At 43.0% G+C, this 130,837-nt stretch overlaps 4 protein-coding genes across 4 annotated transcripts; 3 read left to right on the top strand and 1 right to left on the bottom strand.

Moving 5' to 3' along the window:
* Positions 1-27,344: 27,344 nt before the first annotated feature.
* Positions 27,345-36,901, top strand: LOC137286494 (peroxisomal biogenesis factor 19-like). The gene is made up of 8 exons (XM_067818399.1): positions 27,345-27,609; positions 28,497-28,615; positions 29,575-29,746; positions 30,477-30,562; positions 31,992-32,159; positions 32,933-33,109; positions 34,686-34,730; positions 35,091-36,901. The coding sequence occupies exons 1-8, from the start codon at positions 27,483-27,485 to the stop codon at positions 35,163-35,165; spliced, it is 969 nt and encodes a 322-aa protein (XP_067674500.1). The 5' UTR covers positions 27,345-27,482; the 3' UTR covers positions 35,166-36,901.
* A 9,510-nt stretch (positions 36,902-46,411) lies between these two features.
* On the top strand, positions 46,412-78,584 carry LOC137261529 (uncharacterized). Its single transcript, XM_067799643.1, has 11 exons — positions 46,412-46,464; positions 47,793-48,128; positions 65,664-65,984; positions 69,943-70,275; positions 71,148-71,175; positions 71,823-71,854; positions 73,137-73,226; positions 73,744-73,938; positions 74,042-74,199; positions 75,575-75,667; positions 76,982-78,584. The coding sequence occupies exons 2-11, from the start codon at positions 48,035-48,037 to the stop codon at positions 77,162-77,164; spliced, it is 1,527 nt and encodes a 508-aa protein (XP_067655744.1). The 5' UTR covers positions 46,412-46,464; positions 47,793-48,034; the 3' UTR covers positions 77,165-78,584.
* Positions 78,585-113,742: 35,158 nt separating this feature from the next.
* On the bottom strand, positions 113,743-115,411 carry LOC137260621 (uncharacterized). The gene is made up of 2 exons (XM_067798535.1): positions 115,367-115,411; positions 113,743-114,147 (listed from the first exon to the last, which is right to left on the bottom strand). Exons 1-2 carry the CDS (start codon positions 115,409-115,411, stop codon positions 113,743-113,745), a joined length of 450 nt encoding a protein of 149 aa, XP_067654636.1.
* Positions 115,412-115,919: 508 nt separating this feature from the next.
* Positions 115,920-121,134, top strand: LOC137286488 (E3 ubiquitin-protein ligase TRIM56-like). The gene is made up of 2 exons (XM_067818386.1): positions 115,920-116,054; positions 117,493-121,134. Exons 1-2 carry the CDS (start codon positions 116,033-116,035, stop codon positions 119,370-119,372), a joined length of 1,902 nt encoding a protein of 633 aa, XP_067674487.1. The 5' UTR covers positions 115,920-116,032; the 3' UTR covers positions 119,373-121,134.
* The last annotated feature ends 9,703 nt before the right edge of the window (positions 121,135-130,837 follow it).

Here is a 130,837-nt window from a genome sequence, read left to right as displayed (position 1 = left end):
AGGTGACCTTGGATGACAAGCTGTCTTAACGACCTATAATTTGGTGATAGTGAACCGAGTGTAGTAATATACAGTCCCGCACCGCAGTTGTCAAGCTGTGGGTGGGCGGTGAGTGGCTGAAACTGGACCAGGCAATCAGCTGATTGATACTGTCAGCGGAGATGTACATCCTCACACGCATTTGTCAGTGACAATGAATGTAAAGAAACGTATGGATTTTGAATTTTCACAGATGGAAGCCACTACATTGCATACAAATCGCATAACTAGGAGTAAAAGACGCTGCATAATGACATGTACACACGCACGCATCTTGTCCCCATGATGATGTTAATCGCCGTTTTGTCTTCACCTGGACGAAATCTGCGGCACCAAACAATATTCACTCTTTTATTTAGGGTGAACGACGGGAGAAGAGCAACTATGCACTGAAATTGTGTTTTGTCTTTTCCCTTAACTTACTTTAATCACAATCCATTTAAAAATCAGCATGTTTCAAATATTTAAACACGTACGTGCTGTATCACATGCCAAGTGACTCGAGACCTGTCAGTCCTATGACCGCTATATAAAGGGGTCGTCTCAAAATATCTTATGCTTAAAAATTTTTTCTTAACAAAATGACAAAATGTCGTGGGCAGGATTAAAGACATTTACTTCCTCTCTTGTTTGCTTAGTGGTTATACACAGGTGTGCGATTGTGCGTTGGAAACGTCAATAATCTAATATAATCTCTCTCTCTCACTCCAGAATTTTTAGACTATGTCATTAAACTGGATGCATAAATATTAATCAGTGTGATTTGATAAGTCTACGCTCTTGTATATTGCATCACTAAGCTCCTTCTAATCCGAGCAAACACCTCGCACAGGGCGCTCTGTCGTACAGCGAGCTCTGACAAACGGAAACCTGGACATCGTGGAAATCTCAAAACGGGGCTCTGCCGCTATAAAAGTTTAGCGGTCTCTGAAGGAACTGATATTACATCAACCTCATTGTGCGTTACAGAACAACGCTTAATAAGCGCAAAACAACACGCAACAGGTTTAACCAGTGAGACAACCAGATGCATTGTGAATCGTTTTATGACTTCATCAAACAGGGCAGTCTGCGATTCCATATTTATGGTATGCTGCCTGAACCTCGACATGAATTATAGAAAGACGGCGCTATTAAAGTTTAAATTTTCAATTAATTTGCAATTACCATTTTCTTATGAAAAAAGGGATTGGAATTCAGTTTAACCAGAGTTGTTTATGGTGTCAATTTACACTTTCACTCGAGAAATTTCGGATCGTCTGAAAAGTAGGTCATTGTCTGCATAGGTTAATGAGACTTATGTTTCGGTATGACGAGAGTGTGTTTTCTCTTATTTGTATAATCATTGATTAAGTGATAGCTATCACACGGTCACAATGTTTTGTGTGTGAATTGTGGGCTACATTTCATGCCATATGTCTATGGCAACAGTATTTTTAGCGGCAGAACGTCTTGAAAGCGTCTTACCTGGTCTTGGCAATCTCTCGTTTACTTCCTGTACGTGGGAGGCGATGCGATGCGCCTCGACACTGTGTCAGTGTCTCTCTCTCTCACACACACACACGCGCGCACACACACACACACAGACGAACTTACGCTCGGAATTACTACAGCTGTTTGTCTCTGCCTATCATTGCCTGTCTGTCAACTCATCAGGCCTTACATTCAAGATTGACTTTTCGAGCCTGACTGATGTCTCATTGGAAACGAGCTTCATTTAGAATTTCTGCTCTCACTGTAAAATGCCAAGATTCTGGTGAATTAATGTTTGATATTTGTGACCCATCACCTTAGATTTGTGACTCAAATGCATTGTACTAGAAATCTGCATTGTGATTCATTCTAACTTGCTCATTGTTTGCTCAATATATTATTGACTATTTTAGACCTGTCTTTGTTATGATTATTTAGTCGGTTCAGAGGAGATTTCTTTTGTCAGGACGATTTATTAACCGTAACAGTATTCTATTTCAGCAATAAACCCCTTGTATGAAGACTAGATGGAGGGTTAGTCTCTGAAACGAACATATTATACAGCAGATATGTGTGTAAATCAAAATTGCAAATACAATAAAAAGGATTCCATTGACGCTCTTAATTTTCTTCCGAAGCTGTGGAAATCTAGACTTGCCACATTTTCGAGAATTGCGCGGATTTTCTTGGATATGTTTGCTTCAAGATCTTCATGACAGAGTGCCTAAGTAATTAACAGATCAAGTACTTCACATCCACGGACTTGAAGCATTGCGGTGAACACTCTCTACAGTCCGTTTGAGTCAGAAACGGACCGATGAATTGAAACTTTAATTATTGTACAAAATTGCCACATAAATATATGGAGTACACATGTTTCTCATTTATTGATACCCAACAGTTTTCTTAACTCCGGACTCCACCAAAAAAAGTTGTACTATCAACGTTGAAAACGCAAACCTTGTTATCTGCCGCGGCGGGGTGAAACCGCAGAAACGGAACAGCCAGTCATGGCGGGGGGGGGGGGGGGGGGGGGGGGGGGGGCATCTCAAAAGCAATTCCGAGAGACCTGTCGGTTCCTCGTCTGTCGTAGTGTCATAGTCACGACTTGACGGGATGACAAGTTGTGCCACAGTTGCCTGTTGTAAGCCATTCCGAGACCAGTAACCATGTTCAATGACATTAGCTACCTTGTTGACACAGTTTTGCCAAGTTTCCAATGTTTTAAGGGATTGATTAACCATCCAAAGTCTTGCAAGTTTGGAAACAGAATTAATTTTGTGCCCGGAGTGAAAAGTACACCGATTTGATTGTGACGTCATGGCTACGATGGCGTGTCCTAAGATTTATAACGTGTATACTCGCCAGGCGATGTCTCTTAATTGTGTATGTTTAGGCCATATTGCCGTAATAGCACTATTGTTAGACAACGTCTTATCTGTCAGGCATAATACTCCATAGCCCCATCTTTATTGTGCAGTGCACGTGTAGAGTTGCATTGGAAATCGAGACTAGTTCACACGTACCAATTTTCCAATTAAGTAATCCATTAGTTAATGTTATGACATTAAGAGGGTTAATCGACTTTCCTTGTGTCTACGCACAAACTTAAGCCCCATGTCAATAACGAGTCCACAGAAATGAGGCTTTGTCGAGTATTGTGAAAACAGGTTGTTTTGAGGCAGTGTTTAACGATATACAAGAATGCGATCACCAGTCACGCGAGTGAGACTCTGCCGCTATATTTAGACTTGTAAAATATGTAGACTGAGATCTGGAACCTTGAAGAGCCTTACTCTGATGTAGAGAACTGTAAGGGGGTGACTGTTGCCTCCATCTCACGTAATTACATTTCATGTCACCAGGAGACCAGCTAATTGAAGATTAACAGAAGAGGCTACCCAGGGTCAAGATGTGATCAAAACAACTTGTTGACAACCGTTATCTCTGAAGTCATGTGGTTGTACGGACAGGCCTGTGGTCGAAGGAACGGGTGACCGGTCAGTCAGTCAACAATAACACTAAGTCTTGTTAGGCATTTGCCCTAATACGTTAAACGCCGAAGTTCTGCATGTAGGGAGGCGAACTCTTGAAACATATGATATTATGACGTCATCACATCAAGGCAACGTGGGATAGACCTTCCACAACGCTGGTTCAGTGTCGTTGAATGTTCTGGCTTCACACAGCGAAAATACCAGTGAAGTTTGAAAATTGTGAATTACAGCCACGTTTTGGTGTTCCTCAATAATTCATCCCTTACCAGCTGAATCACGTGTGGGTGAAGCCTACGGAAGCATTTAAGGGCCATTCGGTTTGGGTTTTTTAGGTAATACTTAACATTCCAAGACTTAGATAATAAACTGAAATTTCAAGATAACTTTTTGTCGTGAAATTTATAGTTCATTTCCTTGGAATTTCAACTCGTTAATGTGTTTTATTATTTCAAACTGAGATTTCAAGATGCCATCTTTGTAGCCTATAATGAAATTTCAAATGTTTTAAAAAAAAAAAAACAGACCCGAATGCCTCAAAAAGGATGTGCTCGATATATACGTTTAGGAGTTGGTATATGCGCGAACTCGGTTGCCATGTCACAAACTACAGAGCTGGTGCCAGGTGATAGTGTTATTGATACACCGTGTAACATGACCGGGAGTCATCCCATTGCTCACATCCCTCATCTTGTCACCTTGGCAACTGGGTTAAGCTCTCTAACTGGTCATGCCACCAACCAACCGAACGCAGGACTCGGAAATGTTGGCCCTCGAAATGAACGACAACTGCAACGCTGTTGAATCACGGGCTGGGCTATACATCACGTTTGAACCACGTAGAACCGTGTAGTATGTATACATACCACTAGTCAAGCGTCGACTGTGATCGACTGGTTATAAACCGTAAGCTTTAAAAGGATGTTTTATGGGTTTTTTTCTCTGCAGTTTTACAACCAGTTTACCACTCTGAAAGATGGAATGGGTTTAGCGTCGCACTTGAGCATGTTTCGCTCATATGACGACGTGCTTGCGTGCACTATCCCAGACTTAAACTAGCTTTATACCATGCCGCAGTAAGCAGGAATACCCTACGTGGACACAATATACTGACTCCGTGCCGACCAGTCCTTGTTGTACCCATTAACGCCGGGCGCCAGGCAGGGGCAAACAAGTACCATAGTTACTATATTCTTACGTCTTTTGACATGACTCTGCCAGGGATCGAACCCGCGACCTTCCGCTCTCGGACGCTCTAACCACTATAGCATGGAAGCGATTCGATAAACAAGAACGCCCACTGGATGCACCATCGTCAATTGGATCGTGTCATCTGAAACAGGCTAACCCTTTTGTCTTCTCTTTCTATAATATAGTGAGTGAGTTTGGTCTCACGCTGCAAGCACAAAAGCCATTGCGGTGACCCACCGCTCCTTTAGCAATTATACAGTCGCCAAAGAGGCAGTAAGAACTGTGTTTTAAATATATGTGTTTAAAACACTTTTGACACACACACACACAAGAAATACTTTATGGAATCAGTCGGATGTGATAGCCTAGTGGTTAGAGCGTTTGCTTGTCACGCCGAAGACCCCGCGGGTTAGATTCCGCACATGGGTACAATGTGTGAAGCCCATTTCTGGAATCCCCCGGCCTGATGTTGCTGGAACATTGCTAAATGCGTCGTAAAACCACACTCACTCATTCACTATGGATCGGCAGTGTACACTGTTTAGTCAAACGTTTACTCAAGCAGTGTACGAGGCATACTGCGTATATATCTCCCAATGGTGGTTTGAGAGAGTCTGTGCCACTCCACTAGCAGAGCCTGGCGAAGTCCAGCCAACATGATGTAAGACATATCTCCCCGCCTTGTTCACGACAAGTGTTCAGTAGGAGAGAGGTCTGGAATGACTGTTGGACATTTCTACATATGTTGTGCAGCTGGAAGTAACAAAGGAGGATTCGTGTTCGGTGGTGTTGCCATCCTGACAGACAGAACGTCGAATGCCACTTATTGCACACAGGACAGCAAAAGGTGTCTGTATATTGTCCCGATAGTATTATAAGCTGTTCACTGGTCAAGAAGGGAGCTGGGTGCATGTACCCTCTATGTGTTTGTGTAGCCCGAAGCCCGAAGGCTGACACAACTTACATGAAGTATCAAACGAAGTCCCACAGTTCGGCATTTCCAGTCGGTAACATAGCAAATGTTACCCGCTTGTGAGTGGGGTACATTGATTGGTCCGATTACATTGATTATCAGAATACGACTTTTATGTGTAAGGTGAGATCATGTCCGTCGACTCAATATGGAATGGGCTTCGCTCAGTCATGCTGATTCCATCCACATCACGGATGCAGACAAAGATGGCTAGAGTTTCAGGGTGACATTGGCGTAGCTATCATTTTGACGTTTCGGGCACGTCCCTGCCCATTAGTAGAGAACAAATCTAACCCAGTCTAACCTGAAAACATGGCACGTGACCGTCGGCGATTATGTTCTGCCGTATGCACACCAATGTCGTCGTGTGGTAGTACGATATTGTTGCCATGGCCGACACAAAACATGTCCGTCTAGTGTGCATGGGGATGACCAACATGCAGACGCTGATTTACGGAAGGAGAGAGTGAGTACGTTTTGTCTAACGACATTTTATGAATATTCCTGCTTGGGACACCATGTAAGAACCTCACACATTGTACCTATGTGGGGAATCGAACCTGGATCTTCGGCGTGGAAAGTGAACGCCTTAACCACAAGGCTAACCCACCACCCCCTATTTCAGCGAGTCTGAACAACATTAATTATCAACATTGTAAATTTATCGGCTTGTATGTACGCCGCAGGGCCAAATCATATTATTGCTTTCTGATTCCCAAGTTGAAACTAAACGTTAACCGGGAATCAGTCAGTGAAAGAACTAGGTCATCCTCGATATCTCCAGGGTATACGTTCCAGTAAGTCTCCACTATACCCTGGATGCATATATGGCTCATATGAATTTATTACCGCCTTGTTTGGGTTTTTATCCAATCAAGTGAACACGCTGGGAAGTTGAGGGAACCAACCAACTCACTTTCACTTTTAAAATTATCTGACCGATTAAACTTGGCAACACAAATGATGCAGAGGTACTCTGAAAGAGATATAGAAGGAGTTCTTGCATCCGTTTTTGTTAAAAGGTCACATGCAACCAAAAAATCAAACATACGTAAAACACAGTTATCACTTATTCATGATATATAAAATGCATTGCTGATTCAGAAAAAACCCAAATAAACAGAAATGTGAGCGTATAATCGCAAATCAAATGAGGAATATTTTGAACTTTTGTTCACCTCCTTGAGTGTGTCAATTTGTCGGTATTATTTTCTCAAAAGCACACCTTCGCAGCTGCGACCGCTATCTTTGTTGACACTGGCACAGGAGCTTGTAACGGTAAAACTAAAAATGCAATCATGGTATATACTGTCACTGACGGGGTATCAGTTCTATATAAAAAGAAAGGGATGTATATTTTTAACGAGGTCAACAGACCAAGTCGTTTCTGGGCGAATTCAACAATGATCACTGTATATGTCCTATTAAAAGTATGTACACATTTCAAGCCAATAAATTTGCCTACAAATCGAGACATACAGCACAAAAAAACGAAGTAGTCCTTTTGAAGCTACGGTCCTCGAAATCTCAAAACAATCATCTATTTTTTGTTTCTTTCACAGTATACCGAAAGTATCCGGTTAGTGCTGTGATCGCTGTTCTTTTGGACACACTTACACCTCACTGTCACAATGAGTTTACGTACATTTATTCATCGCAATCAGGATTGTGTCGTGCCCTTTCGTCATTGACGACCTTGGCATTGACCTGCCTCGCACTGAAAAGGGTCAGGGTCATAATGTAACACTACAAACAACATTGCGTAGAGAATTTTTAGTAGAATAGCTTCCAGAAATCTCTGATGAACTTGGTACTACAGTATTGAGAGGTACAGTTGCCCTGTGTTCTGCAATTTGTTTCGCCCCATAGTTGTGCAGGATCCGCTGTTGGGCGAATGGAAACTCCATAAAGTGGTAAAGTGTTTTGTTGGCTTTGCTAGCACCACATACCTGTCCATCTCAGAGAAACATAATCGTTTTTTCCTGAACCCCTTGGTCCACGGGGAGAAGAGGTCACACGTAGGTCATGGGGGAACCATGTTTTCGTTCTTAATGACAGAAGTGATGCAAGCATGAACACAGCTTCCAACTCTCTGATCGAGAAGATATACCACGACAGGTAAGTTTAATGTCACCCCCGTTGTTCATCATTATGAGCCCAAAACGATGGTTCGTGTATTATGCCAAAACGATGGTTCGTGTATTATGCCAAAACGATGGTTCGTGTATTATGCCAAAACGATGGTTCGTGTATTATGCCAAAACGATGGTTCGTGTATTATGCCAAAACGATGAATGAGGTTATCCTTTTGTGTGTCGTCTTTACAGAAACAATGAAACAAACAGCCCCAAACAACACGAAACCATGCAGCTCTAACAACGTACAGTACACACCGCTGATACTACAACTGATTCCCATGGCCAACACAAAATGTGTTCTGACTCCCCACTTGGCAGAACGCTACAGGCGACATATATGGCCCCCTCTGGGACTGAGAGCCTGTGTCAGCTGACATACATATACAATCAACATAACTCACATAGAATGAGACATTTCAGACCCACATGAAGAGTTGTTAGGTACAACACGTTTTGGGGGCCAAACCACTGCTGTGTTCATTCATTTGCTTCGGGTAGCTGTTTTTCATCGCCGACAGTCTTGCACAATCAGTCGTAATAGTCGTTGTCTTATCTAACCGATAGAACGTCTTTCAATCTGGTGCAGCTTGGGATCGAACCACAGACCTTCACCTCAGACACTCTCTCCACTCGACCACGGAGGTGATCGTCGGTTGCAGACATAACGTCACTGTGCAACCGTCAAGGGAGCGGACACTGAAACCAATTTCAAACGCAATACATCAATCACCTAAAAAATTTAGAAACTGATCCCCTGTCTTTACACCCAGTGACGTCAGGGTGAACCAGATCCACTTAGTGGCCTCTAAACCAGATAATAACCGTGACTAAGCAGAACTGGGCTGATAGCTGTTATCATCCCGCTGCCAGCTAAATGCGCGTTGAAATGCTGAGGTCAGAGGCATAGGGCTATGGACAGATCTCACTTGTGGGACAAGTGTGCCAGAGAACATTTATATGAGTAGGCTGTCTCACAGTCCGTCAACCACATTATTTACCCTACTGCTTTGCCCCCCCACCCCCACCCCCCACCCCCCTCCCTGCAGTGCTAAAGCCCTAAAAAGCAAGTCTAGATTTCCTCTGAATTTCCAATCTGACTTAGGTTCCCTTTTAGTTTAAATGGGGTTATTGGTTACTGTAAAAATGTATATCTATTTAGAGACTAAGCGCTGATTAAGGAGCAGAAGCAACAAGAAGAGTATGGCTTAATCTCCGAATCTATGTGGATTTTGATAGTAACTCATAACCCCTTTAAAACTGAAATGTAGACCCCGTCACACGTGAACCTCAGGAAAGCTAGACTTGCTTCTTTTAAGGCTTTAGAAACCGGAGGGAGGGATAGGCAGAAATGAACATAATGAGGTTCACAGACTGTGGCACAGACTATGTGAAAGGGTTCCGTACCTCAGACCTATCACTGGGTTGAAGAGGGCGGTGAGGTGACAAAGGGTTCCGTACCTCAGACCTATCACTGGGTTGAAGAGGGCGGTTGGGTGTGAAAGGGTTCCGTACCTCAGACCTATCACTGGGTTGAAGAGGGCTATGGGGTGTTAAAGGGTTCCGTACCTCAGACCTATCACTGGGTTGAAGAGGGTGGTGGGGTGTGAAAGGGTTCCGTACTTCAGACCTATTACTGGGTTGAAGGGGGTGGTGGGGTGTGAAAGGGTTCCATACCTCAGACCTATCACTGGGTTGAAGAGGGTGGTGGGGTGTGAAAGGGTTCCATACCTCAGACCTATCACTGGGTTTACAAGGACGGTTGGGTATGAAAGGGTTCCATACCTCAGACCTATCACTGGGTTGAAGGGGGTGGTTGGGTGTGAAAGGGTTCCGTACCTCAGACCTATCACTGGGTTGAAGGGGGTGGTTGGGTGTGAAAGGGTTCCGTACCTCAGACCTATCACTGGGTTGAAGAGGGCGGTTGGGTGTGAAAGGGTTCCGTACCTCAGACCTATCACTGGGTTGAAGGGGGCGGTGGGGTGACAAAGGGTTCCATACCTCAGACCTATCACTGGGTTGAAGGGGGTTGTTGGGTTTCAAAGGGTTCCGTACCTCAGACCTATCACTGAGTTGAAGAGGACGGTGGGGTATGAAAGGGTTCCATACCTCAGACCTATCACTGAGTTGAAGAGGGTGATTGGGTGTGAAAGGGTTCCGTACCTCAGACCTATCACTGGGTTGAAGGGGGTGGTTGGGTGTGAAAGGGTTCCGTACCTCAGACCTATCACTGGGTTGAAGAGGGCGGTTGGGTGTGAAAGGGTTCCGTACCTCAGACCTATCACTGGGTTGAAGGGGGCGGTGGGGTGACAAAGGGTTCCATACCTCAGACCTATCACTGGGTTGAAGGGGGTTGTTGGGTGTCAAAGGGTTCCGTACCTCAGACCTATCACTGAGTTGAAGAGGACGGTGGGGTTTGAAAGGGTTCCATACCTCAGACCTATCATTGAGTTGAAGGGGGTGGTTGGGTGTGAAAGGGTTCCGTACCTCAGACCTATCACTGGGTTGTAGGTGGTGGTTGGGTGTGAAAGGGTTCCGTACCTCAGACCTATCACTGGGTTGAAGAGGGCGGTGGGGTGTGAAAGGGTTCCATACCTCAGACCTATCACTGAGTTGAAGGGGGTGGTTGGGTGTGAAAGGGATCCGTACCTCAGACCTATCACTGGGTTGAAGGGGGTTGTTGGGTGACAAAGGGTTCCGTACCTCAGACCTATCACTGAGTTGAAGAGGACGGTTGGGTATGAAAGGGTTCCATACCTCAGACCTATCACTGAGTTGAAGGGGGTGGTTGGGTGTGAAAGGGTTCCGTACCTCAGACCTATCACTGAGTTGAAGGGGGTGGTTGGGTGTGAAAGGGTTCCGTACCTCAGACCTATCACTGGGTTGAAGAGGGCGGTGGGGTATGAAAGGGTTCCGTACCTCAGACCTATCACTGAGTTGAAGAGGGCGGCGGGGTGTGAAAGGGTTCCGTACCTCAGACCTATCACTGAGTTGAAGGGAGTGGTTGGGTGTGAAAGGGTTCCGTACCTCAGACCTGTCTAGGGGTTGAAGGGGGTGGTTGGGTGTGAAAGGGTTCCGTACCTCAGACCTATCACTGAGTTGAAGGGGGTGGTTGGGTGTGAAAGGGTTCCATACCTCAGACTTATCACTGAGTTGAAGAGGACGGTGGGGTATGAAATGGTTCCGTACCTCAGACCTATCACTGAGTTGAAGAGGGCGGTGGGGTATGAAAGGGTTCCGTACCTCAGACCTATCACTGATTTGAAGAGGGCAGTTGGGTGTGAAAGGGTTCCATACCTCAGACCTATCACTGGGTTGAAGGGGGTGGTTGGGTGTGAAAGGGTTCCGTACCTCAGACCTATCACTGGGTTGAAGGGGGTGGTTGGGTGTGAAAGGGTTCCGTACCTCAGACCTATCACTGGGTTGAAGAGGGCGGTGGGGTATGAAAGGGTTCCGTACCTCAGACTTATCACTGAGTTGAAGAGGGTGGTGGGGTGTGAAAGGGTTCCGTACCTCAGACCTATCACTGGGTTGAAGGGTTGGTTGGGTGTGAAAGGGTTCCGTACCTCAGACCTATCACTGGGTTGCAGAGGACGGTGGGGTATGAAAGGGTTCCGTACCTCAGACCTATCACTGGGTTGAAGAGGGTGGTTGGGTGTGAAAGGGTTCCGTACCTCAGACCTATCACTGGGTTGAAGGGAGTGGTTGAGTGTGAAAGGGTTCCGTACCTCAGACCTATCACTGGGTTGAAGAGGGCGGTGGGGTGTGAAAGGGTTCCGTACCTCAGACCTATCACTGAGTTGAAGAGGGCGGTTGGGTGTGAAAGGGTTCCGTACCTCAGACCTATCACTGGGTTGAAGGGGGTGGTTGAGTGTGAAAGGGTTCCGTACCTCAGACCTATCACTGAGTTGAAGAGGACGGTTGGGTGTGAAAGGGTTCCGTACCTCAGACCTATCACTGGGTTGAAGGGGACGGTGGGGTGACAAAGGGTTCCATACCTCAGACCTATCACTGGGTTTACAAGGACGGTTGGGTATGAAAGGGTTCCGTACCTCAGACCTATCACTGAGTTGAAGAGGGCGGTTGGGTGTGAAAGTGTTCCATACCTCAGACCTATCACTGGGTTGAAGGGGGTGGTTGGGTGTGAAAGGGTTCCGTACCTCAGACCTATCACTGGGTTGAAGAGGGCGGTGGGGTATGAAAGGGTTCCGTACCTCAGACTTATCACTGAGTTGAAGAGGGTGGTGGGGTGTGAAAGGGTTCCGTACCTCAGACCTATCACTGGGTTGAAGGGTTGGTTGGGTGTGAAAGGGTTCCGTACCTCAGACCTATCACTGGGTTGCAGAGGACGGTGGGGTATGAAAGGGTTCCGTACCTCAGACCTATCACTGGGTTGAAGAGGGTGGTTGGGTGTGAAAGGGTTCCGTACCTCAGACCTATCACTGGGTTGAAGGGAGTGGTTGAGTGTGAAAGGGTTCCGTACCTCAGACCTATCACTGGGTTGAAGAGGGCGGTGGGGTGTGAAAGGGTTCCGTACCTCAGACCTATCACTGAGTTGAAGAGGGCGGTTGGGTGTGAAAGGGTTCCGTACCTCAGACCTATCACTGGGTTGAAGGGGGTGGTTGAGTGTGAAAGGGTTCCGTACCTCAGACCTATCACTGAGTTGAAGAGGACGGTTGGGTGTGAAAGGGTTCCGTACCTCAGACCTATCACTGGGTTGAAGGGGACGGTGGGGTGACAAAGGGTTCCATACCTCAGACCTATCACTGGGTTTACAAGGACGGTTGGGTATGAAAGGGTTCCGTACCTCAGACCTATCACTGAGTTGAAGAGGGCGGTTGGGTGTGAAAGTGTTCCATACCTCAGACCTATCACTGGGTTGAAGGGGGTGGTTGGGTGTGAAAGGGTTCCGTACCTCAGACCTATCACTGAGTTGAAGAGGACGGTTGGGTGTGAAAGGGTTCCGTACCTCAGACCTATCACTGGGTTGAAGGGGGTGGTTGGGTGTGAAAGGGTTCCGTACCTCAGACCTATCACTGAGTTGAAGAGGGCGGTGGGGTATGAAAGGGTTCCGTACCTCAGACCTATCACTGAGTTGAAGAGGGTGGTTGGGTGTGAAAGGGTTCCATACCTCAGACCTATCACTGGGTTGAAGGGGGTGGTTGGGTGTGAAAGGGTTCCGTACCTCAGACCTATCAGTGGGTTGAAGAGGGCGGTTGGGTGTGAAAGGGTTCCGTACCTCAGACCTATCACTGGGTTGAAGGGGGCGGTGGGGTGTGAAAGGGTTCCATACCTCAGACCTATCACTGGGTTGAAGAGGGTGGTGGCTTGTGAAAGGGTTCCATACCTCAGACCTATCACTGGGTTTACAAGGACGGTTGGGTATGAAAGGGTTCCATACCTCAGACCTATCACTGGGTTGAAGGGAGTGGTGGGGTGTGAAAGGGTTCCATACCTCAGACCTATCACTGGGTTTACAAGGACGGTTGGGTATGAAAGGGTTCCATACCTCAGACCTATCACTGAGTTGAAGAGGGTGGTGGGGTGTGAAAGGGTTCCATACCTCAGACCTATCACTGGGTTGAAGGGGGTGGTTGGGTGTGAAAGGGTTCCGTACCTCAGACCTATCACTGGGTTTACAAGGACGGTTGGGTATGAAAGGGTTGCATACCTCAGACCTATCACTGGGTTGAAGGGGGTGGTGGGGTGTGAAAGGGTTCCATACCTCAGACCTATCACTGGGTTTACCAGGACGGTTGGGTATCAAAGGGTTCCATACCTCAGACCTATCACTGGGTTGAAGGGGGTGGTTGGGTGTGAAAGGGTTCCATACCTCAGACCTATCACTGGGTTGAAGGGGGTGGTTGGGTATCAAAGGGTTCCATACCTCAGACCTATCACTGGGTTGAAGGGGGTGGTGGGGTGTGAAAGGGTTCCATACCTCAGACCTATCACTGGGTTGAAGGGGGTGGTTGGGTGTGAAAGGGTTCCATACCTCAGACCTATCACTGAGTTTACAAGGACGGTGGGGTGTGAAAGGGTTCCATACCTCAGACCTATCACTGGGTTTACAAGGACGGTGGGGTGTGAAAGGGTTCCATACCTCAGACCTATCACTGAGTTGAAGGGGGTGGTTGGGTGTGAAAGGGTTCCATACCTCAGACCTATCACTGAGTTGAAGAGGGCGGTGGGGTGACAAAGGGTTCCGTACCTCAGACCTATCACTGAGTTGAAGAGGGCGGTGGGGTATGAAATGGTTCCGTACCTCAGACCTATCACTGAGTTGAAGAGGGCGGTGGGGTGTGAAAGGGTTCCGTACCTCAGACCTATCACTGAGTTGAAGAGGGCGGTGGGGTATGAAAGGGTTCCATACCTCAGACCTATCACTGAGTTGAAGGGGGTGGTTGGGCGTGAAAGGGTTTCGTACCTCAGACCTATCACTGAGTTGAAGAGGGCGGTGGGGTGTGAAAGGGTTCCATACCTCAGACCTATCACTGAGTTGAAGAGGGCGGGTGGGTATGAAAGGGTTCCGTACCACAGACCTATCACTGGGTTGAAGGGGGTGGTTGGGTGTGAAAGGGTTCCGTACCTCAGACCTATCACTGGGTTGAAGAGGGCGGTTGGGTGTGAAAGGGTTCCGTACCTCAGACCTATCACTGGGTTGAAGGGGGTGGTTGGGTGTGAAAGGGTTCCGTACCTCAGACCTATCACTGAGTTGAAGAGGACGGTGGGGTATGAAAGGGTTCCATACCTCAGACCTATCACTGAGTTGAAGGGGGTGGTTAAGTGTGAAAGGGTTCCGTACCTCAGACCTATCACTGAGTTGAAGAGGACGGTGGGGTGTGAAAGGGTTCCATACCTCAGACCTATCACTGAGTTGAAGGGGGTGGTTGGGTATGAAAGGGTTCCGTACCTCAGACCTATCACTGAGTTGAAGAGTTCGGTGAGGTGTGAAAGGGTTCCATACCTCAGACCTATCACTGAGTTGAAGGGGGCGGTGGGGTGACAAAGGGTTCCGTACCTCAGACCAATCACTGGGTATACAAGGACGGTTGGGTATGAAAGGGTTCCGTACCTCAGACCTATCACTGAGTTGAAGAGGACGGTGGGGTATGAAAGGATTCCATACCTCAGACCTATCACTGGGTTGAAGGTGGTGGTTGGGTGTGAAAGGGTTCCGTACCTCAGACCTATCACTGAGTTGAAGAGGACGGTGGGGTGTGAAAGGGTTCCATACCTCAGACCTATCACTGGGTTGAAGGGGGTGGTTGGGTGTGAAAGGGTTCCGTACCTCAGACCTATCACTGAGTTTACAAGGGCGGTGGGGTGTGAAAGGGTTCCATACCTCAGACCTATCACTGGGTCGAAGGGGTTGGTTGGGTGTGAAAGGGTTCCATACCTCAGACCTATCACTGGGTTTACAAGGACGGTTGGGTATGAAAGGGTTCCGTACCTCAGACCTATCACTGAGTTGAAGGGGACGGTGGGGTGACAAAGGGTTCCGTACCTCAGACCTATCACTGGGTTGAAGGGGACGGTGGGGTGACAAAGGGTTCCATACCTCAGACCTATCACTGGGTTTACAAGGACGGTTGGGTATGAAAGGGTTCCGTACCTCAGACCTATCACTGAGTTGAAGAGGGCGGTTGGGTGTGAAAGTGTTCCATACCTCAGACCTATCACTGGGTTGAAGGGGGTGGTTGGGTGTGAAAGGGTTCCGTACCTCAGACCTATCACTGAGTTGAAGAGGACGGTTGGGTGTGAAAGGGTTCCGTACCTCAGACCTATCACTGGGTTGAAGGGGGTGGTTGGGTGTGAAAGGGTTCCGTACCTCAGACCTATCACTGAGTTGAAGAGGGCGGTGGGGTATGAAAGGGTTCCGTACCTCAGACCTATCACTGAGTTGAAGAGGGTGGTTGGGTGTGAAAGGGTTCCATACCTCAGACCTATCACTGGGTTGAAGGGGGTGGTTGGGTGTGAAAGGGTTCCGTACCTCAGACCTATCAGTGGGTTGAAGAGGGCGGTTGGGTGTGAAAGGGTTCCGTACCTCAGACCTATCACTGGGTTGAAGGGGGCGGTGGGGTGTGAAAGGGTTCCATACCTCAGACCTATCACTGGGTTGAAGAGGGTGGTGGCTTGTGAAAGGGTTCCATACCTCAGACCTATCACTGGGTTTACAAGGACGGTTGGGTATGAAAGGGTTCCATACCTCAGACCTATCACTGGGTTGAAGGGAGTGGTGGGGTGTGAAAGGGTTCCATACCTCAGACCTATCACTGGGTTTACAAGGACGGTTGGGTATGAAAGGGTTCCATACCTCAGACCTATCACTGAGTTGAAGAGGGTGGTGGGGTGTGAAAGGGTTCCATACCTCAGACCTATCACTGGGTTGAAGGGGGTGGTTGGGTGTGAAAGGGTTCCGTACCTCAGACCTATCACTGGGTTTACAAGGACGGTTGGGTATGAAAGGGTTGCATACCTCAGACCTATCACTGGGTTGAAGGGGGTGGTGGGGTGTGAAAGGGTTCCATACCTCAGACCTATCACTGGGTTTACCAGGACGGTTGGGTATCAAAGGGTTCCATACCTCAGACCTATCACTGGGTTGAAGGGGGTGGTTGGGTGTGAAAGGGTTCCATACCTCAGACCTATCACTGGGTTGAAGGGGGTGGTTGGGTATCAAAGGGTTCCATACCTCAGACCTATCACTGGGTTGAAGGGGGTGGTGGGGTGTGAAAGGGTTCCATACCTCAGACCTATCACTGGGTTGAAGGGGGTGGTTGGGTGTGAAAGGGTTCCATACCTCAGACCTATCACTGGGTTGAAGGGGGTGGTGGGGTGTGAAAGGGTTCCATACCTCAGACCTATCACTGGGTTGAAGGGGGTGGTTGGGTGTGAAAGGGTTCCATACCTCAGACCTATCACTGAGTTTACAAGGACGGTGGGGTGTGAAAGGGTTCCATACCTCAGACCTATCACTGGGTTTACAAGGACGGTGGGGTGTGAAAGGGTTCCATACCTCAGACCTATCACTGAGTTGAAGGGGGTGGTTGGGTGTGAAAGGGTTCCATACCTCAGACCTATCACTGAGTTGAAGAGGGCGGTGGGGTGACAAAGGGTTCCGTACCTCAGACCTATCACTGAGTTGAAGAGGGCGGTGGGGTATGAAATGGTTCCGTACCTCAGACCTATCACTGAGTTGAAGAGGGCGGTGGGGTGTGAAAGGGTTCCGTACCTCAGACCTATCACTGAGTTGAAGAGGGCGGTGGGGTATGAAAGGGTTCCATACCTCAGACCTATCACTGAGTTGAAGGGGGTGGTTGGGCGTGAAAGGGTTTCGTACCTCAGACCTATCACTGAGTTGAAGAGGGCGGTGGGGTGTGAAAGGGTTCCATACCTCAGACCTATCACTGAGTTGAAGAGGGCGGGTGGGTATGAAAGGGTTCCGTACCACAGACCTATCACTGGGTTGAAGGGGGTGGTTGGGTGTGAAAGGGTTCCGTACCTCAGACCTATCACTGGGTTGAAGAGGGCGGTTGGGTGTGAAAGGGTTCCGTACCTCAGACCTATCACTGGGTTGAAGGGGGTGGTTGGGTGTGAAAGGGTTCCGTACCTCAGACCTATCACTGAGTTGAAGAGGACGGTGGGGTATGAAAGGGTTCCATACCTCAGACCTATCACTGAGTTGAAGGGGGTGGTTAAGTGTGAAAGGGTTCCGTACCTCAGACCTATCACTGAGTTGAAGAGGACGGTGGGGTGTGAAAGGGTTCCATACCTCAGACCTATCACTGAGTTGAAGGGGGTGGTTGGGTATGAAAGGGTTCCGTACCTCAGACCTATCACTGAGTTGAAGAGTTCGGTGAGGTGTGAAAGGGTTCCATACCTCAGACCTATCACTGAGTTGAAGGGGGCGGTGGGGTGACAAAGGGTTCCGTACCTCAGACCAATCACTGGGTATACAAGGACGGTTGGGTATGAAAGGGTTCCGTACCTCAGACCTATCACTGAGTTGAAGAGGACGGTGGGGTATGAAAGGATTCCATACCTCAGACCTATCACTGGGTTGAAGGTGGTGGTTGGGTGTGAAAGGGTTCCGTACCTCAGACCTATCACTGAGTTGAAGAGGACGGTGGGGTGTGAAAGGGTTCCATACCTCAGACCTATCACTGGGTTGAAGGGGGTGGTTGGGTGTGAAAGGGTTCCGTACGTCAGACCTATCACTGAGTTTACAAGGGCGGTGGGGTGTGAAAGGGTTCCATACCTCAGACCTATCACTGGGTCGAAGGGGTTGGTTGGGTGTGAAAGGGTTCCATACCTCAGACCTATCACTGGGTTTACAAGGACGGTTGGGTATGAAAGGGTTCCGTACCTCAGACCTATCACTGAGTTGAAGGGGACGGTGGGGTGACAAAGGGTTCCGTACCTCAGACCTATCACTGGGTTGAAGGGGGTGGTTGGGTGTGAAAGGGTTCCGTACCTCAGACCTATCACTGGGTTGAAGGGGGTGGTTGGGTGTGAAAGGGTTCCGTACCTCAGACCTATCACTGGGTTGAAGGGGGCGGTGGGGTGACAAAGGGTTCCATACCTCAGACCTATCACTGGGTTGAAGGGGGTTGTTGGGTGTCAAAGGGTTCCGTACCTCAGACCTATCACTGAGTTGAAGAGGACGGTGGGGTATGAAAGGGTTCCATACCTCAGACCTATCACTGAGTTGAAGAGGGTGGTTGGGTGTGAAAGGGTTCCGTACCTCAGACCTATCACTGGGTTGAAGGGGGTGGTTGGGTGTGAAAGGGTTCCGTACCTGAGACCTATCACTGGGTTGAAGAGGGCGGTTGGGTGTGAAAGGGTTCCATACCTCAGACCTATCACTGGGTTGAAGGGGACGGTTGGGTGTGAAAGGGTTCCGTACCTCAGACCTATCACTGAGTTGAAGAGGACGGTGGGGTATGAAAGGGTTCCACACCTCAGACCTATCACTGAGTTGAAGGGGGTGGTTGGGTGTGAAAGGGTTCCGTACCTCAGACCTATCACTGAGTTGAAGGGGGTGGTTGGGTGTGAAAGGGTTCCGTACCTGAGACCTATCACTGGGTTGAAGAGGGCGGTGGGGTGTGAAAGGGTTCCGTACCTCAGACCTATCACTGAGTTGAAGAGGGCGGTGGGGTGTGAAAGGGTTCCGTACCTCAGACCTATCACTGAGCTGAAGGGGGTGGTTGGGTGTGAAAGGGTTCCGTACCTCAGACCAATCACTGGGTTGAAGGGGGTGGTTGGGTGTGAAAGGGTTCCGTACCTCAAACCTATCACTGAGTTGAAGAGGACGGTGGGGTATGAAAGGGTTCCATAAAACAGACCTATCACTGAGTTGAAGGGGGTGGTTGGGTGTGAAAGGGTTCCGTACCTCAGACCTATCACTGAGTTGAAGGGGGTGGTTGGGTGTGAAAGGGTTCCGTACCTCAGACCTATCACTGAGTTGAAGAGGACGGTGGGGTATGAAAGGGTTCCGTACCTCAGACCAATCACTGAGTTGAAGAGGGCGGTGGGGTATGAAAGGGTTCCGTTCCTCAGTCCTATCACTGATTTGAAGGGGGTGGTTGGGTGTGAAAGGGTTCCATACCTCAGACCTATCACTGGGTTGAAGGGGGTGGTTGGGTGTGAAAGGGTTCCGTACCTCAGACCTATCACTGGGTTGAAGGGTTGGTTGGGTGTGAAAGGGTTCGGTACCTCAGACCTATCACTGGGTTGAAGAGGGCGGTGGGGTGTGAAAGGGTTCCGTACCTCAGACCTATCACTGAGTTGAAGAGGGTGGTTGGGTGTGAAAGGGTTCCATACCTCAGACCTATCACTGAGTTGAAGGGGGTGGTTGGGTGTGAAAGGGTTCCGTACCTCAGACCTATCACTGAGTTGAAGGGGGTGGTTGGGTGTGAAAGGGTTCCGTACCTCAGACCTATCACTGGGTTTAAGGGGGTGGTTGGGTGTGAAAGGGTTCCGTACCTCAAACCTATCACTGAGTTGAAGAGGACGGTGGGGTATGAAAGGGTTCCATAAAACAGACCTATCACTGAGTTGAAGGGGGTGGTTGGGTGTGAAAGGGTTCCGTACCTCAGACCTATCACTGAGTTGAAGGGGGTGGTTGGGTGTGAAAGGGTTCCGTACCTCAGACCTATCACTGAGTTGAAGAGGACGGTGGGGTATGAAAGGGTTCCGTACCTCAGACCAATCACTGAGTTGAAGAGGGCGGTGGGGTATGAAAGGGTTCCGTTCCTCAGTCCTATCTCTGATTTGAAGGGGGCGGTTGGGTGTGAAAGGGTTCCATACCTCAGACCTATCACTGGGTTGAAGGGGGTGGTTGGGTGTGAAAGGGTTCCGTACCTCAGACCTATCACTGGGTTGAAGGGTTGGTTGGGTGTGAAAGGGTTCGGTACCTCAGACCTATCACTGGGTTGAAGAGGGCGGTGGGGTGTGAAAGGGTTCCGTACCTCAGACCTATCACTGAGTTGAAGGGGGTGGTTGGGTGTGAAAGGGTTCCGTACCTCAGACCTATCACTGGGTTTAAGGGGGTGGTTGGGTGTGAAAGGGTTCCGTACCTCAAACCTATCACTGAGTTGAAGAGGACGGTGGGGTATGAAAGGGTTCCATAAAACAGACCTATCACTGAGTTGAAGGGGGTGGTTGGGTGTGAAAGGGTTCCGTACCTCAGACCTATCACTGAGTTGAAGGGGGTGGTTGGGTGTGAAAGGGTTCCGTACCTCAGACCTATCACTGAGTTGAAGAGGACGGTGGGGTATGAAAGGGTTCCGTACCTCAGACCAATCACTGAGTTGAAGAGGGCGGTGGGGTATGAAAGGGTTCCGTTCCTCAGTCCTATCACTGATTTGAAGGGGGCGGTTGGGTGTGAAAGGGTTCCATACCTCAGACCTATCACTGGGTTGAAGGGGGTGGTTGGGTGTGAAAGGGTTCCGTACCTCAGACCTATCACTGGGTTGAAGGGTTGGTTGGGTGTGAAAGGGTTCGGTACCTCAGACCTATCACTGGGTTGAAGAGGGCGGTGGGGTATGAAAGGGTTCCGTACCTCAGACCTATCACTGAGTTGAAGAGTGTAGTTGGGTGTGAAAGGGTTCCGTACCTCAGACCTATCACTGGGTTGAAGGGGGTGGTTGGGTGTGAAAGGGTTCCGTACCTGAGACCTATCACTGGGTTGAAGGGGGTGGTTGGGTGTGAAAGGGTTCCGTACCTGAGACCTATCACTGGGTTGAAGGGGGTGGTTGGGTGTGAAAGGGTTCCGTACCTCAGACCTATCACTGGGTTGAAGGGGGCGGTGGGGTGACAAAGGGTTCCGTACCTCAGACCTATCACTGGGTTTACAAGGACGGTTGGGTATGAAAGGGTTCCGTACCTCAGACCTATCACTGAGTTGAAGAGGGCGGTTGGGTGTGAAAGGGTTCCATACCTCAGATCTATCACTGGGTTGAAGGGGGTGGTTGGGTGTGAAAGGGTTCCGTACCTCAGACCTATCACTGAGTTGAAGAGGACGGTAGGGTGTGAAAGGGTTCCGTACCTGAGACCTATCACTGGGTTGAAGGGGGCGGTGGGGTGACAAAGGGTTCCATACCTCAGACGTATCACTGGGTTGAAGGGGGTGGTTGGGTGTGAAAGGGTTCTATACCTCAGACCTATCACTGAGTTGAAGAGGGCGGTGGGGTGTGAAAGGGTTCCGTACCTCAGACCTATCACTGGGTTGAAGGAGGTGGTTGGGTGTGAAAGGGTTCCGTACCTCAGACCTATCACTGGGTTGAAGGGGGTGGTTGGGTGTGAAAGGGTTCCATACCTCAGACCTATCACTGAGTTGATGAGGGCGGTTGGGTTTGAAAGGGTTCCGTACCTCAGACCTATCACTGGGTTGAAGGGGGTGGTTGGGTGTGAAAGGGTTCTATACCTCAGACCTATCACTGAGTTGAAGAGGGCGGTTGGGTGTGAAAGGGTTCCATACCTCAGACCTATCACTGAGTTGAAGGGGGTGGTTGGGTGTGAAAGGGTTCCGTACCTCAGACCTATCACTGAGTTGAAGAGGGCGGTGGGGTATGAAAGGGTTCCGTACCTCAGACCTATCACTGAGTTGAAGAGGGCGGTTGGGTGTGAAAGGGTTCCGTACCTCAGACCTATCACTGAGTTGAAGAGGGCGGTGGGGTATGAAAGGGTTCCGTACCTCAGACCTATCACTGGGTTGAAGAGGGCGGTGGGGTATGAAAGGGTTCCGTACCTCAGACCTATCACTGATTTGAAGAGGGCGGTTGGGTGTGAAATTGTTCCGTACCTCAACGTGGGGGAGGAGGGTGGGGATGGGTTGCTTAAAAACAGTGTTATTAAGACATACAGGTGTATAGACCTTATCTCAGTATTATGTGACAGGATATGGTAGGGTCTATACACCTATTTCGGGAACGCTACCAGTAATGCTACCACATATTTGATCACAAATTCAGAAATACTGAAATTGTGAAAGGATGACTTAAAGTCTTAAATTTCACGATGTTTGTTTTTTATGTTGTAATGGTTTAAAAACCCTTATTTGTCCTGTGTTAACTGTTGGAATTATATAGACTGTTTGCAGTAACAGCCTCAAAACTGAAAATATGAGAGCTTCCATAAAGGTACCACGTGGTCGACGCAACCTTTCCTGTAGTTCAAAAAAAAAAACGGCAAACGAAGCAGAGGAAGGCATCGCTAGGCAATATTGTACGTGCGCTTCTTTTAGCACCTTCGTCACGCTTTACAGCGTAACTGAGTTCTTGATCGCTGCTATAGAGAGCTATGCGTTTCAGGATGTTGTTGCACATTTCTTTGCTTGAGAACGTGGCTGTCATGCGTAAGGCCTGGCCATCTCGATCACCTCTAAGTTAGTACTCAACGTGGCAAAACGGTCAATTCTAGTACAATTACCTGGCATCACTGCAACAGGTGCATACACCAACCACTGCCAATGTTGCCATAGGACATTGCATCTGAGAAATATTCGCTACAGAATTATACATTCTTCGACTATAACATCTGGTGTCAGGGTAATGAGTGGCTCAATCGCTCCAGATGTTTCAATATTCTGTCGCCGAGAAGTATTTCTCCTTGTGACAATAAATTTATTACCCCCCCACCCTTGGTCGCAATCAGGTGTCTACGCTGGGAAGTTGAGTGAACCAATCACAACTCAGTTTCGCTTTTCAAAATAATCTAACCGATTAAACTTGGCAACACTCTTCTGAACGAGGTAGAAGGAGTTCTGTGTGATTTCCCCAGAATTTCAGTCGCATGGCGACCGTTACCTCTATTGACACTGGCAAGCTCGCTTATAACGGGGGCCTAGTTGGTTGGCTACTGTGAGAACGCAGAGCCAGCAAAGGGAGGTAATAAAATTATCAGGCCGACCCGTAGATGAGTCCAGGGTATATTGGAAACTTATCGGAACGTTTACCCTGGAGATATCGAGGATGTCTGCACAAGTGCAAACACTTGATCCTGAAGATACAGAAAAGGTTTACGTTGTTGTTTACGGCCTGAGACTATGTTGGGAATGGAGAGGGAAAAGTGTTTCACTAAACAGACACGGTAGCTTACATGTGGCAATTGTCAACATTACAAAATGACACTTAGATAGATACAACTCTATTCTGTAGCCATAAATACAATTTAAGGTATCAGTGAATATTACTCTGCGAAGTGATATGTTGCCTACATGTCATGTTTAACTCTAGTAAATTAATAAAACTGTAAGAGCTTTACCCTGTATTCACACTTGTCACATGTGTCCACTGACATTCGCTAAAGTCCCCTTAGCGCTTACTTAGACGTACTGCGCTGATTCAGCGTCAGGTAATATAATTTTGTAGGTAGCCCCACTATGTTAAGAAAAGAAGGTAAACACTGTCACTTCCTGCACAGGGCGTCCGATTGTTCTTGGCTCGAGATTTAGGCACTCTCATTGTATTGGTGATATCATGAACAATGGATGACGTCATGTCGTTTCACGGCCAACAATGAGTCATTGTGAAGCACTGCACGTCTTCGCCATCATTGAGAATCGTTAACGTGTACACATGCAAATATCGGAAAGTTACTGCACACGATATTATTCTAAAGTTATGGGTAATTTCTTTTTGAGGCATTGTAGAAGTTGTAACGATGAAGAAAAACCAAGTTCTATGGATGGTCAGCATAGAACTTGGTTTTCCTTCGTTATGGATAATCAGTCTGACAGTGATTAGATAAGTGCAAACTCCCAAGATAAATGTTATCATGCTCGTTCCTTTCTTCCTAATTGTCATTGATCATTCAGTTTAGGATGCTGTCTCCGAAACGACATGTGCGGCATCATGTGGACAGTAGTGGCGTCATCATGCGGACAATAGTGCCGTCGTCTGCATTTGTTCACAAAACATGATGCATTGTTATAACTTGCTAAGTTGCTATCCATAAAGAATCTCACATTCTTGTGACTGGCCATACTTCCAGTATGCCCATCAAACAGATCGTCTTTCTGTACACACAATGAGCCCTCAGCGTATCAGCAAATGAATCAGCCAATAGGGAGCCGTCGTTAAACTCGGGTGCATACCCACCAGCTATGACTGGGTTCGGTCTCCCGAGGGCTTCGTTTCCAGGGAAGTAAGCCCAAGTACAAAATATTGCACTTTTGAATCGCGATCGAACACTTATAATTTTGTTTATTTGTTTTTTTTTACAAGCTGCAATGTATATTGTATGTCATGAATAAGTGATAATTGTGTTTTAATTATGTTTGATTTTTTGGTTGCATGTGACCTTTAATTGGTGTTGAATGAGTGAGTTATAAAATTTTATATCGCATATAGGCAATATTGCTGCCGTGTGGCGATTTGAACAAATTCAATAATTTTAAAAGTCTGTCTACAAAGGACAGTCAAACAGTAACCTTGGGGCCAAAAATAATTATAATTTAAAACTAGGCTATACACCTCTAGCGACCAAAACAAAACCACGTTCCTGTGTAACAAGGGTGGCTGGGTGTACGGTCCCTCTGTTTCCTCCATGATTCCCAGGAAGATTTTTCGCCGTCACTTTGACCACTAGTGACTGTACGCAAGACTAACCAATATTAAAAAGAGTCATCAGAAGATGACATATATCCCCCGGCTCTCACATATTTGAAAGACCAAATCATCTGACAGTTACTTAAACGTTAGTCCAGACTAGCTATTCTCGAACTTCTTAAGCCCATTCTTAACACACAGACTACGATCAGAGTTATGAATTCTTAGGTCTACGTACGTTTCGAGATTAAGGGCCCAACTTGACTAAGTCCAAGCCGTTTCCGCGGAACTCATGAACACTATAAATATCAAACATTTGTAAAAATCTGTAAAAAGCCAAAGCCACCACTGATCTGCCTCATAAATCTGTTAAGTTCTGTTGAAAGATACTTAAAGGTTTTCGAGTTGTGCCACAGGAACGAAGCCCACCCCTCCCAACTGAGACTAAATCCAAATCTTTCCCATGGAAACCATGAACAATAAACATGACAACAATCTGTAAATGACAAGGGTGCCACTTTGGGATCTTCCTCACACATCTACCAACTTTTCCTGAAAGATATTAAAAAGCATTTTGTGCTTCGGAAAAGAAGCTCACCCCTTCCTTTTGAGACTAAGTCCAAAACGTTTTCATGGAAACCGAGAAAAATATAAACATCTGTAAATAGCAAAAGGCAAAAGGCACCGCCTTAGATTCTGGTTGCTATATCCACCAATGTTTGCTGAAACATATGGAACGGCTTTTTCTTATGCTCCAGAAACAATGAACATGATTACGCACGAACAGAACGATCGACCAGCCGTTACATGCCGGGGGATGGGATAAAATATCAAACACAATCGAACAATTAAAACAGTGGTCAGTGTTTTAAATTCTTTATGTGGGCCATGTCTGAATCAGTATTTCGCAAGCACATGTATCAGTTAGTAATTTTATTCTTGTAAAGGGAGACAAACATTGAGCCAGTTGATGCCACTCAATATTTCGCGTAAAGCCGCCCTGAAACTGTAAGTAAAACCAGGGAGCCTATATAGAAGGGGAGAAGAAAATACCCGAAAAGTCCCTGAACGTATATCTCGGGTCGTTACGTAACCAGTGTAGCCAACATGGTGGCAGCGGTTTATTTTCAACAACAGATTAAGTTCGCGGAGTGTTGTAACAGCTGAAATCCTACACGTAGAAGATAGGTTAACTATTTTGTCACTTCAGTTTAAGTCAAATTATTGGTATAAGTGTCCGTATTAGGACAGTAGATTTGTAGTAAAGTTTCAAGTCAGTATGGTATAGCTCACTGGTTTTTATTCTCGATTCACCGCGAAGATAGACTAAATTGTGCCGATAGACACTTCTTTCACACATTCGTTTAATTTTTAGAAGGAAAACATACCTTTAGTTGAAAGGTATTTGCAAGTAATAGTGATAGTTTTATGACTTAAAAGTTGTTAGGGTGTAATTGAGGTGTGTGAAAAATATGACATTTCGCCGATCTGCTCTGAACCGCCATTGAAATGCTACACGCCGTTGTTTGAGTGTTTCTAGTTATTTCTTCAAAAACATCTTTCACATACACCTTTAATTCTTATGAAAGGAATATACTATCACGTGAAATGTGTTTGCAAGTAATAGTGATAGTTTCATAATCTAAGAAAGAATGTTAGGTGTAGTTGAGGTGTGTGAAAAATATGACACTTCGCCGATCTATTCTGATCTGCCATTGAAATGCTACATGCCGTTGTTTGAGTGTTTCTAGTTGTTTCTTCAAAAACATCTTTCACATACACCTTTTATTCATATGAGGGGAATATACTATCAGTTGAAAATGGTTTTGCAAGTAATAGTGATAGTTTCATAATCTAAAAGGGTGTACATGTATTTGAGGTGTGTGAAAAATTAATATGACATTACGCCGATCTGATTCGCCATTGAAGTTTGAGGGTTATAGTTCCATAGCTTCTTTTTTTCTTGTTGATCTTACTATTTGACAAAACTGGATAGGTGTTTTAGAACGCTTTGTGGCAGTTTTACACTTTATTTTTGAGGGCAGTGTGACAGTGTCATGTAACATTTTGTTAATGTCCATTCCATTCCCCACGTGCAATAAGATATCTTAATTAATTATTAATGTAAACAAACATGTCTCAAAGTAGATCTTTTTAAAGGACAGCTGATGTTAACACGTGTGAACTCTCGCGATACTTTTGCGTTCTTTAGCATGTTTTGGGAGGGAAGGCCGCGGTGTATCATATATTCTTTCATTCATTCACATAATGTACTTCTTTCTTTTATTCATTTTCTTTATTTCTTTCATTCATTCACATAATTCTTTTTCTTAATTCTTACTATAATTCATTCATTCATTCATAGTAAAATTCCGACTGATAAAGATAAACTACCTGAAGTTCTGTTAAACAGCCGAAGTTGCGCTGGGAACTAGCCAAGTCACTGTGTTCGTTGGAGCATGACGAGGCACACGTTAATTCGAACAAATGGTAAAGAAAGCAATCGAGTGGCCTGTCCCTTTTGTAGAATATCCCTGGTAACACCAACCAACGTATTCACGTATAGATCTAGATATGTTTGTTGATTGTTGGAAGCGATCCGCTAGGTGGCACTGAAACTGTCATGGCGGACAAGGGTCAAAACGTGACTCCTTCGGGAGAAGAAAACATTGATAAACAGACTGAAAATAAACAATCGCCCTCTGAAACAAAACCAGACGAAGACAGTGAACTAAATGATCTCCTAGATAGTGAGTGTCATGTGATTAAAAAACATTATTTGTCAGATATCAAACCAAGTTGTGTCTGTTATGATGCGATGTGATGCGAAGAATTATTTGTGTGCATGATTTGCAGAATTTACACCTTAGTGTATTATGCCTGTATTTAATGTTACGTTGAGTATTTAGACTAGAATGCAGCTTCACGTTTTGCTTCTTTTATTTGCTGTCAGTTTTGTAACTTTGAATAAACCTAGAATCAGTGAAATCAGTGTACTCAGGAAACACTCCACAGTTTCTGCTTCACCGCTGACGTGATAACACACCAGTAGGTCTGCAGGTATATTGCAAAAATGGGCAATAACCCCTACTCGCAATAATCATGTCATGTGTATTGTTTCTTTCAGTTATTTTGTGCAGAATTCTGTTGTATGTTAGCTGACTGTTAATCATATTGTAGCTGTTACATGTTATGTACACTTTGAGATGGACTAGAACATACATGTATATGAAATTATATTCATGATAAGTCTATTTAACAGCATGGTTATATCCTTCTGGTTCATTATAATTAGTGATTCATCCTGTACCAGGTAGTAAACATATCGTTGATCCTGATCGTCCACGAGTACGAAATATCTGACAGTCATTTATATAATCATTATTATATGCTTAAACTGTATTCATTCTTTCATTTTATGTATGATTTTAAAGAATATGCTCAATATCAGTATAAAATATTTAGATATTTATTCGTAATAATTAAAACAATGCTGAAAAATTGTTGTATGTGACAAAATATTACAAACTGTACATCAATGATAATTCTTACTGTTTTAGTTTTGATTCTTATTTGCTCTATACCTGATGGCATGAGTGTTGAAGTGGTGTGACTGAACTGTGTATCTCACGTTCAGGTGCCTTAGAGGACTTTGACAAGACAGACCAGTCACTTGCTAGGCAAGTGGTTGATGGCAGTGATGTTGATACCTCGTTACCAACTCCTACAGATGGAGCAGGGGCCATGCCCAGCCCGGTGAGATATGCCACAGGGATTTGCAAGTATGTGTGGTCTCTAATAAGAGGAAGTTGAGCAACTCTGAGTGACTGTGGTCCCCTGAACTACAGAAACCTTTAAGACCTTTGTCCCCGACTCACACTGCAACACATGTAGAGCTTGTACTAGTATCTACTTACAAACAACTTTGTTCAGAATGCACCACACTTCATCCATCATTGAAATACCATATATTACTGTAGTTAAGCCAAACTTTGAAAACCCCAAAAACCAGCATGCAGTAGGGGGTTGGCTCTTCTATGGGTAACATGTTCAGCACTGCTCATGATCCTTGCAAGTAACTGGTCAGATGGTATTGTTGCTAATATAATTCTCTTACTTCATGAGCAGATGAAGGAGGAACATGTTTCATAAGCTATAAATTTGCATAAGGCAACCAACTCATATCGCTGGGCACACATTTAACTCAACTCTTTAATACAACCTCACCTGTCTGTAGAGATAACAGTGTCTGCTTCATATGATCCTGGGATTTAGAGATGGCAATAATAGACTTTCAGAAATATTTGTAAACCAATGATGGTTCTGAATGTTCCCATTTTCTTTATAGTTGATCAGTGATGCAATAGAAGTAAGCATCTACATATACATACAAATTATTTTCAGAATGATAATTAATAAAATCAATATTGTTGTCACCAACTATCTGAAAATTATTCATCCTTTTGCTATTTAACCAGAACAAGTAATTTTGGTTTTCCTATTACGTTGTTTGATATTAATGCATCCAAAAATCAATTTGTTGGAACTGGCTGATAGTGTTTCAGCATATAACAAAGGGTTGAATGTACAATAGGATTTCCAGGATACATTTGAATTTGTATAACCTGGCTTGGATAATAGTTCCCACAGGAAAGTGAAAAATTAATGAAAGAGATATTTTATTTGAACCAATTCATTTGCTTTGTTTTGCTAAGGTGGATATAGCAAAAATGTTCGGTGGAGGTCAAGGCCAGGACGATGCTATATCGGAGGAGGTTGCAGATGAGATGGCTAACCAGTTCGAGGAGGCGATGAAGGCTTTCATGTCCCAGGACCCAGATATGATGCAGCAGATTGAGAAGCTGGCCGAGGCTGCTGGCAATGCAGGTCAGTACACAGTAGAGCTCCAGATAAGTATTGGCACATGTATGGGCAAAAAATATGCACGATATGGTTGGAAATAATTTAGAAAATAGCAGATAAGCACCACCGCAATGGTGTATGGTTTTGGAAGCATTTACAGATATATTTTTCCAAAAAAGTATAGTTTTATTGTTTATGGGCCTGTTTACGAAAGACTAGCAATGTACATATATACAAGATTACTGGTACTCCATTAAATTCCCTTCACTACTCTGAATGTACTCTTAAGGTTTTTCAGTACTCCTATTTTGGAAACATATCTGGAGTCCTGCACACCCCATCTGTATATTCCCCAAATGTACACAACCCATATCCTGTATGGTGGCAATGTAGGTTAACACACAATGCACCTGTATACAGTTGATCTCCTCTAGATAGGCGGTAAACATCAGCACACAACTCGTCTCCTTTAGACAGAATATATCATCAATAACCCATGCTTGGCATAAGACGTGACTAATGGCATCACGTTTGTCATGCTTGCTCACTTGGTTGGCACATCTCATTGTATCCCAATTCCGTAGATCAATGCTCATTCTGTTAATCACTAGATTGTCTGGTCCACACTCATTTATGTACAGACCTCTGTCACATAGATGGAATGTTGCTGAGCACAGATAAAACTATGACAGATTCACTTCCTGTAAACAGACACTAGTTTCAGTGACTGCTGACAGATGTGGGACTGTTTCAGGGGACTCAGCTGAGGCCCAGCAAGAGTTTGCCAAGACCCTTGGACAGACCCTGACTGGGATGGCTGAGAATGCAGAGATGCTACAGGTGAGTGTGGAGGTAGGGGTGGAGGATTCTGCAGAATTTTGATGAGGTTTAACTACATGTCTAAGCATTGTATAGCTGTGGCACATAGGCCCCCACAATAGGGTCACAAAACTAATAAAATAAGCTCTGATTTACTATTCAGCCTCCCAAGTATGTAACATGTAAAGATGCGTCACAGAAATACGGCGACATGATCGAAAACCGAACAATTAAGATCTCATCAATTAATATGTCATATTTTAATGTTCTCACAAGTATGAAAAGCTTTTGTCCATGTTCTCCATGTGTGTAGGAGGCATAGACCACTGTATGAAAGTCCTTCAGACAGACAGGAAGTCCACAGGGCTGATAACTAAAAAATGTTGCTGGCCCTATTAACATGTAACAGCCCTGTATTAAATACAGGAAAACGAGATATGGTGTTAAAAGAAAGTAATTAATGAATTAATTGTAGTGAGGTAAACTTAAACATGTGGAAAAAACAAATTTAATAAACGTATGAAAAGATTGACATTATTCATTGGCTGCAAGCATTCTCTAGACCAGTCACATTTAGTGTTAGGTAGATGTAAATATATATCTTTGGAAAGTGTATTAGCGCACAGGGCCATCCAGAAAATAAAGTAGAAAGCCATATAACTAGCAAGCAATGGGTCGTCGGGCAGACACAATTTCTGCATATATTTCTACGCTGCATATACTCAGACTTGCAGTGGGATGCATCTGTTGATTTGTATTAAATCGCCAAAGACCAAGTTAGCGTGCCGGAAGTATACAAAATTAGGTTGTCATTGCTCCGCTTCACTAACTCCAACAATCTGATTGGCTGACACATTACCCGAAGGAATGGATCCTAAAATGTTTCTTTAAAAAAATATTTTCATTTCTTTTTAAAATTATTTTTACCAAGATAAAACAACATACTGTGACATACTGTGACATCTTAGACGAAAGATCCTTCCCATTTTCGCACATGCATGTGTTGTCATTTCATCAACCAATGTGATTGTGCTGATGAACTAATTTTGTATACTTCCTGCACAACAACACGGTCTTTAGCTTTTTAATAAAAAGCAACAAATGCCTGTGTATGTGCTCCTAAACTCATCAGAAATAATCACAAAGGCATTTGATATTTGTGAGACCTTTAAAATACGATATATCGATAGATGTGTGCATAATTGTCTGGTTTTTGATCATTTCTGTGATGCACTTTTACATGTTATAAAGAAAGGGGTTGGATATTTAACCAGGACTTAGTTAATTTATTTTCTGACCCGCGATGGGGACCTGTGCTGTGGCGATATGTGTACCTGTTATGACACATGTTTATGACCATATGTCACAGCATTATATTACATAGTATGGAAGTATGTTAGTCTGTTTATAATGCATGTTTATTTATCTGGTAACACATTTATAACCACAGCAACAAATGTCAGAGGAGGAGCTATCACAGGCATTCACAAACATGGGTGTGGGAGGCGGAGGAGGGGCGGGTCCGGGCGGAGACATGTTTCCCATGATGCACGGCATGATGAAGATGTTGTTGTCCAAAGATGTCTTATACCCATCTCTCAAGGAGATATCGGAGAAGGTGAGCTCTGTCTTCATACTATGGCCACAGTTACTACAGGGTGACCTGTAAGGCTAAGTCATCTAACCCAGCTAATTGCTGTGGCTAGTGGCGTCTGACCGTTGGTAGTGGGCCTGAATCATTGATTTAGGGTTATGTTCACACAGAATGGATAAAGTCTCAGATTTCTGCCACTCCATTATGTCCCCACAAGCTGAAAAGACACGATATCAAACTCAAAACCTGTTCAATCTTCACATCAATGACCCTGTGACATATTGTCTCTAAATTATCATTTGAGAATTTATATCTTGAAAACAAAATATCATGATAACAGCAGATAGTTTGTTGAAGGCAATATCTTCTTTGAGAGGCATTTTAGAAGTTGCAAAGATGAAAGAAGACCAAGTTGTACGGACAGTCAACTTCTTTACAGCAATTACTGCCATGTTTCAGTACTATCACCATTATCAAGCTCTCACAAGCAAGCGATGATAACTTGCTCTATAACGGTGTTAGTACCTACTCCAAACTGTGGCACTCAGTGCAGTACAGAAGTTGACTATCCATACAACTTGGTCTTCTTTCATCTTTGCAACTTCTAAAATGCCTCTCAAAGAAGATATTGTGTTGTTTAGTTATTTTATAACATGTAAAAGCAGAGTGATATCATAGTGATGAATGGTTACAAGAGATGGTGTTGTGTAGCTGGATTATTGTTGACTAGTACAAAGAACCAAGTTAAGCCTGACTTAAGGTCATGACATATGAACAACAAACTTGTAATTATTTAGTACCCCAAATGGCTGGAGGACCACAAGGACACAGAGCCAGCCACGTCACTAGACATATACCGCCGCCAGCACCAGCTCATCACCAGCATCTGTGTGGAGTTTGAGGCAGAGACCCCTACTGATACAGAGGAAATCAAGTCCCAGCGCTTTGAGAAACTTATGGACCTCATGCAGAAGGTAGGTGACATGCTCTTTACTGTTCTTTCTCGTTTAGAGTTATCTCCCTTGTTCACAGTTGTCTAACTTGGTCTCAGTTATCTCCCTTGTTCCCCCACCCAATCCTGGTTACACAACACCAAATGTTTTCCCATAGACTTCTATAGTAACCTTATATTTTTTTTAAAAATAGCCAGGCTATCAACAGCCATTCCATGTACACATGGGCACAGTCTGGCCTCTAAGCTACAATAAAACACAAGTTGTGGCCAACTTGTCCGGCACATTTGCCAAGCACAGGAAGCGGAACACATCAACCCCCAGCTCCGCACCGAATGTCACCTACTTCAAAATATATGTACACACATAAGCATAACCCATGGCGATAAAAATGACAGCACTAAATACTTAAAATTGTGGTCAGTTTTAATAACAGGGTGGATGTGCTTTTAAAACACATACACATCTTACACTATTTCATCCAATCACAGCTGTCACAGGCCTCTGTCCGTTTGAGTTGTTTCCATACGGTCCTCGCTCGGACAGCATGTGATATTGATATAGTGTAGTGGAACCTGCTCACTCAGCCTCTTCAAAATTTGTCTCCCTTGTTGACAGTTGTCACCCTTGTTGACTACCTGCCCCTCACTGTTGTCTCCAAGTCTAAGTAAACTCGTTACACTCCTACACTGGGTCTAATAAAATCTAGCATTAGAAGGAGGTCATGCCAGGTAACCTTTCAGATGGACCAGTCAGAGCACAGCTTAGCGAAAGTGGACATTCGCACATACCTTTTGAACATTTACCCACGTAAAGGTTTGTATTCAATTCCAAATGCTATTTTCACTACAGTTGCTTCCAGGCAATGCACATGGGGCATGCCACAACAGTGAACACAAAGTCACTGAAAACAGCATTTTTGGCAGTATTGAAGGAACTTGCAGAAATATTAGCTAATGGTAACCATGTCAACAGAAACAAAAAAAGCATGTATACTGCAGGTCAAATATCAATGTTATATGCAGATTTTCGTTTGCTGAGAGATCATTGTCAGTGACCGCTGTATTTTGTAAGTCCCACAAAAGTCTAAACAGTAGCTGTTGTCTGATTAGTTAAATCTGTTTAGCTGTCTTGCATTTGATTGGACGATCATAGGTCACTCATTGTTCTTTCACTTGCTCCACACCCATCACCCTGTTACAGTTACACATCACATTACAGTTACCCCCCTCCTTCCCCATTCACCTCATCTTATCACAGTTACCTCCCCTGTTGCCCAGACATCTCCATCTTACCACATTTACCCCACTTGTTCCCCACACACATCCAGTTCATCTCGGTTGCCTCCATTTTTGCCCCTACGCCTGAAGCTCCTTGCAGTTACCTCACCTGTTCCTCGCATATCTCAGTTCATCACAGTTACCTCCCTTGATGGTAGTCAGACTATTTAATCCTGTTGATGCCTGGTTCTTTGCATCAAGAGGATTAAGCTACTTAGCTTTAGAGAGGTCTGTAAGACAAATATGGAATATCTTGCTAATGATGCATGATATCTACAGATTTTAAGTAGTTAATCTTTTCTTTTTTTCTGATTTAGATGCAGGAATTGGGGCAGCCTCCGAAGGAAATTGTTGGGGAGATGGTAAGTTGTGTTCTTTTTTTCTGAGAATGTTCTCTCTCTCCCCAAAGTACTAAAATGTACTCTCTCTCTCCCTATCTCTTTCTATCTATCTCTCTCTCTCTCACACACACACACAAACTCACATGATTTGACCTTAAATATCAACATCACATGGCAGTTGACTGGAATTTTGCTGTCTGTTACGTAAGGTTCCATATTGATACTCTTGCTCCAAATTAATAAAAATCTTTATGCCTTATGTGTTAGTAAAATTAGTCATATTTTGAAAATAGGTTTTTCACATAATTCCTTCAAATAGCTTTACTCTATCAAAACGCTTAAAATGTTTCAGAAAATAAGAAATTAATTGTTTTATTGCAGGCCCCAGGTTTAGAATTTGATGACAATGGAATGCCCAAGTTGCCAGGGATGACAGACCAGTGTGTGATAATGTGAAGGAGAGACAGTATTCACCCGTTCGTCTTTCCACTGTCGAAGGGAGACAAGTTGAGGTGCAAGTACAGAGTTCTGTCCCTTGGATCCAGCCACTGAATGACAGATCTTTTAGTTGTGGTTGGAGACAGCTTGTTGTGTGTGTATATTTAATGGTTGAATGGGACTTTCATACATGTGCAAATGAGTCAAAGGAGGTTATTGCTGCTAAATAACACTGATTTAAATGGAAGAAATGGCAGACTGAAAACAGCTTGATGACTGATTGGTCTGACAGATTGTTTTGTTTTAGGGATATACATTTGACCAAATCACCAAAAGAAATGAAAGCAGGAGATGAGTATTATCAGAAATGAACAATAATCATTTCTTTACACCATCAATAAAAATAACTATCATGTTTGATATCTGACCATGAAAAGCAGTAATTTTGAGTGGTCACCTTTTATGCAGTGAATTCTGGTCGCTTGGCTGCAAGGGGAGACAACAAGAACTGTATGCCATGTCCAAGTGGGTATCTGTACTGGACAATGTCTTAGTGGGCTGTCTGTATGGAACTGGGAAATTGTGAGACACAGAGACCTCTGCTTCAAGTGGGCACAGCTTAGTCCTCTTGCTGTCCTCACAAATTTTATTCAGCTGTGGCAGAAGTCACGATATAGTTCCAGTTACTGAACTGTTGCGTCTAATTTAGACCAGACGTGAAGGTCCGAAGTATTTAACAGGGTCCTGTTCCGTATGTGATCAACCCAGTCAGACATTCATTATGGGTGTTAAGTTGGTGTTCTCTCCCTGGGTCAAAGTGAAGCTAAGATTTATCCTAGGTACTGGGATATTATCATCGGCAATTACTGATTAAGTGCAGTTATATTTTGCTTTATATTAATGTGAACATTAACTTACTATCAAATTGTTTTACTCCTGTTTGTCCAAGACATGTTATTGTCATGAGAAACCACGGATTGATCAGGTACAACAAAGTTCCCTCCATATTGATGGCTGATGATAATGTAACTGTGAGAGGTCAGCTGTTAGAGATAGTCCAGTTTTAAAGGGATATTTTATCTTTCCATGAAACGCAAAAATCATTCTCATAATATATCTTTTAACATGTTTGAATAGAATATGCATGTTTATCACCATCAAAGAGGAGTCGTGAGTGTGAGTTAGTGAGTGAGTGCATGCTATACATATTGTATAAACTATATGTATATATGTAAGAGTTGCTGTTGTTGTGTTCAGAAGGGGAGAGAACCCATCACCTGAATGATTAGTACAGATGAATGTTCACCGAGTGTGTGCTACAGTATTCCATGGTGTGTATAGTACCAACCAGTAAAGACTCAAGATGAGCTGGCATGTGATGCTGCTTGTTGCACCTGATGGAAGCCATTATATTAATGGGACTGTAAACGTAATAAACAGGAGACACAATACCTTCAATATGTTAACTCTTTGTTGTTGTTTTTTCGACTGGTACATTATGAGTTGTTCATTGGTCAAGAAGTGGGGGCATGTGTACCCCCAATGTTTGTTTATGCCCCCTGAGCCCGAAGGGCAAAGGCAGTCTAAACAAATAGCAAGGCTACTTCAACCCATGGGCCCCAAGGGACCCGCGAACAAAGTATTCATCTTACCGAACATCTCAAGGTTAATTTTGAACTGTTTGACGCACTGGTATCAGCCAACCTGTGTGAATACTTCAGCCAACCTGTGTGAATAAAACCTTTGTAATCTTGCATCTGGCTGTGTTTTCTGCAGGTATTGTCTTTTTAAAATCACTGTGGTGTAATTCCCCTTCATTATGTTCACATGGACTACATACTCCCCATTGTTCTCGGTGCCCTTGGTTTGGTACCTCCTGATCTTTTGGCGCAGATCAGGAGAGTGCCCGGGTTCTCCACCGGGAGCACAGCCCTTCTGACAATCTGGGTAATGCAGAAGGCTTTAGTGTTGGGGAGCCTCGATATTCTCCGGAAAGTTCTTGGTGGGTTCGACTAGGCAGTGTTTTCTTGGAGAAGTCCCATTCGCTGTCTGGGCTGCGTGTAGAGGGGGCAAGGGCCCTGAGCTGAAGATGAGCCTTACCGGCCTGGCTGCCAGGATCACCCAAACCCTCTGCTGCATATCTATCTTAATCTGTAAAACGTAATAATAATGGATATTTTCACACGCCACTATCCACCCATTGGTACATGCTCAAGGCACTACATAAAAGCAAACATACAATGCATGCAAAAGAAAAACATAATAAAGTAAGCATATATTGAAATTGGTAACAAAAGGATTGATACTACAAATAAGCTTTGGAGAAAAAGTACGTTTTCAACTTCAGTTTGAATGTTTCCAATGTTGGGGACTGCTTTATGTGGAGAGGGAGAGAATTCCACAGACCGGCGTATTGGGAAGACCTCTTGCCAAAAGAAGCAAGAAGAACTTTGGGAACTGAGAGGAGACATTGGTCTTGAGATCTGAGAGTTCTGGTAGGGGAGTAGTCAGTAGAGAGAGATACGAAGGAGCTCGATTCTGTAAACATTTATACACAATGCAAAGAAGTGTGAAGTCAATCCGGAGCTTGATTGGAAGCCAGTGTAATGATGAGAGCAGGGTGGTGATATGGTCTCGTTTAGGGAGTAAGGGATATAATACGTGCTGCTGTATTTTGGATTTTTTTGTAATTTATGGAGATGTCTGTGAGTCTGTATAGAACGCTATTACAGTAATCCAATCTTGATGTTACAAGACATCTGACAAGAGTGTGGGCACTTTCCATTGCGATGTGCTTCCGGACCGTCCCAATGTGTCTGAGGTGGTAATACCAGGTATGGGACAACTTATCCACTTGCGAATCTAGAGACAGGCCTGAATCAATATACACACCAAGATCTATTATCACCTTTGACGGCGTGATGTTAGCTGAGCCAATCTTCACACTACCAGTTGATTAATTTCTCCAGGTTCCTATGTTTTCCAACAATGAGAACCTCTGTTTTGTGTCATTCAGTTTTAGTTTTCTGCCCGTCATCCATGCCTTGATTTCTGAAGTACATTTCTCAATCTGTTTGAACGTTGATTGGGCATGGTTTGATTTTAACTTTATTAGGAGTTGGTGATCATCTGCATAGGACATATGTGAAGTGATAACTTGTCGCGGATCGTAGAGGGTTGGTTGATGTAAATCAGGAAGAGCACTGGGCCCAGAACGGATTCCTGTGGTACTCCACATGTGAGAGTAATCTTTTGTGAGATGCTGCTCGATATTGAGACCGACTAGTACCTAGCAGACAGGCATGAAGTGAACCAGGCCAGTGCTTGTCTACCGATTCCAGAGTGATGTTCAAGCATATGGAGAAGTATTTTGTGGTCTACAGTGTCAAATGTCGCATTCAGATCTAAGAGTGTCAGAATAGCCACATCACCTTCATCAACCAGGTACCTCAGGTCATTTATCACTCTTCGAAGCAGAGTCTCAGTAGTGTAGTGTTGCCGGTGAGCTGATTGGTACTCGTCTAAAATGCTGTTGCTGGATAGGTGATCCATCAACTGCTCTCTCAATAAGTTTGGAGAGAAAGGTCAGATTCGAGGCGGGGCGGTAGTTTTTAAAGTCATTTTTGTCAAGTTTGGTGTTCTTAACTAGTAGCTTGACAACAGCATCTTTCAGTACATGAGGAAAGATCCCAGATGACATACTCTTGTTGATGATTTCTGTTATTGTCAGTAGAAGCAGATGCAGGTTCTCAGTCAGAAGAGAGGTTGGTAAAGGATCGTTGAGACAAGTGGTCTTGTTGGGCGACATGACGAGAGATCTTACTTCCTGTTGAGTGAAGGCTTAGAATTGAAGGAGATGGGTTCCTTGGAAATCAGAGTGTGGTACAAGCATTTCCTCTTCAGTAAAGCTGAGCAGTAACTTCCTGATGTAATCAATCTTACTCTTGGAAACAAAGTTAAAGAAATCAGCCAGCTCAGATTGGTTCTTTCCTGGGGGAAGTACAACACTCTTCTTTTTGCCCATCAGCGAGTCCAGGAACTTGTGCAAGGTCTTTGGTTTGCAGGTTTGTGAATATTTATTGATTGGAATGCAAGGCAAATCTTTTCGTAGCCATTACTACATTTTGCAGACGACACAAGAAAAACAAATTTAGAGTTATCTACTTCCATAGATTTGCATTCACAAACTATTGGTAGTTTCTCAGCATTGTGCATGATGTTATTCGAGATAAAGAAGTACTATCACAAAGTACCGAATGAGTTGCCTTTGACAGGGGTACATTGCAATGTATCTCCCTTGTAAGTGGGGTACATTGAAAGTAATAGATGAGCGCTTAGCCAATCAGAAAAGAACATTTGTGTGTGACGTAAGATATATTGTAATATTCCAGTTGTTTCAGATGTACACCAAATACTCCAGTGATAGCATGAGCAGATAGCTACACCAGGATTTAAATACTCTTCATCAGCCAAGTCATGAAACCTATTTTCCCATTAGAAGTTGTGTTGTTTGGGACTCTGTTGAATACTTGTGGCGCGGACGTGACTTTCCAGTCCATTACTGGCAAGTAGAAATAGTGTACAAATGGCTGTGGTTGTTTCTGCTACAAGCCAATATTACAGCTATTTATGGGCGTGTCTTACGTCCCTTTCAGCAATGTTCCAGTAATATCTTGGAAGACCATTTGTCTTAGAGGATGACGGTATTCAGAGCTCCAGATATGGTTTCAAGCAATTCGGTATTTACTCCCATGCCTGTTCATGTATGAGTAATTGCATTTTTAGGGGTAACTATCTTTGTGCGTACTCCCACTAGTTTAAAGAATTGAGTATTTTCACCAAGAAGTTCTTATCCTTATTGGGTAATTACAACCGATATTGTAAATAAAAAATTCTTCTCAATAGACGTAAGGGTTTACTAGTAATTCTTACATTGCCAAATATCTGGCAGGCGTCTGTTAACACTCAAGCCACGTGACTACTACAGTAAACAAGGACAGTGGCTACGGCTTTAATAGTATACATATATATAGGCATCGCTTGACACTTGCTAACGCTGTTGTAGAGTTCGAGCGCCGCGAGATATCATATACGCAAGCCAGTTTAGTAAGTTAAGTAAAGTACGCAAGATATTATAGACCTATTGGGTTTAAAGTTTTTCTTATGCGTTTTTGTACTCCCAGATTTGTAATTAATTGGGTAAATGTGGTTTTTATTGCGTAAAATACGCAAATGCGCGCTTTATCTGGATCTCTTGGTACTGTTGCATGTGAAAACCAAATGAAAACACCAAATGAAAAAAAACAGCTTTCTATCATGCAGCATTAACAATTAACACTGACAACCTCTCTCTTCACAGTTTGGACCTGGCTTTATGGTGTTTGATAAAGCATCTGCTTAGAGGTCAATGTTGTATCATAACATGATTATGATGAGAGACGTCTTGGTGCTACTCTGCAGGTACAGCTGCATTGAAGGGGGAAAAAACACTGTCTACCTGTGTCTGAGTAGGGTATCTGTGTTATACACCAGCTGGCTGGCTGTCTGAGTAGGGTATCTGTGTCATACACCAGCTTGCTGGCTGTGTCTGAGTAGGGCATCTGTGTTACACACCAGCTGGCCGTGTCTGAGTAGGGTGTCTACGTTGTACACCAGCTGGCCATGTCTGAGTAGGGTATCTGTGTTAAGCACCGACTGTCTGTTAGTATACAGTGTCTTAATGGAGTATCTGTGTTGCACACCACCTTGCTGTCAGTATACAGTGTCTGGATGGGGTATCTGCGTTAAACACCAGCTGACTCTCAGTATACAGTGTCTGGATAGGGTATCTGTGTTAAACACCAGCTGGCTGTCAGTATACAATGTCTGATTGGGTTATCTGTGTTGCACACCACCTGACTGTCAGTATACAGTGTCTGAGTGGATATCTGTGTTAAACACCGACTGGCTGTCAGTATACAGTGTCTGAGTGGATACCTGTGTTAAACACCGACTGGTTGTCAGTATACACTGTCTGAGTGGGGTACCTGTGTTAAACACCGACTGGCTGTCAGTATACAGTGTCTGAGTAGGGTATCTGTGTTATACACCAACTGGCTCTAGGTCATTTATCACTCTTAGAAGCAAGTGTTGTGTCATTGTTGAGCTACAACATGACTGGTACTCTGTGTCTTTTTTCACATCTCGATCCTGTTTGGGGATATGCACAGCTTCCTGTTGTTTTGTCAGATGAGACTAAATGTCTCTTCACTTGTGACAGCCGGTATACGTTTCGACATGACTTCCTTGTTACTTGATATGTTGAAGGTTGTCAACAGGAAGTTGTACGTTCGATGTTTTCTCAGAAATATTCCAACTATAAGAAGGTGTGCTGCAAACGTTTAGTCTGAACCAGACAGTCCACTGACTGGCATTGTGAGCAACGATCAGCTTTGAGATTTACTTGCATATTGGGGTGTGAAGGTCTTTTTTGTCCGAAGAAAACAATTCTTTTTAATGCTATATTATGTGGATCAACATCCAAGATGCAACATTTTCTCCAAATATTTTTGACAGAAGACTGCAACTTAAGAATTCAAGATGGTAATTTGGTCATATATGTTTTGTATCAAATTGATCTTCGGTGATCATTTGGAACAAAACAGATTTACATCAAGCAGCATGATTCAACCAATACAGTAGGAAGTGTAATTTTACCCAGCTTTTAGCAATATTTTTAGAAAGTAAAGACTTTAACCACTGGGTTACCCCACAGCCTCTGCAAGTAAGAATATTGGTCCCAAGTAATCTGAGTAGCACAGGAGGGTGTGTCAGTTTATGTGTCATTTAATTCTGTAAATCACTACTTTCTCAACCTCCCACCCCAACCCCCCAACCCCCCCACCCCCACCCCCCACCCCATAGACTGATTCCTGCAGATACCAACATAGACTGATTCCTCCACACTCCAACATAGACTCATTCTTGCACACACCAACATAAACTGATTCCTGCTCACACCAACATAGACTGATTCCTCCTCACACCAACATAAACTGATTCCTGCTCACACCAACATAGACTGATTCTTGCACACACCAACATAGACTGATTCTTGCACACACCAACATAGACTGATTCTTGCACACACCAACATAGACTGATTCCTCCACACTCCAACATAGACTGATTCCTCCACACACCAACATAGACTGATCCTTGCACACACCAACATAAACTGATTCTTGCACACACCAACATAGACTGATTCTTGCACACACCAACATAGACTGATTCTTGCACACACTAACATAGACTGATTCCTGCATAGACTGATTCTGCAGACACCAACATAAACTGCTTCCTGCAGACACCAACACATACTGATTCCTGCAAACACAAAGGAGACACCCTTACATTGCAGATCCTGCCAACATACCTTCATGATTGAGGGATTCATGCAGATACCAGAATAATATAACGATTATGATACGCCTTAGTTCAGTCTGTGGATTTAGGCTAATGAATGAGTGAGTTTGAACGTATTTTAAAACCATATTGCAGTCATATGAGTTTCGAAGCGGTGAGATAGCTCAGTTTTTATAACGTCCGGTCGTCACACTGAAGAGCCGGGTGTGATTCCCCACATTGGTCCAATGTTTGAAGTGCATTTCTGGTGTTCCCCGCCATGATTTGCTGGAATATTGCTAAAAGCAGCGTAAAGCCAAAACTCACTCACTCTCTCACTATGCCAGGGCATTTCAGCTCACTGTGGGAAGAGTGCCCAGGTGATACTGATCTTCGATATTTACGGTTTTGGCGAAGCCGCGGGACGGTGTGTTGCTGACAAATCAGAAGATTGCGAACCGGCGAACCATTCTGGCGTGCTCAGGCGATGCATTCTGCGCTGAGAATAGCGACCACTGGATCACGTGTCCTTTCAATTCTGGTGATGTTACGCAACTGGGATTCGAACATTCTGGCGTGGCGTGGATGCACTCAGCACTGAGAATAACGATAATAATATTCTGTAGAAGTCTCGTCAGTGGTCAGATCGCCATACCTGAAGACGTAAACATGTGTATGCGGGATGTTCACTTCGGAAGCATAGTAGGACGACGGTGACGCCTACGGACTTCATATCTCCTACGTAGGACATACGTAGGAATGGGTCACAATTATAATATCAACTCACCAAAGACAGAAACAGTTATACTGAATGTAACACTGCGAGCGATCAGGCAGCTGTCATGTAGGTCAAGCGTTCAGGGAGAGGCAGGCAGACTGATGTAGGGCGAATGATCACACACACTAGTAAAACTGTGTGTAAACCCGTGTGTGTCGTCGCCATAACAACCAGCCTTTATATACACAATGAGTCTTGAATATTAGAGCACCAACTCAGAACTTTCTCTCAGACTCAAGGAAGTAAACACAACTAGTCCAGGGAAGCATCTCCAGAGCACTTCCTTAAAGGCCTACCGCTAAAATACCAATAGCACTGAAAATTTATGATGCGAAATGTGACTCATAATAACACACACACACACAAACACACACACACACACACACATTCGCACTCACTCACACTCACTCACTCACTCACTCTCACTCACTCTCACTCACTCCCACTCACACTCACACTCACACTCACACTCACACTCACACTCACACACAGAGGGAGTTGGGGTAGGGTCAGGTACTGATATGAAATTCTTGTTAGAACACGCTCTCCGTAAGTTTTGGCTTGTTTTCAAATGGGACTAGGTTGGTTTGGATACAACGCTTGTTTCCAGTTTGTTTTCTCGTAATTGTTTACAAATTGACTTGTCTGGGGTCGAAAAGTGTTGAGTGCGGCGTAAGACAATACTAAATTCAAAAAGGCAATAGATTGTCATTATTGTTGTTGGTATATGAAAAAGGGAATAGGTATGCATAGATTGCCACCAATGGTTTAAGACACACCTGTGCTTGCAGATTGTGACTCGCGTGCAACGACCTCTGAAATATCCAGTGTCACGAAGTCCAACATATAACAGTGAACTAAATGCAACGCGTAACAGTAGAGCAAACTGAACGCGAGGCAGAAAAGTGCAACAGTCGGCCCAACACGTGATAGTAATGTGAAACAATCAGTTGAACACATGAGTCTAATGGTGAATGAACAGTAGACTCTTATAGTAAATGACACACATGATAGTAGACTCTAATGGTACATGTAACCAGGGAGCCTATATAGAGGGGGAGAAGAAACTCCCCGAAAAGCCCCCTGAACGTGTGTATCGGGTCGTTACGTAACTAGATTGAGTCTGGTTTATTTTCAACAACTGATTAAGTTCGCGGAGTGTTCAACAACTGAAACTATAAGTAGAAGATAAGTTCGTAACTATTTTATCACTTCAGTTTAAGTCAAATAATTGGCATTAGTGTCCTTATTAGGACAGTAGATTTGTAGTAAAGTTTCAAGTTGGTATGTTGTAGCTCACTGGCTTCTATTCTCGATTCAGCGCGAAGATAGACTAAATTGTGCCGATAGACACTTCTTTCACACATTCGTTTAATTTTTAGAAGGAAAAGTTGATGATACCTTTAGTGATAGTTTTATGACTTAAAATTGTTAGCATGTAATTGAGGTGTGTGAAGAAAGTGAGATGTTGCCGACCTGTGCTGATCCGCCATTGAAATGCTACACGCCGTTGTTTGAGTGTTTCTTGTTATTTCTTCAAAAACATCTTTCACATACACCCTTAATTCTTATGATAGGAATATACTATCACGTGAAATGTGTTTGTAAGTAATAGTGATAGTTTCATAATCTAAGTGTAGCAGTGATATTTTAATGCTTTTCATAAATCAGTTTGGTTTGTTTGCTGTGAACTATTTTATAACTATCTTATATATATTGGTGTTACAGTGTTTTATTCTTTACAAGGAAAATAGGAATAAAAATATTATAAGTCATAAAAAGGTCACTACAAATATTGAAGGTTGGTGGTAGTGTTCTAAAGTTTGTGGTTTTATGCATATGTCAACCATACTGACATTTAGTACGGTATGGAAAGTATTCCAGATGCATTTTATTCTTCTGAAAAGTTTCTATTGCATTTTGGGTTCAGAAAAGTGCTGGATCAAGAGTATTGTCTCACTTTGGAATATTGTGTATCACATGACCCTAGTTTATAGCTCCCAATTGGCTAATTTTAAAAATTCCCATAATTCCTATGCACCAATCTGGGTACTCATCTAACAATACTTCAATATAGCACAGTACAACAACAAGGAACAAGGTCCCCCAGGCATACAGCTGTAGTTTTCATCAGTCAGGTCAGTTTGATACTTTAACATGATGCTAAGTTCAAGTGCATTGGAGTTTTTAATACCTTCATTAACTTAATTACATTATAAATGTTATTTGATAATTGGTTACATATGGTACTGTTGTAAACTAGACAAAGGTGATAACTTATGTTTAAGCCCAAAGTTCATGTCGTATTGTATTATAGCTCAGGTGTAAAATCAAACAGTATTGCAAGTATTGTTTCATTTTTCTACAACCATGGTTCACGGTTGTTTAGATGTATATATGTGCAAGAGGTTTGTGTGTTTTGTGAGTGGAGATCAGAGATATAGATGAATGCATTTTTTTTTATTTCTGAATGATTGGTATCTGCTTACATTGTCCTCAGCTTTCCCTGTGTTTGCGCATGCAATGGGTTTCTTTGCATTGAGTGAATGGAGATCATCAAATGTGATGGTGAAAGTGTTGTCACAATGTCAAATGATGTTTGCACGTTGCAGGTCACTTGTGAACACATGGTCCAGATTATCAAGATCACATACTAGGCTCTATTCCACAAATGGGTAAGATGTATTCTCATTTGTCCACATATGTCTATTTGTTATGTACAGCTTTCCAGTATCTACAAAGGGTTATCAAATATTTATCTGACTGTATGTTTTTGTAGTTGTGAACTTTATTGCCTATCAATATGTGTACATATTGCTAAGTTTAACAGTTTCTTGGGCAAACTAGGTTACTGGACCATGTATTACTTCCCTTGGTGGCACAGCCAATGTATCATGTAATTATTTCACTTGCTCAGTTATGTTGAATAACTTCATTGTTGGATTACAGAATTTATTGTAGCAAACTGCTTGGGCTGCCTATGCCAAACATCATGTATTGTACAAATTTTAATAAGAATGTTATGTCATTCCAGGGCTTACGATTACCAATATGAACTGAATAAACCACCCCTCACTCCCCAACAGCGAGTCATGTGATTCTTGGCGCCTTACCCCAGCTGTAACCTAAGAAAGAATCTTAGGTGTATTTGAGGTGTGTGAAAAATGTGACGTATAGCTGATCCGATCCGCCATTGAAATGCTACATGCCGTTGTTTGAGTGTTTCTAGTAATTACTTCTAAAACATATTTCACACACACCTTTAATTCTTTATGAGGGGAATATACAATCCGGTGAAATGTGTTTGCAAGTAAAGGTGATAGTTTCATAATCTAAAACAAAATGTTAGGGTGTATTTGAGGTGTGAAAAATAGGACATGTTGCCGATCTGATCTGATTCGCCATTGATGCTTGAGGGTTATAGTTCCATAACTCTTTTCTTTTTTATTGATCTTATTATTTGACAAAACTGGAAAGGTGTTTTAGAACGCTTTGTGACAGTTTTACAGTTTTACACTTTATTTTTGAGGGCAGTGTGACAGATATCTTAATTAATTATTAATGTAAACAAATATGTCTCAAGGTAGGACAGCTGATGTTAACATGTGTTCTTGCGATACTTTTGCGTTCTTTAACATGTTTTGGGAGGGAAGTATCATTTATTCTTTCATGCATTCACATAATGTACTTCTTTCTTTTATTCTTTATATTTCTTCCTTTCTTTCATTCATTCGCATAATTCTTTTTCTTAATTCTTACTATAATTCATTCATTCATAGTAAAATTCCGACTGATACAATAAACTGCCTGAAGTTATGTTAAAGGGGCACTGATGCGGAGCAATTTCCGTGGACTGGTGGTTTCTTTGCTTATTGTTTTTCTCCCGTGAGTACCCGGGTGATATTCCAGAATTCGCGACTGGTTCGTGATCTCTGCTGCGCCTCCCATAGACTGATCAACAAAGATGAAGTCATTTTACTTCGTTATTATGAAAACAAATCAAACACCTTGACGTTTACTCATCTGCCAGTGATATAAAGAAAACCAAAAACGCTAGGACTGAAAAATAACGAAGTCAGTGTAGGTCTTTATATTTTGTCTTATAAACCTAATTAGTTCTTTGTCACATTTGTATGCATTTTGAAAGTTAATATAAAAATACCCCACACGGTCTGCTTATACGTACTTCGCAGAAGGTATAAAATACTACGTAGGAGATATTAAGTACTATGCAGGAGACAGTAAGCCCTACCTAGGAGATAATTAGATAAATAATGTCATGGCATCCTGTCCTGCCATCCATAAATAACGCTCACTCACTCACTCGTGAGTACATTGTGCAGTACGTGACTGCTTTACTATGTCACCATATATATATTCCACACAGTGACTACACATATAACCTTATTTGTCTACTGCTATTCCAGTTTTGTCTAAAGGATTCATCATTTCACTTCCTCATTTCATTTTGCTAAATATAGGACATTGAAGTATTGAGTGTGTGTCTCTTGGACCAGGACTCCGGATTCAAGCTTCCCTGACGTCGACAAGCTTCGTCAAACTCCCACACAGAGGCCCATAAGTCAACTGCTAGGGCTGGTGCCGTCGCTTCTTGTTGAAGATTCATTGGCATATGCCGGTGGTGTGCTTGAACTGCGGAATTTGTTATGTCGCTTATGTTTACACAACGGTTTGTGACTTATGACATTGTCATTCCTATATCATGTTGTCTCGCCAACTACCTGTTTTTTCTGGAATCATGCTATGGCGGTGTGTCTGGATATATGGACTGATTAGTACACCTACAGAAATTAAAGGTAGGTATTGCACGTCACGTGATGTACTTGTTGCAACTGTGAATTGTATTTGAATTTATTCAAAGATACTAATTGAATTGTCAATATGGCTGCGTTGCTATTGGACTTCATTTCTGAAGACAGACATTGGTGTCTCGGTGTCAGCGACTCGGTGGGACCACGGGGTCCACAGCTGATCACAAAGATGCCTGGGAGTGGAGACGATGTGGGCGAGAAAGATCCAAATACCGTTCTATTCAACCTGATTATTAATAGGTTATTATTGACACGGGTGTGGGAAGTATTCCTTTCAAAATGCCAAAGACATCAGCAAGTATCAATCCATTGTTGATGTAATGTCAACTATGTACATTGATGACGTCAGAGACTCTAATCTGGTGATGGGTCACGTGGGTTTCAACCCCAAAATAAGGCTCTGAATGTTAATATTTTGCTCTTCTTGCCGAGTGTGTGTGCGTTTCTGGAGTGTTTCTCTCTCTCTCTCTGTGTGTGTGTGTGTGTGTGTGTGTTTGTGTGTGTGTGTGTGTGTGTGTGTGTGTGTGTGTGTGTGTGTGTGTGTGTGTGTGTGTGTGTGTGTGTGAGTGTGTGTGTGTGCATATTTGTGCTTGTGTTTGCAGTTTTGAGCTTAATTACGATGCGAATTTAACATGATGGGTACTGCCGTTATATATAACACTCTAATACTCTCTACATTGCCATAGTAGTGAAGTCGGGGCTTGGTTTGTCACCAAGCTACTTCGTACCTAGAATTGGGGAATTAGACGGGGGGATCTCCACACCTTGACACAAACAGAAGGGTTCCAGGGTCAGACTCTTTATTCAATACATGGATTCAATGTCATACAAAATCATTCAACCACAATGATATAAAATGTCATCGATGCACTTGAGAAGAGTAGAATAACATCTAAACCTTACTTTATATAATAAATCATTATCAATTTAAGTTAAACTCAATACAATGTTCATTACCGTTACGACGGCGTAATACAAACAAATTTAAAGTTATAATTAACAACTGTATGTCTGTACTAACAATATCTGACATAACATAATCTGTAATCATTTATCTTGAACATTTTACTCATAAACATTGTGCCATTCTTGAACAGAGACCATTTTTCAATATAGGGGCGTCCTTTACCTTAAATACGGTACGCCCGCACAGTGTTGAATGTGTACAGTTATAATCCGCTGTACGGTAAATTTAACATAACAGTTATAGATGAGCCGTGATATATTTGACAAATAAATATCTCTGGACTAGTTCAGAATATTGACTGACACACAGCTATATAAATGAATGCCTATGTGACTGATAATTAGAGCGCACTGAGACTGACTACGGTACGTTACGTCACAAGTAAATACTATAACAGTTGCAAAATGTGCACAATTGTACCTAAAATTATTCAGATATTTCTCACCAAAGTCAATGTTATATTTCATACATTTTGTTAAAGTACGCACGTTGTAGCAGGCTTGTTATCGGTAACTTGCGTAACTGACAGCTGTATATGCTACTGGCATCGCCCCATGCCGCTACAGGCCTGATGGAGTAAACACTCCAGTGTTTGTACTGACCACTCCGACCACAACCTAATGGTCAAATATTCACGCCTGTACACGCTGTCAAATTAGACAGATGTAGATGTGGAGGCTTAACCACGTACATTACTGGTTATTACTCAACTTTTACGACAACACACGGCCAAAGCAATTAGAATCTCGAAAGCTATCGGCCAAAATTGAGCAATATCTCGATGCCATAACTTTTCAAAAGATAGACAAAGCGTCGTCTCCATTTTAGGGAAACTGGTTATACCGTACAAGCAGAGGGTTCAGCTATATAAGCACCAGGGTCTGAAATATACATCAGTCTGACCCTGGAACCCTTCTGTTTGTATCAAGGTAAGCCATAGTTACTTTATGCTTCTCTGTTTTCATATTTTGGCTTAAAATGCGCCTTACTTGATCAATGAACTAGTTCTGCACTTTATCAAAGTCATGTTCTAATCTTGTACCTTGGCCGCGTGGTTATGATTAATGTAATTTGGTATCATTACTACGGTAGTTCTGTATGCCGTCACTTTGTAGCTCTGTAAGCCGACACTTTGTAAGATCTGTATGCCGTCACTTTGAAAGACTAACATAGTTATAACTTAAACACACAATTCGGTTGTATGACAGATATGGTTTACAAGTTAGGCTTCTATTATTTTTTTAAACTGTCGCAATATGTGTCCTGGAAGTTTCTCGTTAACAATGTATATACGTGCGTTCTGTAATTTAGAATATGTGCAGGTTGCACGCTGTGAGAATGTGTTTAAGTCGCCACTCTGGCACTGACTGTAATATTCATATGTGTAGAATTCATCTTTTCAAATATAATGGAAAATGTTGAATAACATGAACCGCTAGTTCTACCCATACTTTCCGGCGTCAATTCACTGTTCAGTTTCATGTACAATTCCTGTCTGACAGACAGAGTTATTAGTTCACTTCAGTTGAGATGTTTTACCATCGCATATTGTCGAAACCAAAAACCAAGTCAGCGCAAGTATATGTTTTATATTGTGACTAGTTGCTTTCGTAGATATTGTAATTTTAGGTAACTAAGTTAACGTTGCACATACCGTTTGTCTGAGGATGATAGCTAGAGGTAGTATAATGTTTTATTTCCATCAATTCACATTCACAAGCTTTGAAGTAAATTGACGGCCTCTATCAGAAAGGAGTGATCTCGGAGCACCAAATCTGGTAATGACCTGATTGACAAGCTACCTCAGTGGCATCTTGCGTTTTGATGGGAAAGCCTTCAGGCCATCTAGAAAGAGCATCGACTACAAGCAAAACGTATTTATAGCCATCTTTGGTCTCAGGCAAGGGCCCAAGTATGTCAATGTGAACCCGACTGAAAGTGTTGTCTACAGGCATGGGAACCATAGGGGCTGGTTTGGCATGGGTATGCAATTTGGTCTTTTGGCATACTTCACATGACCTGATGTAATTGTCAATATCTTGATACATTCCTGGCCAGTGATATTTACCAATGAGAGCCTGGTGAGTGGCGTCCCTACCAAAATGACATCCACCTACTTTGGAATCATGGTAAGCCTCAAGAAGTTGCTTCCTAAGTGCTAAGGGAATGACAACCTGTGTGATTCTCTGTGGACGATTGTTCTTGGTACCCCTATATTTAGCTTGATGGAAATGGTAGAGTATGCCATAAAGAAGAGCATACTGTTGGGCACGACCTACAAGACCTTTGACTTGTGTGTCACTGTAACCTGCGGGGATTTCATCTTTGGCAAGGTAATCAATGATGGGTTTGAGATCAGGAGACTTATACTGTTGGTCATCAAATTGCTTGTCATCAAGGTCTAATGCTGTAAGAGCCATAACACCTGTTTTAGGGGGATTGGGTTCATTTGCATAGACAAAATCCACTTGGATGGGTGAGGGAGTACCTTGATCAAGATCAACATCAGAGAGAGGATGAGAAGTAGAACAGGAACTGGGAGTGAATGTTCTATTAGATGTTGTGGGACTGTTTGTGTCTGTAATCTGAGATGAACTAGTAGTAGCAGCATTTGCTGTTGGTTGTTTTGGTTCAGCTGAGATTGCTTGTACATGTGTTTGACTTGGTGGAATAGGAGGTGATGGAATGTCATCTGTGACAGGAGCTGTGAGTGGTTCAGGGTATCTGGTACGTGACAAAGCATCAGCATTGGCATTGGATTTGCCTGGTCTGTGTATGATTTCATAATTGTACTCTTGGAGCATGAGGGACCATCTGCCTAATCTAACATCTTTCTGTTTGATGTTTTTGAGCCATGTGAGAGCTTTGTGGTCAGTGTAAATTGTAAATCTAGTTCCTGCCAAGTATACCCTGTAAGTTCTGATGCCTTCAAGTACAGCCAAACATTCTACCTGTGTTACACCCCAGTTCTTTTCTGATGAATGCAATGATCTCCCACCATAACATATAACATGTTCTTTACCATCTGCACCCTTTTGTCCCAAAATGTAGCCAAGTGATGTTTGTGATGCATCGGTTGTCAAAATGAATGGTTTGCTTGGGTCTGGGTAAGCAAGTACCGGTGATGATGTCAATGCTTGTTTTAATTTCGTAAATGCTTGCTGGCACTTGTCAGTCCAGGAAAATTTGACATCTTTCTTTAGCGTGTCATAGAGAGGTGATGCTATTCCTGAGAAATTTGGAACAAACTTTCTATAATAACTTGCCAAACCAATAAAATGCCGGACATCGTGAACATTTTTGGGCTGTGGAATTTTGGTGACGGCATCAATTTTGGATTGATCTACCTCAATACCATTTTTGCTAAAGTTGTGACCTAAGTATTGTACCTGCTTGGCAGCGAACTTACATTTACTAGGCTTGAGAGTCAGGCCTGCTTGTTTAATCTTTTGAAAGACACATTTTAGATGGTTTAAATGTTCAGAAAAGGATTTGGAAAAGACGATGATATCATCAACATAGATCAGAATGTACCGCCAGTTCATTTCTTTCAGTGCCTCAGAAATGGTGTTTTGGAATGCCATTGGAGCATTTTTAAGACCAAAAGGTAGACAGTTCCATTCAAAGACACCATCCGGTGTAATAAAGGCTGATTTGTGTCTTGTTTCTGGGTGCAGTGGAATTTGCCAAAAGCCACTTGCACAATCTAAAACACTAAAGATCTTAGCATGGCTTTCTCCAACGGCATCAATGACATCTTCAAAACGGGGGAGGGGAAAAAATATCAGCTTGGTGACAGCATTGAGGCGGCGATAATCTACAGCAAAGCGGTAGGTGTTGTCTTTCTTTTTGACCATCGCAACAGGTGAGTGCCACTCAGATGAACTTGGCCTAATGATTTTGGCTTCCAACATTTCCTTAATTTGACAAGAGCACTCTTTTCTGACTTCTACATTTTGTCTATAGAAGGGAAGCCTTATAGGTCTAGCATCACCAGTCTCTATTTTATGTTGATGAAGGTGTGTTTTGCCTAACTCAGACCAGGTTTGAGCAAAGACAGAGTGTTGGGTGGTAAGGAAAGCTAGAAGTTCCTGTTTTTGGGTCGGTGTGAGGTCTGAGTCAATAATATCGAATGTAAGTTCTGATGGTGTGGGATGTTTTCAAGTGATGGTGGTTGTAAATGCAAGTTGTCCTGATGTGACCTATGTGTTGGGTGTGTCCTATTGGTGTCCTGATGTGACCTATGTGTTGGGTGTGTCCTATTGGTGTCCTGATGTGACCTATGTGCTGGGGTCGACCTACTGGTGTCCTTATATGACCTATGTGCTGGGGTCGACCTACTGGTGTCCTGATGTGACCTATGAGTTGGGTTTGACATACTGGTGTCCTGATATGACCAATGTGTATTATGACCTGAGCCTCTGCTGCTGTGTGACACAGAGTTCACTTGAGACGACCGATGGGATTGGTGTCTGACAGAAGGGGAATTGGGTTCTGGGTCAGGGGTGTCTGGTAGGGTAAAAACGCCAGAGGAATCTACCTCTGATGCAATTGCTAGCACTCTTTTGGAATTCAAATGCACTTCAGATTTGCTAGGGTTAAGGAGACGCATGTAAACTGCCTTTTTGGAATTTGTTACCAAACACCTACCACCTTGAAGTTTAGTTTTTGAAAGAGCTGGGACTGGTTCTAAAAGGAGGATGGAGCCAGGTCTGCTGTGGGAAATATGTACAGGGACACAAACTTGACAATGGGAAGGAATGACTGTCGGTTTTTTGCATCTAGCATACCCAGCAGTGGTTTCAGTTAAGGGGACTGAGATGAGACCATCTTGAATCTCCAAAGTAGTAGTATACACACTGGGGAGAAAAACCGGTAGCGAGTACACTTTGCTCAGAAGCTTCTGAGTATAGCTAATTCTGCTACCAGCATATATATTCAACAAGACCCTTCGATAAGACCACTTTTCGGCTGCTCCCAATTATAGTGTATTCCCAATTAGAGCTATGCGGGTACATAGACATAGAAATATGCCAGGAACCAAGCTCTCGCGAGAAGCATATACCGAGATCCGATCGGGTCGTTTGTCCATTCGGGAAGCGAAGAGGAAGTATCACATATCGCAAGCTCGATACACACGAATCCGAGGTGGTATAGACAAGCCCACAACTCCCGATATATCCGAAGACTTGGAGGCCCTGCTGCAGAAGTGTCGCCCCATGTTGCTTTCCGATCGAGAGAAACAAATCCTGGAGCAATCGGGACACACCTTCTACGAACACTACCAGATCCCCAAACAGTTTCTCGAACTCTACTTGCTGTGCTTTCGTCCACTAGTAGAAGCCGGCAAAATAGTTGATTTCGTCTACATCTACCCACCCAACCAATTTCAACCCTCGGCGGGCAAACTCCGAATCATTCTCGCTGATAACTGCTATCCGGGCCCCAAGGACAGACACAACCGATGCACCGACTGCCTAGCCACTCTATCGGAACTGCCTGCTCTCTTCGGACCCGACAACTCTACGTGCAAGTGTGGTGCCACCGACCACTGCGTCGACAGCAAGAAATGCATTCTCTGGGAACAGAAAGCGATAGACTACACACCCCAGGAGCGACTTCCACTCGAGGTTCCAGAAGAGATCGAGGTTGGCAGCTGTTGTGTGAATATAGAGAACCTATACGACAACGCCTGCCTTTTCTGGAGCATACAATACGCACTCCTCATCAACAAATTGATGGACTGTTGTACGTGTAAGGAGAAAGAGTCTTGTATCTTCTGGCGGTTATCGGAGAAATCAGAGGTACCACAGGGGCGGGGTAATATTTGGCATACCCCATTACCCGACTATGGTGGACCCAAGTATATGGAAGTAGCACCCCCTCCATGCAGCGAACACAAAAAAGCTGCGAACGTCCCAGAAGGAGTCTACTTATGCAAAAAGTTTGCTGTAGCGGGACACGAAGGGAAGAACCGGCTGTTATTGCTACTCGATCCCCCGACTGGGGAAACAATTCCAGTCTATAGCTACAAGATACGAGAAACGATTCGGGCTGCCGGGGGAATAGAACGCCTACGGTTAGTGCGGGAACCGTTTCTATGCAAGCTCGGTAAAATCTGCTACTCACCTATATCAGAAAAGAAAGACGATAGAGAAATCGAATTACTGCTTCCAGACATTGGACGAGAATAGGTCCGGCAGCTCGCCTAGTATTTTGGTAGATGCAGTCGTGGGCTTACAAAGGACGAATACTTATCTAGGCTAGTTTTCGTATTCCAACTGCTTTTCGTGGTACCCTACTACTTTTTTCCCCTCAAAAACAACACTCTACTGCATAATGAAGGGATCCCCACGTTTCGTCTTGGGTGTTTCTACCTTCTCGGTCGGTGTGTGCACTGGTTTGCTGTGCTTCCAGGTCTTGTAGACGACCTTCCAGAGAAAAACAGCGGCTAGCGAAAGGTAGGTCCACCTTTGGGCTGTTTCTAGTATCTGCCGCACCTTCTGGATATCCAGATGGGTCTCTTCTTGTTCCTCCTCAACGTTTTCTATTTCCTCTTCCTCATTGTCCTTATCCAACATCGACAAGATGTCGACCAACAAATTCGTGGTTTGCTCCATATGAGCCGGCAACGTATTCGTGGTTTGTTCCAAACGAGCCGACATCGCTGCAGTTTGCTTCACACTAGCCTCTAGCCTCTCTGCTTAATAATACTAAGCATTTGCTAAGCATTTGCTAAGCATTGCTAAGCATTATTAGAAGTTTCCTGGGAGAGGATTGGTTCCTATATAGACAAGTAGGAAGTATGGTATATATATATATTCCCAGGAAAAACACCCCATGCCACCAAGAAGAGATTTGTCTTCGGAAAAGGTCCAAGAAATACGCTCCCTTCGAGGGGTGCTCCCAGCAAGCGAGGTCAAAAAGCGCTTCGGTATTGGATCCACAAGACTCTACGACATATGGCGAGAGCCTGCTGTAGAACCTCCGACCAGCACAGACGCATTGCCTGCTCCCGCTAGTGAGACGTCTGCCGGCAGCGTATTGCCTGCGGCCATCTTACCCCCTAGCGAGAGCGTATTGCCTGCTGCAGAGCCGACTGTGCCCCCCATCCAGGACTTCTACAACCGCTTGGGGAGGCTAGAGGCTAGTGTGAAGCAAACTGCAGCGATGTCGGCTCGTTTGGAACAAACCACGAATACGTTGCCGGCTCATATGGAGCAAACCACGAATTTGTTGGTCGACATCTTGTCGATGTTGGATAAGGACAATGAGGAAGAGGAAATAGAAAACGTTGAGGAGGAACAAGAAGAGACCCATCTGGATATCCAGAAGGTGCGGCAGATACTAGAAACAGCCCAAAGGTGGACCTACCTTTCGCTAGCCGCTGTTTTTCTCTGGAAGGTCGTCTACAAGACCTGGAAGCACAGCAAACCAGTGCACACACCGACCGAGAAGGTAGAAACACCCAAGACGAAACGTGGGGATCCCTTCATTATGCAGTAGAGTGTTGTTTTTGAGGGGAAAAAAGTAGTAGGGTACCACGAAAAGCAGTTGGAATACGAAAACTAGCCTAGATAAGTATTCGTCCTTTGTAAGCCCACGACTGCATCTACCAAAATACTAGGCGAGCTGCCGGACCTATTCTCGTCCAATGTCTGGAAGCAGTAATTCGATTTCTCTATCGTCTTTCTTTTCTGATATAGGTGAGTAGCAGATTTTACCGAGCTTGCATAGAAACGGTTCCCGCACTAACCGTAGGCGTTCTATTCCCCCGGCAGCCCGAATCGTTTCTCGTATCTTGTAGCTATAGACTGGAATTGTTTCCCCAGTCGGGGGATCGAGTAGCAATAACAGCCGGTTCTTCCCTTCGTGTCCCGCTACAGCAAACTTTTTGCATAAGTAGACTCCTTCTGGGACGTTCGCAGCTTTTTTGTGTTCGCTGCATGGAGGGGGTGCTACTTCCATATACTTGGGTCCACCATAGTCGGGTAATGGGGTATGCCAAATATTACCCCGCCCCTGTGGTACCTCTGATTTCTCCGATAACCGCCAGAAGATACAAGACTCTTTCTCCTTACACGTACAACAGTCCATCAATTTGTTGATGAGGAGTGCGTATTGTATGCTCCAGAAAAGGCAGGCGTTGTCGTATAGGTTCTCTATATTCACACAACAGCTGCCAACCTCGATCTCTTCTGGAACCTCGAGTGGAAGTCGCTCCTGGGGTGTGTAGTCTATCGCTTTCTGTTCCCAGAGAATGCATTTCTTGCTGTCGACGCAGTGGTCGGTGGCACCACACTTGCACGTAGAGTTGTCGGGTCCGAAGAGAGCAGGCAGTTCCGATAGAGTGGCTAGGCAGTCGGTGCATCGGTTGTGTCTGTCCTTGGGGCCCGGATAGCAGTTATCAGCGAGAATGATTCGGAGTTTGCCCGCCGAGGGTTGAAATTGGTTGGGTGGGTAGATGTAGACGAAATCAACTATTTTGCCGGCTTCTACTAGTGGACGAAAGCACAGCAAGTAGAGTTCGAGAAACTGTTTGGGGATCTGGTAGTGTTCGTAGAAGGTGTGTCCCGATTGCTCCAGGATTTGTTTCTCTCGATCGGAAAGCAACATGGGGCGACACTTCTGCAGCAGGGCCTCCAAGTCTTCGGATATATCGGGAGTTGTGGGCTTGTCTATACCACCTCGGATTCGTGTGTATCGAGCTTGCGATATGTGATACTTCCTCTTCGCTTCCCGAATGGACAAACGACCCGATCGGATCTCGGTATATGCTTCTCGCGAGAGCTTGGTTCCTGGCATATTTCTATGTCTATGTACCCGCATAGCTCTAATTGGGAATACACTATAATTGGGAGCAGCCGAAAAGTGGTCTTATCGAAGGGTCTTGTTGAATATATATGCTGGTAGCAGAATTAGCTATACTCAGAAGCTTCTGAGCAAAGTGTACTCGCTACCGGTTTTTCTCCCCAGTGTGTATACTACTAAAGTTCTATCAAGTAATGACACAGTTGCTTTGTTGGCTTCAAGAAAATCCATACCAAGTATGAGGGAATGATGAAGTTTTTCAAATACATAGAAAGATTGGGATAGGGTAAGGTGTCCTAAGGTAAGATCTAAAGGAATGGTACCTAAAACAGAGTGGTGTTCACCGCCTACACCTATGATTTCTGATAAATCTGATGGTTTTAGGTGTTCATGTGTGTACCCTAATTTCTGCAAAAAGGTCATGTTGACACAGAAGATACATGCACCTGTATCTACAAGACCTGTTGTCTTCGCTTGCTTCACCTTTACAAGAACAGTGTTCTTTATTAAGGGAGCCACAAGCGAGACCAAGGGTTTCTGTTGCCTGACCTCAGATTTCCGAGAGCCAGGCGCGAGTCCCTATTGTTGAGGACGAACATTCAGGGAATGTTGTGCTCTCATGCAAACCCTAGCAATGTGACCTATTCTTTGGCAATAATTACATATTGAGTTGAAATGTGGGCATGAAGAACGAGTTGAGCAGTACTTACCACATCCACGGCATGGCTGTGACTGGTACTGCTGAGAATGAACCATCTGTCTTGAGGACTGCTGGTGGTGGTATGATGGTGGGTAGGTCTGTGTGTTCCCATAAGGTCGGTTTTCTCTTGGCAGTTGACGTCTGGGGGCTGGATTGGAGGGAGGCTGGAACCGGACTTGTGGTTGACGTGGCACTGCTGGGCTGAGACGGGAGTTTGGTACTGTTGTGGCCTGGACAGCTGGGGTCTCTGACTTGGTGATTAAGGTGGCCACCAGACTTGATAGTTGATCCACCTTCTCAGCCATGCTGACGTCAAGGGCACGGGGGCTCACCAGGGATCTTTCTGCCAACTCAGCATGGTGCCGGACGTCTTCAATGCTGCTGGGCTCCTTGTTGAAAACCCACTGTCTTATGTCAGGACGGAGTCCATTGACAGCCACATCAACGATAACCGTTGTTGGGAGCTGCCGGTTCCTGGTTGCTGCCTGGACTCTAGTGATGAAGGCAGCAATTGGCTCGTCAGACCTTTGAGAAAGCTGAAGTAGCCTCATGTCAAATATATTTGACTTGCCAAACCTGGCTTTGAAGGCTGGCCCGATCTTGGTGATGTCATGCCGTTCATCTGCGGGTAGATCTTGGAGCCATATTTTCGCTGCTCCCTCCAAGTAGAAGTGGATCAGGCGACCCTGTTTCTGTGCATCAAAATTAAATAACGTGACAAAGTTTTGAAAATCTTGCCAGCAAGAGTCAGCATCTTCGGAGCCGTTGTATAGCTGGAGTTTAACGTGAGGTGTTGCCATAGTACCTTGCTGTTGGGGAGATGAGTTGAAGGTGGATGACGTGGCTGTAGAGGCGACTACTGGGTGGTACTTGGCCTGGATACAGCTGCACTTTTTGATGTCACTGTAGGGGTCGTCAGTGATGGTGAGTTGGACCTCTGAATCGCTTGAGTCTCGAGCAAACTGGTTAGGTTCAACCTTGGCTCGTGACCCCTCAGCTTCTGTCTGTAGTTCGAAGGTGTGGCACCGGTCATCTAGGATTTGTCCTCCACCATATGAAGTCGGGGTTTGGTTTGTCACCAAGCTACTTCGTACCTAGAATTGGGGAATTAGACGGGGGGATCTCCACACCTTGACACAAACAGAAGGGTTCCAGGGTCAGACTCTTTATTCAATACATGGATTCAATGTCATACAAAATCACTCAACCACAATGATATAAAATGTCATCGATGCACTTGAGAAGAGTAGAATAACATCTAAACCTTACTTTATATAATAAATCATTATCAATTTAAGTTAAACTCAATACAATGTTCATTACCGTTACGACGGCGTAATACAAACAAATTTAAAGTTATAATTAACAACTGTATGTCTGTACTAACAATATCTGACATAACATAATCTGTAATCATTTATCTTGTACATTTTACTCATAAACATTGTGCCATTCTTGAACAGAGACCATTTTTCAATATAGGGGCGTCCTTTACCTTAAATACGGTACGCCCGCACAGTGTTGAATGTGTACAGTTATAATCCGCTGTACGGTAAATTTAACATAACAGTTATAGATGAGCCGTGATATATTTGACAAATAAATATCTCTGGACTAGTTCAGAATATTGACTGACACACAGCTATATAAATGAATGCCTATGTGACTGATAATTAGAGCGCACTGAGACTGACTACGGTACGTTACGTCACAAGTAAACAATCTATCCGCGTACTAGCTGTGCAGACCAGTGTGGCGGCATGCTAATGAACCGTGACCGTGACCGTGACCGTGACCGTTCTACAGTGTTAGCCTTTATTCATTAAATCCACTGAAGTGCTTTAAACTGACAATGTAAACAACTCACTAAAATATTATAACGACTCAACTGTTAACAGGATAAATATAGAGAGTTATGAAGAATATATCTGTAAGTTTGGAAATCTGAAAAACCCTGGTTCTTTACGAACTGATCTACAATACACATAGACTAAATTTCGTAGCTTCCAAATGATTGCTATTTACCGGAGATTTTCCGAATTAACAAGTCACGATAGTGAGGGACAACAGCGTATATCAAATGGAAATTATATTCCTTAGGCTTTGCTAATGCTGTACGCATTTAGTCAGAATAACTTAACGTTCAATTATTATTTCTTCTGAACATATATGCAGTCACAACGTTAACTTAGTTACCTAAAATTACAATATCTACGAAAGCAACTAGTCACAATATAAAACATATACTTGCGCTGACTTGGTTTTTGGTTTCGACAATATGCGATGGTAAAACATCTCAACTGAAGTGAACTAATAACTCTGTCTGTCAGGCAGGAATTGTACATGAAACTGAACAGTGAATTGACTCCGGAACGTATGGGTAGAACTAGCGGTTCATGTTATTCAACATTTTCCATTATATTTGAAAAGATGAATTCTACACATATGAATATTACAGTCAGTGCCAGAGTGGCGACTTAAACACATTCTCACAGCGTGCAACCTGCACATATTCTAAATTACAGAACGCACGTATATACATTGTTAACGAGAAACTTCCAGGACACATATTGCGACAGTTTAAAAAAATAATAGAAGCCTAACTTGTAAACCATATCTGTCATACAACCGAATTGTGTGTTTAAGTTATAACTATGTTAGTCTTTCAAAGTGACGGCATACAGATCTTACAAAGTGTCGGCTTACAGAGCTACAAAGTGACGGCATACAGAACTACCGTAGTAATGATACCAAATTACATTAATCATAACCACGCGGCCAAGGTACAAGATTAGAACATGACTTTGATAAAGTGCAGAACTAGTTCATTGATCAAGTAAGGCGCATTTTAAGCCAAAATATGAAAACAGAGAAGCATAAAGTAACTATGGCTTACCTTGATACAAACAGAAGGGTTCCAGGGTCAGACTGATGTATATTTCAGACCCTGGTGCTTATATAGCTGAACCCTCTGCTTGTACGGTATAACCAGTTTCCCTAAAATGGAGACGACGCTTTGTCTATCTTTTGAAAAGTTATGGCATCGAGATATTGCTCAATTTTGGCCGATAGCTTTCGAGATTCTAATTGCTTTGGCCGACCCGTGAAGGTCCCGGGGTAGAATAGGCCTTCAGCAACCCATGCTTGCCATAAAAGGTGACTATGCTTGTCGTAAGAGGCGACTAACGGGATCGGGTGGTCAGACTAGATGACTTGGTTGACACATGTCATCGGTTCCCAATTGCGCAGATCGATGCTCATGTTGTTGATCACTGGATTGTCTGGTCCAGACTCGATTATTTACAGACCGTCGCCATATAGCTGGAATATTGCTAAGTGCGACGTAAAACTAAACTCACTCACTCACTCGCTTTGGCCGTGTGTTGTCGTAAAAGTTGAGTAATAACCAGTAATGTACGTGGTTAAGCCTCCACATCTACATCTGTCTAATTTGACAGCGTGTACAGGCGTGAATATTTGACCATTAAGTTGTGGTCGGAGTGGTCAGTACAAACACTGGAGTGTTTACTCCATCAGGCCTGTAGCGACATGGGGCGATGCCAGTAGCATAGACAGCTGTCAGTTACGCAAGTTACCGATAACAAGCCTGCTACAACGTGCGTACTTTAACAAAATGTATGAAATATAACATTGACTTTTAGGTAACATTGACAATAATTTTAGGTACAATTGTGCACATTTTGCAACTGTTATAGTAGTTCACTGACTATGTTTAGTCTGCAGGTACGTGTCCAGATATCTATAACCATTTGACAGGTAGTCACATGTAAACGATGGGCTCGAAGAAAACACGGTGCTGGGCCACCGATGATCTCATTCTCTGAAAGAGATGCAATTAGCTGTGAAGAGGCGTTTCTTTGTCACGCCAAATGCCAGTTCACATTCGTTTCAAACTTTGCCAATACCATGCTTGGTCCGGTGGATTTTACCAGAATGGTAAACATATCCGAAGGACATAACACTGGATTGCTGTGGGAGGACAGACCGATGTAATGTCATCCTCGATATCTCCAGGGTATACGTTCCGATAAGTCTCCACTATACACTGGACGCATCTACGGCTCTGCCAGATAAATTTACTACCTCCCTTTGCTGGCTCCGCCTTCTCACACTAGCCAATCAGCTAGGCCGCCGTTATAACAGAGCTTGCCAGTGTCAACAAAGGTAGCGGTCGCAACTGCGAAGGTTTGCTCGCAGTGCGTCCCAGATTTTAGGGAAATCATACAAACAAATTGACAGGTCCGAAACTTTAAAACAACATATGCAAGAACGCCTTCTACCTCTTCAAGAGAACCTCTGCATGGTTTCTGTTGCCAAGTATAATCGGTTAGATAATTCAAAAAACGAAAGTGAGTTGTGATTGGTTCGCTCAACTTCCCAGCGTAGACACCTGACTGGATGAAAAGACAGTTAAGGGAGGTGATAAATTTATCTGGCAGAGCCGTAGATGCGTCCAGGGTATAGTGGAGACTTATCGGAACGTATACCCTGGAGATATCGAGGATGAGGTAATGTATGTCTTACTGCATCCTCCATGGTATATGTTTCGATGAATCTCCACTATACCCTGGATGCATCTACGGCCCGAAAATTCATTACATCCCTTTGCTGGCTCCACGTTCTCACAGTAGCCAGTCAGCCAAGCCACCGTTACAACTGAACTTGCCAGTGTCAACAAAGACAGTGGTCGGAACTGCGAAGGTTTGTTCGCAGTGATTCAGATTTTGGGGAAACACTATACAGACACACTGATAGGTCAGACAAATTTTAAAGATTTATGCAAGAACCTCTTCTGCTTCTTTCAGAGAACCTGTGCATGGTTCGAGTTGCCAAGTTTAATCGGTTAGATTGGTTAAAAAGACAGCCATGGGAGGTAATAGCCGTAAATGCATCCAGGGTATAGATATAGTGGAAACTTATCGGAACGTATACACTGCAGATATAGAGGATGGTTTTATCGTGGGTTTCACAAAAGTGGGTCCGAAAGGGTATGATCAGATACCACAAGCCTAGTTGGTTATGGATGGAAAACGACGGATGAAGGTGATCTGAATGTTGACTGTATGAATGAAAATGGTTTGTCTGTTTGCAACTTAGACAACATACTACACAATATAACAGCGTGGTGCACATGCGTAAGATATGCATGAAGTTGTGCACTGTCTGGCCATAAAAATCCAGATTTATTTCGAAAATCAGCATCCGTCTTGAAGGAGTAGTCAAATCACTACGCCGCGTCTAGTGTTGACGCTGCGACACCGAACACCGCCGTTGAAAAAATGCACGCTGAAGATTACAAATCTTCTGTTGCCAGGCCTCTGAATGTTAGTCTGAGCAAGATATCACGGCTTACAGATGGTTACAACCCAGCAGGCATGGCAAATGACCGTCCCCATACAGGTACATCTCGGGTCCGCACTGTAGGCCCAAGATCGGTACATCAGGGTACAACATTTGCGTGATCGTACTGCCACGGGTGAGAGAACAGCAGTCAGGATATCTGGACGTCGGAGGATATCCGGTCAAACCTTGCGAAACAGGTTGCGAGAGATTGGTCTGAGAGCCAACGTTGTGGTCGTGTTACGTCATCACCATGGCATTCATCATATCCGTTATCTAAAATTATGAACTTTTTCAACAACATATATGCTTTATTAGAGGAACCAATATAAATAGATTACATGGAATACAGTTTAACTTTAAGTACAAGTACGATATTTTTTCGCTCGCGAATTATTAATCTCCCCTCCTGTATGTACATTGCTAAAACAAAGTTAGTGGGGTTTTTTTAGAATAGAGGGTTAAGTTAATCCTAGAGGTTGTTGCAGTCCAAGTAAACATAGCCTCAGTACTTTTCCTTACACTCCACTACTGAGTCTGACAAAACCTTATGGGAGGTCGCGTCAGGTAACTTTTGAGATTGACCAATCAGAAGACAGATTACAAAATCGCGAAAGTGGACATTCGCACATACCTTTTGAACTTCCTATCTCGAAAAGGTTCTTACCCGAACGACTCCGAATGCTATTTAGCGTACGCTCGCTTCCGGATGATGCACACGGCGCACGTTACAACCATGACAACAATGAGTAAACAGTCGCCGAAAACAGACCGAATCGAACGAAACACCACATTGTGCAGAATCGTAAGTCTGACAATGAACACAGGTTTGCAGCATACTACAATAGAGGGTTGATGTTGCTACATTCCCATATCAAATTTAGATATCAAAATATACGAAAATTAGACTTACAGTGACGAAAGACACTACTGGCCAAAGCCTGCAGCTGTTCGTCTCCTCTCACCGCCATCTTTGACGATATTTATGCCGTTTCGGGATGCTATGACTGCCACCTTGTTAGCTCGGCGACCGTTTTCGGGCTCTCTGTAGCCGACACGCGAGTTTTCTTTCCATTTCAACGATTAGTTTTCCATTGCAAAGCGGTTTTAGAAGATATTGTTACAATATTGGACGTTTATTTTTCTATTTGGGTGATCATTCTTCTGTTTGGGTGTATATGAGTTCAGTTTAATATGGGAGGCCTGAATAAGTGATGTTCTGAATTTTGACTGAAACCTTACCTTTGACACTAGGATTTTGCAATAACTGGCCGTAAGTGTATTAAATAAACGCACGTTCATGTAACATACGGTTAGATACTTCAGAGTTCTGCATATGTTCCCACAGTAGTCGCACCCGTCACTGCCATGGGGTCATATATACTCTTATTAGAACTACATGTATTAATACATCATTTTTCTTCATTAGGTAGACACATGTCTTGATTAGGGGCACACATGTTTTGAAAACTACAAGTAAAATATGATTTCGTTTAGGAAAATATAAGTGGAATACTGTAATACCTAAAGACTGCGAACAGAGATGCAAATGCGTGCCTAGTGTCTCCTTGTTACATCAGTACTGACATAGAGCCATCGTTTGCTGTTTGTTTCAAGATACATGTGGCATTGTATACTCATGATGTAATCACATGTTATAATGAGCATTTTCCATTGTCAGTGACACGTGGGTATAACCAAAATGCAACACTTACTGCTGGAACGAAAGTTGTGTTTGTCTGTGATGGAAGAAGATCAGACATGGGCAGATGGTACAAGGCTGGCTACAAATCGGTTATAGCGGACATGTATGAACGGTCTGGAAGCTGCAATTTCCGCTCGAAACACAATCTGCCTGGCCTAAAATTGGGAAGTTCAGACTGCAGAGACCATGCTCTCGAGATCTCAAGCATCAACGGGAAACACGAGGGACTGTGGAAGTGTATTATCGGAAAAGAAAAAGAAAGGGCTATCTATGTCCACGTTGTGGCATCACCCGCAGGTACTATACAACAATCCTTTGCGTGCAAAAATGTGCAGTCACTAAAAGTACCCCATAAAACCTCAGCAGCATGATAGCTTAATGACAGAACTCAAGGCTGGTTTGATTGTCTGCATGACACGTTTGATATTGCATGTAAAATTAAAGCAGATCAGAAAGGCTATAAAGGAGAAGGTGAGGTGGCACTACTAGTTAAGAAACACATGTACAGAGAGGTTTGTGAATGTAAATGCGAGTATGATGGCATTGTAGCTGTGCGGCTGTCTAGCCCTCGTTGTAGCGACATGTATGTAGCCTGTGCCTTCCTCCCCTCCACTAATCACAGCATAACAAAGTTTGAAGAGAGTGTTAAGGTGGTGTTTGGTGTTGTAGCCGAACTATCAGAAAGTGGCTATGTTGTATTATGCGGGGACTTCAATACAGACCTCTTCCACAATGCAGGATCCAGATGGGTTGTTATTCTTCAGACTTACTTAGACTCAAGGAATATGCTGCCGTCAATCGACTGTGGGGATACTAAAGGAAATATGACAGTCGCCATTGATTGACTGTATCTTTCTACCAGCGTCTCTAAAGTCATCAGTGCTAGTGACAACTATACATAACGATGTTACTTACAATATATCTGACAACTCACCCATTGTGACAAAACTTTTAAGTGACGTATTGCTGACAGGGCAAAAGGTGTGGAATCAAAAACCTTTCAAATGGAAGAGAGCTGATGCTACAGACCTGAACATGTATTCATTAGAGGTCGACAAGATACTAGGGAACATCATGCCGAGTCTAAAGGATTTTAACTGTGATATGGTGGAACACTACTGCGATGCTATTGTGAGCTCCCTGCATACTTCAGCAGCAATGCATATACCCACAGGATGCTACAGATTGTACTTGAGACCGTACTGGAGAGGCTCGAGACTGGACTACTATCACTTCCAGATGAGACAGACCATGGGTATCTGAAGAAAGACCTAGAGAAGATTCACATGACTCTTACAGAGCATACAATCAAGCTAAATGTGCCTTCCGTCGACAGAAGAGAAACGCTGAAAGAGAGTGGGACCGAGAGAAATACACAGATCTCCACTCTGCCTGTGAAGTGGACATTGGCGAATTTTACCGTACTGTTAGAAAAGAGAGAAGGTGTAACGGCTGACACTCCTGCGCGCATCTGCTGCATGTGGGCCGAGTACTACGGGGACCTGCTCTCCCACCTATCTCGACCTGAGTTCGACCCTGACTTCTACGAATACACCAAATCAAGGGTGAATGAAATGTCATGCCATCTGATTTCCAAAGACGACCCGATCCTGAAGACACCAGTGACGGCTGATGACTTGAAAGGAGCGACACGATCTTTGAAAAAGAACAAGTCCCCAGGGCCTGACTGTGTTACAGCGGAGCACTTATGTAATGCTGGAGAACTGCTCTATAAACATCTGGCTCATCTCTACAACATGATGATTAGCTCCTGCTACTCCCCTCAGATGATGAGAACTGGAACCATTATTCCAATATACAAGGGAAATAACAAGGACAAAACCAACACAAGTAATTACCGTGGAATAGCATTGACATCTGTCCTTGGCAAGATATCTGAGAGATTGTTGCTGACCAATATACAATCCAATCTTAAGACGGCAAATCCAGGCTTTCCAAATCGTCTCCAGTGCGGATTCCGCAAAGCGCATGGAGCTAACATTGCTACGTACGTCCTGAAGGAGGCTATTTCATATTACCAGGATAGGAACTCAAATGTGTACATATGCTGCTTTCCTAGACAACGAGAAAGCCTTCGACAGAATATGGCATGATGGACACCTCCTGAAACCTCACACTGTTGGTGTCAAGGGTCGTGCATGGCATCCATCATTCATTACAAGCCTGTGTAAAGTACACGGGGATGACAAGTAATTTTTTTCATATCCCCAGTGAGTAGGACAAGGGCGAGCTCTATCAACGTGGATGTTTCTAGTCTACATCAGTGACCCTATGTCGGAGCTGGACCAACTACAATGTGGACTAATTATTGGCACGAATCACACCCCGACAGTGCTACTTGCTGACGACACCACAGTTCTTAGTGCTACTGTACATGGGCTCAATAGGTCTCTTAACAAGATCCACCAATATGCCTGTCGCTGGAGAATGACATACAAAGCCAATAAAAGCTGTGTCCTGTTCTTCACAAATTGTACAGAACATGTCAACGAACCCATATTCAGAATCGGGGATATAAGTCTTCCAATCAGATCCAACACTGTGTATGCGGGGTCCACCATCCATACAGACAAAAGCAAGAGAAAGGACAACTCGTGCTTGTGCCAAGGCGAGACGAGCAATAAATTCACTCTCAGATGTAGGATTACGAGCTGGTGGATTAAACCAGTGTCATCGTCCAATATCTGGCAAAGAGTTGTCGTTCCTTCTGCATTCTAGGCCTATGAACTATGGAGCTACATCATCAAAACTGAGATGAACGAAATGGAAACTGTCCAGCGTTACTTTGCTAGACAAGTTCAGAATCTCCACAAGAGCTCCCCTACAGTTGCTACACTGGGTCGACTCTGTCGCTCTACCCGTACCATTATAGTCTATCTTGTATTTAAGGTTTGCGGAGTATGCAATTACTATGAATAAACGTATAAGATCGATTGTCCATGACCTATAGAATGTAGCTCTCAAATATGGATTTTCAGACGTCATTGACACCTTCACGACAAGTTGACGACTGGAGAATTTCCATACAAAAAATATAGGATTCCATGGTAAAGAAGGCTATATGCCATCATGAATACACTGAGTGGAGAAGTAAACTTCACGAGCGTCCACATATGCAGAGATTTGGTGCCATTCATACACGTCTTCTTCCTCATCGTCTCCTAAACCTGTGTTTGTGGTATAACATGGCCACCCCTCCTGTCTATGCTCTGATAAAGCTTGGTACACTGTCCGTCACATCTGGGCTGAGTCTGTTATGCGAGACTGAAAGCGAGGACATTGTAAAACATCAAGTACTACATTCTGACAAGCTGGTAGAAAACAGAAATGCACTGAGCGAGCATATGTTTGATAACATGTGTCTCGACAGGTACATGAGACTCGAGGAAGCTGAAGACGAGGTTAAAATCCTGACATACCTTGGTTCCATTACTCCGGTAGTGCAGGACGTGACTCTTGATAGCTGGGCAACGCCCATGCACATTATTGCATATCACATTGATCAGCGCAAGCCATGGAACTTGGTCAGCATTCTGTACTTTTGAGGATAGCGAGCAATGAACGCTTTGAACACACTGACCAGTGATCATCTGTTGCCAGTTAAAGTCTATTGTGCTCTGTTGTGTGTTTCAAATACTATTGAATTTTGTATCTTTTCACAAATATATGTTTAGTTCTATATGGATAACTGGATGTATAACTCTTCAAACCCTTGGAGGAAATAAGAACATTCATTCACGTGGAACTCAAATAAACAAACACACGTGGAACCCAAACACACAAACACACGTGGAACACAAACACACGTGGAACACAAATACGCAAACACACGTGGAACATAAATACACAAACACACAAAACGCACGTAGAAACACAGACAGAAATACTCTAATCCCATAGCACACGCATAAATAATAAAAGAAATAAAAACAAAACACAACACAAGCTCATACACCACACAGCACTCCACAACACGAAAGACCCTCACAAAAACATCAACACGCACAGACACACACACACACACACACACACACACACACACACACACACACACACACACACACACACACACACACACACACGATGTTTAGTGGTCAGTCACTGGCATGTTTTATACTTCTGATTTCATTCTCCTAAGCACATTTCCGTTTCAAGTTTAATAAATGAATCATTGTTTGCTAATAATTAATTAAGGACATTAAGAGTCTTTGTTTTGTCTTACCGACATTGAAAGAAACAACAACTGTAACAACGAGTCTGTCATCGTTGACAACAACAACAACAACAACAACAACGTCAGAATCAACATCCCACGTCACTGCTACGGCTGGTGATATTAGCTCTACTACTGCCACAACTACGTCGACAGTCCCTGACACCGATACAAGCAGTGTTGGGTACACGATTGAACGCAGAACCCAGGACTCAGCAAGGCCCCATGCCCCCTCCGTGATTTCCATGACAACCATCCTAGGTGGAACCGTTGGTTGCGCCGTGGTCGTACTGGCTGCCGTCATCACCGTCTGCTGCTTACTTCGATCACAGAGAGAAAAACACAACAATGGCTGTAAGTACTGCATTGTTTACCAGTGAGTGATGGGGTGAGTTTTGTTTAATGACGCATCCAACAGCGTCACAAGTCTACACTACCAGTTGTCCGACTTTCATATTTTGTATGGAAGTCGCGGTGGCTTAGCGTGTTAGGCTTCTGACTTTGTGTGCTGGCGAATACGTGCCTGACTCTGAGGGTGCGGGTTCGAATCCCGTATGGTACTCAACTCAAAACAGTACGAGAATGTGTAGTTTACTAAGAGAGTGTAATCCCAGGTATAACATAATACCATATTTTACTTCCAGCAGAATTTCACAGGTTACGTGATGTTTATAGAACGGTTCATGGGCTGTGTACACAGCCACTTTCAGCAGTGTTCAAGTTGTCTCACGTCGAGTTAGCTTGATATGTCAGGTCATGCCTGTCATAGACTTTCATCACTTTGAAACCCACGAGTACAGAGTACAGTGTCAATGTCTCAACACCAAGGGACACAACTCTGTCATCAGTGCGACCTTTACGTGAGAGGATGCCCAGTATAAACCTGAATATGTGTTCCGTATCAGAGTATGTCAACGAGATGTGGGAAAGTGAGTGACTTGTTGTGGATGAATGCTAACTTCTAACGGATTTCAAGTTTATCAGTTCATCAGACTGTTTTAGATTAGGACCCCAAGTTATGTATGTCTTTATGTAGTTTATGACATCGTTCACTTTGATGAACCTATTCTCGAATTTCAGCAACAAGAAATACTTTCCCTGCTACAAACACTATAACTTCCTTATTGAACACTGCATTTTCATTTATAAACGAGAAACAGGTACAGATAGTTATTCAGTACTAATAATCTCTGCTTAGTGTTGTTCTGTTCATATTTCCTCAACAGCTCTTGAACCTGCCTGTGGGGATCATAGGTACGTATAGATATCTATTAATTCTCAGATTATTGCAAGAGCGAAGAGTAAAAGTGACGCTTTAGAGTAATTGTTAGTTACATGTGAGAATACTGGTATTAGTACAATACAATGACGACTGAAAATTGGGCACTGATACATATGAAAGGATGTTGTATACAAGTGGTATAGATAATGAAACATTGTCTTTACACGTCCGGCTGTCAGTAACCTGTATTTAGCATCCGATCGTTAATTCGCTCTGTATTTTGTTTTGTGGCCCAAAAGCATGTAATATAAACTGCGTTTTCTTTATCTTCTTCAACAATCGCAAGACATAACGTATTAAAACTACTGAATATCCAGATTGACCCATACTGCGTGTCACATTCGGTTGTGTAACGTACTCTTACTTTGTTTATTCTATATTTGTGCCGCTGACCTAAAATGCAACCCATGATCAATTTTTTCTGGAAAATGAAATGTGGCGCCTTAAACGACTTCACCTACCAATCTGCGCAGATTTTAATAATAGCTCAGAAGGATATTAAAATTGAAATTAATACATGTATGAAATATGTGAGGTATTTTCTTTTCACCTTTAACTGAAGTGGTCTCATTATGTGCATGGCGAAACCTTGAATTAATGCAAGTGTTTAACTTATCAGACATCAAGATGATGAACAAAGAGAAGAAGCTGGTGAGTCAAAGCATTATATATTTGGTGTCGTACTGCGAAGGCTAAAATTTATTTTTCAGTTGTCCCGGGAAGGCTTAAATGTACAGATCGGTCTTCCCGGGAGATCTAATTAGGGAAGTACCGCCAAAGTTAAACATAAGGTGCCATTAAGCAAAATCCATGTCCGGAGTAGAGAGAATTCTTTTCCAAAAGACTATTTTCCGTACTGAAGAGGTCACAGGCCTATAGTACATAAAACATTCATACATAAATGTTCCCCCGAGTGATAGTGTTTACATTTTCAGATATATTATTCTGTTTCTCTCTTTGCAATGATGCATGGTATATAAACATAGATAAGTTCTGAAGTATTATACTGTTTGTAAATGACAGTAATGAAATAAATGTAATAACGTTTGGATATCTGTAAAAATGATTTGGTAAATATTTCCTTCTGAGATCGGAGTACAGCGGACAAATAAGAAGGAAGTGGTACTCATCCTCGACATTGTTCAAATCGCCTAGTTGACATAGTCTGTCTTGTCGATTAATATTAGTTTAGCGTCCACATTCTATAAATAAATCATGCGACGAGCATCGAAACAAATGTGATAGTGCAACTCGGAACTTTTTTACTGTTATCTTAGAGAGGTACCACTCCAAACTAATTTGTGCTTTAAATAATTTGTAATAGAAATATTTATTTCATAGAGTCATTGATACAAACCATGTGTGCACAGAAATATCTTTAAGTCTTTTCAAAACACAGTTATAATCTTAGCTTCTTTAGAACTTTATACTTCAACTTCAACGTCTTTACTTTCAGAAATCACCATCGGTGGTACATACAATATTAACAAATGTACATAAATATAACCTTGTGTCATGATGATGTGTTATTTACGTAACAATTTATACAAGTGAGAGGTAAATGGTGATAAACATTTGCTAAGCTGAAAATTGGTAGGCGGCATGATCTTGTTTAGTGTTGATAAATTGATCTAATTGTGATATTTGTAGGGGTTGAATGATTTTCTGTAGGAATTAAGTGATATACACTTATAAAGACAATTGAATTCCTCACCAACGGAATTCGTCACCAACTTTACAGAACATACCGAGGGATTTACATATGTTTCAGATAAACCGATTCTGTCATATAATATTTCATGTGTAGAAATACCCTAGATTTGACAAACGTGTTCATAAAATCAAATCAATAAAAATGTCCGTTATACTTTTATTTGTTTTTATGTTATCTGACGCCAGTTTGTTAAGGTACATTTTCCCACCCCCTCTCCAGGGATGGTGGACAACGTCCTCTACGACAGCTACGATGGAGACGTGAACTATTCCCGGATTGGTGGTGTGGGACAGGCAGCGGAGCACCAAGGTGAGTCTGCGACATGGAGTACAAGAGATGGAAGTGATAGCCCTGTGGTCACAGTGCTAGCTCTTCAAACCAAATACCAGGTTCGATTCCGACCACAGCTGCAAGATTGTTTCAATATTGGTAATTAGTAGCCACCCCATCGCGTCATGCTGCTGTTTAAATATTGCCACGGACCACAACACAATCTACTCAATTAATGTGTCAACTGAATTTTCAGATACTGTATTTATGTTTATAACAGATAACTGAAAGTGACAAAAGCCTTTCATGTGTTACGAATTCAAACGAGCCAGTTTGCACTTAAAGAGCAACAATTTACATTAATTTCACAAATGATGAGTAACGAACAATGTTGGTAAAATCTTTATCTTTTATGCATCTCATACCTTTTGTCCAGTCCATCTATCCAGTGTCTGGTGTCAAGTCTCTGCACGTTTCACACCATCTGCAGGTCACTGACACTGATTCACGTGTAACCATGTGTGTCTAGCTTTGTGTATTTTCTGTCTTGGTGTAGTACTATCTCCGTCAGATCCCCGGGCACTCGCTGGTAGATCTCAACCTGACAGTGGGGTTACAGACATATACGCTATCCCGGATAAGCAACGAACATCAACACTGCAAGGTGAGTCCCCTGGTAGATCTCAACCTGACAGTGGGGTTACAGACATATACGCTATCCCGGATAAGCAACGAACATCAACACTGCAAGGTGAATCCCCTGGTAGATCTCAACCTGACAGTGGGGTTACAGACATATACGCTATCCCGGATAAGCAACGAACATCAACACTGCAAGGTGAGTCCCCTGGTAGATCTCAACCTGACAGTGGGGTTACAGACATATACGCTATCCCGGATAAGCAACGAACATCAACACTGCAAGGTGAGTCCCCTGGTAGATCTCAACCTGACAGTGGGGTTACAGACATATACGCTATCCCGGATAAGCAACGAACATCAACACTGCAAGGTGAGTCCCCTGGTAGATCTCAACCTGACAATAGAGCCACAGACATTTTATCATCCTGGCTCGCGTATAACGATCGTATCGCATGGTTACACCATATAATCAGAGATGTGTATTGTAAGTCCCCGAAATGTGATTTTGATAATACCTATCACTGATCGTAAAATATCTCGTTATTGAAAACTTCCAGTAAAATTGTGGCGACACCTGATTTCGAACCTGCAACGCTTTGCTCTCTAGCTTGACGGTTTAATCCACTGGCCTACGAAGGATCGCCATGAAGAGTGAGATTGTTCGTCAGTACGAACCATGTGTACCCCACAAGACGGGTACTGCGGGCACCGCACGTGTAATATGTGCAATGCACGGGCCTTACATGAAAATCAGCCAGGTTACGGCCACGTGATGTCAACGTACTCGCTATACCGTATGCCCTGTGGAGGTCTATTATAAGGCACCGGGGCCAAGTGATATCGATCGTCATATGTTGTAAGATCTTTTACACAAAACGGTTGAGAAGCAGGCGGGGCAAGTACAATCTGGACGAATACACTTCATTGCTACAGGTAGATTGGCGATTAAGCACGTGCAATACATGCTGACCGTGGCGTGAAATCAATACAGCTACTGTTTAACACGTGTCTCGTAGAGGGATTAAGTTGAGCAAACACCATCACAGCACGATTCGCACAAGGAAACGGAGCCTTTGAATATTTGGACGGCAACCTGTTTCCTTCTGGAAAAACGGAATGTTCTGAAGGGCGTTCGCATATTTGCAAATTGGGGTCATTTGTCAGGTCGTGGCTCATCTAATACTTGTCAAGCAATACACATAAACAACGAATATCAACACTGCAAGGTAGATCTCAACCAGACAATAGGGCTACAGACATATACGCCGTCCCGAATACACAACGAATATCAACAGCACAAGGTGAGTCCCCTGGTACATCTCCACCTGACAGTGTGGCTACAGGTATGTATGCAATCCCGGATAGACCAAACAAACAAATGCAAACGTACGAAGGGAAGAAAGATTTTCCTGACAATTAACTGAAGAATAATTGCCCTGGCCATTGGATGAATAATGTCTTAGAACCCCCTATCGGTGATAAGGAGTATGTCTCAATTAAAGCAGCGCTAAAGGTGTATCAGAGTTATTCAGCGTTGGGTGACTGTCCAAAGATCTACAGAACTGACGAATTTGCAGCGAGGAGATAGCTTCAACACCATATCCAATTAGTAAAATGGAAAATATGAGTTTTGCAACAAACGTCATGATAAAGTATATCGACTTCTTTATACATCTGCAACTAGTAGTGTTTGAGTGAAGCAAAATGCAATTGCCGCCGTGATTTAGGGGACTTGCTCCTTGTAGAGGGTGCGGCTGCAGGTGATATATACAGCGTTGTGCAGAAACATCAAAGGTCAGGAGGAGAAGCGATGCCACTCCAGTCAGCGGACAAACATGGTAAGTTAGGACGTGAGGTAATGAGTGAGTGAGGTAGTGAGTGAATGAAAAAGTGGGTGTGGTTGTACCTTGTTTTCAACAATATTCCATCTCCACAAAAGATATGCTATCTGCCGGATAGCCCAAGCTACATGTGAGGCACTAGGGGGTTAATAGTCCCATGACTTATTTCCCGGGGTACCCATTTTCATTATAACAGTTATATCACAGGACATCATATCAGTTATATCACAGGACGTGATGTCAGTTTTATCACAGGACGTTATGTCAGTCACATCACAGGATGTTTTATCAGTCATATCATTGCTAGTCACCAAACCGGCGAAGATATCGACACATCATCCACGACACATCATCCACGACACATCATCCTGGTAGCTAATCGTGACGAAGTCGGACCCAGGAACATTGATTTCTCGCTGACCCCGCGATGTATGGTGCTGAATGGGCATGGTGCCTCTTCTTGTGACTGATAGCATCCGGCAAGGTGATACTCTTCCCGTGACAAACGTTATGATAAACAATGAAAGGTTTCAAAATGTGTCTGTATCTCAGGTCAGTATTTAGTAATATTCTACCAATAGCACGACAAGGAACATCTGGAGTGTGACTCATGCTATGGTTCCGACTGTGACTGGCTGAATGTTGTAATTGTAATGTGATGTCGAACAAGCAAATAGTTTTAGATAAAGGGACAGGACAGTTGACTCACAGATGACGTTGGTTCTTCGCGAGAGTTGTTTTCATATTTGGCTGTGTTCTAGCCTAGTACCCAAGAGGTTCCGGATCAGAGTAGGTCTTAGCAATTCATCTTTTATCAGTTATCGAAGTGACATGATGAATCAAGATCGGCCAGCCATTTTCCAGCATAGTTTACAACATACACAAGCTTAAAACAAAACTTGTCTTCTCCAACAACTGGCTTTACACATAGTTCGAATCCCGAGTCTGTGTGTCGAACAATCTAATTACCTCCCTGATGGGCATTTCATCAACCGGTTGTTTTGGTTGGTATCCTTAATGCTATTTTATGAAATACACCTGAACTGAAAGAGTTAGAAATCTTGCTTTTGGCAGTTTCCTAGAGTTGTTCAGCACTTCACAGTACACGAAATACAACGGAATTGCAAAAATGTAACTTTATGGGTAGCCTAGTACTTAAAGCGTTGGCTCATCACACCGAAGACTCGGGTTTGATTCCTTACATTAATGCAATATGTGAAGCCCGTTTCTGGTGTCCCTAGACGCGATATTGCTGGAACATCACTAAAAGCTGCGTAAAACTGAATTCACTCCCACATACTTATGTTATAGCTGAAATGTCTGAGCTGTACAGCCAGGTACAGAAGCCCCAGAGGAACGGGGAGTGATACACGTGTTGAAGAACATTGCAACCAAGGCACACGGACATGTCCCATACAGTCAAGTACCTCTGTGGACAATACATGGGATGTCACATTTCAAACGTTGAACTGTCTGGGCGTCTTTCAGCGTTAATGGAGATGAGTAGAGGATGATGAAAATACAGATGGTTATTGAATACATTTGCTAGAAATACAAGTGCTGAGAATGACTATTTCTTCACTGCGTTAATGCTTCTGCTTTATGCTATGAAATATCGTGAGTCTTTCATTATTGACGCCCCAAACCCTTAGTTCTAGCGCTGTTCTAGTCATTTTGATAACACTTTCAACACCACATGAGATGAGTTGAGGGTGATAGCACATCAACCCATGGGTCCAGAGAGACCAGTGAACAACGTATTTATCTTACCGAACCGTTTAAAGCATGGACGTCGGATCGTACAGCGAACCTGTTTGAATCAAGCTATTCGAATTTTGTTAGTTTTCCCCACAGGTATTGTCTTAGTAGAGTCGCCGCGATGTAATTCCCCTTCTTAATGTTCACAGGGACTACAATTGAACGTTTTGTCAAACTTTATTCATTGGAATGCGAGGCTAATCTTTTCGTGGCTGTCGTTGGATTTTACAGACGCCACAAGAAATACAGATTTAGAGTTATCTCGCTTCCATCGATTTCCATTCGTAAAACATCGGTCATTTTCGTTTCAATTCGACACAATGTTATTCGGGATAAAGTACTGCCACGAAGTACCGAATACGTTGCCATTGGCACCGGGGTATATTGAAATGTGCCTTGCTTGTAAGTAGGTATATTGAAAATAATAGCGCTTACTCAATCAGAAAGCGACATTTATGAGTGAGGTAAGATAATAGAATAACTTTTGTCCTTATGATTACGTCATCTTAAAAGGGGCTGGTAGTGTATCCGACTCAAGCTCTTTCAGTAAACATGAAGGGGAGTGACTTTATCAAGCGAGTGTATTTACAAATTGCTGGGTTTTTTAATACACTTTGATGTCTTTGACGTCTACAGAGGACTTCTGCCTACATTTCTACACACGCGTTTGTTGCATATTTTGTTTCCGGGAGTTAGTGGTGTGTTTATTGTAGATTTTGCGTTCATTGGGGGTATCAAGATTAAATGTTAAACAAACTGGGGGGCGTAAGTCTGAAACACAGCAAAACCAGTTTGCTTGAGGCACTCTGCAGTATGCTATTAAATATGTCTTCTTGTTAACACTCTACAGTATGCTATTAAACAGGTGTTCTTGTTAACACTCGGCAGTATGTTATTAAACATGTGTTTTTGTTAACACTCGGCAGTATGCTGTTATACATGTGTTTTTGTTAACACTCAGCAGTATGCTATTGAACATGTATTTTTGTTAATACTCTGCTGCATGCTAGGGATGGTTTTGTTACTTTGTTGAAACTTCGCTGTGTACTAGACACAGTAATGTCATTTCGTTAACACTGTCGTATACTTGACACAGTAATGTCATTTCGTTAACACTGTCGTATACTAGACACAGTAATGCCATTTCGTTAACACTCTGTCGTATACTAGACGCAGTAATGACATTTCGTTAACACTCTGTCGTATACTAGACGCAGTAATGACATTTCGTTAACACTCTGTCGTATACTAGACACAGTAATGACATTTCGTTAACACTCTGTCGTATACTAGACACAGTAATGTCATTTCGTTAACACTGTCGTATACTAGACACAGTAATGTCACTTCGTTAACACTCTGTCGTATACTGGACACAGTAATGACATTTCGTTAACACTCTGTCGTATACTAGACACAGTAATGTAATTTCGTTAACACTCTGTCGTATACTAGACACAGTAATGACATTTCGTTAACACTCTGTCGTATTTTAGACGCAGTGATGTCATTTCGTTAACACTCTGTCGTATACTAGACACAGTAATGTCATTTCGTTAACACTCTGTCGTATACTAGACACAGTAATGACATTTCGTTAACACTCTGTCGTATACTAGACACAGTAATGTCATTTCGTTAACACTCTGTCGTATACTTGACACAGTAATGACATTTCGTTAACACCCTGTCGTATACTAGACACAGTAATGACATTTCGTTAACACTCTGTCGTATACTGGACACAGTAATGACATTTCGTTAACACTCTGTCGTATACTGGACACAGTAATGACATTTCGTTAACACTCTGTCGTATACTGGACACAGTAATGACATTTCGCTAACACTGTTGTATGCTAGACACAGTAATGACATTTCGCTAACACTCTGTCGTATACTGGACACAGTAATGACATTTCGCTAACACTGTTGTATGCCAGACACAGTAATGACATTTCGTTAACACGCTGTCGTATACTTGACACAGTAATGACATTTTGCTAACACTGTTGTATGCTAGACACAGTAATGACATTTTGCTAACACTGTTGTATGCTAGACACAGTAATGACATTTTGCTAACACTGTTGTATGCTAGACACAGTAATGACATTTCGCTAACACTGTTGTATGCTAGACACAGTAATGACATTTCGTTAACACTGTTGTATGCTAGACACAGTAATGACATTTCGTTAACACTCTGTCGTATACTTGACACAGTAATGACATTTTGCTAACACTGTTGTATGCTAGACACAGTAATGACATTTTGCTAACACTGTTGTATGCTAGACACAGTAATGACATTTTGCTAACACTGTTGTATGCTAGACACAGTAATGACATTTTGCTAACACTGTTGCATGCTAGACACAGTAATGACATTTCGCTAACACTGTTGTATGCTAGACACAGTAATGACATTTTGCTAACACTGTTGTATGCTAGACACAGTAATGACATTTTGCTAACACTGTTGTATGCTAGACACAGTAATGACATTTTGCTAACACTGTTGTATGCTAGACACAGTAATGACATTTTGCTAACACTGTTGTATGCTAGACACAGTAATGACATTTCGCTAACACTGTTGTATGCTAGACACAGTAATGACATTTTGCTAACACTGTTGTATGCTAGACACAGTAATGACATTTCGCTAACACTGTTGTATGCTAGACACAGTAATGACATTTTGCTAACACTGTTGTATGCTAGACACAGTAATGACATTTCGCTAACACTGTTGTATGCTAGACAGAGTAATGTCATTTCGCTAACACTGTTGAATGCTAGACACAGTAATGACATTTCGCTAACACTGTTGTATGCTAGACACAGTAATGACATTTCGCTAACACTGTTGTATGCTAGACACAGTAATGACATTTCGCTAACACTGTTGTATGCTAGACAGAGTAATGTCATTTCGCTAACACTGTTGTATGCTAGACACAGTAATGACATTTCGCTAACACTGTTGTATGCTAGACAGAGTAATGTCAGGTCATAGTGTCATATCAACGGCCATATTATAGGGTCGTTCAAGATACTCAGTCAGGACATCTACTGTCATAGTGTCCAATCAAGCTCACGCACGCACTCACTCACTGACCAGATAAGGAGTCCGCCATGGAACTGGGAGACATCAGGCTGATACTGTTAAGAGAGTGTCTGAGGACTTCACAGAAAACATTCGTTGGATTAGACAGCAGTTTTCTCCCTTTATGAAACAGACAAGGTTTCCCGTCCGCTGTCGCAACCCACAACACGTTGTCTTCTCATCACCGCCCTGACTCCCTGTCCGATGTCTCCCCCAAACAACACGTCTGCTCATCACTGCTCTGACTCCCTGTCCGCTGTCCGGAGTTTATTTGTCTCGTCTGTCCTCACTATTGTTTGAATTTTCGTAACATTTATTCTACATAAAATCACTTCTTGGTAATGGGTGAATGATGCAGGGGAGGTAACTGTAAGTATTCCATATGGAATAATACCCTCCTGTTCCTTCACTCCGTTGACCCGGAAGCTGGAAGGGGCAATGGAGACGAAGAACGGTCTGATATACCACTAATTGCGATTAAAATGTTGAATAAAAAGTATTTCACGTGAGTAATTGTTCAACATGGGGATGGAAATGTGAGAGCACAGCCCGGTGAAGAAATGGGTGTGTACTTTTGATGGTGGCGATGTTATATTTGGACATGAAAAATATTTTTCGAACCGAAGCGAGGGAAGGACACTGACAACCTTTGCTCGCTTTGCTCGCATGTCATTTTCTCTACGCTGCGCAACCCATTTGCGCTTCAGTTTGCCTGTGGCTGGACGTAATAATATCATCTTGTTAACACGTGACTGTGCGCTAGACGTAGTATTGTTATATTTGTCTTTAATGCTTTGGTGTATACTAAATATAGCAATGCCATTTCGCTAGCATTTCGTTTTGTATTTTAGACGTAGTAATGTCCTTTTTTTAAAACTCTGGTTAATGCTACAAATAATAATGTCATTTTGCTGACATATTGCTGTATACTAAGCGATGTAATGTCATTTTGTTAACACATTGCTGTATGTTAAGCGAAGTAACGTAATTTTGTTAGCATATTGATGTGTAATGTCAGTAGTGATGTCATTTTGCTATTGCGCATGCGAGATGTTGTTGGCTGTTAATTTTGATATTTTTCAATTTGGTTTGACATAGTATTGTTTTCTAAGAATTAAGTGTTATGTGAATGTGTTGAAGGGAAACCTACTCATGCCTTGCCCAAGTTTGGTCGATGATGATTTTTTTCATATATTGAAAGACCTGAATAAATTCTTTTGAATTGTTAAAATGGTGTTTTAAACTGTGGAACAATAAACGGCACTTAATGGCAAGGGCAAATAGTCAGCCGTCTAACCCTCTCAGCCACCGCAACTTCTACAAAAAAAAGGAAGTCGGACAACTGGTAGTCTACCCCTGATAAGTGCCAGTTAGGTGCCTGACTGCGAGGGTGTGGATTCGAACCCCGGATGAACCTGAACCCGGCGAAAGAACTGGAATTTGTATTAATGGAATGAATGCCGTCACAGCTACGAAAATGAGCATGCAGTAAGTGAGATTCTGGGAAACCGATTAGATTCTATAAAGTCTCAGGGGTCAAGCTGTCTGTCACACACGGTCACCAGTCCAGGTACGCTCCACGCCCAACGTTGCATACCTTCAACATATTGTGACCATGGCTCTGCAAAGGATCACACGCCACCAATACCACTTTAAAATATCTTCAAATTAATTAATGCTACATGAAAAATCGATTGACAATAAGTAACATTGTTATCGATCTATCAAAGTATGATTAATCCAGCTCATACGGTGGCAATACACGCGTAAATCTAAAAAAAACCGCCATTCTGCTACAGTCTTAGAACCAAATAAATGTATGAGCCATTTCAGACGAAGTTATTACGACAGTTTAAGAGCAAATATTTCATGTAATTTCAATGGTTGAAAGATGAAGATTCTCACGTGTATGGACAAAGAGTTCGCCATCACGACAGCCTGTTATATTGTTTCAGTTTTGATTGGCGGCACTCACCCATGGCATGATGATATCCTTTTGTCCAGGGAAGAACGACGGTTAATATTAAAAAACATTTTTTTACATAGAGATCGATATCGCATGTCTTTTTTCTGCATTTTGCATCGCATGTTTTCTTGGTGACGTTTTGGTCGCGTTTTGGCGATGTTTACAATCAGACAAAAGTTGACTTTCAACAAGAAGCAATATTGTTTTTGCCACAGCTACACGAGTTGAATGTGAGAACGTACACCAAAACGTCGCTCTATGCAATAAACAAGATGTTGACGCTATCCATAAAGCTGCATGCTTTATGGCACACTTAATTTTGAATACACGACTGTATTGCAGGGTCGTTCAAGATACTCAGAGGTCAGGACATCTACAATTTCATAGTGTCATATCAACGGCCATATTATAGGGTCGTTCAAGATACTCAGAGGTCAGGACATCTACTGTCATAGTGTCATATCAACGGCCATATTATAGGGTCGTTCAAGATACTCAGAGGTCAGGACATCTACTGTCATAGTGTCATATCAACGGCCATATTATAGGGTCGTTCAAGATACTCAGAGGTCAGGACATCTACAATTTCATAGTGTCATATCAACGGCCATATAGGGTCGTTCAAGATACTCAGAGGTCAGGACATCTACTGTCATAGTGTCATATCAACGGCCATATTATAGGGTCGTTCAAGATACTCAGTCAGGACATCTACTGTCATAGTGTCCAATCAAGCTCACGCACGCACTCACTCACTGACCAGATAAGGAGTCCGCCATGGAACTGGGAGACATCAGGCTGATACTGTTAAGAGAGTGTCTGAGGACTTCACAGAAAACATTCGTTGGATTAGACAGCAGTTTTCTCCCTTTATGAAACAGACAAGGTTTCCCGTCCGCTGTCGCAACCCACAACACGTTGTCTTCTCATCACCGCCCTGACTCCCTGTCCGATGTCTCCCCCAAACAACACGTCTGCTCATCACTGCTCTGACTCCCTGTCCGCTTTCTCCCCCCACAACACGTTTTTTGCTAATTCAGATTATCATTTTGTGAATCCCATGAGCTTTATTGAAACAATGAGTCCTTATGCACAGCAGTTCAGTAAATTTGACAATTAAGTTTAATGCCGTTTGGCGACGTAACGCCGTAGATATTCAGGTGGTATAAAGGTTTCTGCCATGAAGAGTATTTCCTCTCAGTTTCAGAGAGTGTATACGAAGTGGGAGAGGTGCACTCCTTGAGAGATCGACAGAGTATACAGCCTCGAGCTCAGGAGACAATAGACATACTGGAAAATAACTTTAGCAAATACAACATGTACTGTTCGATTATGGAGAAGGCAGTACGGTCATCTTGTTTGGTGATGTTGATGCCAGAACAGCTAACGAGCCAGCTGACTTTATAATAAATGACGGTTGTGAATATACTCCTGTGGGTGATGACAATTCACTGGATAACTTCGCTATGGAAAAGTGTTTTCTCGAGCTGTGTAAAATTAATGAATATACGCATTGTAAATGGTAGAAGTTTGCCTGATATTCCCGGAAATTTAAGTTACATTCCAAAGACCACTCAGCCCTGTTATCTATGCGGTTGTTTCGTCAGGGGTGTTCAACAATATTGATAGTTTCGAGAGAAAATCGCGCTCAGAGTTCGGATCCCCTCCCTATAGTTTGTGTCCTCCATGATGTTTTCGCTTCCATATCTTGCGACAGGAATGATACTGTAATGTAATGTACGAGTCGGTCACTTATAAACTGTGGGAGGAGCAGAGAGCGAGAGTTTCCATACTTACCTGTTAGATCACATAAAGAATGGTATCCTGGATGATTTCGGAGATCCTTCATACTGATGTTAACGGTGCGATTTCTAAACTTACGTGCCTACTTCCAGTTTCAGGAGTTGTAACAGGAGCTAGTAGATTATTTCATCACATCGTCGGCAATCACGCCAACCTGCGTCCTCTGATCAAGAATACAACAAACAGAAGTCCGAAAAATACAGACTATTAAATCGTTTCAGAAAGTATTAACGCGATTCTAACCTCCATTCATATTTGAATGCAACAACAAGGTTTTAGCTTAAAAACAGTGTGAGAATGTTGTTATTTGAATGTAAAAAACAAGAAACAAGAAAATGCTGCCAATTCAAAAAGTTAATTTTTTTGGCCAAAGCTGCAGAAAATATTAAAATGGCGGCAAGAAATCCAGGCTGTAAGGTATTCTGGAGCACGACCAAACGTCACCTTAAGAAGTCAGCTGTTAATGATAATAATTCTCCGTATCAGTGGTATCATTACTTCAAAGATCACCTTTGCTGTCGAGATAAAAAAAACTGCTTTCAGATTTTGATAAATCAGTGTATAATTTTGTCTCAACTCATAGCCGTGACGATTGTGAAAATATTTCATTCTCGCATGATATATTGCCAAGCCAATTGCTGAGGAAGAATAAAATCTATAAATGAATTGAAATGGAATCCCTCCCTCATTTTACAACCTACTTTTACTTCTTCAGTGTCTTATCTTAAAGATTTATTCAATGTAGTTGATAATGGCAAATTCACATCGGTATGGAATATAGGTATGATTGTCCCTTTGTTCAAGTCGGGGAGTTTTCAGAACCATGCAAGTGTCGTGGAATATCTCTTTTAAATATTTTTGGAAAATTATTTGCTAATATTCTAGAAAGGCGTTTACGTGCCTTGGTTGATGTAAACGAGCTAATGGACGAGGCTCAAGTTGATTTTAGACCCGATTATGGTACTACTGATAATTTATTTATATTATAATCATTATGTACAAAAATATTTATGCAGACCTATAGGGAGATTCCATTTAAGAAAGCCTTTGATTTTGTTGACCGTAAGAAATACATACCAAAGGATGCCATGACAAAATGTATGATATATTAAGGAGCATGTATGACTCAACCTGTTGCAACCTGATAAAGGCTAATAAGTTTTAGAAATGATAATAATACCTGGCAAGATTTATCATGTTCTTTTGGTAAAACTGAAGATGAACGTCACTTATTACTAGTCTGTGATGCTTTCTCTGCCTGCCGTAACAAGTATGTAATATGCTCTAATGATCTCCACAAACGGTATATAATGTACTCAATTCTCATGATGCTGATAATTATTAAATCTGTTTCTACTTCCATAAAACATTTTATGTCCATCCGTAAATTAATATTAAATCATAATTCCATGTCACGTGACTAATAGTTAATGAGCAAGTCAAATTGTACTCAGGGCCACCAGGCCTCAACTACTGAATAAAACCTGTCTGTCTGTCTGTTTGTCTGTCTGTCTGTCTGTCTGACTGTCAAACTCACTCGATTCGATTCGAGCTAGACCCTGTGAACTCATGGGAATGGTTGACTGAATGTGGAAAAAAGTACTTTGTGCCATAACTGATCGCGTTTAACAAAGGAACGCATGAATATTTTTTTCAGCCATAGAAAACCTTATTACAGACACAAGAAAGACACAACAATTTTTTTTGTTGACAAATGACCAATGGAATACTCTTGCAGGCACACAAATATAGTGGAATCCACAGAATCACGTTCAGAAGACAGGTGGTGGTGATCCATAAACTCTCTCTACCCTTTTTTTGACATGACCATTGAAACTTGGGTGAAAATGAAGTGTGCTCTAGCAACGTGCAATAAACTTGGACAAATTAGCGCGACAGCCTGCCACAGGATGGGAAACTTGGTGTCCCGAGAGTCCCGTAAAACAAACAGTCAGTCAGTCAGTTTCATTAGCATCCGAATTATTGCATCTAAGTACAATCTTCCAAGTGAAACTGGCCGCTGGCTGAACATACCACGTTGTGATAGAACTTGAAACTTTGTCAGTCTAAATCTGTTGATGATGATTTGCGGTATATTGTTTAATGATACTGCCTTTGTGATGCTCGAAAAATATACTTAACATCCCCCGACGAAATATCCAAGTCTGCAAAATATTGTCAAACTATTTTCAACTACTTTTACACCAAACAAATAATCAGTTTATAAAACTTTGTGTTAAAAGTATCATCCCTTATAGGAAACAAAAACTGTTAGACTGACCACAAACATCTTCTGTCATATAAATTGCATTTATAAATATGTTTTTAGGTGCCTGCTTTCATGTTTTGTTTGGAGCACACAGAATAAGTGTATGCTTTCTTGTACCACCAGTCGTGGTTTTTTGAGAGATGATCAGTCTGAAGCATATTTTCTTTGTTGACTTTAACTACTCGGTCTCTGAAAAGTTTAGTTGTGGTAGCCAAGTGGTTAAAGCGTTCGCTCGTCGCGCCGGAGACCCAAGTTCGATTCCCCAAGAGTAAAATGTGTGAAGTCCATTTCTGGTGTCCCTCGCCGTACAATTGCTGCAATATTCCACAAGCGGCATAAAACCAAACTCACTCACTCACTCACTCACTCACCCACAGTGAGGTGGAGATGTCAGAAAACTCACAAAGCGTTACAAAACTTTCGACTCGCTTTCCAAGATCGCGAATATTGTGTATGACGTGGTTAACATCAGAACCGCAGATCACCAGGTTATTATTAACTACTGCAGTGATGGCTTACCAAAACAATAGAATGTTATCACAAATGTAGTTTCATAGTTTTATTTCAGTTGTTGTCAAGAAGTGACATGCAATACAATACGATACAATAGCTATCATGCTGCACTTTAACATGAAGTTCAGTGTTTTCAGCACTTTGAGATCAATATCTTATGGGGTTCGCGGCGAGGCATTGCCTTGGTGCCTATAGCAACACATCATAATACAGCTATATCAGGTTCCAAATAACAAGCCAGATCAGTGAACGAACGGCTTCCCAAATTTCAATGTTATTGCCAACAACTAACTAAAACAAGCCTGTATCAATGACTAGGAGTTGTTGTGACGTTGTCACCACACTACGCGCTCTGGTCTTGCTGCAAAACAAACTGAGGATGGAAATAGAGGACAGTAAATCGTTGGCCTCAAACGTTGAGGTCCGCTATAGAGAACAATTATTACTAATTTGAACGGAAAACACTAAAAGAAGATAGCTACTGCATTTCACAGACTGATACCTAACCAGGCTGTGACGTTTATTTTCACTCTTGCAAACTGTAAGAAGTCTCTGTTTTTGATCGTCATGGACATATTCAGAAAAAACACCCATTTGAAGGCAGTACAGATACTTACAACATGGTCGGTGTTTTTCTGGATAAGCTATTCCACATGTCATGCTAACATGCCAACTGGTCCAGTGAAATCTAACATTCAGCTTTGTCTGTTGTACTGTACGCAGGGAAACACACATCCCCAAATATTCCAGTTTTGTCAGTGTAGGACCGGGGTAAAGACTGATAACACAGCGTCCTTACTCCAGACCTGGGGACACACAGACATTGTCGCCATCCAGAAACATCCCGTGGACAATATATATATATGTCAAGCAATGTGTCAGGATTTGGCGGAATGCCACGACTGGCACTATGATCAGCTTCGAACCTCGTGTTTTCTTGGAAACCAGGACCGAAGACAGGTAAATATTGGCATACAACCTGCGATTCATCACCATACGAAAATTTTAGTCTTGGCGACATTTTGACAAAGTATTGTGCTCTAAAGCTGGGCTCCGATACGAATAACGATACATGTGTGGCGATAGAATAAATATCCCGATACATGTGTGGCGATAGGATAAATATCCCGATACATGGGTGGCGATAGGATAAATATCCCGATACATGGGTGGCGATAGGATAAATATCCCGATACATGGGTGGCGATAGGATAAATATCCCGATACATGGGTGGCGATAGAATAAATATCCCGATACATGGGTGGCGATAGGATACGTATCCCGATACATGGGTGGCGATAGAATAAATATCCCGACACATGGGTGGCGATAGGATAAATATCCCGACACATGGGTGGCGATAGGATACGTATCCCGATACATGGGTGGCGATAGGATAAATATCCCGATACACGGGTGGCGATAGGATAAATATCCCGATACATGGGTGGCGATAGGATACGTATCCCGATACATGGGTGGCGATAGAATAAATATCCCGATACATGGGTGGCGATAGGATAAATATCCCGATACATGGGTGGCGATAGGATACGTATCCCGATACATGGGTGGCGATAGAATAAATATCCCGATACATGGGTGGCGATAGGATACGTATCCCGATACATGGGTGGCAATAGGATACGTATCCCGATACATGGGTGGCGATAGGATACGTATCCCGATACATGGGTGGCGATAGGATAAATATCCCGATACATGGGTGGCGATAGGATACGTATCCCGATACATGGGTGGCGATAGGATAAATATCCCGATACATGGGTGGCGATAGGATACGTATCCCGATACATGGGTGGCGATAGGATAAATATCCCGATACATGGGTGGCGATAGGATACGTATCCCGATACATGTTTGGCCATAGGATACGAACCCTGATGCATGTGTGGCGATAGGATACGTATGACGACATTAATTCTAACGCCAACTCAATAGCAAGATCAAAACAAATACAATGTTTAAATGAAACAAACTTTAATCTGAAAAAAGTCATATTATGAACTTTTTAAAGAACAAGTACGAAACAAAATCAAACATAATACTGTTACAACCAGCAAACACAGACCAAAAGCATCATTAATATCTGCATGTTGCTGGATGCTGTCACTGCAGTCACTTAATTGAATGAAATTTGTGTAGATTTTATGAACGGTATATCTTGACAGATATCATAATACGGCAATGTTCAACGTTAAAATCGATGTATCGTGGTCCATCTGAAGTATCACATCCGGATATACGACAACGAAAAATAAATTTCGTATTGGCGGCTCAAGGATCGATAAATCGTCACATCAATTGTAAATAGTCGATCATTTATTCCTTACACAATGGCCACGTCTAGACTCGAGAACATACACAGCAGTACTATGTGCAACTCGCCTGAAGAAATGAACATGTTAATATTGCAGTCAAAGTCAAATGCTGTCACCGTTCACGATGCATGATGGAAAATGTCGACTTCTTCATGCCACACTTTGAGATGCACAACTCAGTACAAATATGAAAACAAATTATTCTTCATTTTCACATGTTTCATGGCTTACCTGCCTATATTTTCAGACAAATGCACCATTTCACCAAAACATACAAACGATTATAAATCTTTATCTCAGTACACGTGTAGATCGTCAAAACTTCCCACTGGTTCATTTGCCGAACGTTCGGTCTTGATGGAATAGAACAGCATCAATCTTAAACTATCGTACATGGGATGGCACTATAAAACCCACATTACTAATAAAACAGCTTGGCATTCGAAAGTAAAATAGAAGTGTAATCTGCAGCAACAATTTTGCAAAGTATTTACAACAAATCTGAACGTATTTCAGAAAAGCAGTTTGGCCACTCAAGGATGGAAAGGTATCTCGAGTACAAAGGGCAAAGGCAGAAGTATCCCCGTGACGTCTCCAACAATGGAAACGTCTTCTGGAAGCAGATATTCTAAAATGAGTACATCAGCCAGGAACAACGGCAGTAACGGTGGGACGACACTGCCAACAACTGGAATATCTTCTAACATGGCTAAATCTTCTAATATAGGTACATCAGCCAGGAACAACGGCAGTCACGGTGGGACGACACTGCCAACAACTGGAATATCTTCTAACATGGCTAAATCTTCTAATATAGGTACATCAGCCAGGAACAACGGCAGTGACGGTGGGACGACACTGCCAACAACTGGAATATCATCTAACATGGCTAAATCTTCTAATATGGGTACATCAGCCAGGAACAACGGCAGTAACGGTGGGACGACACTGCCAACAACTGGAATATCATCTAACATGGCTAAATCTTCTAATATGGGTACATCAGCCAGGAACAACGGCAGTAACGGTGGGACGACACTGCCAACAACTGGAATATCTTCTAACATGGCTAAATCTTCTAATATAGGTACATCAGCCAGGAACAACGGCAGTGACGGTGGGACGACACTGCCAACAACTGGAATATCATCTAACATGGCTAAATCTTCTAATATGGGTACATCAGCCAGGAACAACGGCAGTAACGGTGGGACGACACTGCCAACAACTGGAATATCATCTAACATGGCTAAATCTTCTAATATGGGTACATCAGCCAGGAACAACGGCAGTAACGGTGGGACGACACTGCCAACAACTGGAATATCATCTAACATGGCTAAATCTTCTAATATGGGTACATCAGCCAGGAACAACGGCAGTGACGGTGGGACGACACTGCCAACAACTGGAATATCATCTAACATGGCTAAATCTTCTAATATGGGTACATCAGCCAGGAACAACGGCAGTAACGGTGGGACGACACTGCCAACAACTGGAATATCTTCTAACATGGCTAAATCTTCTCATATAGGTACATCAGCCAGGAACAACGGCAGTAACGGTGGGACGACACTGCCAACAACTGGAATATCATCTAACATGGCTAAATCTTCTAATATAGGTACATCAGCCAGGAACAACGGCAGTGACGGTGGGACGACACTGCCAACAACTGGAATATCATCTAACATGGCTAAATCTTCTAATATGGGTACATCAGCCAGGAACAACGCTAGTAACGGTGGGACGACACTGCCAACAACTGGAATATCTTCTAACATGGCTAAATCTTCTAATATAGGTACATCAGCCAGGAACAACGGCAGTAACGGTGGGACGACACTGCCAACAACTGGAATATCTTCTAACATGGCTAAATCTTCTAATATGGGTACATCAGCCAGGAACAACGGCAGTGACGGTGGGACGACACTGCCAACAACTGGAATATCTTCTAACATGGCTAAATCTTCTAATATGGGTACATCAGCCAGGAACAACGGCAGTGACGGTGGGACGACACTGCCAACAACTGGAATATCATCTAACATGGCTAAATCTTCTAATATGGGTACATCAGCCAGGAACAACGGCAGTGACGGTGGGACGACACTGCCAACAACTGGAATATCATCTAACATGGCTAAATCTTCTAATATAGGTACATCAGCCAGGAACAACGGCAGTAACGGTGGGACGACACTGCCAACAACTGGAATATCATCTAACATGGCTAAATCTTCTAATATGGGTACATCAGCCAGGAACAACGGCAGTGACGGTGGGACGACACTGCTCGCAACTGTAACGAAATCAACTAACTATACAGGACAGCACAATCGAACGAGTGGCTCCAAGCACAAACATACCATAGTGAGGACAATCTCAAAGACACTCTACATTCGTCGAGTACACCTTCCCAGGATCATATTCAATTTCAGTAAGAATTTAATGTTATTTAATCTCAAAAGGTAATCTCACACAGTTCATAACACGACACTCTTTCTTTCCGGGGCAGGCACTAACATGCATATCTCACCTGAGACACATGCTTAACGTCAAATGTAATATACGAATGTAAAGAGACATTATCAACATCAAATGTAACATGCGAATGTAAAGAGACATGATCAACGTCAAATGTAACATGCGAATGTAAAGAGACATGATCAACGTCAAATGTAACATGCATATAGGGACACATTCTTAAAGTCCTTTGCGCATTTAGAAACACGAGCGTCAAGTCTTGTGTAACATGCACATGTAGATGCTCATGCTTGAAGTCCCATATAACATGCGAATGTACAGACATATGCTTGGACTCCCTTTTAGCGTGCATGTATATACATGCAGAATTCACACACAACATCTTGTGTGCTGTGAGTATATCACTTACGAATACATATCTTCATACAGACACAAATGCTTAAAGTCCAACAGAAAAGTGTGGTTTATTTTGTTTCAGAAAAAATCACATTTTCATGTACACCCACGTGCTCAAAGCCCCACGGCAAATGCCTCCATGGTCAATGTATTTGCGAGACTGGCTACGCGGAGCAACCGCCGGATAATACTTGTACTAAAGGTAAGAATGAGTGAGTGAGTGAGTGAGTGACTTGGGTTTTACGTCGCTTTTAGCAATAATCCAGCAATGTCATATAGAGGGACACCACGGATGGGTTTGACACATTGTACTCATGTTGGGAAGCGAACCCGGACCATCGGCGCAACTAGCTGACTCTTTAACCCCTCGACTACCCCGACGCTCTCTAAAGGTAAGAGTCCGGCTCCAAGGTACTTGTGAGCATTATCTAATTGCCAGATGTAGATTCCTATGAAGTACACACACAAAATGTAGCAAACATTAAACCGACGGTGACGTAACAGAACATTCAGCCAAAACATAATTCTTCTCGTGAAGGACCCATTGGTTATCTAGGGTTCTGGGTTCACATGCTCTACATGACTACTAGGAACTTCTTTCAAACGTATTTCCAGAAAAAATAAAGTGAGAAGTAATATTTGTCGTTTACCATAAAGAAAAGTTCAATCACTTGATTGTGTAGTCCAAACTCGATTGTTTACAAACCACATCGTGGAGTTGATCCATTTGCTGGATCAAATACGTTCTTTTAGAAGTGGAAACGGTTCTACATCTTTTGCCCCAACATATACTGTGGGAAAAAAATAAGGGATCGCGTTAAAGCACAAGTGTTTTCTTTATTTCCAAAACCTGGACAAAAATATTGGAACACGTGTTCCTTCATGTGATCCGTTATTTCTTTCCCTTAGTATCTGTAAACACGGAAAATTTTAAAAGTTTGAGCATTGTTTGGCGTTGTACCACTCGCTCGCTTTCTGGTTGATTTGAACCATTTGCTTGTTCCCAGACTGCAACCTGTTCAGCGCTAACTTTACTCTCCAGTCGACCACACGATGTAGCAAGAAATACTCCAAAAAGCACAGCGGTGTCGGTGAAGCTGGATGCAAGGAGCTGTGTGTGGCAGTAGGACGTCGCTTCTGTGCAGCCTTCCAGCTGAAAGAGGGCAACTGTTATCTTCTAGACAGAGGCGGCGCTTGGCCCAAGGTGCAATGGGAACGCCATGGAAACTGCACATACTACCAGCGGAACTGTGAGTTACTTCCTTTTTGGATGTTATTGTGGAATGGTTGATTCAATAATGTCACTGATGAGAGTGTTCTGTCACTGGAGGAACGCGGAGTGAGTGAGTGAGTGAGTGAGTATGGCTTTACGGTGCTATTAGCAACATCACAGCGAGGGACACCAGAAATGGGCTTCTCACATTACACTCATGTGGGGAATCGAACCCGGGTCGTTAGCGTGCCGAGCGGACGCCATCGTATCCCAGATGCGCATGTCGATGCTCGTGTTGTTGCTCGTGTTGTTGGGCTCCAGAAATGGGCTTCACACATTGTACCCATGAGTCTTTCCTATGACTAGCGAACGCTTTAACAACTGGACTACCAGACCGACCCTTCCTGCTCCATGGAAGACATGGGGGCACTGTGTAGAACCCTTTATGGGACTAATGCTGAAAGCATCTCTGCACCACGCTCTCTCTTTCTAAGGCCACGATTTGTAAATCTAATGTGATTCTTAAAACCAAGTAGTCCTTCCATACCAGGTATCTGAGGGGACTGACTCAGACTCGTAACTCTGCCATCCAGGTGAAGCCCCGATTGTTTCGACATGTGACAACTGTAAAGATGAAAGTCATCGATGCAATAATGGTGTTTGCGAATGTGCTATGGGTTACAGTAAAGTGCAGGGAAGTTTTCAGTGTGTCAAAGGTAAGCTGGAAATCTGCTAGAGTGAAGTTCGTGGCTGGAACACCCCCTCTGGTGTTCGTGAACACAAGACGATAATGGTTAGTATTCGTCTTCCGAAACTTATACTGGTGACTGGCGACAACGAGGTCACTTGTCATCCTGTTCTGTAAAAAAGTCTGGATTGTCTGGTCCAGACTCGGTTATTTACAGACATGTAGCTGGGCTGAAATATAGCGTTAAACAAAACCCAAGACAACCTGGTGTTTAGCGACCATTGGGGACGACAATGTTCCCATCGGCACACGGGACGAATCGGCTATTAGCTTGCCGTGAGAACCGAGACCAAATGGGCAGCAATAGTGAACAACCGTGACAAAGTGTCAAACAAACCTGGCCGAGCGAGACAAAACGTGAAAGGAACGTGAGATGCCGGGCATTGCGTATGCATTAATTTATATGGACCCACTGCGGACAGTATACAAGTTTTCTTACGGCCGATTACGTGGTGTCACGTTTTGTTGCGCTTCCCCCGTTTTACTACAACGTACAAGATTTCACATTAGTACCGAGACTGCCTTGGCAAATGTTTGAACTTTTAACAAAAATCTCGTCCATCCAGATTTGTCCCGTTTAACTCCGTTTTAGCCAAACGGGACTGTTGTGACCACTGGGAAGATAGTGTAACCCTAGCACATAAACCACTACTTCTTCTTTCAGAATGCCCGCTGTATTCCGGCGCGTTCGTCATGCAGTCGAAGCGTCTTTGCAAAACCATCCATCACACATTGTACAGAGACGTCACGGTGGACTGGTGCAAACAGAAATGTCTCGACACTGAGTTGGATGTTTGTCTAGCCTACGAGTACCGTCACCATACATGTTTCCTCATGACGAAACGTTGGATTGGCAAGTATGGTCCTTGGGAAGACTGGACTGAGTGCATTCACTACCAGAGAGAGTGTGAGTTTAATCATGTCTGTTACCGTGTATAACCCTCGGCCAGTAGCTGTGGGAGCCGCGTCTTCAAGCAACAAATGAAATACTGTTCACAAAGCAGCATGATTCCCAGTTCACTCACTCACCCACTCACTCACTCTCACACGCTCACACACACTCACTCACACACACACACACTCACACATTTTGCTGACATTCTGTCATACAACAAAATACTGCAATGCCACTCTCAAATACATGCAACACATGGGCTGAGCCTTCTGTATCCCCTTGGTTTCAGGTAGGACATGTGATGACACGTGTGTGGGGCCAAATTATGTGTGTGACAGAGGCTTGTGTCATTGTAATATCGGCTTCAGCACCACCACGGACAACAAGTGTGTCAAAGGTAAGAATATGTCACATAACAGTAGATTCGTCTTTGAACGTAGTATTTCATTATCCAAACTAGAAACACTTTTTAATTCTTCAGCTTCAGCTGAATATTGAAGAAAGAATGGTGCACCTTTAGAATCCCTCAGCATGTTTTGTATGGAAGTCTTTTTCACCTGGATGTGACGTCAACGACGGGCACTTTCACACAAATAACTTTTTAAAATATTTCTTTGGGTCTTTTTAAAGGGGGCAAGCCCCCTAAGACTCCGCTTAAAATTAACAATGACAGTATGCCTCTCAAATATAAAAATAATATGAAACACTGAGCAGAGGAGTGGGTGCAATACATTTGTGCAACAATATTGCAATGTCAAACTTAAGCATAGAGACAGGTTGTGAATTTCCACAATATTCTGAAACAAAAAGATACAAATATGTTTGATTTCACGTGCGCTTACTTGGTGAAGGATTCTAAAGGCAGGTCCCAATCTATAAACTTCCAACCACGTTGCGAAAGCGTTGTTTGTTAGAAGGGCATTTCGGTTTTTTTCTAATAAATGTTTCATGTGTGTGTCGTTTCTTTCGTTGAAGGTTGCAATACGTTCGCCAAGACCTTCACGAAGTCTGTACAGACAAAATGCATGAAAAACTATCCTGTCTCACATTCGAGTAGTTCTCCCGAGAAATGCAGGGAAAAATGTCTCGATGAGAAATTTAAATGTGTGGCGTTTGCTTTCGACGGGAAGAAATGTCATACTGTGATGTGGGATAAGTTGTCCTTTCATCCCAAGGACTGGTATTACTCCCCATCCTGTGCTCACTACACCAGGCAATGCGACCATAAAGGTAAGTGTCATGAATGGGTTAATTTGGTATTTCTGATGCTTACATATCCATGAGTGCATGTAACGTTCTATCACAGGTCAGATCGAGTAAGTGTAACACTGCATCCTTGGTCAAATTGACCACATTGTATCTTTGGGCAGATTCAGCACTTGTAACATTGTATCATTGTGCAGACTCAGCACTTGTAACATTGTATCATAGGCCAGACTGAGCACGCGTAACTTTGGTTATAAATTCAATTGTTCTTGGTGGAGACTGTTTGACAACATGTAGACAGCCAAATTACATGTGTAAAGACAGGAAGTGTGTTTGTAACATTGGCTACAGCCTCACAAAAGATGGAAAGTGCGTTAAAGGTAAACATCAACATTTGTTTGTTGTTGACTGGGATATATACTGAGTCAAAAAAGAAACGTCACAAAATGTAATTAAGTTGGACATTCTGTCATACAACAGAATACTGCGATTCCACTCTCAAATACATGCAACACATGGGCTGAGCCTTCTGTACCCCCTTGGTTTCAGGTAGGACATGTGATGACACGTGTGTGGGGCCAAATTACGTGTGTGACAGAGGCTTGTGTCATTGTAATATCGGCTTCAGCACCACCACGGACAACAAGTGTGTCAAGGGTAAGAATATGTCACATAACAGAAGATTTGTCTTTGAACGTGGTATTTCATTATCCAAACTAGAAACACTTTTTAATTCTTACGTTACCGACAGTGAAACAATCAAATCAGTGTTATCGCCCTAACGAACCCGAGAGCTCATGCATTATTTTAGCACAGTTTATGCTGAAATACAGATGACACCGTATATTTTAGTTTATAGAATAACATTGTAACAACGAAAATATAACGCTGACATATTTCGCGGCTTCTTGACGTTCTATTTAACATTATTAGTTGCTTATATATGTCCTCAGTAGTGGAATTCGCTTCATTGTGTCTTCGTCAGTGTGCATGTTGATTTACTGGTTTGTTACCTGAAGCTTCAGCTGAATATTGAAGAAAGAATGGTGCACCTTTAGAATCCCTCAGCATGTTTTGTATGGAAGTCTTTTTCACCTGGATGTGACGTCAACGACGGGCACTTTCACACAAATAACTTTTTAAAATATTTCTTCCTGAAGTTGTTGGGACAAGTTTGGTAAGTGAAAATACCATAAACATGATGTTGTTGAAAGCTAGTGGGTGTTCGGTTGTGTTGAGAGGGAGACAAGACACAAGATGTTTTGGGTACTAGTAGTGAGTCGAGATTTATCAAACTCGATTTTAGCTGGTTCATACTTTCCCCACACATAGTAATTTTAAATTGCGGGTGGTGCCTTTTAAACAACTCTGCACTGAAACCGTACCAAAATCCCTTTCCCCACACATTGTATTTTTTCAGGTTAAAATGACTGTTATCCTCAAAATTAAAAATGACAGCACAAAAATAATCTTTATTTCCGTATGCAACACTGCACTGAAACCTTACAAAAATACCTTTCCCCACAGATTGTAATTTTACATTTCTCTTGGCTCTTTTTAGAGGGGACAAGCCCCCTAAGTCCCCCCTTAAAACTTACAATGACAGTATTCCTCAAATATAATACCAATATGTTCATTTCTGTAATGTAAACAGCACTGCACTGAAGCCTTACAAACCCATAACAAAATGACGTCATTACGGAACACTGAGCAGAGGAGTGGGTGCAATACATTTGTGCAACAATATTGCAATGTCAAAGTTAAGCATAGAGACAGGTCGTGAATTGCCACAGTATTCTGAAACAAAAAGATACAAATATGTTTGATGTCACGTGCGCTTATTTGCTGAGGGATTCTAAAGGTAGGTCCCAATCTATAAACTTCCAAACACGTTGCGAAAGCGATGTGTGTTAGCAGGGCAGTTCGATGTTTTCTAATAAATGTTTTACGTCCACCAGTCAACATGTGTGTGTCGTTTCTTTTGTTGAAGGCTGCAATACGTTCGCCAAGACCTTCACGAAGTCTGTACAGACAAAATGCATGAAAAACTATCCTGTCTCACATTCGAGTAGTTCTCCCGAGAAATGCAGGGAAAAATGTCTCGATGAAAAATTTAAATGTGTGGCGTTTGCTTTCGACGGGAAGAAATGTCATACTGTGATGTGGGATAAGTTGTCCTTTCATCCCAAGGACTGGTATTACTCCCCATCCTGTGCTCACTACACCAGGCAATGCGACCATAAAGGTAAGTGTCATGAATGGGTTAATTTGGTATTTCTGATGCTTACATATCCATGAGTGCATGTAACGTTCTATCACAGGTCAGATCGAGTAAGTGTAACACTGCATCCTTGGTCAAATTGACCACATTGTATCTTTGGGCAGATTCAGCACTTGTAGCATTGTATCATTGTGCAGACTGAGCACGTGTAACATTGTATCATAGGCCAGACTCAGCACTTGTAACATTGTATCATAGGCCAGACTGAGCACGCGTAACTTATAAATTCAATTGTTCTAGGTGGAGACTGTTTGACAACATGTAGACAGCCTAATTACATGTGTAAAGACAGGAAGTGTGTTTGTAACATTGGCTACAGCCTCACAAAAGATGGAAAGTGCGTTAAAGGTAAACATCAACATTTGTTTGTTGTTGACTGGGATATATACTGAGTAAAAAAAACGTCACAAAATGTAATTAATAAAAATAATGAATATTTTTTTTCTGATGATACATCTATGTATCCGAAATGGGATCCCTATGGGCGTAATAGGAATTCCCACGAGAGATAACATATAGACACAGAGATTTATATTAAACTGTGTTTCTTCAGGTTGCAGATATTTTAAGGATTCGTTCAGTATGCAGGAAACAGGAATCTGTATGGTTAAGTATCAGAACAAATACCCTGGTCTAAATGAACACTGGTGCAAGAAGAAATGCCTTAACTCCTCATATCCATGTGGAAGTTTTGAAGTAACTAAAAATAATTGTTATATCGCAAAATGGAAAGAAAAATATTTTCAAACCGAGATGTGGGAGCCCCATGCCAACTGTAAGCATTACACCAGAGACTGCAAGAACAAAGGTAGGTATTAACAAATGGAGTGAGTGAATTTAGTTTTGCGACGCACTCAGCAATAATTTAGCCATTTGCGGCGATCTGTCAATAATCGAGTCTACAAACCAGAGTATAGATCTGCGCAATTGGGAACCGATGGCATGTGTGAATCAAGTCAGCGAGTCTGACCACCCGATCGCGTTAGTCGGCTCTTTCGCCAAGTGTGGGTTACTGATGATCAATTCCTACCGGGCAGCAATAACTGAGAGAGAAGATGTATATTCATAAAAGTCTTCCTCCTTATCATACCAACTTCTAAAATGCCACTAAAAGAAACTTACAGATCATAACGTAAAATGTATCCAAATGGTAGGCAGGATAAATACATTATGCAGCAGGAAATACTCATACATGCCGCAACGCCACAACGGCCGTGGGCTGTGGTGTTATACAAGTGTGAATTCATGCTACAGTAAGTGACAACTGTGTTTGCTTCACAGGATCTGATTGTGATCTTTGTGACGGCCCCGAGTACCGATGCCTAGCAAAGACGTGTGTGTGTAGTCGTGGGTACAGTTTCGTTGTTGGAGTAGCCACTTGTCACAGAGGTAAATATGTTCACTATAGTAGCCTCCTGTCACAGAGGTAAGTCTGTTCACTATAGTACCCTCCTGTCACAGAGGTAAATCTGTTCACTATCTATAAACCATAGCATTTCAGGTCTCCAGTTGAGCAACCTACATGCAGTGTTAGTAATTTGTATGTACCAGATACAGAGAGTAGAGATACTCTTTATACCATGTACATATCATGCTCTTACTGTCTATATACCACGTACATATCATGTTCTTACTGTCTATATACCACGTACATATCATGCTCTTACTGTCTATATACCATGTACATATCATGCTCTTACTGTCTATATACCACGTACATATCATGTTCTTACTGTCTGTATTCCACGTACATATCATGTTCTCACTGTCTATATACCATGTACATGTCATGTTCTTACTGTCTATATACCATGTACATGTCATGTTCTTACTGTCTATATACCATGTACATGTCGTGTTCTTATGGTATGCATACTGTGTTCATACCATGTTTATACCATACACGTGCCATGTACATACCGTGTTTATTACGTGTTCATACTGTATGTATCATCTCTCACGGACTTAGGCTCAGTGCTGTCTTTCTACTGAAGCACAAAAAGCCGTATGACAATGAATAACTATCAAGATAAATGTGTATAGGTATGCGTATGTGTAATTTTTTATGCAGCTATTTGTCCTATCCTTTCTTATGGAACAGGGATTTGGGGCACATCGTACTGTAGACAGATAGAAAGTCACACTGTGTTACATTGTAGTAACCACGGCAGGAAAGTGTAACTATTCACACTTTCATACATTGTAATAACCACGGCAGGAAATTGTAACTATTCAAGCAATGGTACATTGTAATAACCTCGGCAGGAAATTCTAACTATTCACGCTATGGCACATTGCAATAACCACGGCAGGAAATTGTAACTATTCAAGCTATGGTACATTGTAATAACCTCTGCAGGAAATTGTAGCTATTCACGCTATGTTACATTGTAATAACCACAGCAGGAAATTGTAACTATTCACGCTGTGGTACATTGTAATAACCACGGCAGTAAATTGTATCTATTCAAGCTATGGTACATTGCAATAACCTCTGCAGGAAATTGTAACTATTCACGCTATGGTACATTGTAATAACCACGGCAGGAAATTGTAACTATTCACGCTATGGTACATTGTAATAACCTCTGCAGGAAATTGTAACTATTCACGCTATGGTACATTGTAATAACCACGGCAGGAAATTGTAACTATTCACGCTATGGTACATTGTAGTAACCACGGCAGGAAATTGTATCTATTCAAGCTATGGTACATTGTAATAACCTCTGCAGGAAATTGTAAGTATTCACGCTATGGTACATTGTAATAACCTCTGCAGGAAATTGTAGCTATTCGAGCTATGTTTATGTTACATTGTAATAACCACGGCAGGAAATTCTATCTTTTCACCCTATGTTACATTGTAATAACCACGGCAGGAAATTGTAACTATTCACCTTATGTTACATTGTAATAACCACGGCAGTAAATTGTATCTATTCAAGCTATGGTACATTGTAATAACCTCTGCAGGAAATTGTAAGTATTCACGCTATGGTACATTGTAATAACCACGGCAGGAAATTGTAACTATTTACCCTATCTTACATTGTAATAACCACGGCAGGAAATTGTAACTTTTTACGCTATGTTACATTGTAATAACCACGGCAGGAAATTGTAACTATTCACGCTATGGTACATTGTAATAACCTCTGCAGGAAATTGTAACTATTCACGCTATTTTACATTGTAATAACCACAGCAGGAAATTGTAACTATTCACGCTATGTTGCATTGTAATAACCACGGCAGGAAATTGTAACTATTCACCCTATGAATGAAGATTTTTTATGGATGTCAACTTCTTTATATGAGAACAGAACGTTTCGGAGTTAATGCTTACTCCTTCATCAGGTGATTGAGAATGGGGTACAGAGCTATATTTATATGTACAGGTAAAACAATAACAAAGTAACAAGTGGAATGAATTAACGAAAGCTGGAAGTCAGTATAAACAAGCACTGATAGGAAGCCGACAGTTATGATAACAATGATGGAAGCCAATGGTGATACATTATAGATGACAGGATATGTTTATATAACACAGATAGGGGATAAGGACAATGTACATGATTGGGGATAAGGATGGAAGCCAATGGTGATACATTACGCATGATTGGATGATGTTTACATGACACATGATTGGGGACAGGATTTACTTGAGGGTTGATGAGCATGTTTACATGAGGGTTGATGATGTACAAACACACGTAGATAAGGATGTACACGGGCAGATTGGCTATACATGAATTACATAGATAGAATGTACACAGATAGATGAGATTAAGTTATCAATAAGTCCCAGGCACTTGGTAGGTACACTCCTTGGTCGCGGTTGATGGCTGGTTTCTGTCTCCGGATATCGATGGCCTCTTGCAGTTTCCTTTGGCGCCAGTTGTTGTTGTTGGTACATAGTATCCTAGTGTCCTCCCATTGAATTGAATGTCCAGGGTTCTTGAGAATGTGTTCAGAGATGGCCGATTTCTGGTCGAGTTTGCTGACTGAGGTCTGGTGTTCCTTCATTCTGGTGTTGATTGGTCTCAGCGTTTCTCCAATGTATAGGTCGCCACAGTTGCAAGGGATCTGGTAGATGCATCCTCTCGGGTTAGGGTGTTCACAGCTGGGTCCTTTACCGTCGGCTTTTAGGTAGGTCTTGATGGTCTTGCCACTGGAGAAGGTGACATCGATGCTGGCTTTGGTCTTGATGAGGGTATGGTTGGGTCTTGTAGGGTATGGTTACTCTGATGGGTGATGGAGAAGGCTTGAGGCGGGGTTCTCGGTCCTTGAGGGTCTTGTTGATGGTGGCTGTGACGAGCTGGGGAGGGTAACAGTTGAGTGTGGTGAATGTCTTTCTGAGGTGGTCCAGTTGATTGTTTAGGGCATCAGGGTGGCAAAGGGCTTTGGCACGTCTGCTAAGGGTGGCGATGATAGCTTGCTTGATCTGAGGATGGTGGCAGGAGTTGTAGTGGATGTACTTGCTTGAAATTGTAACTATTCATGGTACATTGCAATAACCACGGCAGGAAACTGTAGCTATTCGAGCTATGTTACATTGTAATAACCACGGCAGGAAATTCTAACTATTTACCCTATGTTACATTGTAGTAATCACGGCAGGAAATTCTATCTATTCACCTTATGTTACATTGTAATAACCACGGCAGGAAATTGTAACTATTCACGCTATGGTACATTGCAATAACCACGGCAGGAAATTGTAGCTATTCGAGCTATGCTACATTGTAATAACCACGGCAGGAAATTGTAACTCTTCACCCTATGTTACATTGTAATAACCTCGGCAGTAAATTGTAACTATTTACGCTATGGTACATTGTAATAACCATGGCAGGAAATTGTAACTATTCACGCTATGGTACATTGTAATAACCTCTGCAGGAAATTGTAACTATTCGCCTTATGTTACATTGTAATAACCTCTGCAGGAAATTGTAACTATTCAAGCTATGTTACACTGTAATGTCCACTGTAGTAAATTGTAGCCTTGCCAAAATCCAGCCACAAAATGAGAAATGAGAAATGAGATTTTATGTGCTCTTCTCGGTATGATGGACTCGCCAGCTCCTTAGATGGTTGATCAAAGAAGAAAAATAGGCTGTAACGGTTGCATGTGGTTTGCTAACATGGCTGGGAAATGTCAGAAACACATTTTATCTATTTGTATGTTTCCTTATATACCACCAACTTCATGGCAACATCGATGCATTCAATATCACGGTGGGGGAATACAAGAAATGGGCTCTGAACCCAGACCTTCGGTGTGACGAGAGACCGCTTTACACGCTGGGATACATGACGTTGCGAAATCCCAAGTACTTGATGCATGTCTAGTTAGATGGATTGCAGATATATTAAATTTGTTGAACCAAATATATCTGTATTTTGAATCTGAAGCAGATCGTTTAGAATACAGTCCGGAGTCTATCAAAATAAGCTCTTCAAAAAGAGAAACGCACAGGTCATAACAAGGGAACTGTATTGGACGCATTCACGAGTGCATAACTGGATTAAACTTGTACATATGTAGATTAATGAAATACATTTGTATTGTTGTCGTTTACACAAGGGGGCGTTCACCTTCCCGGTGACAACACTTATTACAGCTCGCACTCTTCGACACCGCCTTGGAAGGGATTGCACAAGCAGTGGGAGTTGGGCTGGGGGAATTCCTCTCCATTACTCCTGGAATGCCATGGCAGGTTCTGCAAGTATCCAAGGACGCGTCGGTAACGTTTCCGGAAGCGTTGATCAAGTCGGTTCCATAGATGATAGCTCGGGTTCAGATAGATCGAGACACTGACATTTGTATTGGCGAGACTGGCACCTGTTACATGAGTTGTGTGGTGTTGAGCGTTGCCGTGTTAAGGAAAACGTGGGAGGCGGTGAGATGGGAGTATTTTTAAGTTTGCCTTGAAGCACAATAGCTATGATTTATCAATGAAGGACATGGCACACCATGACGCTACTTGCACCAAATCTGTCCACTTGTCGACCGACGTGTTAACATAGATGTCCCGCAGCGTCCGTTGCTGACGGAAACGATGACGTCGGGGAAACACGCGGATGAGCCGGGTGAGCAGGGGTGGTCACTCATGGTCTTCCACTTCTGGGACGTTCTTGGATTGAGTTGAAGTGGACATATCGACGCCATAATCGAGACATGGTGCTGTGGAAGAAGAAGTGTCTAGCAGCGGCAGGCGGGGACCCTGCTGTGGAAGAAGAAGTGTCTAGCAACGGCAGGCGGGGACTCTGCTGTGGAAGAAGTGTCTAGCAACGGCAGGCGGGGACCCTGCTGTGGAAGAAGTGTCTAGCAACGGCAGACGGGGACCCTGCTGTGGAAGAAGTGTCTAGCAACGGCAGGCGGGGACCCTGCTGTGGAAGAAGAAGTGTCTAGCAGCGGCAGGCGGGGACCCTGCTGTGGAAGAAGAAGTGTCTAGCAGCGGCAGGCGGGGACCCTGCTGTGGAAGAAGTGTCTAGCAACGGCAGGCGGGGACCCTGCTGTGGAAGAAGAAGTGTCTAGCAACGGCAGACGGGGACCCTGCTGTGGAAGAAGTGTCTAGCAACGGCAGGCGGGGACCCTGCTGTGGAAGAAGAAGTGTCTAGCAGCGGCAGGCGGGGACCCTGCTGTGGAAGAAGAAGTGTCTAGCAGCGGCAGGCGGGGACCCTGCTGTGGAAGAAGTGTCTAGCAACGGCAGGCGGGGACCCTGCTGTGGAAGAAGTGTCTAGCAACGGCAGACGGGGATCCTGCTGTGGAAGAAGTGTCTAGCAACGGCAGGCGGGGACCCTGCTGTGGAAGAAGAAGTGTCTAGCAGCGGCAGGCGGGGATCCTGCTGTGGAAGAAGAAGTGTCTAGCAGCGGCAGGCGGGGACCCTGCTGCTTCCATACGTCCATTGGCGATATTTCGGTCAGTAGCATTGTATCTTGGCATTTTCCTTCGTGTACGTCTTAATGTCGTAATGAAATGACGAAGTTGGTCTGGACTTTTAGATTCGATATCTGTACTCATATTTCCGAAACATCGCACGTGCATTACATCTACAACGTTTTCTGTTTTAACTTTTCATGAACCGTTTTCACTTGACATTTGCTTTAGTCACAATACACAACAACCATGGCATGCTTAACAAGATTCAAAGATATCAAGATGACATGTTGTGCGGTTCTTTTTTAAGAGTGTATATTGTACTATGAAATAGATATTCTTTTTGCAAATATGATGAATAAATGTTTTCATGAAATGTTAAAGTAATGCTCTTGACAATTGTAAAATGTCGATAATTCATTATTTTGTTCTAAATAGTAATGCAGGGGCGGATACAGACTTTTGAGAAAAGCGGGGAGAACAATTCTCTTTCATCTATTTTTACGGGTCATATGATAAACATTCAAGACAAAATGGGAGGTGCGCACCCCTGCCTCCCTCTCTGTATTCGCCTTTGGTAACGTCATACCAAACAAATTGCAACACTGAAATACCTAAATCAAACATCAACAACACTAAAATACCTAAATCAAACATCAACAACACTGACATACCTGAATCAAACATCAACAACACTGAAATACCTAAATCAAACATCAACAACACTGACATACCTGAATCAAACATCAACAACACTGACATACCTGAATCAAACATCAACAACACTGACATACCTGAATCAAACCTCAACAACGCTGACATACCTGAATCAAACATCAACAACGCTGACATACCTAAATCAAACATCAACAACGCTGACATACCTGAATCAAACATCAACAACACCGACATACCTGAATCAAACATCAACAACACTGAAATACCTGAATCAAACATCAACAACACTGACATACCTAAATCAAACATCAACAACGCTGACATACCTGAATCAAACATCAACAACACTGACATACCTGAATCAAACATCAACAACGCTGACATACCTGAATCAAACATCAACAACGCTGACATACCTGAATCAAACATCAACAACACTGACATACCTGAATCAAACATCAACAACACTGGCATACCTAAATCAAACATCAACAACGCTGACATACCTGAATCAAACATCAACAACGTTGAAAAGGAGACCACACTATTAATAGGAATTTCCTAAGGAATTTGTGATACATTTTCACCATAATATTTGACACATGACAATATCACTTATGTCACTAATAATCTAATGTCTAATTTTATTCTAATCTTTCTTAATAATATTTTGAGTAAAACATAACGGCACATCCCATGACACACCAACAAACACGAACATTCTTCTTACCCTGAGCCCTTGATGTATGTGAGCAGGATCATGTTTCATGTGTCCATGTATTTGTTCTTATTTGTATTGCTCTTATTTCCATCCCTAACCCGCCCTGGATTTTCAAATAATTTTGAAAAGGTCATATCTTAACCTTTTCACTGCCGAGGACGCGCGTGCGATGATATGATAAAATCCCTTTATTACCCACGTGGTCAGCGCATGGGTAGTTGTATACTAATTTCGTACGCCACCTGTGTCGTAACGACTTGACCTGAGATTCTAACTTGACCTGAGATTTGACTGATAAGCAGTTACCGCTCAATAAGGTCACGTTGTGACGGAACTACTTTTTCATTCATAACAAACACGTGAATGAATTCATGCTACACCGTATATGCATTGTGGAAATACATGGCGAATGTTGCAGTGTGGTGTTTAATTGTCAGTCGAACTGAGACTTAATATACAGTGTTCCCAGAAATTATTGAGAAAATCTTTGTTTTTTTTGTAATGATGCTAAGATTGGAAAAAGGGCTTTCACTATGCACTAAGCATACTAAATAAGGGAGACAACTCTTGAAGGCTTAGAAGGCAGCACATTACGTCAAGAGTTATCTCCCTTGTCTGAGCAGACGACTTCCTGTGTTGACATGGCAGAATTTACAGCAAGAGAGAAAAGAAAGCTCACTCTAGATATTTTGAAAGGGGTGAGGCTGATGCTAAAGTGTTAGCTTGTAGACATGGTATTCCTCTGTCTACAGTATACAGAACTTTGAAGAATATTCAAACAGGGACCGGGATAGAGCACAAAGCAGGGACAGGTCGGCCTAGGAAATTCAGTGTTGTGGATCGCCGAAGACTTGGGCAGATTGTGAGTAGGGGCAAATTGAAAAGTGTTGAGAACATCAGAAATGAAATGATTAGCAGAGGAAGTCCTCAGGTATGCATGAAACAGTTAGGCAGGAATTACAGAGACTTAATTGGGTGAAAAAACGTAGAATTCCCTCGCCGTTGATGAAAGATGCACAAAAGGAAAAACGTTTAAACTGGTGTCGGGCTCATGAAAATCAAGATTGGGATAATGTTTTCTTTTCGGATGAAAGTTCTGTTTGGCTTTTCCCTAATTGTGTGAAAATTTGGACCAAAAATACTGTCAAACCTATCTACCAGCTACCAAAACATAGCCCGAAGTTTCACATGTGGGGTGGCATATCGGCATATCGGTGTGTTTTTATGGGAAACTTGACAAAAGAAAGATACGTTGACATTCTAAATGGTCACCTTCTTCCGACAGCACAAACATTGTATGAAGATGATTGGATTTTCCAGCATGATAATGACCCAAAACACACTGCGCGCTGCACAAAACAGTGGTTGTCGGGCGAAAATGTTCAAGTTTTAGACTGGCCCAGTTACAGCCCAGACCTAAACCCAATTGAGAATGTGTGGGGAGTCATGAAGGACAAAATAAACCAAAAGGGACTGAGAAATATTGAAGATATGAAGGCCGAGGTGGTCCAATATTGGGATACCCTGTCACACGATTACCTACAAACTTTGATGGGTAGTGTGCCTAGGCGTATTCAGGCATGCATTGCTGAGCGAGGAGGTCTAACAAAGTACTAAAACAAGACTGAGACTGTAAAAAGGATGATGTTTTAACATGTTTATGTAAGTAAAACGCCAAAAGTTAATGAACGTAATGAATTACATGACGCAACATGATTCTCAATAATTTCTGGGAATACTATACGTCGAAAAACGTAAACGCAAAGTTTCACCAGTGGCGTTGTCTGACTGAAGCGACTGCAAACCAAGAAACAGAGCTACGGAGTAGTTTAATCTGAGAGACTGTACGAGGCGATGACAAGTGACATGCAACGCGACACCGGTTACCTACAGGGTAGACGTAATGACGTCATCAAAGTTTGACGGCATGCAAAAGATGCACAACAATACAAGCTTCTTTTGCGACCTCTTCAGGAAACCGGTTCCGGTTCCGGTTCCGGTTCCGGTTTGAAACCATAAAATAACAAAAAATACTTTGTCAATGCAATACGAGTAAGACGTGGGTAATAAATACAATAACACACCCAACATCATTACGTACCAATTATACGAAACTCGTTCCTTTTTATTCAAAATGGACTGGTTTTTGTCAAATTATATATTACTTAACACACAGTCTATAAATGTTCAGGGTACTTACTTGGTGAAGTAGACAGAGCATCTACTTTAGGATGCGGGTTCGGTCCCGACTCCATCGTGTGATTATGCACGTACTTGAATTGGACAGACTGTTCGATCTCAAGTACCTGTAAGAGCAGCATCAATGTAAGATTACCTGTGCATTCTTATCAGGTATGACACTGTCCTTGCTTAATAGCTTAATGTTTTAATACTAAACACAACGTAAGTATTTCATATGTAAAGAGTTAAGAAAAGTTTATTCGTTCTTTAAAACACTTTGATTGTTTACTTGCTTAATGGTTTGCTTGCGCTTACAGGAACAGCAGCAGGAATATTTCACGACATGGTGGAGAATCTAGGTAGCTTCGTTTGCTGGCGGTTTAGTCAAGAGACTGACTGCTGACAGCTTTTAGTCTTTACCTTCTACTATTTCTTCTGTTACAGAGTGTGTGTCGTATGCAGATAGTTTCACACAACAGTCATATCATCACTGTGTACGAAGATACGTCAAGAAGTACCCCCAGACAACAGCGAAAATGTGTGAACACCTATGTCGACGTGAGAAGACCTTCACTTGTGGAGCATTCCACCACTACAAAGGAAACTGTTACACAATGAAATGGGGCCTGAAATCGCTTGAGAAGACCTGGGAACACAAGACAGAGCCATGTGAACAATACACACGGGACTGTAAGTGTACTGAACCCTGTCACGGCGTTTGGTGGTGAGGTAGTCTGGCGGTTAAAGCGTTCGTTCGTCACGCCGAACACTCGGATTCGCATCCCCACATGGGTACAGTGTGTGAACTCCATTCTAATGCCCCTAGCCGTGATATTGCGGGAATATTGCTAGAAGCGGCGTGTAGCCATGCTCTCTCGTATACAGAATATTACGTATCGTATATTGCTGATGTTCTGACAATTCTGGAATATTGCTGAAGCTAAACCTCACTCACTCACTCTTTGAGCATTTGCTGTTAGGAGTTCTTTATTAACGTTTAACACCCCTCTCAGAATGTTACCAGCTATATGATGGCAGTTTGTAAATGACCGATGTAGTGAGAAAATAATATTTTAGGGAAAACTTATCTGACCCTTCCTAACGTACTTTGCTTCGCGGAATAATCGTAAAATGAACACAATCAAATGCGTTTGCGCGCTGTTCACATACATTGTATGGGTTGAGTGAATGAGTGAGAGAGTCCAGCTTTACGCAGCAGTCATTAATATTCCAGCAATATAGAAAATACACTCGGCCTGACTTTGTCGTGCATCAAAATTACCCTTCTTGGCTGCTGCCGAATAAAGGGCACCATCATTTCATATCTGTATTCCTGGGCTTTCACATGTCTTTCAAGGACCTATCAGCTTCTGATACCAGACACCATGCCCATCGAAAGGATGAGCTTCTCTAAATAGGAAAAATTTGAACTCTTCCAAAATTTCTGAATCGACTTTCATCTCTCCAATGTCACGTCGCTCCCACCGATGCATATTGCTGTCTGTGTTGGCTGTGTAGAAGGGTCAAGGTCATTCCACGGAAGTGGCAGTAGGCTCGTATACAGCCATCCAAGTTGCTGAAAGACTGTTCGTCTGCTGACGGTGTGTCTTAGTGCTGCCGTCACCGTTGACGTCACCATCACTAATCTGTTCCGGAAGTCTATCTGCCTGATGTAGCGGTCTTTGGCCGGAGTCATGACTCTTAGTATTCCCCATCTTGGGCAGTCTTGGGTCATGCCTGTTTCAGGTATTGGTTTGTCAGTCTGCTGATGGTGCTGAAGGCTCTTGCCAGCTGACGTTGTCAGGTCCCCATACGTTGTCCTACTTATCGCGCCCCTCGCTGCGCTTGCGTAGGTCGTGGTATTTTTGTGGTGATTTTTCTATTAATGCATGCTTGCTCTGTTCAACATCGGTATTTTTGCCACAATCAGGCACGTGCATTTGGACCAATGTCGCACAATTGGGTTTGAAAACTGCTCTTTTGGTGCAGTTTCCGGATAGTTTCGTTGTTATCGGGGCCATTTATTATCTGGGTTTTATTACGCAATTACTTTTAAAAGGGATAACTTTGGAATAAATTTCCTTTGCCTGGTAGTATAAAACCACTCTGACTATATATATATATATACATATATCCAAGACGAGTAGGAAATACGATTTCTCCGTGTGTTGCAGGTAATCCGAACTGCGAGATGGGATACAGCCTCGTCCCCGACAAGAAAAGATGCGTCCTGGGTTGGTAGACTCATTCTGCACTACATTCACTGACTCACCATAGAACCAAAAGAGTGACTCACCCTTAGCCACATCGACTGACTCACCCTTAGCCACATCGACTGACTTACCCTAGGTCACATTGACTGACTCACCCTAGGTCACATCGACTGACTCACCCTAGAACCCAAAGACTGACTCACCCTAGGTCACATCGATTGACTCAACCTAGACCACATCGGCTGACCCACCCTGCATGCATGTATTCACCACAACCAACTGCTCCTTCTTTCTGTTCCAGATCGAAGGTGCACAGTAACAAGTTTCAAAAAGAGTCCCCACTTTGTCTGTCCCAGACATGCACGCGTTGACCAAAACCAACTTCTCTGTGTTCCAGATTGCAAGGTCTACAGTAAGAAGTTCCAGAAACAGTCCGACTTTGTCTGCGTCACCAAATACAACAAGAAGTTGAAGAATACGAGTTTAAGACGTTGTGAAAGGATATGCCTCCAAACCAGGAAGTGTGATGGCTATGAATTATACCGTAGTACTTGCTATATTATTACAGAGAACAAAGGTACGGAACCAGAATGGAAAGTTTATGACAAAGGATGTACTCATTATCAGAGAATTTGCAAAGAATAGATACATGTACAGGTACACCATCAATATCTGTAGCTTGAATTCTGTAAATACAATATTGTATTAATGAGCATCGTACCTCTACAAACAAATTATAGAATTAGTGAGACAGGAAAGGCAAAAAAATCTTAATGAAAACAAATGCTATATATCTTGTCTCTCGCATGCCTTGTTTTTCTGTTAAATCTGAATGACCCAGACATGTAGAATACATGAATAAATATTAATACTATTTTTCCTTATTCAAAGGAATCAAAGCTTTCACTTTCATAGACTCTACATGGAGAGACATAACAAAATCATCCTCCGATGTTGTACTGTAAATGGTTTGAAAGTTGGTTCCGTTTGACCCGAACACCTTCGGGAGAGAGGGGAGATCAATAGAACAATGCTGGGCATAATTTGCTGTGCAGAGTTATGTCCCGTATGTGCTGCAAGAACCTCTGGTTGTGGGATCAAATCAGCGATTTACATAGCAGAATTAATGGGCATAGTGACAGCTGCCACGTGTTTGTCAAGCATCACTCATCCAATGGGCTCCAAAATACAAAAATAAACCCGAAACTAATGAACGAAATGCGTAAAAGTAGGATCTGCACGAGTCAGACCAAAAGGTAGAGTTCATATGGTTCCCTCCCTAGGTCGGCGTGTTCGATGAAACACTAAACGGTCTGGCTCGCCACATGGACGGAGAGTTTGAAGCCATTTCTCGTGTACCCGGTCGGTCGTGATATTGCGGAAATGTTGCTAGAAGCGTCACAGCAAGCTGCGCAAATAATAAGGCGGAACTAGTTACTGCACACAACACAGACCTTCCCCTATAGCACCTTCCCCTATAGCACCTTCCCCTATAGCACCTCCCCTATAGCACCTTCCGCTGTAGCATCTCCCCTATAGCAACTTCCCCTGTAGCATCTCCCCTACAGCACCTCCCACAATCGCACCTCCCCCTTATAGCACCTCCCCCTATAGCACCTTTCACAATCGCACCTCCCCCTATAGCACCTCCCCTTATGGTACCTTCCCCTATAGCACCTCCCCCTATATCACCTTTCCCCCTAAAGCACCTCTCCCCCTATAGCACCTCCCCTTATAGTACCTTCCCCTAAAGCACCTCTCCCCCTATAGCATCTCCCCCCTAAAGCACCTCCCCCTAAAGCACTTCTCACCTATAGCACCTCCCCAATTGCACCTCCCCCATAGCACCTCCCCTATAGCACCTCCCCTATAGCATCTTCCCCTATAGCACCTTCCCCTATAGCAACTTCCCCTATAGCACCTTCCACAGTAGCACCTCCCCCTATGGCACCTTCCACAATAGCACCTCCCCCTACAGTACCTTCCACAATAGCACCTCCCCCAATAGCACCTCCCCCCTAAAGCACCTCCCCCTAAAGCACTTCTCACCTATAGCACCTTCCCCTATAGCACCTCCCCTATAGCATCTTCCCCTATAGCACATTCCCCTATAGCAACTTCCCCTATAGCACCTTCCACAATAGCACCCCCCCCCCCTATGGCACCTTCCCTAATAGCACCTCCCCCTACAGTACCTTCCACAATAGCACCTCCCCCAATAGCACCTCCCCTATAGCACCTTCCACAATAGCACCTACAACAATAGCACCTTCCCCTATGGCACCTTCCACAATAGCACCTCCCCCTATAGCACCTTCAACAATAGCACCTCCCCCTATAGCATCTTCCCCTATAGCACCTTCCCCTATAGCACCTTCCACAATAGCACCTCCCCTATAGCACCTTCCACAATAGCACCTCCCCTATAGCACCTCCCCCTATAGCACCTTCCACAATAGCACCTCCCCCTATAGCACCTTCCACAATAGCACCTCCCCCTATAGCATCTTCCCCTATAGCACCTTCCCCTATGGCACCTTCCACAATAGCACCTCCCCCTATAGCACCTTCCACAATAGCACCTTCCCCTATAGCACCTTCCACAATCGCACCTTCCCCTATAGCACCCTCCACAATCGCACCTCCCCATATAGCACCTTCCGCTATAGCACCTCCCCCTATAGCACCTTCCGCTATAGCACCTCCCCCTATAGCACCTACCCCTAGAGCACCTCCCCATATAGCACCTCCCCGTGTAACACCTCCCCCTATGGCACCTTCCACAATTTTCCCACGAATCTGAAGGAAACGATTACATCGAAGATGACATATTTTTCTACATAGTCCTGTCCATGTATAATGAAAGTATCAAACTGCAACAAGATGCATAAATAATTTGGGTTAGAAGTAGATTTTGTGACTATTAATCAAATTTAAAATGTAAAATATATTCAAAATGTCCTCATGACGTATGACGCCTGAATGTATTATTTGTCAGTAGTTTTCAGCGAGCCTTGGTTTAATTCAGTGTTTGGGGAATTTGGGGTAAAATCCCGAATATATCACACAATATTGGTTTTGTAAAGATATGATGATATGAATCATAGATATGAATAAATTTCTGGTGTGTAGCGTGTATGTATTTTAAATACTTACATACAGTATGTTGATTGTTTGTTATATTTAAAAATTTCCAATGCCTAAGCAGCGGTATTTCCAATCGTGATCGAAAACAAATATATGCGAAGCTCTGCGATGTCACAACATTAAATGCATGGGGCATGTCGCCCTCCACGGCAAACGGCATTATATGCCAAGGTACATCACTCCCATCAAGCGTAAAAACTAAGATTAGCTGCCATTTCGTTCTTTCCATGATTATCACAGAGGTATGTTGTTTCACACTTCTCCCAACTTCTCTGAACCGCGTGGGAATAGTATTTTCTGAAATCGATGTGACAGTTGCGTGGTTCAATACCGCAAATAACGAATCGGATGTTTCTTTCGTAAAACTTGTTGTTCAAGTGTCGAGGCTAACCACACAGTTTTATGCAATGTAAAACCAATCTCCAAACGTAAAGCTGATTAGCTGCGTGACACGGACGCTAACTTGAACGTTTTAGCTCCATATGTAGCGGCCACAAAACTTCCGAGTCCCGCGCTGGGATTCGAACGACGGACCTTTTGATCCGAAGTCGGACGCCTTGTCCACATGAACAAGAAGCTGACATGGTTAACCCCTCCAACAAGCTGACAAGGTAAGGATGTCATCTGTTAGATGACTCCATGCCCTGCTACACTTACAGTTGGTCCGGACCAGATGTAAGTTTCGATTGTGACTTCCCAATGATCTTCGCCTACAGTCGCTTTGTGATTGTAGAACTAAATTTCGCAAAATATTCCATACTGTTCAAAGGTACCGTTTACACATGAACTCTTGGAGGAGTCAGGAGTTACTAGGGACAGAAATAATTTGTTTCATAATACTGATTCTTGTCGGTGCATGAACCACCACTACCACCACATCAGTTCCTGGTGGAGCCACTCGTCGTTCGAGGAGCATATCCCCGTCTCCCTCCTCCTCATTCTCTGTAACGAAATCCCTCGCTATTCCTCATGGATCGTTAACTTGACTAGTAAATAAAACAGACATTTCATCTGAGCGGATTGCTTCCTGTGATGACAGTCACTGGATTGTTTAAAGCACATTGTCAATCATATAACATGTACAGATCACCATCAACATCAAATGTTGCAGAGTAACGCGTTAACGCCGACACCGTCTGCAGGATGGATCGTCCTTTCATTCAGCCAATACATCGGGTACGTTTCTACCCGCTGACGTTAGCTCAGCGCACTATAACTACTGTCCCGGAATCCCCTCAGTTGATCTAAATATACCTGAACGCCCAATGTCACAAAATGCCACTACGCATAACATTCGGGAGGTACGCAGCAGCGCTCACTGACACGGAACACCCGTCACGGCCCAATTGAACACAGAACTGGCTGTTTCCGCGATTTCACAATCGCGATCACATATATGAAACGTACGCCTGTGGTTTAGTCTGGTTATTTTCCACAAGGGACATCCTGGTTGATACTGTCTGATGATCAGCAATGCGATATGTCTTCTCACAACACAGCCAAGGTGTAGGACGGGTCTGAAGGCTGTATACCCAACATGGTCGACAGAAGCGTGGAAGGTACGTAGTGTTTTCAATTCCCTTAACTTCGGATTAGTCACACACACGTCATGTATGTAGCTGTGTTCAGATGTACAGGAACGTACTTGTTGGACAGCGAGGTGCACAACGACACACAGTAGGATCTGACATCCATCCCAAAGCCCTCACGGCAAAACGGGTATTCAGGCCCCGCCCTACACAGACATTAGAGTCAGTTTGGGTGTAGAATATCCCTCTGCGTTCATATTTCAATTTCAAGTTCGAGTTGTCACCCGTACAATTCCAAGCACAAAACTGACCACAACTTGTCACTGCAACATCGCGACACTGTATACTTTTGGAAATATGGTGGTTGTAACAAGATAACAATTGACTTCTACAGCACACACTGTTTCTTCCATGCACAAGTACATGTGCTTTTATGTCAGCCCGATGCCGTGAATCTGTGGTCACTGTGAATCACTTGATTGTGTGGTCCAGAAGAGAGTACTTAACTTCGCCATCAGATAAATATCTGTGAATTTGCAGATGGTGGCGTTACACGAAATCCCTCAGTGCTGTCTAATATGAAGGCGATTTGTGTTTATGTGTTGTTACGATGAGCGGAACATAGGTATGTAAACAATCCTGGCTGTACAACTCACAACTACTTGTGGCGCTGTCACGTTGTGTGGCGCTCTCCTGTTGTGTGGTGTAATGTCACTCAGTATCTTCTGTACTACTTCCAAAACTTTTCATCGCTACGACAATGTCACCGAAAGGAACACGAAAGAGAGATTTACCAGCTGCACCAGCAGGAATCGAACCCAGGTCTTTGGCATGACGAGCAAACGCTGCCCCATTGTGGGGTTGTGGTGGGTGAGGAACATTTAAATAAGAAAACTTTATATTATTTCAAGTCGGAGTGAAAATTGGGTGAGAAGTAGACAAATACGAATAGTTATATTCCATCAACCTGTCTACCTGTCTACCTGTCTACCTGTCAACCTGTCTACCCGTCTACCCGTCTATTCTGGACAGGCGTCTATTTGCAATATATTGTATAGTGTTTATTTGATTAATAAGGCATGTCCAGTCGCGTTAGGGACAGCACGATTGATGGGAATTTGCTTCGCGCTATTTGCGAGGCATAAGTTTGTTATTTGAAATATATCTTCCTTTTTTTCTGACCACAAGTGATTTTCTCGGAATGACACAAAGACAGTTAGATGTCCAGGTGGACCGCGGAAACTCGTGTAAATGACTGGTCAACACAGGTCAGCTGACAGCACGCACGGAATGGTTTGTTGTCGAGACAGAACTCAAGAGTCCTTTGACCCAAATCGCGTTAGAATCTCAAAACGAAAGCGAAGTGGGAACACCACCACCACCACCACATTTAGCCGCATTTATTTTACATTGTTATTAGAAAACTACTGACATAGCAACGTTCAAACAACGCTTTTATTTGTTTCAGGGTCTCTTGCTCTAAACCAGTATGACTCCTTCAGTCGGGGTTTCCTGGAATGTGGTATCTGCTTCGACCAGTTCAAGGACCCCAAGTTCCTACCCTGCGTCCACACCTTCTGTCAAGGATGTCTGTCCGATTATATCCAGAGCGTTTGTTCCAGACAAAACCCTCGCTTCAACTGCCCAACGTGTCGGGAAAATATTGAAATTCCAGATCCAAATGAATCAATTGATAAATGGGCAAATGGCTTCAAAGACAATTTTCTGATCAAGAACCTTCTTGGCCTTGTGTCCAGTGCTAGCGACTGTATTCCCTCCTTACCGGGGAGGTTCTGCTACAAACACCCCGGCAAATCTTTGGACTTTATGTGTGTTGACTGTGATGTGATGATCTGCTCGTCCTGTGCGCCAACCCTCCACAGGACGTGTCTTCAAGTGATTACGTTGGAGGAGGCCGTCGCTGAGAAGAGATCCAGGATTGAGATGTTCCATCACTCATTCTCTTCTCATAAGGCACGGTCTGAAGCCAAGACGGTGGAGCAGACGAAAGAACGGGATAAGCTGGAGATGCAGTACTGTGCGGAGAAGAGGAAGGTTGTGGACCACGTTGCACAGATCGTGCGGAAGATCAAGGAAGAGGAAAACCGTGCGTTGAATGATCTTGACCTTGCTTACAGCAAGTTTGACAACGAACTGAATGCGGAGCTACGTGAACACACCAGACAGAATCAGTTCCTCACTCGTCTGAAAGATGCATCTGATGAGCTGCTCCGTGGAGAGGACCTCCATCAGGTTATTGACCAGTACAGTGCCCTAGAACAGTACTGCATTAAACTCTCCTCATACAAGGAGAAGACATCATGTGACATACAAATGCGGAATCTACAATATCAGCCAAATCCCTGTAAAGGGCTACAACTGGGAAGCCTGAAACTCGAGTCACTAACCAGACAGTTGATGCTGTTGCCGATCTCTACACCACCTCCCTCCCCTGGGGCACCGGCTTCCCCTGCCTCACCCACGTCACCCCAGACGCCAGTTCAAGTCGGAAACGTGTCCCCTTTTGAATCACTTGTTACCGGGGGGCGGAACTTGAAGTTAGAAAGGATCATCTCTGCTAAAGTAAAAGGAGATAAGAATCAACCCAGCATACGCGATGCTGCTTCTGTAGCCGGTGGAGTCTTGGTTGTTACTGATGGGGAGAATTTCTGTGTCAAGTCCTTCTACACCCATGGCAAGAAGGATATGCATAGCAAGTTGGTTCTGGAAAAGAAGCCCCATGGTGTCTGTAATTATGTCGGTAACATGGTGGCCATTACTGTTCCTGCAGCAAAGCAAGTTGCCATCGTGTCTGTCTCGCCGAACCTGATTCTGCAGACCATTCTGAAGACTGACCTGAAATACTGGGGAATCACCCAGGTGGGCACAGACGCATTTGCCGTTAGCACCTGTCCAGGAACAGGGCCGATATTCATCAATATCATGGACTTGGAGGGAAATATTCTCAAGTGTATTCACAACGGAACGGCTCTGTTCGCGAATCCCCTCTACATGTGTACAGTTGCCAGTGGAGACATCATGGTCTCCGACTGCACGGTGTCCAAAGTGGCCTGTCTGCGGTTGAGCGGTCACGTGCTACACATGTGTCAGCCTGGGTTTGGCCATACCATTAAGAAGCCCGTGGGAATGGCAGATGATGGTAAAGGGTATGTTTTTGTAGCTGACAGCAAGCCGGTCCTAGTGCTGGTTGACTATTCAGGGAACATACGTTATCTGCTGCAAAAGACTGAAGGGCTCAAGAACCCTAAATGTGTGGCCATTGGACCCAAAGGATCGGTGTTTGTTTGTAATGAGAATGGAAAGGTTGGGGTGTTCACTGTTCAGTGAATACGTTTGTCACCAGTTTCAACCCATGGGTTCATTTAACAATGCAGAATCGTGGCAGTTCCAGCACTGAAGTCTCCGAGCGATGCATCCTTGACATTGATATTGATTCACTTCGTCCAAGAGAACTGAAGTGTCCTTGGAACTAAATACAATAACATGCAATTCCTTTTGAACACACACAGCCACTTACTACGTGTAGGGACAACAAGTAAAAATAAACATAGCACAGTTATTCGTGTCACGGTTTGAGATTAGGCAGATAGGGAACTCATACATAGCTCGATGGCTGTAACTCGGGCACAGAGGCAGACCTATGTTGCATAAGACAACGCCCGAATCTAGACCACTGGGTGGGCTTACTCTGCTAGAGATATGACTTATACTCCACAGGCCCTCGTGGCATTGCGAGGATTAAAGATTTTAAAAAATGTATTATATCAACATTTTAAGATGACCGCCACTTGAAACGCTTCACAGAACCATATACTAGTAGCTAGACAAGGCCGGACACTTCGGTGTACCCCACCCGCCTGTTTTGCTACCATTTCATGCAATCGATTAAAACACTTAATCTAAACATAATCATGAGTAAATGGCCTATCGATCACCCTTCACGACACCTACCAGTTGTTTATTGTTATTTCTACAAGTCGATTGAAAGCCGATTTTGACGCTATAACCAAACGATTTTCACACAAATGGAGTACGAGAGCAAATATGATAAGACCGCATAAAACGGGTAGTCAAAGCAAGCCCTCTTATTGGCCAACGCTCGCTGTTGTCCTCCATTTGTGAAGTGTTTCAAGTCGGGAGTCATCTCAAAATTTATATATATTTTTTCAAATAAGGCCTCGACCCGTTAGAAGTTGTCACCGTTGTATTCCTTTTTTTCATATTAAACCATATTCACCATCCTATGCAACACCACGATACTCGCTAACTTTGATTACGCGTGTTAACAATTGTATTGACTGAACATTTCTCTCATGATGAAGTGGTTGAGTGGGCAAGTAGGGAGAGCGTTTCTTCATCACGATACACTTGAATTTGAATATCTGTTCAGGAACGTTACTGTTTTTAAGTCTATAAGCTGTAAAATATGAATCAGTTTCTACTCACTCGCTACGCTGCGAGATTTCATCCGTGCATTTTATCCTAAAGTTAATATGAACGGATTGCAAAATAAATTACCTCAACTTTTGGTTTATTTTAATTTTTTATATCTTGCTCTTGAACAAAAGGCTCGTTTTGCTCCTCGTTTCGCCTTTTTGCATTCGTCAAGCCGTCGATCACCTTGTTACACATGAGCACAAAGTCACAATGTATGTCGGTTCTTCGTGGTATTGATCTGGATTGTCTGGTCCAGCCATAAAGCAGGAAAAAATCATTTCCCAGAATGAACTGAAATCAATATTAAACACAAAAACATTGTAGATAATTTGAGTTTGGTGGATAGAGTAGTTAAGTATGTACGTGTTTTGTTCAATTTTAAAATACTTTGAGTTAAAATTCAACTATTTTATTTTGTCAAACTTAGTTTGAAATTTGAGTAAAACCTTGAGTTTGTTTCGAGAAATCGGGGCCTGTAGCACTACAGCACCTGCTCACGTACACTTGCTCCTGTTTTAGACCAGTATTTAGGTTTCACAAATTGTAGCGCTTTGCTCTTAAAATTGGTACTATACCCTAACCATCATCTTCATCACCATATTTAAATGTACTGAATTCTTTTCAATTTGAATAAAGTATATATTTTTTGTAATGGGCGTTTCATTGTTTTACTCACTTTGCTTTCAGATTCAGAATGAGAGTCGGATTGAAGTATTTCTCTTATGGCGTGTCGAGTCCATTTGGGAAGAGTGAGTGAGTGAGTGAGTGTGTGCGTGAGTGAGTGAGTGAGTGAGTGAGTGAGTGAGTGAGTGAGTGAGTGAGTGAGTGAGTGAGTGAGTGAGTGAGTGAGTGCGTGCGTGAGTGAGTGAGTGAGTGAGTGCGTGCGTGAGTGAGTGAGTGTGTGAGTGAGTGAGTGAGTGAGTGAGTGAGTGAGTGAGATGGGTTTGATGCTTTTAGTCATCTTCCAACATCGTGGAGTACACCAAAAATAGAAATCAATCATTTGTCCCATTTTTCATGATCAGTCAGGGGTATAATATCCATTTTGAGAGAACCTCTAGGCTAAACCTTGTGTGGAAGGAATGCGGTGACTTTAGCTGAAACAACATACGCGAGACCAATCATAACCAGGTAACCACATTCAGCGGATCCGGAAATGACAAGGGGCTGTAAGTCTTCACAACATATATATGAATCAACGCACCAAATATCAAACATTCTCAAGCAAATATTTTACTTCGCTGCCTCGCGTGTTCATATTTGTGTCCTGTTGCTACATGCAACAATCAGTGATAATTCAGATATAAGGAGGCGTTCCCATGAATAACTGAATAGGGGTCAGACAATTCGAGACATACATTCCAGGTTTGATTCAACACGTGTGGATTCTCTGTTGGAATATTGCTAAAAGCAGCGTATAACTTCACCCTCACTCACTCACCCTAAGCATCGGTTGTTTGCACTAGCTTTAACTACCCATCTAACAATTAGGGTAGAAAAAAAACAAATGAGACATAGTTAGATACTGACAATTTTTATTTTAAAGTTTTTATTGCAAGTAAACATGAACAAAATATGAAAACAATCTGTAACAGTGCTAGTAGACGAAGACAATGTTATACTAGTTAATACTGTCAGTACCGTCGCCAGAGATCGTCTTTGACAAACCCCTGGCTACATCTCCAATAACAGGCACTCGTATGGTGTATCTGTCTACTGGGACATGGGGCATAACGTCACACTGATTGTCATGGATGGTACAAATTCCCTGAGGGTGCGCGTGAAACACGTTGGGTTACGAATTCAGTGTGTTTTAAATTTTACCACCTTAGACACTGGGATAAGAATGCTTAATTAATGGTGCAAGTGCCTTCGTCCTGCGCAAGTGGAACACAGCTACACCCCTACATCCTGAACTACAAAGGAGGGACACACATCCCAGGAAAAACACATTCGTACGAGATTCGGTTCATCAGCAGTGTCACCGGATCACTGCAACATCTTTTCGAAACTATGGAAAAACATCCTTGTCACATCATCTTTACTCGCTGCTTTCCTTGTGGATTAATAATCCCTACGTCCACACAACGTCTGGGCCATCGCTTTGTCCTTAGCATAATGGAGTAAAGAGAACAGACTGGAGTGTTGACATGGTAACATGGCATTTTAGATTTGGGGCAGTTGTTATGGTATTGATTCATGCATATTGTTATGTAGGACCACCAGTCTCAAATAACGCGGTTCTCCAGGACCACGACACCAACGAAACCAGGCATAACCTTGCGAAATGTCATAATTCAGATTTACTGATAGAACTACAACGCTGATAATTGTGCCATTTTCTGCAGTCTACTAACACTTTCTATTCGTATGCCCACAGCGCTTTCACTCACAATCAGAGAATGGACCTCTTTATTCTGAAAACTTGGACACAACATCCATGTGTGTGCATCACATCGAAAGAATTAGTTTTTGTAATTCACATTCAGCTGAGTACTGGCACGTAGTATGAATTGTTCCTGTGAATTTCACTGGCTAAGAAATGACAAGTATAAATTCACGGGTGGTCAACACAATGTCGAAAATTCCTGAACGTGACGTCACCAATAAGTCGTGACGTCACATCCGGATTTTTCATGAGAACCCGACTAGACTGCAGTTTACCGGGCTCGCTACCCGGGGACTGCTGAGGACTGCACCCCCTTTCTAGATTCTTAGCCGTTGGGCACCCCTTCTAGATCCTTAGGGTTAGTGAGTAAAGGTTAGGGTTGGCTTCACTTTGGTGTGAGTATATCCATCCGAAAAAGTCGGGAAAAGTGCGCCCGGTAAAGTGCACTACTCCCGAGAACCCGAAAATAGGCTGACACAACTGACGTCTCAGGCATGATTATACAAGTATCATGAACCATTCCACGCGTAATGGTTCTCGCCCGACCACATGCCAAATTTAAATACCCTCAACCTTTGAGACAGAAGCTCTTATGCCTCAAGATTCCACAATAAAACAGGCCATAAACACTTCCAGCTTAAAAATATCACTTCTACGCTGTACACTGTTTTGTAAACAGAAAATGCTTCTATGGGCAATATCCAAGGCCTTCAGCGTTCACTGTTTTAACTACTTCCGGTTTCATGACCTTGACCTCAATCTCGTCAATGAACCCATACATAATTGTGTATACAATAACAACTATAAATACTCATCCAGCCACATGAAAGACCCTGACTCCTTGGAGGCAGTGGCTTTACAGATGAGAAGTGTCCATAGAGGTGAATCGCCTTCAAACTGACACTGACCTCTGACACAGCTAGAACACGTGACAGGCGATAAGCTGAATACTAGCAGTCAATCAGAATTGCCGGCAAAATGCTGATATTGCTGCAGTAAAGTTCAGAAAATTCAAGATATCTGAAATATACTTCCCGTCAAAAGTTTAGACTCACGTAAAGCACTTACTATGTGTGATCTAGTATGGTCACATTGAAGATGAATTTCTCTCCATTAACTTGGGAGAAGCAGCTGCAAAGCTTACCCAGATGAACTTCATTATGATCATGCATCAAAGCATCTGCAGATACCATGCATGTAAACAGCTGTGTCTTGTGGACCCACAAGTTTTGTTAAGATTTTGCCAACTTTCACAGATTTTAATCATTTACTGAAGTCATCACACAAGCCTTATAATGCTATGAATTTGCTTAACAACACATCAATTCATGTGTAAAAAAGTACCTTCAAACAGAATGGAATGTCTTTGCTAAATCTAGTTCAGAACAGTTGATTGTAGTAAATGGTTACATTTACACTAGTGAGCTTAAACTTTGGATGGGTAGTATATGACAATGAACATTCAACACATAAGGTTTGTGCAACACTGTTCTAATTCTATAACATGTAGAGAGTATATGTATAAGGATTTAGAGTGGACAAGTCTAGGATCCTGTTGTACAAAGCTGTTGCTAAGGCGACTCCCATACTACGTTACCTTTACATAGACGTAAGGTAGACTTCGGGCTAAGGTTGTTTCGTACACCAGCTCCAAGATACACATATTTGGAACAATATATCAAGCTAAAGACAGCTGAAACAATGCTCCGACACTATCCCTGGGTGAGTTTAACAGAGCGCTGATGTGCATTAAAGCATCAAGCAATAAAGTGTAGCATGTCAGCTTCTTCAAGTTGGAAAGCCTGCGGTGATGCTGATCTCAGGCTGTGGTGAAACCATGAGCACTTGTAGGTATGGTGAAAAATAACGTTGAAACAGGGTGAAATGGGTTTAAAGATACAATCAAAGGTGGCCAATGGCCTATGGGATGCACAGCATCTGGGCTCCCTGTGATCAGCCCCACAGGTCCACATGAATCATTACCATGGATACAAAGAATAATACAGACCAATGGTATCCAGAGTTCTACAGTCAGAGTGTTTTCCTAACAAAAATGAGTTATCTTGCAACAGTTTAGATCAGTACCAATTTAAACATGCACCAGCACAAACATAAAGTATAAAAAAACATCATGAAGTATCATAAATGTATGTTGACAACAAAATCTGACTGAAATATAAATTCAGCAATGACAAGGTTTTGTTAAATCACATGAGTTCACAAATGAACATTTAAAAATCTAGTATAAACCACACAGACACTCGGGGAAACCACAACAAACCTGGAATGCTTGCAAATACAAACCAATAGTAATAAGCAACATCTGTCTGACAGGTAAGGTTCTCTCTCCACATCTCCATAAGTAGTGGTACAAGTGGTGGATGCAGATTTGTACTGAGGCCAAGCCATAATGGATTCTTGTCCCCAAATTCAGGTCAGTATGCTGGGAAATCCAAAACGCATATATATTATTGGAAACTTCCACTTTCAGATATTTTTGTTTCTAATTTCCCTCACAATTCATGATAGTCTGTTGTGTTTTGTCACAGGATTCACTGTCAGTATTTCTAATGATGAATATCTATACTAAGAGTATATAATATCATTAACTACTTGAACTGTTTAAATTACTTCTGGTAAGCAAAGCATGAGAAAATGCTATTCATTTCTTCAATCATGATGTTTTCATTTATGGAGTCAGCTGATTAGTAATTCCAGTCTTCAGATGTCTAGCCTGTGTTTGACTGGGATCACCACTCTCGATCACATGCTGGCCATTATTACAATATCAACAATATAGTGACAATATCAGTAACACAGTGGGTCAGTGGCTGACAATGTTGGTCATGTACATTGTATGTTTTAAAAATACTTTCCTGAACAAACAGAACAAACAGTATCGTCAACCCATTGATGTTTCATAGCTCGAAAAGTGCAATTTTTCCAATTCACATGTCAACATCTTGACCGATTATTATTTGCTTATTGACACTGTCATTTATGTGGCTGATTCTCATCTGAAACAACATTTCATGCTTAATTATTTTGAATATTCTTGATTATTACTTCATACACACACCAGTTTGACCAAAGTGTTATTACTATACTGAATGAGCAGGGAGAACTACATGTATAAGGACACAGGACGTAACATGTCCCTGTATTCCCATGGCACAGGCTTGTATTGTGAGTTAGGCAGGGCTTACATTACGTCCGTTTTTTCTTGCGTTGCATAGTGCGTTACATAAAAAAAAACACAATTTCATCATTTATACCTTGCACTATGTCCGTTTTTCAGGTGTGTTGCGCTGCACTGCGTTGAAAATAGGTCTTGCAGTATTTTTGACGCAACGCAAATTGAAATGCAGAGGGAATTCCCTTGATCACGCCATTTTAACAAGATATCTTGCCAACACGTGAGTACATCCGGTTCATTGTTTTTGTAATTTCTTGAACAAAACAAGCCAGTGTAACATGTAATCCTTGTAATTGGATGACTTATCACTCCAGAATGCTTTATCTGTTTGTATATGACTTAAACTATTTCATAAATATTAAGTAATATACCATATAATACTATTTACATAAAACTGCAGTGGTTGTGATTAATTCCTCCTCTTCCTCCAACACCATACTCATCACAGCTTTGGCTGCCATCTTTACTTATAACGCATGTTCAAAATGCATATTAACGCATATAGTGTAAGAGCAAAAACGCAACGCACAATGCCTGTGTTAAAAAAAACCGACGTAACGTAAGCCCTGCCTTAGCAATATTTAGCATTCACAACATGGTATGAGCAGGTGGTTGTCACAGCCTTCACAACATGGTATGAGCAGGTGGTTGTTACAGCCTTCACAACATGGTATGAACAGGTGCTGTTACAGCCTTCACAACATGGTATGAGCAGGCAGTGGTTACAGCCTCCACAACATGGTATGAGTAGGCGGTGGTTACAGCCTTCACAACATGGTATGAGCAGGCAGTGGTTACAGCCTTCACAACATGGTATGAGCAGGCGGTGGTTACAGCCTTCACAACATGGTATGAGCAGGTGCTGGTTACAGCCTTCACAACATGGTATGAGCAGGTGCTGGTTATAGCCTTCACAACATGGTATGAGCAGGTGCTGGTTACAGCCTTCACAACATGGTATGAGCAGGCGGTGGTTACAGCCTCCACAACATGGTATGAGCAGGCGGTGGTTACAGCCTTCCCAACGTGGTATGAGCAGGCGGTGGTTACAGCCTTCCCAACGTGGTATGAGCAGGCGGTGGGGTAACCCAGTGGTTTACAGCCTTCACAAAATGGTATGAGCAAGCGGTGGGGTAACCCAGTGGTTTACAGCATTCACTTGTCATGCCGATGACCTGGGATCGATTCCCCTTATGAGTTTAATGTGCGAAGTCTATTTCTGGTGAGAGAAGCAGTCAGTATTGGTGTTTGTTTTGTTTGGTGATTAACACTGCAATCAGCAATATTTATTAAAATCTAAATATTTTAGATATTTAAATACTTACCTTACCATAGGTCTTATGCATATTACCTCAAGCTTCGCTAGAAGAGATCAGACAGTCGTTGATTCGCCATTCCCTGGATGGCTACCTCATGTAATCTACGAATGTAGTCACGGAAGTGACGTGATCTCCCCACTCGCGCGAGAGCGCAGAATCCAAAATTCACTTTTACCGCCAACCGGAAGGTCCGAAGAGTCCAAAGTGGGGAGGAGCATCCAGCGTTGGGAGGGAGTCACCGCCCTATGGTAAGGTAAGTATTTAAATATCTAAAATATTTAGATTTTAATAAATTTTTAACTTACCTTACCATAGGTCTTATGCATATGGCTTCGACAGATGGATGGTGGTGTGGACTCCGGAGGACCATCCCTCAGCAAACAGTGCACATGCAACAGGAGAACTTGGGAAACCAATGCCAACGGTCTCAGGATAACACCTGGAGCAGGACAAAGAGTAACCCAATAGAACTCCAAAGAAAAACCGACGCACCCTGAGGGTGAGGTTAATCTTAAGACCAACGGTAAGTAACAGCGTTATTACCTAATGGGCGGACGGTCGGGTAAGTTGCTGAGCAACTACCAGTGGACCAAATGACTGTAACCCCTCCACATCTTCAACTGTCAGGTCCCTCAAGTAGTGGGAAGCGAAGACAGTTGATGATTTCCAGAAACAACCCTCCATGATCTGCGCTACCGTGCAATATCGATGGAGGGCCATTGTAGATGCCAAAGCCCTGATCTCGTGCGGGTTATTTGCTACCGGATGAGGCAGGAGCTTGTCGTCGTAGGCAGCCAGGATTGTCGATCTGAGCCAAAGGGCAATCGTGTTCCTGTTTACCTCTCCTTTGCAGGTCGACGCAAATGGGATGAATAGTCTTTTGCGGGACCGTCTCCTAGAGGCTGACCTTTTAATGTAACATCTCAGAGCTCTGACCAGACATAGCAGTTCCTCCTCCAAGTCATGATGACCAAGGATCGTAGACAAAGGAGGGATGGAAAATAACCTGTTGGGCTGCCCGGGAAGCGGGTTCTTAGCCACAAAGTCCCAGAGCAGACCCAAATGGACTCGTCCGTGCCTTGACTGTTCAAAGTGAATCTGTGTGACGTCAAGAGCATGGATCTCACTGACTCTAGCCGCTGTCGCCAATGCTAGTAGGAAAGCCGTCTTCTTGGATAGGTGTTCAAAAGAGGCTTCCTCTAACGGCTCATACGGCGGTCCTCTAAGATGTTGTAGAACGACATTAAGATCCCAGGCTGGAGGACGAAACTTGGCCTTCTGGTCTTCCAGCTTGAAAGCTTTGAGAAACGCAATCAGTTCCGGTACCTTGGAGATCTGTTTACCTGACTTGATCGCAAGGACAGAATTCAATGCTGACAGATAGGTGCCTAAGGTACTGCCTCTGAGATGTCTAAAGTTCCGTAGAAAGAGAACTTTGACACAAACTGAGGGGATGTTGCCATAGGATCTTGAGAACTATGAGCGCAAAAATTCTCGAACGAGCGCCATTTGTCGTCATATAGGGATCGGGTAGAAACTATGCGCGCGAGCTATAACGCTCGCCACGTGCATGGAGTAGCCCTTAGCCTTTAACGCCCTCTGCAAATGACCCATGCGTGAAGATGGAATCGCAGTGGATCCGGATGCAGTTGTCGACTGTGTGGATGCCGAAGTAGATGCAACCACTCTGGAAGTTTGTATGGTTCTCCGCTTGCGAGTCGTCGAAGGTTGGGGAACCATGGCCTGGCTGGCCACCAAGGTGCGACCAAAAGCAGTTGCAGGTTCTGAGTCTGCTTGACCTTAGCGACCACTTCTGAGAGAAAGGGCTGGTGGTGGAAACGTGTAAGCGTCCAGACCTTCCCACGACAGGGACATCGCGTCGATCGCTCACGCCTCCAGGTCCATAAAGTGACTGAGTGGAAACCCTGTGCTCCCGGGCGATTAACTTCGCCACTTGAGATGAGTACCCCTTGGCCCTCAAGACTTTCACAGATGGTCCAGGCGCAAAGATGAAACCGCGACGGAACCAGGTGCAGTGTCCGATTGTGAGGATGGAACAACAATTGGTCCCACTCTAGAAGCCGATTATTTGAAACGTCTCTCCACACAACATATTCTCCGTTGGTGATAGACGTAGGGGGTGAGATAAGGCGTCTGCCATGAAGATGCAGGCTCCTGGTATGTGAGATACTTTATTTTGGAGGATCAGACTCGACCACATCGAAGGGTAGAAACGACAAGTGTAGTAGAGGTCGAGGCCTCCTTGACCCTTGTTTACCTAGAAAGCTACTACTGAGTTGACCGTATGGATCATCAGTAGCTTGTCTCTCGGTGCTGTCAACCAATGACAGACATGCATCACCGCTTTCATCTTCAACTGGGTGATGTGAAGAGATTGAGCTCCACTCTTCCAGAATCCTGCTGCAACCTTCTTGACTAGATAGGCACTCAATCCTTGGAGAGAAGTGTCTACCTAAAGATGGTTGTTGAATGACGGCTCTAATAAGTAACTTCCTACGCAAACATTGACCAGCGAGCCTACCACAGGTGTGGTGTCAAGACGTGCAATGTCGTAAACCTGTCATGAAATCATGATCAAGAAAACGCTGTCATAGACGTAATAGTAGACGTCTACGTCTGATCATATCCTAAGGTGACATGAGCAAATCGAGTAGACATTATCACTGACATAGTGATAACGGACAAAGTAGAGCTTGCTTTTAACATAGCCTTGAACTTCGACCCCCGAACCTGGGACGGCGATGTGATGAATCAAGTCCCGCGGAGTTAGTTAGTCATCCAAGCTGACTTAACAGCCTGATAATGAAGTCCACCCCTCTCAAGATAATCTTGTATGCCGTAAAGATGCGTCATTCTTCGACTTCAGAATAACCACGCTGTTCATTATGAATGTGTTGACATTTCAAGGAAGTCTATTTATAGCTGGCTGTCTGTCCGATCAGAAACTGCCATACATCGCTGCACGCCTCCTGATAGGCAGCGTTGAGACTACTGTTAGAGGATCTCTATGCCGACTAGAGAAATCCAATGCCGCTGTAGACTGCTAGTCTAGAGTGTAACGACATCTTTCCATCGTAAATGACTAAGTCACTGCAGACAACTTCCTTACACTAGAATAATAACAACACATTCTGCGCAGGGCGTTGTCCCTCGATGACCAATCAGAACGTAGATGTAACGTCCCTGGGATCCTTTGCAGGGCGTTGTCTCTCGGGGACCAATCAAAATGTAGACGTGACGTCACCGGTGTAGCAGGTAACTGATCACCATGAAATCTTGTAAACGGTGATACCCTGCTAGCCTGTAGGCTTAACAGTAACCATGCTGTATGGCGAGCACGTGTCTAAAGGAGTAAAGCGCGCGAAAACCCTTCCGCCGCTTGAAAACTGACGCAGACAAATTGCTTTCCAAGTACATGTGTTGGAATTTT

The sequence above is a fragment of the Haliotis asinina genome, chromosome 1 (genome assembly GCF_037392515.1).
Source record: "Haliotis asinina isolate JCU_RB_2024 chromosome 1, JCU_Hal_asi_v2, whole genome shotgun sequence".
NCBI lineage: Eukaryota > Metazoa > Mollusca > Gastropoda > Lepetellida > Haliotidae > Haliotis > Haliotis asinina.
The sequence above is the reverse complement of the archived record's forward strand: the minus strand, read 5'-3'. Positions and strand labels throughout refer to the sequence as shown.

Bases quoted from the DNA above. Each gene is read 5' to 3' on its own strand.
- LOC137286494 (XM_067818399.1), top strand. From the start codon at position 27,483: ATGGCGGACAAGGGTCAAAACGTGACTCCTTCGGGAGAAGAAAACATT. The intron at 33,110-34,685 runs GTAGGTGACATG...TTTCTGATTTAG, and splicing joins TTATGGACCTCATGCAGAAG to ATGCAGGAATTGGGGCAGCC. The intron at 34,731-35,090 runs GTAAGTTGTGTT...GTTTTATTGCAG, and splicing joins AGGAAATTGTTGGGGAGATG to GCCCCAGGTTTAGAATTTGA.
- LOC137261529 (XM_067799643.1), top strand. From the start codon at position 48,035: ATGTTGTCTCGCCAACTACCTGTTTTTTCTGGAATCATGCTATGGCGG. The intron at 71,855-73,136 runs GTGAGTCAAAGC...CCCCCTCTCCAG, and splicing joins TGAACAAAGAGAAGAAGCTG to GGATGGTGGACAACGTCCTC. The intron at 75,668-76,981 runs GTAAGTTAGGAC...CTTATGTTATAG, and splicing joins CCAGTCAGCGGACAAACATG to CTGAAATGTCTGAGCTGTAC.
- LOC137260621 (XM_067798535.1), bottom strand. From the start codon at position 115,411: ATGCTCCTCGAACGACGAGTGGCTCCACCAGGAACTGATGTGGTG. The intron at 114,148-115,366 runs GTAGTGGTGGTT...CGTTTCCTTCAG, and splicing joins CACCAGGAACTGATGTGGTG to ATTCGTGGGAAAATTGTGGA.
- LOC137286488 (XM_067818386.1), top strand. From the start codon at position 116,033: ATGGTCGACAGAAGCGTGGAAG. The intron at 116,055-117,492 runs GTACGTAGTGTT...TATTTGTTTCAG, and splicing joins GGTCGACAGAAGCGTGGAAG to GGTCTCTTGCTCTAAACCAG.